This window comes from Podarcis bocagei (genome assembly GCF_964188305.1).
Source record: "Podarcis bocagei genome assembly, chromosome: W".
In the NCBI taxonomy this organism is placed as follows: Eukaryota; Metazoa; Chordata; class Lepidosauria; order Squamata; family Lacertidae; genus Podarcis; species Podarcis bocagei.
Window position 1 is genome coordinate 52,922,907 of NC_138131.1, and position 144,179 is coordinate 53,067,085.

Genomic DNA, 144,179 nt, shown 5'->3' on the forward strand with positions numbered 1-144,179 from the left:
ACAAGAAGAGATAGTTACAAGAGCCAAGATCAAGCAACAACAACAACAACAACAGCTGCAGCTGCAACAGGCAAAGAAAAGAGGCTCAATTTCAGGCGCAACAGCCGGATCAGCAGGAACAACAGGACAAGACAAAGGAGCAGCCGTCTCTATGGAAGCTGTGACAGAGGCCTTGCTCAAGATAAACCAAACTCTGGAGTCTTTGACAAAACAGACTTCAGAGAACACACAAAAATTAACAGAAATATCAGCAAGATTAAACCAGAATACAGAATCTATAAACAAATTGGTGGAGGAAAACGCCACCACGCGCCAAATTGCCGAAGAGGCAAAAGCCACTGCCGGAGAGACACAGGAGAAATTAGAGCCACTTGCCAAGAAGGTCTATGAGCATGATGCAACTTTGGCCTTGTGGGAGTTACAGAGGAAAGAGAGAAATTTAAAATTAAGACTGATTCCGGAGAATGAAAGAGACAACCTTGTGGAATATTTGACACGGGAGTTTGCGGATTGCTGGGACCTTGAGGAAGACGAATTTAAAATTACGACTGCCTTTAGACTGGGTAAAAAGCAAGATAGAAAGACACCGAGAGACTGTTTGATTACACTCAGATCCAAGGAGGAAAGAGATAAAATATTAGGACTACACTTTGAAAAGGCCTTGCAAATTGGAAATTCAGCTGTACAGATCTTTAAAGACATCCCAAAATATATTTTGGATTTAAGAAACTTCTACAAGGACTTGGTTCTTTTGCTAAAGAAAAATTCTATCCGTTTCAGGTGGGAGTTCCCACAAGGACTGTCATTCGACTACAAGGCAAAGAAAGTGAAAATAAAGACAATTCAAGATAAAGACAAATTTTTGGCAAGATACCAGGAGGACCTACAGAAGGGGACTGTGGACGTACTTGCAGAACAGAGGAGAGCACTGGATATCCTGAATCTCTCGATTGGACAAAAACCACCACCATCAGAAGAAGAGCAACAACTTGGAGCTGTTGGAGGAGCCTTAGGAAAATAGCAAGATGGCGCTGCAATTCCTTAGCTGGAATTGTAATGGGCTCAATGGGCCTTTGAAGAGAAGACAAGTATTTCATATATTGAATAGAGAACAACTGGACTTGATATGTTTACAAGAAACTCACATAACCAGAGCCCACAGGAGATTACTCACAAATAAAAGGCTAGGACAAGAATTTATTTCATCAGACAAAGTTAAGAAGAGAGGAGTGGTAATATATGTGAAGGAGAAATGGGCTCCAAAAATGATATTCAAAGATGAACAAGGGAGATATCTGGCTGTGGAGATACAAGTACAAGGAGAAAAATTTCTAGTTGTTGGAATTTATGCACCAAATGAAGGCAAATCTGACTTCTTTAAGAGACTTCATGAAATTTTGACGGACTATCTGGATTACAATATGATAATCATGGGAGACATGAATGGCGTGGTCTCCACTAATATGGACAAGGCACAAAGACTAACAGTCACCAAAGAAGGGAGACTCCCTAAGACTTTTTTCGAAATGACAGAAAACATGGACTTGATAGACATTTGGAGAACAAGGAACCCTCTGGAGAGAGAGGGAACCTTTTTCTCCCAAGCAATGATGACCTGGACCAGAATTGACCAAATCTGGGTTACTAGTGGACTGGCTCCAAAGATTAAGAAAGTGGAAATCTGCCCAAAAACTTGCTCCGACCATAACGCCGTGAAGATGGAGATGAAACTCACAATAACTGGTCAATTTAGATGGAGAATGAATGACACCCTCTTTCGAGATAAGGAGATTCTCACGAAGGCCCAAAAGACCCTAAAAGACTATTTTGAAATAAATTTGAGGACCGACGTGGAGAAAAGAGTGATCTGGGACGCAAGTAAAGCGGTTATGAGAGGATTTTTGATTCAACAAAATTCAATAAAGAGGAAAAAACAAACTGAGAAAAAAGAGAAGATTTTGGAAATGATAAAGGAAGGAGAGAGGAAATTAAGAACAAAACCAAAGTCTCAGGATATTTTAAGAGAGATCAAGTTATATCAAACACAATATATGGAATTGATGAACCAAGAGATTGAATGGAAGATAAAGCAAATGAAGCAAAAGACTTTTGAATCAGCAAATAAATGTGGCAAACTTTTGGCATGGCAACTGAAGAAAAGGCAGAAACTAAATACAGTTACAAGCCTAGAGGTGGATGGAAAGAACATATCTAAACCCAATGAAATTAGAAATTGCTTTTTAAGTTATTTTAAAAAACTTTACACTCAAGGCCCGCAAAATGAAGAAGATATAGATAAATTCCTTGGAAGATATGGACTACGAAACATCTCTCATCAAAGTAAGATGGATTTGAACCAGAGAATCTCAGAACAAGAGATAGAGGCTGCCATTCAGAATATGCAATTGGGCAAATCTCCGGGACCAGATGGACTGACTTCCAGATACTACAAATCGCTGAAGGAATGGCTGACTCAACCACTAAGAGAAGTTTGTAATGAGATCCTTGAGGGAAAAAGGGCACCTGAATCGTGGAAAGAGGCATATATTTCACTCATACCAAAGTCAGAGACTGAAAAGACCCAACTTAAGAACTACCGCCCAATATCACTGCTTAATGTGGATTACAAAATTTTTGCAGACATTTTGGCAAAAAGATTTAAAAGAGTCTTGATGGAGAAGATTCATAGAGACCAAGCAGGCTTTCTCCCTAAGAGACACCTAGCAGATAATGTAAGGAATGTAATAGACATTTTGGAAAAGCTAGAGGTGAATATAAACACTAAAGCAGTATTGATCTTTGTGGATGCGGAGAAAGCCTTCGATAATATTTCTTGGAGTTTTATGAGGAAGAATCTTCATGGGATGGGGGTAGGCCAGGGTTTTGAGAATGGTATGGCTGCAATATATTCTGAACAAAAAGCTAAACTGATTGTAAATAATGTCGTGACTGAGGAACTTAAGATAGAAAAAGGAACACGACAGGGGTGCCCAATTTCCCCATTACTTTTTATTTCAGTTCTGGAGGTGTTGCTGAACATGATAAGAAATGACCAGCAGGTCAAAGGTGTGCAGGTCGGAGCTAAACAGTATAAGTTAAGAGCGTATGCAGATGACCTAGTATTGACTTTGCAAGAGCCAAACACTAGTACGAAAAAGGTCCTAGAAATAATACAACAATTTGGCCAGGTAGCTGGATTTAAGTTGAATAAGCAAAAAACTAAAGTTTTAGGGAAAAACCTAACAGATATGGAAAAGGAGAAATTTCAAGAGGAAACCGGTTTGACTGTGGTCAAGAAGGTGAAATACCTAGGGGTTTATTTAACATCTAAGAATGTGAATTTGTATAAGGACAACTATGAAAAATGTTGGTCAGAAATTAAAAAAGATCTAGAAATATGGTCAAATTTGAAACTGTCAATGTTAGGCCGAATTGCAGTAATTAAAATGAATGTATTGCCTAGAATGTTGTTTTTGTTTCAGACCTTGCAGATTCTTGACAAGATGGAATGTTTTAAGAGGTGGCACAAAGACATCTCGAAATTTGTCTGGCAGGGCAAAAAGCCCCGAATTAAATTTAAAATATTGACTGACGCTAAAGAAAGAGGGGGTTTTGCCCTGCCGGACCTAAAATTGTATTATGAGGCAGCAGCTTTTTGCTGGCTGAAAGAATGGATGCTCCTCGAGAACACGGACATCTTGGATCTGGAAGGTTTCAATAATGCTTTCGGTTGGCATGCATATCTTTGGTATGATAAAGTTAACAGTGCCTTTAAAAATCACATTGTTAGAAAAGCATTATTTAATGTTTGGATAAGATATAAAGATCTATTGGAAAATAAAACCCCTAGATGGGTGTCACCAGTGGAGGCTAAAGCAGTGAAGAAACTCAATATGGAGGTCGGATGGCCGAAGTATTGGGAAATCTTAGAACAGGATGGAGATAAATTCAAACTACAAAGTCAGGAGAAATTGAAGCATAAAGTAGAAAATTGGTTCCAATATCGCCAAATAATGGAATTTTTTAAACAGGATAGGAAAATCGGTTTCCAGGTGGAAAAATCAAAACTAGAGACCGAATTGTTAGAACCCAATACTAAGAATTTATCTAGAATGTACAACTTGTTGTTGAAATGGAACACACAGGATGAAACAGTTAAATCGGCTATGATTAAGTGGGCTCAGGATGTTGGACATAACATTATGTCAGCTGACTGGGAATGGTTATGGAACACCGGTATTAAATTTACGGCATGTAATGCCTTAAAGGAAAACATTATGAAAATGGTTTACAGGTGGTACATGACCCCAGTCAAACTGGCAAAAATCTATCATTTGCCCGACAATAAATGTTGGAAGTGTAAAGAGACTGAAGGTACTTTCTATCACCTTTGGTGGACATGCCCGAAGATAAAGGCCTTCTGGGAAATGATCTATAATGAAATGAAAAAGGTACTTAAATGTACCTTTTCTAAAAAACCAGAGGCCTTCCTCTTGGGCATTGTCGGCCAATTGGTGACAAAGAAAGATAGAACTTTCTTCATGTATGCCACAACAGCAGCAAGAATACTCATCGCAAAGTATTGGAAGACACAAGATTTACCCACTTTGGAAGAATGGCAGATGAAAGTGATGGACTATATGACACTGGCCGAGATGACAGGCAGAATCCGTGATCAACGAAAAGAGACGGTGGAAGAAGAATGGAGAAAATTTAAAAGCTATTTTAAGGACTACTATAAACTTAATGAATGCTAAAATGTTGTGGTTTCTAGAAGCAAAAGGGTACAGGGATACAAGGCTAGACTATAAAAGAGGACTAAGATGACAGAGATTAGAAAGTAACAACTGGGAGTTGCTAGTTGAATTATGGACATTGGGATGCAGAGAGGGGGGGTATGGGGAAGTTCAAGAAAAGAGGTTTATGAAAATATGTTTGAAACTATTCATGTATGTCTGTCACTTTTTGTGTTTGTTTGTTTTTCTTAAAAATGTTGTAAAACCAATAAAAATTTTATAAAAAAAAGAAATTTGAATAATATTATGTCAAGTTTAAATATCTAAATATTTGATAACAAAGGGTAAAATTGGAGACATAATAGCTGAAATGTTTAATTTAAAACAAATTGCTGAACATGATTTGGTAAATGGGAACACAGGAAAGGGAGAGGCGAGGGGGGTCAAGAAAGAGGGTTATGGAAGTTTGGTTTAACTATGTTGTATGTTTTATGTCTGTATTTTTGTATCGTATTGTTTTTTGTTTTGTGTGATTTCGTTTTTTTTTGTCTTTTACTGTGAAAATTTAATAAAATATCTTTAAAAAAAACATAAAAAACAAACAAAAACACCAATTTGAAATAAGCCCAATCAGAGCTTTATCATCTTCTTTTTATGTAGATGGAACCCAAAATACCTTTTTCCATTGGTTTGGGGTGATTCTGGCGCACACCCAAATAACACCATGCGAATTGAAAAAAGCCCAATCAAAGCTTATATGTCCTCTCTCTATGCATATGGAAGCGAAAAGATGGTGTTGTGTTATTTTGGTCTCATTACACACACTTTGCGATTTCTGTGTCAATGTGCATTAAAAGCAAAAAACACAAAATGAAGTAAACGCAATCCAAAATTCTTTTTTCTATGTAGTTGGAAAACAAAACAACCTGTTTGGCTTTGTTTAGGCTTATTGCACCGCTTTGCTATTTGTGGGTGAATGAACACCGAAAGAGCAATCGAAGCTTATTTGTCCTTTTACTATTGAGATGGAACCAAAACACCTATTCTTGATTTGGGCTGGTAACAAACATGTCACCTGCGATTTTTGGTTGAATGTGCATTCTAACCCCAAAAACACCAATTTGAAAAAAGCCCAATCAGAGCTTTATCATCTTTGAATCATAGAATCATAGAATCATAGAATAGACAACTCATGGTGGAATAGACAACTCATGCTGGTAGCTTCGAGAACACTGTCCCACCATCTCGTCCTCCGTTGTCCCCTTCTCCTTGTGCCCTCCATCTTTCCCAACACCAGGGTCTTTTCCAGGAAATCCAGGAAATGCTGGGTGAGATCCCATGGACAGTAATACTAAAAGGAAAGGGAGTTCATGATGGCTGGGAGTTTGTTAAGAGGGAGATAGTAAAAGCACAACGTCAGGCAATACCAATGAGATGGAAACATGGAAGGTGACCTAAAGAAGCCAGGGTGGCTATCTAAATAACTTTTAACTGAGTTAAGATTAAAAAAGGATGTGTACAAAAACTGGAAAAGGGGGGAAACCACCAAAGAGGAATTCAAACAAATAGCCAGCACGTGTAGACACAAAGTCAGAAAAGCTAAAGCACAGAATGAACTCAGGCTTGCTAGAGAGGTTAAAAGCAACAAAAAAGGCTTTTATGGGTATGTTCGTAGCAAAAGGAAGAACAAAGAAACAGTGGGGTCACTCAGAGGAGAAGATGGTGACACAGAAAGGGCTGAACTCCTCAATGCCTTCTTTGCCTCAGTCTTCTCCGATAAAGAAAACAATGCCCGACCTGAAGAATTTGGAGCAAATGATTCAGCAAAGGAAACACAGCCCAGAATAACTAAGGAGATAGTACAAGAATACTTGGCTAGTTTAGATGTATTCAAGTCTCCAGGGCCAGATGAACTTCATCCAAGAGTATTAAAGGGACTGGCAGATGCGATCTCAGAACCACTGGCAGTCATCTTTGAGAATTCCTGGAGAACAGGCGAAGTCCCGGCAGACTGGTGGAGGGCAAATGTTGTCCCTATTTTCAAAAAGGGGAAACGAGAGGATCCAAATAATTACAGCCCAGTCAGTCTGACATCAATACCAGGGAAGATTCTGGAGCAGATCATTAAGCAAACAGTCTGTGAGCACCTAGAAAGGAAGGCTGTGATCACCAATAGTCAGCATGGATTTCTGAAAAATAAGTCATGTCAGACTAACCTGATCTCGTTTTTTGACAGAATTACAAACCTGGTAGATGAAGGGAACGCAGTGGATGTAGCCTACCTTGATTTCAGCAAGGCATTTGACAAGGTGCCCCATGATATTCTTATAAAGAAGCTGGTAAAATGCGGTCTTGACTATGCTACCACTCAGTGGATTTTTAACTGGCTGACTGACCGAACCCAAAGGGTGCTCATCAATGCTTCCTCTTCATCCTGGAGAAGAGTGACTAGTGGGGTGCCACAGGGTTCTGTCTTGGGCCCGGTCTTATTCAACATCTTTATCAACAACTTGGATGATGGATTCAAGGGCATCCTGATCAAATTTGCAGATGACACCAAACTGGGAGGGGTGGCTAACACCCCAGAGGACAGGATCACACTTCAAAACGACCTTGACAGATTAGAGAACTGGGCAAAAACAAACAAAATGAATTTTAACAGGGAGAAATGTAAAGTATTGCACTTGGGGGAAAAAAATGAGAGGCACAAATACAAGATGGGTGACACCTGGCTTGAGAGCAGTACATGTGAAAAGGATCTAGGAGTCTTGGTTGACCACAAACTTGACATGAGCCAACAGTGTGACGCGGCAGCTAAAAAAGCCAATGCAATTCTGGGCTGCATCAATAGGAGTATAGCATCTAGATCAAGGGAAGTAATAGTGCCACTGTATTCTGCTCTGGTCAGACCTCACCTGGAGTACTGTGTCCAGTTCTGGGCACCACAGTACAAGAAGGACACTGACAAACTGGAACGTGTCCAGAGGAGGGCAACCAAAATGGTCAAAGGCCTGGAAACGATGCCTTATGAGGAACGGCTAAGGGAGCTGGGCATGTTTAGCTTGGAGAAGAGGAGGTTAAGGGGTTATATGATAGCCATGTTCAAATATAGAAAAGGATGTCATATAGAGGAGAGAGAAAGGTTGTTTTCTGCTGCTCCAGAGAAGCGGACACGGAGCAATGGATCCAAACTACAAGAAAGAAGATTCCACCTAAACATTAGGAAGAACTTCCTGACAGTGAGAGCTGTTCGACAGTGGAATTTGCTGCCAAGGAGTGTGGTGGAGTCTCCTACTTTGGAGGTCTTTAAGCAGAGGCTTGACAACCATATGTCAGGAGTGCTCTGATGGTGTTTCCTGCTTGGCAGGGGGTTGGACTCGATGGCCCTTGTGGTCTCTTCCAAATCTATGATTCTATGATTCTCTTCTCATGAGGTGGCCAAAGTCTTGGAGCCTCAGCTTCAGGATGTGTCCTTCCAGTGAGCACTCTGGGCTGATTTCCTTCAGAATGGATAGGTTTGATCTTCTTGCAGTCCATGGGACTCTCAAGAGTCTCCTCCAGCATCATAATTCAAAAGCATCAATTCTTCGGCGATCAGCCTTCTTTATGGTCCAGCTCTCACTTCCATACATCACTACTGGGAAAACATAGCTTTTACTATACTGACCTTGCTGGCAAGGTGGTGTCTCTGCTTTTTAAGATGCTGTCTAGGTTTGTCGTGAGATGATTACCCCTCCTTTATTGCCTGTTCCGGGTTGCCCAACCACTACCCCAGAGTCCTCTCTTGGCAGATCAAGAGGAGCAGGTGACGGCAAAGGCGGCCGGGTTTTGAGCTGGGGCAGTCAGAATAAGGTCCACTCTCGATTCAAAACCCTCAAATGTATTTGATATCATTGATTTTTCATTTCTATTCCTTGCAGATCATCTCGTTGTTTTATTGCTACAACCAAGGGCTGATGCAAATTAAGAGGATAATGATGATGATAATAATAATAATAATAATAATAATAATAACAACAATAACAACAACAACAACAACAACAACAACAACAACAACAACAACAACAACAACAACTTTTATTTGTATCCTGCCCTCCCCGTCCGAAACCGGGCTCAGGGAGGCTAACACCAAATATGTAACACTGGTATAAAATCAAGCAATAACGAAATTACCTCCTGAAAACAAGCCAGGATCAAATTCAAATCCAATTAGATGGCTTTCCGCAGGATTAGGGTTGGGAACAGTAAACGCTCATCAGGCCCAACTCTTATATGGGCCTGTGAGAACACTGGGAGGCCTCTTTCATACTAGTCCTTACACAAAAAGAGAAGGGCAGTCAGGTTGAACCAAAGGCCCGGCGGAACAACTCCATCTTACAGGCCCTGCAGAAAGATGTCAGATCCCACAGGGTCCTGATCTCTTTTTTTTTTATATATATAAATTTTTTATTGGTTTTACAGAATTTTTTAAAGACAAACAAACACCTAAAAAGACATACAAACACGTATAATTTCATAACATTTTTTCATAAACCTCTTTTCCGGGACTCCCCCATATCCCCCCTTTCTGCATCCCAATGTCCATAATTTTTTAGCAACTTCTAAATATTCCTTTCCAACCTCTGTCGTCTTAATCTTTTCTATAATCTGGTCTTATATCACTGTATCCCTTTTTTCCTGAAAACCTCAACATTCTAGCATTCATCAAGTTTATAATAGTCCTTAAGATAGCTTTTAAATTTTCTCCATTCTTCTTCCGCCGTCTCTTTTCCCTGATCACGGATTCTGCCTGTCATCTCAGCCAATGTCATATAGTCCATCACCTTCATCTGCCATTCTTCCAGAGTGGGTAGATCTTGTGTCTTCCAATACTTTGCGATGAGTATTCTTGCTGCTGTTGTAGCATACATAAAGAAAGTTCTATCCCTCTTTGACACCAATTGGCCGACAATGCCCAAGAGAAAGGCCTCTGGTTTTTTAGGGAAAGTACATTTAAGTACCTTTTTCATTTCATTATAAATCATTTCCCAGAAGGCCTTAATCTTCGGGCATGTCCACCAAAGGTGATAGAAGGTACCTTCAGTCTCTTTACATTTCCAACACTTATTATCAGGCAAATGATAAATTTTTGCCAGCTTGACTGGGGTCATGTACCACCTGTAAACCATTTTCATAATGTTTTCCTTTAAGGATATGAGTTTCTTCACTGCTTTAGCTTCCACTGGAGACACCCATCTGGGGGTTTTGTTTTCCAACAGATCTTTATATCTTATCCAAACATTAAACAATGCTTTTCTGACAATATGATTTTTAAAGGCCCTATGCAGCTTAATTTTATCATACCATAGATATGCGTGCCAACCAAATGCATTATTAAAACCTTCCAAATCCAAAATGTCTGTGTTCTCGAGGAGCATCCACTCTTTCAGCCAGCAAAACGCTGCTGCCTCATAGTACAATTTTAAGTCCGGCAGGGCAAAACCCCCTCTTTCTTTAGCATCTGTCAATATTTTAAATTTGATTCTGGGCTTTTTGCCCTGCCAGACAAATTTCGAGATATCTTTCTGCCACCTCTTAAAACATTCCATCTTGTCAAGAATCTGCAAGGTTTGAAACAAGAATAACATTCTAGGCAATACATTCATCTTAATCACTGCAATTCGGCCTAACATTGACAATTTCAAATTTGACCATATTTCTAGATCTTTTTTAATTTCTGACCAACATTTTTCATAGTTATCCTTATACAAATTCAAATTTTTAGATGTCAAATAAACCCCTAGGTATTTCACCTTCTTGACCACCGTCAACCCTGTCTCCTCTTGGAATTTCTCCTTCTCCATATCTGTTAAATTTTTTCCTAAAACTTTAGTTTTTTGTTTATTCAACTTAAATCCGGCTACCTGGCCAAACTGATGGATTATTTCTAGCACCTTTTTCGTACTAGTGTTTGGCTCTTGCAAAGTCAATACTAGGTCATCTGCAAATGCTCTTAACTTGTAATGTTTAGCTCCGACCTGTACACCTTTGACCTGCTGGTCATTTCTAATCATATTCAGCAACACCTCCAGAACCAAAATAAAAAGCAATGGGGAAATTGGGCACCCCTGTCATGTTCCTTTTTCTATCTTAAGTTCCTCAGTTATTACATTATTTACAATCAACTTAGCTTTTTGTTCAGAATATATTGCACCCATACCATTCTCAAAACCTTGGCCTACCCCCATCCCATGAAGATTCTTTGTCATAAAACTCCAAGAAATATTGTCAAAGGCTTTCTCCGCGTCCACAAAAATCAATACTGCTTTAGTATTTATATTCACCTCTAACTTTTCCAAAATGTCTATTATATTCCTTACATTGTCTGCTAGGTGTCTTTTTGGGAGAAAGCCTGCTTGGTTCTTATGAATCTTTTCCATCAACACTTTTTTAAATCTTTTTGCCAAAATGTCTGCAAAAATTTTGTAATCCACATTAAGTAGTGATATTGGGCGGTAGTTCTTCAATTGAGTCTTTTCAGTCTCTGTCTTTGGTATGAGTGAAATATACGCTTCTTTCCACGATTCAGGTGCCTTTTTTCCCTCTAGAATCTCATTACAGACTTCTTTTAATGGTTGAATCAACCACTCCTTCAAAGATTTGTAGTATCTGGAAGTCAGTCCATCTGGTCCTGGAGATTTGCCCAGTTGCATATTCTGAATGGCAGCCTCTATCTCTTGTTCTGTTATTCTCTGATTCAGATCCATCTTACTTTGATGAGAGATTTTTTGTAATCCATATTTGTCAAGGAATTTATCTATATCTTCTTCATTTTGCGGTCCTTGAGTCCCTTTTTTAAAGTAGCTCAAAAAGCAATTTCTAATTTCATTAGGTTTAGATATGTTCTTTCCATCCACTTCTAGGCTTGTAACTGTATTTAGTTTCTGCCTTTTCTTCAATTGCCATGCCAGGAGTTTGCCACATTTATCTGCCGATTCAAATGTCTTTTGTTTCATTTGCTTTATCTTCCATTCAATCTCTTGGTTCATCAATTCCATATATTGTGCTTGATATAACTTAATCTCTCTTAAAATCTCCTGGGACTTTGGTTTTACTCTTAATTTTTTCTCTCCTTCCTTTATCTTTTCCAAAATCTTTTCCTTTTTCTCATTCTGTTTCTTCCTCTTTATTGAGTTTTGTTGAATCAAAAAACCTCGCATCACAGCTTTGCTTGCGTCCCAGATCACTCTTTTTTCCACATCGGCCCTTAAATTTATTTCAAAATAGTCCTTTAAAGTTTTTTGGGCCTTCATGAGGATCTCCTTATCTCGAAAGAGGGTGTCATTCATTCTCCATCTAAATTGACCAGTTGTTGTAAGTTTCATTTCCATCTTCACAGCGTTATGGTCGGAGCAAGTTTTTGGGCAGATTTCTACCTTCTTAATCTTTGGAGCCATCCCACTAGTAATCCAGATTTGGTCGATTCTGGTCCAGGTCGTCATTGCTTGGGAGAAAAAGGTTCCCTCTCTCTCAAGAGGGTTCCTTGTTCTCCATATGTCTATTAAGTCCATATTTTCCGTCATTTCAAAAAAAGTCTTAGGAAGTCTCCCTTCCTTGGTAACTGTCAGTCTTTGTGCCTTGTCCATGTTAGTGGAGACCACACCGTTCATGTCTCCCATAATTATCATATTATAATCCAGATAGTCCGTCAAAGTTTCATGAAGTTTCTTGAAGAATTCAGCTTTACCTTCATTTGGTGCATAAATTCCAACTATCAAAAATTTTTCTCCTTGTACTTGTATCTCAACTGCCAAATATCTCCCTTGTTCATCTTTAAACATCATTTTTGGAGCCCATTTCTCTTTTACATAGATCACAACTCCTCTTTTTTTGACTTTGTCTGATGAGATAAATTCTTGTCCTAGTCTTTTGTTTATAAGTAATCTCCTGTGAGCTCTGGTTATATGGGTTTCTTGTAGGCATATCAAATCCAGTTGTTCTCTGTTCAGAATATGAAAAACTTGTCGTCTCCTCAAAGGCATATTGAGCCCATTACAATTCCAACTAAGGAATTGCAGAGCCATCTTGTTATTTTTCTGACACTCCTCCAACAGCTCCAAGTTGTTGCTCTTCCTCTGATGGTGGTGGAATGTGTCCAAACGAAAGATTCAAAATGTCTATTGCTCTCCTCTGTTCTGCAATTGGGTCCACAGTTCCCTTCTGTAGGTCCTCTCGGTTTCTTTCCAAAAATTTCTCTTTGTCTTGTATAGTCTTTATTTTCACCTTCTTCCCCTTGTAATCGAAAGACAATCCCTGTGGAAATTCCCACCTAAAGAGGATGGTATTCTTCTTTAACAAAAAAACCAGATCCTTATAGAAGGTTCTCAGATCCAAGATATATTTTGGGATGTCTTTAAAAATCTGTACAGCTGAATTTCCAATTTGCAAGGCCTTTCCAAAATGTAGTCTTAATATTTTGTCTCTTTCTTCCTTGGATCTAAGGGTAATCAAACAATCCCTCGGGGTCTTTCTGTTCTGTTTTTTACCCAGTCTAAACGCTGTTGTGATTTTAAATTCGTCTTCCTCCAAATCTTCCCAGCAGTCAGCAAACTCTTGTGTTAAAAACTCCATGAGATTGTCACCTTCGTTCTCTGGAATTAATCTCAATTTCAAATTTCTCTCTTTTCTCTGTAATTCCCACAAAGCCAGAGTTGCGTCATGCTCGTGCACCTTTTTGGCAATCGGTTCTAAGTTCTCTTGAGTCTCTCCAGCAATAGCTCTAGCTTCTTCCGCAATTTTACGTGTTGCAGAATTTTCCTGGACCAATTTGTTTATAGATTCTGTGTTCAGATCTAATCTTGCTGATAACTCTGTTAATTTTTGTGTATTTTCTGAGCTCTGCTTTGTTAGAGTCTCCAGGGATTGGTTTATCTTAAGTAAAGCTTGTGTCACAGCATCCATGGAGACAGCTGTCACTTTTTCTTGTCCTGTTATTCCTGTAGGTCCTGTAGGGGTTGCGCCTGTAATCGAGCCTCTCTTCTTTTGTTGCTGTTGCTGTTGCTGGTGCTGTTGTTGTTGTCTAGTCTTAGCTCTTGTGGCTATCTCTTCTAGTGGACCACTCATGTCCCAAGGTCGTTTCCCACGGGAACCGTTTCCGGATGGAAAATTCCACTGTCTTGAGCTATATCGGCCTTTACTTTACCCTCTAGGGGGAGCAAATCAAAATGTCCAGATACAGAGACAAAGAAAATGTCCAAATACAAAAAGAAAGAAAGAAAGTTTAAAACAAGTATATCAGGAGGCTTGTAAATATAAATTGCAGCAGTTTTCCAGTAGATACTGTCTCAGCCTACTCTGGTATACTGTAGCAAAAGAATCCAGGAACTTTGTATCACAATGTAACCTTCACAGGGAAAAGTCAGTTCAGTGCCCTATTGTCTTATTTAGCAGTCCGTTTCAGGTTATTGAGGCAGCAGAAATTTTTTTCTTTTAAATAGATCATGCAGTTACTAATGTCTCTTTTGCCTCCCCTCTGCCCTGCTAGCTAGAGGGGAGATCTAAAGTCCAAATGTCAGATTTAATTAATCAAAGGCAATGTCTCTTGCGGATGCAGCTTTAAAGTTTCGTTGCTTTCACTTTCATGCAGTCGGGGGAAGGCAGACTTCCTTAATTTTCACCTCCCCGTTTTCAGCCAAATTTCCAGACTTTAGTTTCAAATAGACGTTCAGTCTTACTCACGGGTTTTTTCAGTCCGAAATTTACAGGAAGGAATCGGCGCTCTCCGCTAATAGCGACGCGGCTTCACCCTGCGGGCTGGGTAGCGATTCTCAGCACCGCGCTCCCCCGATGTCGTTCCGGAGCCTTTAAAAAGGCTCTTTCTGCGGTAAAGGGGGGGCGCTCCTGGTGCCCACCGAATCTCCTCGTTCACAGGCTTCCGCGCCTGTGATTTTAGGGGTCCCCCGCTTGCCGTAGCGGGTCAGACCCGAACTCGCAGAGCAGTCCTCCTCCGGAGCTCGGAAAGAGGACCGCCATTAGCGCTGGCGCCGACCGGAAGTCACCCAGGGTCCTGATCTCTTGTGGCAGAGAGTTCCACCAGGCCGGGGCCAAGGCTGAAAAGGCCCTGGCCCTGGTCGAGGCCAGCCTAATCTCCCTGAAGCCCAGGACCTCTAACATTTTTTTATTTGCAGACTGTTAGATCCTCCGTGGAGAGGCGGTCCTAGGCTGTATTCATTCGTTTGGCCCAACGTGGGGCTCGTACCCATGACCCCAAGATTCAGAGTCTCAGCGCTCTGCCGCCTGAGCTACTCACACAGCTGCCCTCTTGTGCACCTCACCTCAAATTTGTCCGAATTGTGCATGCCTGGGATTGACTGCATGAGATGGGAGGTGGGGTGGTTCCCAAAGTCAGAGCTCAGGTAGCCAACGCGGAGCCGGCCCTCACTGCCTTTCAGGTCCTTGGGGTGCTCGTAAGGCGGCTTGTGGAGCACGTTGATCTAGCAAGGGGATTCAAGAAAGCCGGGTTACGGAAATGACATGGGGGTGGGGGACATGAGGCCACATCTTTGAAGTTGTTCCAATGTTACAAATATACATACCTTTGACTTGACAGCCCAAGAAAGACATGCAGAAAATCTATGCTTTAACCGACTCTCCTCATTCCGCCATTTGAACGAATTTGGGCTCCACCTCCCTCCATGAGCCAAGAAGCAGGAAGTCATGTAGGCAGCAGGAACAGGGCATCCCGCCAGAATTCCCCAAGCCTGAGAGCACATACACGGCACCCCACCGAGGGAGGGACCAAGGGGGCAACCATAGACATCTGCCAAGGCAGTTTAGCAAGGCAGGTGTTCTGAATGCCCATCTCCAGACAAGTCCAGTGGGAAAGGACGTGTCAAGAGTTTTATTGTTCTTTCAGTGATGGAGATTTAAGGGGTCTGATAAAGGGACCTCATAGTGAATGCATAACCCTTGTATACCCCTCCTCATTTGTGATGTGCTAGTGATGTAGTGATGATGTATCAACGATGCTGCTTGAAGTGTATTCTGGGGGGAAGAAGGAAGTTATAAAAGTTGACATTGCCCCATGCTCGGGGTTCTTACTCCTGGGCAGACCTGTGGTGCAACAGTAAGAATCATGGTCTACTGACCACTGTTTTGCTCCAAATTACCGGGCTGGGACTTCCTCCTTTTACTGACAGCATGGACCCATGGGGGACAAGTGCCCCGGTGAGCTAGGCTGTCAAGGAGTCACTCACCCTGGAATTTTTTCGCTTAACAGCCATTGGCGCCAATACAGAGCAGGCTTCCTAAACCTTGGCCCTCCAGCTGTTTTCAAACTACAGTGCCCATCATCCCTGACCACTAGACCTGCTAGCTAGGGACCATGGAGCTGTAGGCCAAAAGCATCAGGAGGGCCAAGGTTGAGGAAGCCTGATAGAGAGCTCTACCTCTCTTTCAAATCAGAGCCGGCAAAGGCGGTGGAGTTCCTGCGCGGGTGCCTCGAGGCGGTTGGAGGGTGGATGGCAGCTAACTGGTTGAGGTTGAATCCTGACAAGACTGAAGTTCTGTGGTGTGTGGGTGGGTGGGGGGGACTCCCTGGTCCTGAACGGGGCAACTGTGCCCCTGAAGGACCAGCTGCACAGTCTGGGGGTCATTTTGGACCCATGGAGGCACAGGTCTGTTCTGTGTCCAGGGCAGCTCTATCTGGGATGCAGGATAAGACCCTCCCTGCCCACGGACTCTCTTGCCAGAGTGGCGCATGCTCTTGTTATCTCCAGCTTGGACGACTGCAATGCGCTCTATGTGGGGCTACCTTACTGCAATTAATCCAGAATGTGGTAGCCAGACTGGGGGCCGTGAACAGCCGCAGAGACCACATAACACCAGTCTTGAAAGACCTGCATTGACTCCCAGTACGTTTCCGGGCACAATTCAAACTGTTGGTGCTGACCTTGAAAGCCCTAAACAGCCCAGCAGATGAAACTTTCCTCTGGTTGTCAATATTAAGAGGATGCCAGCAAGATCAAGCCTTTCTGTAAAATAAAGGATTTAAATCCAGTCTGACTGAGACCACATACCACCGGTCCCAAGAGATCTGCTTTGGCTCCCAGTACGTTTCCAAGCACAATTCATAGTGTCGGTGCTGACCTTGAAAGCCCTCAATGGCCTCGGCCCAGTAGACCTGAAGGAGCATCTCCACCCCGGACACCGGGGTCCCTCTCCCGAGGGCCTTCTGGCGCTTCCCTCCCTGCAAGAAGCCAAGTTACAGGGAAGCAGGCAGAGGGCCTTCTCGTGGTGACGGCCGCCCTGTGGAACGCCCTTCCATCAGATGTCAAAGAAATAAGCAATTATCTCACTTTTAAAAGACATCTGAAGGCAGCCCTGTTTAGGGAAGTTTTTAAATATTTAATGCTGTCTTGTGTTTTTAATATTTGGTTGGCAGCCACCCAGAGTGGCTGAGGATACCCAGACAGATGGGCAGGGTAGAAATAATAAATTATTATATATTATTATATATCCAAAGCCAACATGAAAGCATTCAAACTCTGACGGAACGGAGCGGCGCACACCTCTTCACAGCATAGACCCACCTTGTCCAGGCAAAGGTTCCCATGTCTCTCGGCAATAGCCTTTCGGAAGCCGTGAGACAGTGGATACAGCATGCTGTGATGGGGGTGCACCGAAGGGAGCCGGTTCTTCTCCAGCTGGTCAGCCACAATACTGACAAGCTTCTTCATTCTCTCGTCGTAATCGGTCCAATCACAGACGATCTGAAAGGGGGCAAAGAAAACCAGGGTTCTAGATTCAGGTAGGTAGCCGTATTGGTCTGATGAAGTCAAAATATATATAAAAATTGTCCAGTAGTGCCTTAGAGACCAACAAAGTTTGTTCTTGGTATAAGCCAGGCACCCCAAGCCTTCGGCCCTCCAGATGTTTTAGACTACAATTCCCATCATCCCCGACCACTGGTCCTGTTAGCTAGGGATCATGGGAGTTGTAGGCCAAAACATCGGGGGGGGGGGCGCAGGTTGGGGATGCCTGATATAAGCTTTTGTGTGTATGCACACTTCTTCAGATACACTGAAGCGGAAGTCCCCAGACCCTGATATACAGAGGGAGAAGTCCCCAGACCCTGCTATATAAGAGTAAGGAGAAGCCCCCAGACCCTGATATATAGTGGGAGGGTGAGTTGGGGTTTTTCTCCGAAGGGTAGTATGTGATAGGAATTTTATGGTTTTAGATATATAGTAATGTTCATAACTGCACATACATAGATCAGTACAAGAAGGCCGACCTGGAACCATTTTGATTCCTAAACTGACGAAATCCTTTCTCTGCAAGGTTAAAAATGGAAAAGCCTCCCCATTGTCTCTTCCTTTAATCTGTGTTTGAATAAGGTGTGAGCCTGTGACCTGGCCCAGGAAATAAGTATTTTAGCATTACAAAGGAATGGCCAGGCTCCCCAGAAAATCCAATCAAGTAACCTGCTAGACAGGAGATAAACAAGGAGAAGAGAAAAACAACATTTAAATTTCTGTGATGTAGGTGGGATGTATCTGAGGGGTGGTCTTAGGTTACACCCCTTCTGTGATGTATGCATAATGTTTCTGGGGGTGGTCCTGATCTAGAGAAGGGGAATTTCAAAAGTCTTTATAAGGCCTCGCAGGCCATTGTTCTGGGTCCTCTTCCTCTCCTGCGTGTGAGGGGGGTACCCTGTTGCAACAGATCAATAAAGATCAAGCTTACTAGCTGCTTTGCTTCTCAATATTCTCTGGTTGGCCTCTGTTATTTTCTCCTACCAATAGGGAACCTATGTAAGGACTCTATATGGGCTCTTGGATACCCCATAAGGGAAAAGGGCATATTTTTATTTACAACAGATGGCGACCACGCACGAAGGGACTTTTGGTTACCCGGATTCTGGAAACGAGGAAGGACTGGTTATCCAGCGTGCACCAGGCAGTTTGCCAGGAGGAATAACCAGTCTTCCATCGGTCCCAGGGTCTGGCAATAACTGGAGTTTCAGCGGGGCTAACCAGAGGAAGCAAATCTTGATCAGGCCGGCCTTAAAAAAACCAGTCAAGAGATCCCGGGATCACCAGGACAGCGCTTGCGAAGTGAGTATGAGTAGGAAAAATGGGTAGTGGGGTGGGATTCTGCAAACCACAGCAAACCTATACTTCTCAAATCCTTACTTCTTTCCTCACTTTAACTCTTGAAAAATTGCCTTCTCCTCCTTTCTGTCCCCTCGATCTCAACACCAGCCTTAGCCCTTCGGAGTATGCCCAGGCAAGGGTTGTGTGTGACTTCTTTCACTTAATTCTTTATGCCGACCTATTTCTTCGGAGTTTTGCCCAGAAAGGTCGTGCAATTTCTTCTGCACTGAAAACTATAATTCCCAAGACTATAACTCCCAGCGCAGCCGCACCTCTGCCATGGCGATCTTTGTTAGAAATGACCTGTGAACAGAGAACGCAAGGGCGCTGAATTCCTTTCCATCTTTCATATTCCAGAGTCTCAATCTGGCATTGCAAGTGTGCAAGCGTTCAGTAGGGACTCTGAGTTAGATTGTAAAAGGCAGGGAGGTTGCTGTGAGTTGTAGAATAGAGATTTGTCCAGGTATCCCCAGGTTTTTTCCCTTGGATCCCCAAGTTTTCCCCTCGGAGATTTGTCCAGGTATCCCCAAGTTTTCCCTTGGATCCCCAAGTTTTCCCCTCGGAGATTTGTCCAGGTTTCCCCAAGTTTTCCCCTCGGATCCCCAGGTTTTCCCCTCGGAGATTTGTCCAGGTATCCCCAGGTTTTTTCCCTTGGATCCCCAAGTTTTCCCCTCGGAGATTTGTCCAGGTATCCCCAAGTTTTCCCCTCGGATCCCCAGGTTTTTCCCCTCGGAGATTTGTCCAGGTATCCCCAGGTTTTTTCCCTTGGATCCCCAAGTTTTCCCCTCGGAGATTTGTCCAGGTTTCCCCAAGTTTTCCCCTCGGATCCCCAGGTTTTCCCCCTCGGAGATTTGTCCAGGTATCCCCAGGTTTTTCCCATCGGAGATTTGTCCAGGTATCCCCAAGTTTTTTTGTCCAGGTTTCCCCTTTTCCGGACCCTTCGGAGTTTTGCCCAGGTCCAAAACCCTTTTAATTGAAAATGGGTGCACCTCAGTCAAAAGAAAAATAGTCCCCAGACCCCTGGCGTGAAAGAAGCCCAGTTGGTGCTTACTTCCCGCCTGGACTCTGACAGTCCCCTTCAATTTGTGTTTAAGAAACGTTTTTCCTGTGTTTAAATTGTACTTAGGTAACATCCAGCAGCTGCTTATCTTAAATGTGCCATCTAAAATAAGAATGCAAGCTTGCTCCAAATTCTAAATCTAAGGAAGCCATGTTGAACCTTATCAGTCTTAAAAACAAGACAAAATGGAGAATGGAGTGTGCAAATGTTTATTTGAGAGAGGCTCTAAAAGAGTTTTCCTCCCAAGTGGTAAAATCCTGTATACGTGCTACTTGTGTTCTGAAAGGAGGATTACCCCACCTCCTTTCTCTAGTTTCAGTGGGGAGGGTGATTTTAAGTCTAATGGTAAATGTTGTGTTGTAACTTTTGAGTTTGTGAGTACATCTGTGTTCCAGTCTAAGTTAACCTAATGTTTCTAGTTAACCTAATGTTTCTGCTGCAAAAGCCTAGTTGAGCCAACTGCTCTCTCAAGCTAAAATGCAGTGTATGTATTTCATTAAGCATATGCCTATGAAAGTATGGTGTTCCTTCTAAGAAAAATATCTGAGTCCAGTTTTAACTTTGATCTGGTTGGACAGAAGAGTTATTGTAAGGCTCCTGATATCAGTCTCAATAAGATGTCCTGGCCTTTTTTCTTAGAAAATGCCCCCCCCCCCTTGTTTCATTCTCTCTTTCAGGTTTTTTCCTTCTCCTTCTTATTCTGTGCCAGGTGTTGTAAATAAAAATATGCCCTTTTCCCTTATGGGGTATCCAAGAGCCCATATAGAGTCCTTACATAGGTTCCCTATTGGTAGGAGAAAATAACAGAGGCCAACCAGAGAATATTGAGAAGCAAAGCAGCTAGTAAGCTTGATCTTTATTGATCTGTTGCAACAGGGTACTCCCCTCACACGCAGGAGAGGAAGAGGACCCAGAACAATGGCCTGCGAGGCCTTATAAAGACTTTTGAAATTCCCCTTCTCTAGATCAGGACCACCCCCAGAAACATTATGCATACATCACAGAAGGGGTGTAACCTAAGACCACCCCTCAGATACATCCCACCTACATCACAGAAATTTAAATGTTGTTTTTCTCTTCTCCTTGTTTATCTCCTGTCTAGCAGGTTACTTGATTGGATTTTCTGGGGAGCCTGGCCATTCCTTTGTAATGCTAAAATACTTATTTCCTGGGCCAGGTCACAGGCTCACACCTTATTCAAACACAGATTAAAGGAAGAGACAATGGGGAGGCTTTTCCATTTTTAACCTTGCAGAGAAAGGATTTGGTCAGTTTAGGAATCAAAATGGTTCCTGTGCTGATCTATGTATGTGCAGTTATGAACATTACTATATATCTAAAACCATAAAATTCCTATCACAATATTCCCCCCTTTGGGGCTAGAATTTTTCTTAAAAATTATTGCCCCACAAATAATAACATCGTATGTTGTAAATGGATGTGTTTGTATAAATATATCATAAAAATAACACATGTTGCGTTTTGCTACTAAATTACTTGTGGCATTCTAACACTTTGGGAGAGACCATTTACTCAATAGTGTTCTATGCTTTACACCTAGCAGGAAGGTAAGGTCCACTAATGACTGAAAAGTGCAGTTTGCTTCCCCCCCGCCATTTTTGTGTTCTCAGGTGTCAAGGTAGCTCTTCTGAGGTCTCACACTGACATAGTGCTACAGCAACACATCCTGTCTGTTGAATCCCCTCAGGGCTTTCATTTAACCATGTCGCCTGGCATTCACCATAGCTGGCACAGGTTTGGGCATCTCGTGAGGGAGAGGTCTTCGCCTTGGCCTTTAGCTATGGGATTTTATTATAGGCTGTGGTCTCGCACTCGCACAATGGGAAGTTGCTCACTTGCACTTAAAGGACCAAAAAGCTAATTGCAGCCTGGATACACTTGCCCAATTCAAACTGAGTCCAATTTGAATTTATCTTGCCCCATGGTTCTCAACTCTTCAAACCAATCTGTTAAAGAAAACCATTCTTAAAAAGGGCACTTTGTCCAAATAAGTCAATTTAACTCTATAAGGGATCATTCCTGCTAAACTAAAGCATATCCACCTTCATGTACCTGGTGTTTTATGGATCCAGAAGTTTGTCCTTGGCAAAACGAGGTTTAACACATATTAAAATGGATAGGGAAAGATTGGCATAGTGTCAGGTGGGACAATGAAATGTGGTTATCTAAACATTGGACTACACAATAGTGTGAGCTATTAGAAAGTATAAAATGCATGAGAATTCTCCATTGGTGTGTAAGCAATAAGACATTAAACACAAAAACAGTTACACACAATATTCCCCCCTTTGTGGAAATTACACTGTCAGACACATTTCAACATTCTTACATAATAACACATAATACAAAAAAAAACTAATTAAATATCTGTTACATATCTTGACACAATTGTGATCTTTTACGTATGTATCTTTTGAATCCTGGAGCAGAGGCTTGAGGTTCAAGTGAAAAAATGTCCTTGCAATTCAACTCCTCCCCCCTTTGTCAGCCCCCCCCCGTCAGTCTATAGCCTTTGAAAGAGATAACTGTGGGCACTTTGAAAACTCTGGTGTTGCAGGTCTTGTGAGTTGAGGGGTTGTTGCTGCTTTTCATCATTGCACATCTGTAGAAGTGATATCCTGTAAGGGGGCAGGGTTTTGGGGAGACTTAAACACACAGTTAGACAAGGATGGGGGAAAAGGCAAAAGGGATGTCCTTGAGTTTTCCGTGGGAAGCTGCAGATAATAACAATCTTAGTGGATTAAACATTTTATTCATTATCACATTTCCATATAATTACTGTTATTATCTGCTAAGTTTGTTTGCTTTCTTTCACTTAATAAAAAATTACTCCACATGTAGAGAAAGAGAACTGTAAAAAATACAAGAAAGGTTAAAAAATAAAAAGAAAGCAAAAAATTAGATTACCAGTTAGATGAAAATGGACTTGACACAAAGACATCAGATTCAGAAAATAACTATTATTAAATAGTACAAAGATATTATCAAAACCACACATATTACTACTGGACTGAAAAAAAAAATGGGAAACCAATGGGGAAAACTTAAAATTCACCATGTGCTATCCAATAAAAGAACTTCATGAGACTGACTTTCAACATGTGATGAACATGTCCCCAAAGTAAAACACACACACACACAAATGACCTATGAGGAACCAAAAATAAATAAATGCTAAGACACACAATTAATAAGCAACCTGAAGTAACCTGAAGTAATCTGTTTTGGCATTCTAACATCACAAATGAAAATAAAAGTGTTTCTTGATGTGACATCAGCTGTAATGTTAATAGCGGAATATTGGGAAATGAGTTAATGCCAATAAAAATGAATGGCAATTTAAAGTTGTGCAGGTACCTTGCACTAGCCAAAATGACAGAATTAGTAAGAAATGCTCAAACAATGTTTGGTTGTGCTTCGATTAACTTCATAGACATCATGGAGAAACTGATTAAATAAATGAAAACAGATTATTTGCAACTTAAAGTGTCAAAGGCACAAAGAGATGGAAGTTACTAATACAGCAGGGATTCAGACTTGTTTCACAGAACAGAAAGAAAGTTGCTGTTTGGCTTTAAGGGAAGAAAGACAAAAAGAAAAACAAATGCAATTACTTTTTATAGAGTATTTAAATCACTGTTTGCATCCCCTCATTATCATTTGTGCTGTGGGAGAAAAGAAAGGACACTCTGTTGAAAGGGAAAATTATTTCATGTGAGAGGTCTGTCAGGAAATGCTGTTCCTAAAATGCATAGGCATATACACACCTGTTGAAAGGGAAAATTATTTCATGTGAGAGGTCTGTCAGGAAATGCTGTTCCTAAAATGCATAGGCATACACACACACACACACACACACACACACACACACACTGTTATAAAATCTACTCAAGAGAGGAACTCACAGTGGGAGTGCTTTGATATTACCTGTGAAAAGAATTTGACATGTCCAGTACTTAACTCTTTTGTATTAAGTAGCCCCTGGAGCAAAACACATTAAGGGTGATTTCCCTCAATGGCTATTTGGAAAGGTTTCTCCCTGCAGCACACTGCTCTCCAAACCTTCTCTCTCCCCCCTCCAATCTCTCTCTCTCTCTCTCTCTCTCTTTTTTTTTTAAGCTGATCTAGCCTCTGTGCATGTGCAGAGTTCATGCCTCAGCAAACCTTTTATACCATTGAAAATGTTGCATCTTTTGGCTCAATTAGAATAAGGAAGGGAAAGGTAAGGAGTAGATTTTAAAAATATGGTTAGATTTTAAAACAAAAAAGAGAAACTCAGCAATTCAAGTATTCACCATTCAGCCCAAGCAAAGGAGTGCTTCCTTTATGTACAGGAAAGGGCTAATATCCCTCTGGCCATTCGCGGAACAATCAACCGCTCTCTTATTTATGAGTAAAAATGGCCAGAGAGTTAGAATTCATAGGATTATTTTATTTTATTTTTTTAACATTCTCAGTCATGGTCAAGGCTAATTCTACTTAACTATATGAATTTTTATGTGCTTAAACTTTGAGTAGACTTTTAAGTCTGATTTTTGTAAATAATAGACAAAATGATAAACACTAATCACTTAAATGCCTGATATCACCAGTTCTGCTTCAAACATCACGAGCAAATCTGGGCTGAATTTCAACACATCAGTTACAAATTGGGAAAGTTGAAAGGGACCTGGGGTCATCTAGTCCAACCCTAAAATACAGGGTTCATAGCAAGATTTGTACTACCAGAAACACACACATTCACCTCTCACCTTTAAAAACAAAGAGCAAATCTGGGCTGGATTTCAACTCATCAGCCACAAATTGGGAAAGTTGAAAGGGACCTGGGGTCATCTAGTCCAACCCTAAAATACAGGGTTCATAGCAAGATTTGTACTACCAGAGAGACACACACATACTTATGTACACAGACACAACTGGGGAAGAGACCACAAGCCATGCGCCTATCATGTACTATGGAAGAGGAAAATAAAAGTACCCAACCCTTTTAGCAGATCTTGAAGCTAGTTTGAGTGAGTGTTTACTTCCTTAGACTAAAGAGTGAAAGTTCCTAGATAAATTATCTTTAAAGACTGAAGTGAACATTTTTCCTAAGATAGGGAGAGGATCTCTTATAAAGCATAGTTAAAACAACCATAGATTTGATTTAAAAGGAATACAAAAGTGACAATTTTTCCTGAACTTGCAGAGGAATAGTAAGCCTAATCTATGCCCCCCCCCCTTTGCAGTTTCCTTTAAAGGAAGCTTACTCGGGAGTAAATTTACCTGGCACAGAATAAGAAGGAGAAGGGGGGAAAAAAACAAAAAAAACCTGAAAGAGACAGAATGAAACAGGGGGGGGGCATTTTCTAAGAAAAGAGGCCAGGACGTCTTATAGAGACTGATACCAGGAGCCTTACAATAACTCTTCTGTCCAACCAGATCAAAGTTAAAACTGGACTCAGATTTTCTTAGAAGGAACACCATACTTTCATAGGCATATGCTTAATGAAATACATACACTGCATTTTAGCTTGAGAGAGCAGTTGGCTCAACTAGGCTTTTGCAGCAGAAACATTAGGTTAACTTAGACTGGAACACAGGTGTACTCACAAACTCAAAAGTTACAACACAACATCATTTACCATTAGACTTAAAATCACCCTCCCCACTGAAACTAGAGAAAGGGGGTGGGGTAATCCTCCTTTCAGAACACAAGTAGCACGTATACAGGATTTTACCACTTGGGAGAAAAACTCTCTTTTAGAGCCTCTTTAACAAACATTTGCACACTTCATTCTCAATTTTTGTCTTGTTTAAAGACTGATAAGGTTCAACATGGCTTCCTTAGATTTAGAATTTGGAGCAAGCTTGCATTCTTATTTTAGATGGCACATTTAAGATAAGCAGCTGCTGGATGTTGCCTAAGTACAATTTAAACACAGGAAAAACGTTTCTTAAACACAAATTGAAGGGGACTGTCAGAGTCCAGGCGGGAAGTAAGCACCAACTGGGCTTCTTTCACGCCAGGGGTCTGGGGACTTTTTTTCTTTTGACTGAGGTGCACCCATTTTCAATTAAAAGGGGTTTGGACCTGGGCAAAACTCCGAAGGGTCCGGAAAAGGGGAAACCTGGTCAAAACTCCGAGGGGGAAAAACCTGGGGATACCTGGACAAATCTCCGAGGGGAAAATCCTGGGGATACCTGGACAAATCTCCGAGGGGAAAAACCTGGGGATACCTGGACAAATCTCCGAGGGGGAAAACCTGGGGATACCTGGACAAATCTCCGAGGGGAAAAACCTGGGGATACCTGGACAAATCTCCGAGGGGAAAACCTGGGGATACCTGACTTAATCTCTATTCTACAACCCACAGCAACCTCCCTGCCTTTTACAATCTAACTCAGAGTCCCTACTGAACGCTTGCACACTTGCAATGCCAGATTGAGACTCTGGAATATGAAAGATGGAAAGGAATTCAGCGCCCTTGCGTTCTCTGTTCACAGGTCATTTCTAACAAAGATCGCCATGGCAGAGGTGCGGCTGCGCTGGGAGTTATAGTCTTGGGAATTATAGTTTTCAGTGCAGAAGAAATTGCACGACCTTTCTGGGCAAAACTCCGAAGGAATAGGTCGGCATAAAGAATTAAGTGAAAGAAGTCACACACAACCCTTGCCTGGGCATACTCTGAAGGGCTAAGGCTGGTGTTGAGATCGAGGGGACAGAAAGGAGGAGAAGGCAATTTTTCAAGAGTTAAAGTGAGGAAAGAAGTAAGGATTTGAGAAGTATAGGTTTGCTGTGGTTTGCAGAATCCCACCCCACTACCCATTTTTCCTACTCATACTCACTTCGCAAGCGCTGTCCTGGTGATCCCGGGATCTCTTGACTGGTTTTTTTAAGGCCGGCCTGATCAAGATTTGCTTCCTCTGGTTAGCCCCGCTGAAACTCCAGTTATTGCCAGACCCTGGGACCGATGGAAGACTGGTTATTCCTCCTGGCAAACTGCCTGGTGCGCGCTGGATAACCAGTCCTTCCTCGCTTCCAGAATCTGGGTAACCAAAAGTCCCTTCGTGCGTGGTCGCCATCTGTTGTAAATAAAAATATGCCCTTTTCCCTTATGGGGTATCCAAGAGCCCATATAGAGTCCTTACATAGGTTCCCTATTGGTAGGAGAAAATAACAGAGGCCAACCAGAGAATATTGAGAAGCAAAGCAGCTAGTAAGCTTGATCTTTATTGATCTGTTGCAACAGGGTACTCCCCTCACACGCAGGAGAGGAAGAGGACCCAGAACAATGGCCTGCGAGGCCTTATAAAGACTTTTGAAATTCCCCTTCTCTAGATCAGGACCACCCCCAGAAACATTATGCATACATCACAGAAGGGGTGTAACCTAAGACCACCCCTCAGATACATCCCACCTACATCACAGAAATTTAAATGTTGTTTTTCTCTTCTCCTTGTTTATCTCCTGTCTAGCAGGTTACTTGATTGGATTTTCTGGGGAGCCTGGCCATTCCTTTGTAATGCTAAAATACTTATTTCCTGGGCCAGGTCACAGGCTCACACCTTAGAATCATAGAATCATAGAATCATAGAGTTGGAAGAGACCACAAGGGCCATCGAGTCCAACCCCCTGCCAAGCAGGAAACACCATCAGAGCACTCCTGACATATGGTTGTCAAGCCTCTGCTTAAAGACCTCCAAAGTAGGAGACTCCACCACACTCCTTGGCAGCAAATTCCACTGTCGAACAGCTCTTACTGTCAGGAAGTTCTTCCGAATGTTTAGGTGGAATCTTCTTTCTTGTAGTTTGGATCCATTGCTCCGTGTCCGCTTCTCTGGAGCAGCAGAAAACAACCTTTCTCCCTCCTCTATGTGACATCCTTTTATATATTTGAACATGGCTATCATATCACCCCTTAACCTCCTCTTCTCCAGGCTAAACATGCCCAGCTCCCTTAGCCGTTCCTCATAAGGCATCGTTTCCAGGCCTTTGACCATTTTGGTTGCCCTCTTCTGGACACGTTCCAGTTTGTCAGTGTCCTTCTTGAATTGTGGTGCCCAGAACTGGACACAGTACTCCAGGTGTGGTCTGACCAGAGCAGAATACAGTGGCACTATTACTTCCCTTGATCTAGATGCTATACTCCTATTGATGCAGCCCAGAATTGCATTGGCTTTTTTAGCTGCCGCGTCACACTGTTGGCTCATGTCAAGTTTGTGGTCAACCAAGACTCCTAGATCCTTTTCACATGTACTGCTCTCAAGCCAGGTGTCACCCATCTTGTATTTGTGCCTCTCATTTTTTTTGCCCAAGTGCAATACTTTACATTTCTCCCTGTTAAAATTCATTTTGTTTGTTTTGGCCCAGTTTTCTAATCTGTCAAGGTCGTTTTGAAGTGTGATCCTGTCCTCTGGGGTGTTAGCCACCCCTCCCAGTTTGGTGTCATCTGCAAATTTGATCAGGATGCCCTTGAGTCCATCATCCAAGTCGTTGATAAAGATGTTAAATAAGACCGGGCCCAAGACAGAACCCTGTGGCACCCCACTAGTCACTCTTCTTATTCAAACACAGATTAAAGGAAGAGACAATGGGGAGGCTTTTCCATTTTTAACCTTGCAGAGAAAGGATTTGGTCAGTTTAGGAATCAAAATGGTTCCTGTGCTGATCTATGTATGTGCAGTTATGAACATTACTATATATCTAAAACCATAAAATTCCTATCACACAGGTAAATTTACTCCCGAGTAAGCTTCCTTTAAAGGAAACTGCAAAGGGGGGGGGGGCATAGATTAGGCTTACTATTCCTCTGCAAGTTCAGGAAAAATTGTCACTTTTGTATTCCTTTTAAATCAAATCTATGGTTGTTTTAACTATGCTTTATAAGAGATCCTCTCCCTATCTTAGGAAAAATGTTCACTTCAGTCTTTAAAGATAATTTATCTAGGAACTTTCACTCTTTAGTCTAAGGAAGTAAACACTCACTCAAACTAGCTTCAAGATCTGCTAAAAGGGTTGGGTACTTTTATTTTCCTCTTCCATAGTACATGATAGGCGCATGGCTTGTGGTCTCTTCCCCAGTTGTGTCTGTGTACATAAGTATGTGTGTGTCTCTCTGGTAGTACAAATCTTGCTATGAACCCTGTATTTTAGGGTTGGACTAGATGACCCCAGGTCCCTTTCAACTTTCCCAATTTGTGGCTGATGAGTTGAAATCCAGCCCAGATTTGCTCTTTGTTTTTAAAGGTGAGAGGTGAATGTGTGTGTTTCTGGTAGTACAAATCTTGCTATGAACCCTGTATTTTAGGGTTGGACTAGATGACCCCAGGTCCCTTTCAACTTTCCCAATTTGTAACTGATGTGTTGAAATTCAGCCCAGATTTGCTCGTGATGTTTGAAGCAGAACTGGTGATATCAGGCATTTAAGTGATTAGTGTTTATCATTTTGTCTATTATTTACAAAAATCAGACTTAAAAGTCTACTCAAAGTTTAAGCACATAAAAATTCATATAGTTAAGTAGAATTAGCCTTGACCATGACTGAGAATGTTAAAAAAATAAAATAAAATAATCCTATGAATTCTAACTCTCTGGCCATTTTTACTCATAAATAAGAGAGCGGTTGATTGTTCCGCGAATGGCCAGAGGGATATTAGCCCTTTCCTGTACATAAAGGAAGCACTCCTTTGCTTGGGCTGAATGGTGAATACTTGAATTGCTGAGTTTCTCTTTTTTGTTTTAAAATCTAACCATATTTTTAAAATCTACTCCTTACCTTTCCCTTCCTTATTCTAATTGAGCCAAAAGATGCAACATTTTCAATGGTATAAAAGGTTTGCTGAGGCATGAACTCTGCACATGCACAGAGGCTAGATCAGCTTAAAAAAAAAGAGAGAGAGAGAGAGAGAGAGAGAGAGAGAGATTGGGGGGGGGGAGAGAGAAGGTTTGGAGAGCAGTGTGCTGCAGGGAGAAACCTTTCCAAATAGCCATTGAGGGAAATCACCCTTAATGTGTTTTGCTCCAGGGGCTACTTAATACAAAATAGTTAAGTACTGGACATGTCAAATTCTTTTCACAGGTAATATCAAAGCACTCCCACTGTGAGTTCCTCTCTTGAGTAGATTTTATAACAGTGTGTGTGTGTGTGTGTGTGTGTGTGTGTGTGTGTGTGTGTGTGTGTATGCCTATGCATTTTAGGAACAGCATTTCCTGACAGACCTCTCACATGAAATAATTTTCCCTTTCAACAGGTGTGTATATGCCTATGCATTTTAGGAACAGCATTTCCTGACAGACCTCTCACATGAAATAATTTTCCCTTTCAACAGAGTGTCCTTTCTTTTCTCCCACAGCACAAATGATAATGAGGGGATGCAAACAGTGATTTAAATACTCTATAAAAAGTAATTGCATTTGTTTTTCTTTTTGTCTTTCTTCCCTTAAAGCCAAACAGCAACTTTCTTTCTGTTCTGTGAAACAAGTCTGAATCCCTGCTGTATTAGTAACTTCCATCTCTTTGTGCCTTTGACACTTTAAGTTACAAATAATCTGTTTTCATTTATTTAATCAGTTTCTCCATGATGTCTATGAAGTTAATCGAAGCACAACCAAACATTGTTTGAGCATTTCTTACTAATTCTGTCATTTTGGCTAGTGCAAGGTACCTGCACAACTTTAAATTGCCATTCATTTTTATTGGTATTAACTCATTTCCCAATATTCCGCTATTAACATTACAGCTGATGTCACATCAAGAAACACTTTTATTTTCATTTGTGATGTTAGAATGCCAAAACAGATTACTTCAGGTTACTTCAGGTTGCTTATTAATTGTGTGTCTTAGCATTTATTTATTTTTGGTTCCTCATAGGTCATTTGTGTGTGTGTGTTTTACTTTGGGGACATGTTCATCACATGTTGAAAGTCAGTTTCATGAAGTCCTTTTATTGGATAGCACATGGTGAATTTTAAGTTTTCCCCATTGTTTTCCCTTTTTCCCCCAGTCCAGTAGTAATCTGTGTGGTTTTGATAATATCTTTGTACTATTTAATAATAGTTATTTTCTGAATCTGATGTCTTTGTGTCAAGTCCATTTTCATCTAACTGGTAATCTAATTTTTTGCTTTCTTTTTATTTTTTAACCTTTGTATTTTTTACAGTTCTCTTTCTATACATGTGGAGTAATTTTTATTTTATAATATGAAAAGAACAACAACAACAAAAATTAAGTGAAGGAAAGCAAACAAACTTAGCAGATAATAACAGTAATTATGTGGAAATGTGATAATAATATTGAAATAAATAAAATGCTTAATGTGCTAAGATTTTTATTTATCTGCAGCTTCCCACGGAAAACTCAAGGACATCCCTTTTGCCTTTTCCCCCTTCCTTGTCTAACTGTGTTTAAGTCTCCCCAAAACCCTGCCCCCTTACAGGATATCACTTCTACAGATGTGCAATGATGAAAAGCAGCAACAACCCCTCAACTCACAAGACCTGCAACACCAGAGTTTTCAAAGTGCCCACAGTTATCTCTTTCAAAGGCTATAGACTGAGGGGGGAGTGGGGCTGACAAAGGGGGGAGGGGTTGAACTGACAAAGGGGGGAGGAGTTGAATTGCAAGGACATTTTTTCACTTGAACCTCAAGCCTCTGCTCCAGGATTCAAAAGATACATACGTAAAAGATCACAATTGTGTCAAGATATGCAACAGATATTGAATTATTTTGTTTTGTATTATGTCTTATTATGTAAGAATGTTGAAATGTGTCTGACAGTGTAATTTCCACAAAGGGGGGAATATTGTGTGTAACTGTTTTTATGTTTAATGTCTTATTGCTTACACACCAATGGAGAATTCTCATGCATTTTATACTTTCTAATAGCTCACACTATTGTGTAGTCCAATGTTTAGATATCCACAATTCGTTGTCCCACCTGGCACTATGCCAACCTTCCCTACCCATTTTAAAAAATGTGCTAAACCAAGGAGAAGCTTCTAAGAAACATGAGGGTGGATATGCTTTGGTTTAGCAGGAATGATTTCTTATAGACTTAAATTGACTTATTTGGACAACTGCCCTTGTTAAGAATGGTTTTCTTTAACAGATTGGTTTGAAGAGTTGAGAACCATGGGGCAAGATAAATTCAAATTGGACTCAGTTTGAATTGGGCAAGTGTATCCAGGCTGCAATTAGCTTTTGGTCCTTTAAGTGCAAGTGAGCAACTTCCCATTGTGCGAGTGCGAGACCACAGCCTATAATAAAATCCCATAGCTAAAGGCCAAGGCGAAGACCTCTCCCTCACGAGATGCCCAAAACCTGTGCCAGCTATGGTGAATGCCAGGCGACATGGTTAAATGAAAGCCCTGAGGGGATTCAACAGAAGGGATGTGTTGCTGTAGCACTATGTCAGTGTGAGACCACAGAAGAGCTACCTTGACACCTGAGAACACAAAAATGGCGGGGGGGGGAAGCAAACTGCACTTTTCAGTCATTAGTGGCCCTTACCTTCCTGCTAGGTGTAAAGCATAGAACACTATTGAGTAAATGGTCTCTCCCAAGGTGTTAAAATGCCACAAGTAATTTAGTAGCAAAACGCAACATGTGTTATTTTTATGATATATTTATACAAACACATCCATTTACAACATCCGATGTTATTATTTGTGGGGCAAAAATTTTTAAGAAAAATTCTAGCCCCAAAGGGGGGAATATTGTGATAGGAATTTTATGGTTTTAGATATATAGTAATGTTCATAACTGCACATACATAGATCAGTACAAGAAGGCCGACCTGGAACCATTTTGATTCCTAAACTGACCAAATCCTTTCTCTGCAAGGTTAAAAATGGAAAAGCCTCCCCATTGTCTCTTCCTTTAATCTGTGTTTGAATAAGGTGTGAGCCTGTGACCTGGCCCAGGAAATAAGTATTTTAGCATTACAAAGGAATGGCCAGGCTCCCCAGAAAATCCAATCAAGTAACCTGCTAGACAGGAGATAAACAAGGAGAAGAGAAAAACAACATTTAAATTTCTGTGATGTAGGTGGGATGTATCTGAGGGGTGGTCTTAGGTTACACCCCTTCTGTGATGTATGCATAATGTTTCTGGGGGTGGTCCTGATCTAGAGAAGGGGAATTTCAAAAGTCTTTATAAGGCCTCGCAGGCCATTGTTCTGGGTCCTCTTCCTCTCCTGCGTGTGAGGGGGGTACCCTGTTGCAACAGATCAATAAAGATCAAGCTTACTAGCTGCTTTGCTTCTCAATATTCTCTGGTTGGCCTCTGTTATTTTCTCCTACCAATAGGGAACCTATGTAAGGACTCTATATGGGCTCTTGGATACCCCATAAGGGAAAAGGGCATATTTTTATTTACAACAAGTAGGAGTCAATGGGTATGGTCCACCTGCTGGCAACTGTGAATGACTGAAAAAACAAGGGATGGTACGCAGATGACCTGAAATAGTTTTAGGATATGTAATGAGACACAGTCGTCCACAGGTTGACCATACCGATTGAGTCCTACTACCGTTCAGAGAAATACCCCGCCCCACCCTCCCTCTAAATATCAGGGTGTGGGGACTTCCGCTTCAGTGTATCTGAATAAGTCTGCCTGCACATGAAAGCTTAGACACAGAACAAACTGAGTTGGTCTCTAAAGTGACATTGGACAATTCCTGAATTAGGTGACGCTTTTACCATTACCGTGGTACCTTGGGACTCAAACGCCTCGGTTCCCAAATGCCGGAAACCCTGGGAGTGTTGGCCCTTAAAACTCTGCCTCACCTGCAAACAGTGCGCCAGGTTGCAGTAAGCGTCAGGAAAATCCGGCTTCAGTTTCAAGGCGGTGCAATACGAAGCAATTGCCTCTGGGATGTTTCCGGAATCCTAGAAAGGGAGGGATATTTCAGCAATTGCCACTAGCTTTTTTTCTCAACCATCAAAACCAAAGATGAAGAACAGACAGAAGGCACGATGATCCACACCTGGTAGACTTATAAAGTAACATTCAACAATCATTGGAATAGAACAGGGGTCGGCAAACTTTTTCAGCAGGGGGCCGTCCACTGTCCCTTAGACCTTGTGGGGGCCAGACTAGATTTTGGGGAGGGGGAAAAAGGAACGCATTCCTATGTCCCACAAATAACCCAGAGGTGCATTTTAAATAAAAGGACACATTATACTCGTGTCAAAACATGCCGACTCCCGGCTAGATTGAGAAGGCCATGGGGCCGTAGTTTGCCTCCCCATGCTATAGAATAATATTGAGTATCAGCATGTAAAAATTCAATAGAAACCTACTCTTAACAATTACAATAAATTGTAATTAATCGTACAATAAATGAATATTACAATGAATGATTATTGTAATTGATCATAGAATAAATGTTACAATAAATGGTTATAAAACAATGGCAAGTCACAGTGTCTACAATAGCCGCAGCGAGAATCTTAACAGACAAAGGATGGAAAGGAGAATCCCATCCCTACTAAGTTGGCGTAGCTAGCAAAAAGGCTAAAATACGCAGAATTAGCAAGATTATAATACAGGCAGAATTACGAGAGGTTTTGGAAGAAACATTTCATAGAGAACAGGACACTTGCAGAGTACAGTGGTACCTCTGGATGTGAATGGGATCCGTTCCGGAGCCCCGTTCGCATCCCGAAGCGAATGCAACCCGCATCTGCACGTCGCAATTCGCCGCTTCTGCGCATGACATCATTTTGAGGGTCTGTGCATGCGGCGAAACCCGCAAGTAACGTGCTCCGTTACTTCTGGGTCACTGCGGAGCGCAACCCAAAAATATTCATCCTGAAGCATATTTAACCCGAGATAGGACTGTATTGTCTAAATTTACAGGGGTGCCCAAATTTTCCCAAAGAGGGCCAGATTTGACATGAGGGCGGGGCAAATTTGTTGAGCTGTTTTAGGATTTAACCCCAAGGTTGTTGAGCTCTTTTTAGGATTGAAGTTGTTGAGCATTTGGGGGGGGGGGTTGCCCCAGTAAGTAAACCAGGTTACGCTCCCCGGCCACACGCTGGACATGTGTGGTCTAAAAAAAAATGTTGGGAAAATTTAAATTCTTTGGCAGGTGTGGATTGACAAAGGACAGCAGGAAATATGACAAAACCAATGCATTTTGAGATCTAGGAGAGACGAGCAAAAGGGCGCCATCGGAAATGTGACGTAGGGGTGATTGGAAGTCACAATGAGATTTTTGGGTGTGGAACTCCACCATACTTTCCGTCTATATAAGCCACCCTCTATTTGGGGGGGGGGGCTCAAATTTAAGAAAATGAGCCATTCACCCACCCAATCACCCGTATAAGACCTCCCCCCCATTTTTATTTCAAAGTAAAAATAGCAATTTTTTCATTTTCCTTTTAAAAAAATTATTTACAAACAAACACATAGACACAAAACAAAATTCGTATTACCCTACCACCCAAAATTTCAGACATTAAAACCACCCTTGTGGCTTCCCTCCACCGCCCCTCACCCTCCTATATAATATTTCACATTGCCATTTTTATTTCCCCCCTATTTATTTATTTATTTATTTTTGATTTCATTTTACATGCTAGTTGCCGTACATTTTCAACACTATACATTACATATATGGATTCCCCACATCTAACCCTATACACAACTCAGCATTTACCCAAATACCCACGTGACTTCCTTCACTCACATTGCAATTTTTATCTAAATTTATATTTCTTAACTCTTTTAACTTACTATTTATTATTATTATAAACCAGATTTACAAACATTAAACCAAACATATCAACATGTTAGTTTTTGAGCAGTACTTGAACACATAATCTTCAAACCATTTCCATTATATTTTTATTTTCCAGTTTGATTGGTACCTTATTACTGCACTTGACCTTGCCACTTCTATAAATTCAATTAGTTTCTTTATCCAGTCATCCTTTGTGGGTATATATTTCCTGTTCCAGTTTTGTGCAAGGAGTAGCCTTGCTGCAGCTGTCGCGTATAAGAATAATATCTTCCCATCTTGTGGTATTTCTTTACCTCTTATACTCAGTAAATATGCCTCTGGTTTCCCCCTCTAAATTAATTCTGATCATCTTTTTTATTTCCTCATGAATTTTTTAACGTTTCTGTAGCCCCACCATAAACGTATCGGCGTGCCCTCTGCCTCCTCAGACTTCCAGCATAAATTCCAATTCTCCCCTTTTTCTTTTTGTGCCCCATCTCGGTTTGGGACGGCTTTTGCCAGTTGTTTTCCTTTTGTAAAAACTAAGATTCCCCTGCTGCCCCCCCCCAGTTTTTTTTTAAAAAAATAGATTTAGCAGAGACACAAAGCTTACCTTATGGATGGAAGTGAGGTTGCTGTGGGCATCGGCAAACGCAGGATTTATCTGGATTGCTCTTGTGTAGCATTGCAGAGCTCCCTGGACGTCTTGCATTTCCTTCAAGGTGTTCCCCATGTTGGAATAGGCGTCTGCAAAAGTGGGACTGATTCTGACATGGAGGGGGAGAGAAAAAGTGCCATTTTGGTACAAAAATACTCTGAAGTTACGCTGGAAATGTAAGGGTCAAGAAGGCTCTTTCTATCCTATACGGTGGTCTTTAGGGCAGTTCATTAAAAAAACTTTTTTTAAAAATGCCTTCTCCAAAGCCTTCACAAAATAGGAAAACGTCCAAGAAAACAGCTGTTTTCATGGAGGGTTGAGATATTAACTGATATGCACAAAATTTCAGATATAGCTATATAATCCCTAATGTAGTAAGATAAGACCTTGGGAGCAGGCATCTTCAAAAAAGTGTTTTTTATGAACCACCCTAGTGGTCATGTGAGACAGTGAGACCTTGGTTCTCAAATGTTTTTTATACAGGTTTCTTTATACAGAAGGTTTTTTATACAGAAAGGTTCAGCATTGTGGCATCCTCTTCATACGGACAAGCAGCACTTTCCTTTTGGGAAATTCCATGCTCCTCAATTCTGGCAATTATTAATCACTCTCAATTCCACCCTAATAATTGCCACCTGCCCGGATTTTAACTTGTCTGAATTAATTTTTATTTGAATTACTTGATGTCTGCTTTTAGGCTCGTTGTGTTGTTTTTATGATGTTAGCTGCTCTGAGCCCAGCCTTGGCCGGCGAGGGTGGGATACAAACAAAAACAAATTATTATTATTATTATTATTATTATTACTACTACTCAAACGCTTTGGTTCCCAAATGCCGAAAACCCAGAAAAAGTGTTCCAGTTTCCAGGCGTTTTTCGGAAGCCAAACATCAAATTTGGCTGTCAGCTATTCTTTCTGGGGCGCCTGCACCAATCAAACAGACTTCGGGAACAGATTAAGTTTGGTGCTTTGGTTTTTGCAATTTATGTGGTGTTTTTGTTTCGGAGGCTTTTTTGGTTCATTTGTTTTTGCGACTGTGCGGATCCCAGTTTAGTTACTGATTGATTGATTGATTGATTGATTGATTGTGTGATTGCAGAAACGGATAGAAGCCCCGGTCCCCATCCGAACAATGACTATCATCAGTGCAGGTGAGGAAAAAAAATAATTTTCATTTTTATCATTTACAAGACTGTTGTATTTATTTTAGAGTACAGTACATGGATGACTGCTTTCATTTTAGGGATCAGTGGTCTCGTTAGATAGTAAAATTCATGTTAAATGGCTGTTTTAGGGATTGTTTTTCAAAGTCTGGTACGGATTAATCCGTTTTGCATGACTTTCTATGGGAAAGTGCACCTTGGTTTTGGAACACATTCAGTTTGAGAACCAAGGTACCACTGTATAATTAACTGGGGGGGGGGGAGAGAACATTTGTGTAAAAACCAGAAGCCTTTCTAATAGGTTTAACGGGTGAAGAAATACCAAGAGACCTAAAAAGACAGTGTATTCTATTTATGCCAGAATGTTCTTAGCCCGGATGTGGAAGGAAGAGAAGGTCCCAACAAAAGAAGAGTGGATTATCAAAATGACTGTGAAGATCAGACATCAAGATGATAGGAAATTTAAGCAAAGAAAAAAGTTAAAAGGACAAAATGGGGAAAATAATGAAGATGAAATGTGAAAAAGCATGGTGCAAAAACCTTAAGGATATAACCATCGTTAGTTCAAAGATGGCAAAATTAAGGGAGAATGAGATAGGCAGGAGAAGTAAATATTTAAAAAACCAGAAGAGGGAAGCTGGGGGAGATTGGGATTCATCTATGCTGTCTGCAAGAATGATGTTTGTGTTGAATATAAAATGCTAAAACTTAATAAAAACTATTTATATATATAAAAAAATTAAACAAGAATGGGAAAAATTTATTGAATACCTTAAAGATACATATTTAGAAATAATAATAATAATAATAATAATAATAATAATAATAATAATAATAATAATAATAATAATAATAATAATTGTATCCCGCCCTCCCTGGCCGAAACCGGTCTTAGGGCAGCTAACATCAAATATATAACATTAGTATAAAATCAAACAATAATTAAATTACCTCCTAAAAACAAATCGGGATCAAATTAAAATCGAATTAGATGGTTTTCCACAGGCAGGATTGATATAACATTGATGAAGCCAAAGTAGCAAATAAGGAAATGGAATAGAACGAATCATTGTAATTACATGCAAGAAAAGATGGCAAAATATGGAAACGGGGGGTGGGGGGTGGGGGAGAGTCCAAGGGGTTTGTATAATCCCAGTATTGTATATATTGAAAATGTTTGGAGTGTATGGAAATAAAATGATAAAATAAAAAAACTGAATAATAATAATAATAATAATAATAATAATAATAATAATAATAATAATAATAATAATAATAAAATTATTTATATCCTGCCCTCCCCAGCCGAAGCCGGGCTCAGGGCGGCTAACAACAATCAAAATAGTCCAACATTTTAAAACATTCATTATAAAATTAATTAAATCAAATTAAAATCAAATTAATGGCAACCATCAAGCAAAATTCTGTGCAGGTTGCCAGAGGAGGGAGTCAGTCTGCGCCCTGACCAAAGGCCTGGTGGAACAGCTCTGTCTTGCAGGCCCTACGGAAGGATGTCAGGTCCCACAGGGCCCTAGTCTCTTGTGACAGAGCGTTCCACCAGATTGGAGCCGCAGCCGAGAAGGCCCTGGCTCTAGTTGAGGCCAACCTAACCTCTCTGTGACCTGGGATCTTTAGGGTGTTTTTATTTGCAGACCGTAAATTTCTCTGTGGGACATACCAGGAGAGGCAGTCCCATAGGTACGAGGGTCCTAGGCCGTATAGGGCTTTAAAGGTTAAAACCAGCACCTTAAACCTGATCCTGTACTCCACCGGGAGCCAGTGCAGCTGGTACAGCACCGGATGGATATGATCTCGCAGCAAAGACCCCGTAAGGAGTCTCGCCGCGGCATTCTGCACCCGCTGGAGTTTCTGGGTCAGTCTCAAGGGCAGCCCCACGTAGAGCGAGTTACAATAATCCAGTCTGGAGGTGACCGTCGCGTGGATCACAGTGGCTAGGTCAGGGTGAGAGAGATAAGGAGCCAACTGCTTAGCTTGGCGGAGATGAAAAAATGCCGCCTTTGTTATAGCTGTAATCTGCGCCTCCATGGAAAGGGAGGTGTCGAAGATTACACCCAAACTCTTAACGGACGATGCTGGCACTAATTGCACCCCCGCAAGAGATGGGAGTTGCCCCCTCAATCCCATATCGCTCCGTCCCAGCCAGAGGACCTCTGTCTTCGAAGGATTTAACTTCAACCGGCTCCCACGTAACCATCCAGCCACAGCTTCCAGACATCTGGTCAGTGTATCTGGGGCCGAGTAAGGATGGCCATCCATCAACAGATAGAGTTGGGTGTCATCGGCATACTGATGGCAACCCAGCCAAAAACTCCGGACAAGCTGGGCGAGGGGGCGCATAAAGATGTTAAAAAGCATCGGGGAGAGTATCGCACTCTGAGGCACTCCACACACCAAGGAGTGGCGCGATGACAATTCCCCCCCCCAAGCGCCACCCTCTGTCCCCGACCGGAGAGAAACGAGCGCAGCCATTGAAGGACTGTGCCCTGGATCCCCACGTCGGCAAGGCGGTGGTCCAGAAGTTCGTGATCGACCATGTCGAAGGCTGCTGACAGGTCTAGAAGAATCAGCAGCCCCGACCCGCCTCGATCCAGCTGCCTGCGGAGATCATCTGTTAGGGCGACCAGAGCCGTCTCGGTCCCATGACCAGCGCGGAAGCCGGACTGGAATGGATCGAGAGCAGATGTTTCATCCAGAAACCTACCAAGCTGTTCAGCAACCGCTCTCTCAATCACCTTACCCAGGAATGGAAGATTCGAAACCGGGCGGTAATTGGATAGATCTAAAGGATCTAATGATGTTTTCTTTAAGAGCAGACACACCACTGCCTCCTTCAGTTCCCCTGGGAATATCCCAGTGCCAAGGGACAAATTGATGATATCCCCCAGGGGGGCCCGCACCTCGTCTGGGCACGCTCTAATCAGCCAGGACGGGCACGGGTCAAGAGGACAGGTGGTGGGCTTTCCAGCTCGGAGGAGTCTGTCCACATCGGCTGGGGATATCCGGTCAAAGTGGTCCAATACTGGACCCGAGGACAGTCGAGGGGCCTCCAGTTCCTTTATTGTATCCAAATTGGCAGGGAGGTCATGGCGGAGCAACAGGACCTTCTCCGCAAAAAAGCTCGCAAATGCCTCGCAGCTGTGTGTCGAATTGTTATTTAAATTTGGCTGTCCTTCAAGGGACAAAAAATAAAATAAAAATAAAAATAAAAAATAAAAAAACCTAAAAGAAAAAGAGAAAGTGCTTTATCCACAAGAGGAGAGCTTTCCCACAGGCACCAGACCAGCGCATGAGGAGTAATAATAATTATTAACAACAGCAACAATAATTTATTATTTATACCCAGCCACTCTGGGCGGCTTCCAGCAAAAGATTAAAATACAGTAAGGAGGAGCTCTTTCAATCTATTTTCCCCATGGCTTTGGAAGCTCACCTGATGGCCTCCTTGTAGTGCATGAGGGCCTCCTGGAGCTTCCCCTGCTGTTGCAAAACACTGGCTAAATTTGAATGCGCAGCTGCAAACTCCGGGAAGACCTGCGGGGAAGAAGCTCACTCTTAGTTTCCCTGAGAAGCATTCTAAAGAGACGGAGGCTGCTCTTTGAGGCTCAAAGGTTGTGGGCGTGAAATAAATCCTCATTTGGATTGACTTGCAAAAATTAAGGAGGAGGAGGAACCTATGGACTGCCTTTTTAGCATGCATAGGAAATACTGTTGGGAGATCAGACTGTCAAATGACCAATGCCATATTTTAAAGAGCCCCTCTTTGATGCTCAAATGTGGCAGGGGCTGGCTGCAAAATAAATCACCGTTTGGAATGATTTGTGGTAATGATAATAATAATAATAATAATAATAATAATAATAATAATAATAATAATAATAATAATAATAATGGGCCTATGAACTGCCTTTTTCGTACGCATAGGAAATACTGTTAGAAAATAAGACTGTCAGGGGATCAAGCTCAGCCGACACAGAGAACAGCATGTGCCCAGCTTTTATTTCAATTTCTGTACCGTTCCTTAACACCTTGCATTGTTCTTCTGATGAAAAAGCAGATTTTTGGTCATTCCAGGAGGCCTAGGAATATAAAAAGGGGGACAGACCCTCTTCCTTCCAAAGGGGACTTATCGGACCATGCTTTGTCGAGCCTCAAAATGCTACTTCACTTTCACTTCTTCACCATTATTTCCGTTATTGATCAAGAAAAATTTGATCGGCGATTTTTAAAAAGACCCAGACTAGGAGTCCAGGGTACGCATGCCTAACCCTTATATGTCAATTTAATTGTTGTAATTCTCCACGCACGTACCTCAAGAGCTTTCCGGTACAGGCGGACAGCCTCCTCGATATTCCCTTGTTCTCGCTTGATGTTCGCCAGGTTATTAAGAGAATCCGCGTGAGTCGGACATAAACGGAGAGCTGTATTGTAGCATTCCTCGGCTTCGGCAACCTTCGAAACACAAAACAGAGTTTTTACACGAATATTAGTATGTCTTTCACAGGAGCCCAAAAGGCTGCTCTGTGATGTGATGGCTGGATTGAGGTTTGATACAGCCCCTCAGCTCCTGACGGTAACTTGGTATTAGAGCGGTTCATAAAAAACTCTTTTTTTGAAAATGCCTGCTCCAAAGTTCTTCTCTTACCAACAGTAGAGATTATATAGCTATATCTGGAATGGCATGCATATCAGTTAATATCTTTTATATATATATGCCAGCTGTCCTTTGTCAACAACCAATTGTTGCTGTTTTTTATATTGAATATATGCTATATGGTAACTGTTGCACCTCATAGGTAACTCAAGCCTTCTGCACGTCACAAAAGATGTATTTTATCAAAGTCATTGTTGAACTGAAATACAATTAAGAAGTATATTAATAGTGAAATGCAATTAAGAAGAAGCATATTAACAGTAAAACCCCACAATTGTTGAGCCTTTTTTAAGGATTTGACCCCAGAGGTGCTGACCTTTTTTTAGGATTAAGGTTCTTGAGCTTTTTGGGGGGAAGTTTTGCCCTAGTAAATAAACCGCCACGAGGGCCGGATTAAATCGACCAGAGGGCCAGATTAGGCCCCTGAACTGGACTTTGGACATGCCTGGTCTAAAAGAACATTGGGAAAATTTAAATTCTTTGGCAGGATAGCAGGAAATATGACAAAACCAATGCATTTTGAGATCTAGGAGAGATGGGTGGAAGGCCCCCAAAGTGGACTTTGGACATGCTTGGTTTAGGGGAACATAAATACAAGAGCAGACTAATCCGATTCAAACTCTCTTTCCCGCACACTTACCGTCTTTTGCAAGATGTATTTAAGGAAGACAGTAAGGGAAATGGTTTTGGTCATACTAAATCAAAATTAAGAGACAGAGTTGCTAGATAGTAAAAGAAAATCATTGCCAAAAACGTATAAGAATGGCATACAAAGGATGAAGAAGTTAAGTCGGTTATGATTAAATGGGCTCAAGATTTTGGTCATAACATTGAATTAGATAAGTGGGAAAGATTATGGGCAAAAACAATTTATTGAATGTACAGCACTAATTAAAAATTTAATGAAGGTGACGTATAGGTGGTATTTGACGCCGACTAAACTTGCTAAAATATATATAACTCAAGATAAGGCACGCTAGAAATGCAAGGAGAAGGAAGGGAATTTCGTCCATAGGTGGTGGATGTGCACTAAAGTCAAAGTCTACTGGGATATGATTTACAAAGAATTGAAAAAGATCTTTAAATATACTGTTATTAAAAAAACCAGAGGCTAATTTTTGAAAGTGATTTACAAATGCTAAAGTAAATTGTTTTAAGTAGAGTAAGAAGGTAAATAGGGCGATATATGTTCAGGTAGGCAGCTGTGGTGGTCTAACGCAGTTGAAATATATAAAAAATATATAAATTGTCCAGTAGCACATTGCAGACCAACTCAGTTTGGTCTTGGTAGAAGCTTTTGTATCTGAAGAATTGGACCTGCATACAAAAAATTATACCAAGAAGAAGCCAAGTTTAGCAAGCCCTGTTTAGGGAAGCTTTTAATGTTTGACGGACTATTGTATTTTAATATTTTGTCGCCAAGAGTGGCTGGGGAAACCCAGCCAGATAGGCGGGGTATAAATTTTATTATTATTATTATTATTATTATTATTATTATTATTATTATTATTATTATTATTATTATTATTATTATTATCATCATCATCAGGTGCTACTGGACAATTTTTAAAGGGTGATATAGAAATGCTAAGAGGATCGTGACTGCTTAAGAAAGCCAGGGAGTGGGAGCGGGGGAAGGGGGAGGGGAGTCGACGCTTGGTATGAGCAAAGTTGTATGTGACGATATGACAAAGGAAAAAATAAAAGAGGACTTCTTCTAGGTTCTGTACCCCAAATCCCCCCCCCAAAGAGCCCAATTTCGAGGTCACCATCATCCGGAAGGCTTTTTTCAGCAAACCCTCTGACATACAGAAAGCAAAAGGGACCGGTTTCATTTTCTTTTTTTAATTTTTATTTTATTTATAACATAGTCCACAACAACTCATACATACAAACAGACCCACCACCATTGACTAATTATCAAAATTAAACTCCTATCCCCTTACACAAAGAAAACATAACATAAAAATAAAAGACTTTATTCTGTTAAATGGCCGCCTTATTTACCTCTTGTATACTATTTCTTTTGTATGGGATTATTACAATTTTTCCTAATTATGACTTAAACCACAAAGTCTCCTGTAGAAATTAATTGAAACAAGTCCAAGTGTATATTTTGGGGCACTGTTTGGTAAAGTATTCTCTGCATTTTCCCCATTCCTTTTGGAATTCTTGTCTGGGTTGTGCCCTAATTGTCTCTGTTAATCTGGCCAATTCAGCATGGGGTAAAAGCCTAAGAAAAAGCTAAACAACTTCAATCCTAAAAAAAGTTCAACAATTTAAACCCTAAGAAAAGAGCTCAACAACTTCAATCCTTAAAAAAAGTAAACAACTTTGGTCGGCCCTTATGGCCCTTCACTTCATCAAATCTGGCCCTCTTTGAAAAAAGTTTGGACACCACTGCCTAATAGGAAAGTTTCTGTATTTTTTTTTCACAGGCCCACCAGAAATGTATAAGTGTCCCTTCTTCTTTACTGCACCTCCAGCACAGTTTTTTTGTTTTATACATTTTAGCTATTTTGGCAGGTGTTAAGTACCATCTATAAAACATCTTTTATATAGATGTTCCCCCCACCCCAAGGCAAAAGGGACCAGTTTCTTACGCTGCCTTTCTCTTTCAGCGCGTTGGCCAGGTTGCAGTAGGCGTCAGGGAAGTGGGGCTGGAGCTCAATGGCCCTCTTGTAGGTATCGATTGCCAGATCGATCAGCCCCTGTTCGTAATACACACATGCCAGGTTGCCGTGGACAACAGCGTGGTTGGGACTCAGGCTCAGGGCCCGTAGGTAGGCTGCAACGGCTCTGAAATGAGATCAAGGACTGGTTCAGTTTCATTGTCACCAGGGTGGATAAAAATCTGTTTTTTAAAAAATAAAATGCTTTGGGAGGACGATTAAGAGGATCGAGGCGGGCCGGGACTGCTGATTCTTTTAGATTTGTTAGCGGCCTTCGACATGGTCGATCACAAACTTTTGGACCACCGCCTTGCCAACGTGGGGATTCAGGGCACAGTCAGACAATGGCTGTGCTCCTTTATCTCAGGTCGGGGACAGAGGGTGGCGCTAGGGAGGGAGTTGTCGCTGCGGCACTCCTTGTTGTGTGGAGTGCCGCAGGGCACAATCCTTTCCCAGATGCTTTTCAATATCTTTATGCGCCCCCTTGCCCAGATTGTCCGGAGTTTAGGGCTGAGTTGTCGTCAATATGCTGATGACACCCAACTTTATCTGTCAATGGACTCGGCCCCAGACACACTGACCAGATGCTTGGAAGCCGTGGCTGGGTGGCTGCGTGGGAGCCAGTTGAAGTTAAATCCTTCGAAGACAGAGGTCCTCTGGCTGGGTCAGGACAACATGGGGTTGGGGGGCCAACTCCCATCTCTTGTGGGGGCGCAATTAGTGCCAGAGCCTTCTGTCAAGAGCTTGGGTGTAACCTTCGATGCCTCTCTTTCCATGGAGGCACAGGTTGCAGCCACAGCAAAGGTGGCATTTTTCCACCTCCGCCGTATTAAGGAATTGGTTCCTTACCTTTCTCGCCCTGATCTGGCCAGTGATCCATGCGATGGTCACCTCCAGGCTTGATTATTTTAACTCGCTCTATGCTTAGACTCACTCTGACACCCTATATGGGATTTGGTATATAAATTTTCCCGTGGCTTTTTTGCTGGCCCATGTAGCACCAGCATGGATAGCTGGCTTGGGTGAATAGCTGATGTTTCCTCCCTTTGTAGTCTTGATGAGGCTGCATTTTAAGCTGTATTTTAATTAACTGGGGTTTTTTTCTATTCTATTTTATTGTAATTTATATTTGGTGTTAGCCGCCCTGAGCCAGGCCCTGGCCAGTGAGAGCGGGGTAGAAATAAATAAATAAATAAATAATTCGGGGAAGAATTATTTGTTTTAAGTTTTTCATGTGTGCGAAAACTCAGTCCAAGTTTTTCTTGGGGAAAAAATGTTTCAGCACATCAGTTAAGCAACATGGATACATATGCTACCATTTTACTGTTTTAGTGAAATAAATTGCTTAAATTGTTATGAAGGAAATGTTTCTTTTCTCCTTCCAATCAAGTACAGCAGAAAAGTTGTTCAAATAAAAAGTGTTCACTTATTAAAACTCACCATCATTTCGTCACAATCGGGCTGTATATAGCAGAACCAAATCATTTTGATATAACTGTAGAAAAGACTCTGAAGTTAGGATTCCAAAAAGGAAACCTGCCTCCGATTGTCAATATTAAGAGGATGCCAGCAAGGCTGAACCTTCCGGTAAAAGGGGGATTTAAATCAAGTCTTATGGATTTGGGATTTAAATCAATTTGCTTTAAATAAAATCAACCCTCTAGGCAACAATGGGAGTTAGTTTGGGTATGGGTGCAACCACTAAACTGAGAATATAAGACGTAATGTGATTATACGCAAAACCAATAAAAAACATTTATATAAAAAAGAGAATATAAGCTCTATGCCTATTTGCTTACCTGTCAAATATACGCGCCTCCTTCAAGACGTTCCCCAGATTAATGTAAGCATCCAGGAAGTTGGGGTCCAGGGTCACCGCCTGAAAATATTTAAGATAATAGATTTTTGTTACTAATACAGTCATACCTCAGGTTGAAGTAGCTGCGGGTTAAGCATTTTCGGGTTGTGCTCCGTGGCGACCTAGAAGTAACAGAGCCCGTTACTTCCGGGTTCTGCAGCTTGCGCACGTGCAGACACTCAAAATGATGCCACACGCATCTACGGAAGCAGCAAATTGTGACCCGAGCATGTTCGCTTCAGGATGCGAACGGGGCCCCGGAACGGATCCCGTTCGCATCCAGAGGTACCACTGTATAACAGCATGGTTACTTTTAAATAAGTGGGTCAACTTTGACCTAGGCTGCCTCCTACCTACCTTCCTACCTTATCGATCTACCGACTTTATCTTATTATCTATCTACTTGCCTACCTATCTTATCTATCTATCTATCTATCTATCTACCTACCCTATCTATCAAATCTATCTACCTACCTACCATCTAATCCAGGTGTGGCCCAACTTGGCCCTCCAACCCCCATCATCCCTACCTAACAGGACCAGTGGTCAGGGACAATGTGAGTTGTAGTCCCAAAACAGCTGGAGGGCCAGGTTTGGCCATGCCTGAATCTATCTACCTACTCAATCAATCAATCTAACTAATCTATCTATCCATCTACCAACCTTTCTTATATATGTATCTATCTAATCTACCTACCTAATGTATCTAATCTAATCTAATCTAATCTAATCTAATCTAATCTAATCTAATCTAATCTAATCTAATCTAATCTAACTATCTATCATCTATCTAATCTATCTATGCAAGGAATATCAACTGTACGAGAAATGGTACCAACTAATGTACTAACAGGACACCGGAGGCCCATTGCAGCTGAAAAAATGCCTCCAGTTTTAATATAAAAAAGAATGGGAAACGTTTATTGCATATTGACAAAAGCAGTGCACACAGGTTAATACATTAGCAGGATTAATTTTTTTAAAAAAACCCACCTGTAATGGTTAAATTTAAAGTAGAATCATAGAATCATACAGCTGGAATAGACCACAAGGGCCATCGAGTCCAACCCCCTGCCAAGCAGGAAACACCATCAGAGCACTCCTGACATATGGTTGTCAAGCCTCTGCTTAAAGACCTCCAAAGAAGGAGACTCCACCACACTCCTTGGCAGCAAATTCCACTGTCAAACAGCTCTTACTGTCAGGAAGTTCTTCCTAATGTTTAGGTGGAATCTTCTTTCTTGTAGTTTGGATCCATTGCTCCGTGTCCGCTTCTCTGGAGCAGCAGAAAACAACCTTTCTCCCTCCTCTATGTGACATACTTTTCTATATTTGAACATGGCTATCATATCACCCCTTAACCTCCTCTTCTCCAGGCTAAACATGCCCAGCTCCCTTAGCCGTTCCTCATAAGGCATCGTTTCCAGGCCTTTGACCATTTTGGTTGCCCTCCTCTGGAGTAAGGACAGTCCCCGGATTTACAAATCAGTCCCCATACAAAATCCATTTAAGTTGAAAAGTATCCCCGGACTCATTGAAAAAAAATCTGATAACCTTAAATTAGTGATGATGATTTTATTGAAGAAGAAGAAGAGTTTGGATTTGATATCCCGCCTTTCACTCCCTTTAAGGAATCTCAAAGCGGCTAACATTCTCCTTTCCCTTCCTTCCCCACAACAAACACTCTGTGAGGTGAGTGGGGCTGAGAGACGTCAGAGAAGTGTGACTGGCCCAAGGTCACCCAGCAGCTGCATGTGGAGGAGTGGAGACGCGAACCCGGTTCCCCAGATTATGAGTCTACCGCTCTTAACCACTACACCACACTGGCTCTCCAGTGATGATAATGAATGATGATAATACAAAGGAACCAGGGGAGGCAAGTCAAATAATCCCATAATGTGGGATTAACATTGATTGTGTATACAGTTGTTTTTTAAAAAAATATTATTTAATTTAATGATTTGGTTTTTTGTGAAAACTAAAAAAATATTATACAGTGGTAGCTTGGGTTAAGTACTTAATTCGTTCCGGAGGTCTGTTCTTAACCTGAAATTGTTCTTTTTTTAAATAATAATAATAATTTTTATTAAATTTTCCTATTTACAAATTCGCCATCCCAAACAGTATTCACAAATTTCAACTTTTTGGACTTCCACAAGCTTTTCCACCAATCCATATTTTCTATTTTTATGCATTCTCTAAATTTATATTGCCATTTAATATTATCCTTTCAGTTCTATTTCTTTTTTACAATACATCTTTAACTTTCACAAAGCCTCTTTAAATCCCACTAGCGTTGTCTGTTCGTCACATATGCTTTTCCGATAATCTGTAAACTTTCCCGAGTCCTCGATGAACTTGTGATCCCATTGATATCTAATCTTCCCAGTCAGTTTATCCAGTTCTGCATAGTCCATAAGTTTCATTCTCCACTCTTCAAGGGTCGGTAGCTCCTCTTGTTTCCATTTTTGGGCCATTAATATTCTTGCCGCTGTTACTGCGTATTGGAAAAGTTTGTAATCCTTTCTATTTATCTCTCTTCCAGTTATTCCTAACAAAAAGGCTTCTGGTTTCCTTACAAATGTGTATTTAAGCATCTTCTTCAACTCATTATATATCATTTCCCAGAAACCCTTTACCTTCTTACATTCCCACCACATATGGAAAAAAGATCCTTCTTTTTCTTTACATTTCCAACACTTATTACATGTTTTGAACATTTTTGCTAACTTAACCGGTGTTATGTACCATCTATATACCATTTTCATAATATTTTCCTTTTTCCATTTTCATAATATTTTTCCCAGTCAGCCAATTGTATATTATAACCAAAGTCTCTGGCCCAATGTATCATAACCGACTTTACCTCCTCGTCCATCGTTTGCCAATCCAACAACATTTTATACATTTTTGACAATATCTTATAATCATTGTTTATCATCTCTATTTGAAATTTCGATTCTTTTTCCGTATATCCACTCTTTTAAATCCTTTTTAAACATTTCATTTACCTGAAAATAATGCAACCAATCAAACACATGTTCTTTTACTTGTTCATATGGCTTCATTTTCCATTTCCCCCCTTCTTTAATTATTAGCTCTCCGTAAGTGATCCAATTCCCTCTCATATTGATTTTCTTTACACTCATAACCTCTAATGGAGACAACCAGTGTGGAACTTTGGGTTCTAATATATTTTTACACCTATCCCATATTTCTATTATGGAGCTCCTGAAAATGTGATTCTCAAAACCCTTGTGACTTTTCTTCTTCTCCAACCACAAATACACGTGCCACCCAAATCTATTATCAAATCCTTCTAACTCTAACAGTTTATTGTTTTTTAATTTTATCCATTCCCTTAACCAGCAGAGACAAGACGCTTCATAATATAATTTCAAATCTGGCAGCGCAAAGCCTCCTCTTTCCTTTGCATCTGTCAATAACTTACATTGTATTCTTGGCTTTTTGCCCTGCCAGATATATCTTGAATTTGCCACTCTTTGAAAGTCGTTGTCCCCCTAATTATAGGAATCATTTGGAACAAAAATAACATCTTTGGAAGCACACTCATTTTGATCGTTGAGATTCTACCCCAAAAAGAAAGTTTCATCCTTCCCCAAACTTACAAAACTTTTTTGATTCTGTTCCACACCGGTATATAGTTGTTTTGAAATAAATCAATATTTCTTGGAGTTAACCATATTCCCAGATATTTTACCTTCTTCGCCACTTCAATCCCTGATTCTCATTGCATTACTTCTATTGCACTTTGGTCCATATTCTTAATCATTACTTTGGTTTTTTTCTTATTTAATTGTGGGAGCCAGGAAGTCATGGAAAAGGCTTGTAGTGCCACCTGGTGCCTTGCTGACCTCGGTGACCAGCACTCTGAGCTTACAATGTATTAGAATGTATTGACCCTATAAGGAGTTAGGTTCCCCCCTCTGGGCACTGTAACCCTATATGGTTTGTGGGTGGGTTAAAGCTTGACCGGATGAGGTAACGTGAGACATTGGAATGCAGCCATGCGGCTGGAGAGAACAAAGGATAATAAAATCGGAGGAGAGAGAGGAAGGAGCTTTTTTGCCCTCCGTCCATGGAGACATTTGCCTTTGTGTGTGTTTTTTCTTTGCCTTGCACCCCAAAATGACGGCTGGTTTCCGTCAACTGGTTCCCACAAGTGGTGCCCTCTCTGAGGCAGAATAAAAGGATACGGCTGAGGTTTTTAAAAGGGAAAAAAGAAGCAACTGGAAGCAAACAGTCTGAGGCAGACTAAGAGGATTTTAAAAGAAACTGAGAGGATTTTTGATCCAAGCAGTGGTTATCATCGACTCACTACGTCCGGCAAGGATTGCAAAGCGCTCTACATCTTTAAAAAAGATCCCGGTGAGTTCGATCCCTTCTATTATATTGATTTTTGAAAAATGGGCAGCTCTTTGACTACTCCCCAACAGAAATTTTTAAAAGACTTAAAATTTCTCCTCTCCTCCAACAAACTGGAAGTTCCCGAGGGTGATTTGATACAGCTCATTCTGGCCATTGATGAACATTCTCCCTGGGACTTGGGTGTAATTGCAAATGGGACTTGGGAACTGAAACTTTGGGACAAGATTGGTGAACATTTTCATGAGCTCCCCAGCATCAGTACTCGGATTTTAAATGCATGGTGCAAGGTTCATTACGCTATGGGCTCTTTATCACCAAAAAATATCTCCCTGGCTGCATTGCCATCACAACCTCCAGCTTCTTTAATCCAGTCTGCTGTGTTAGAGTTTGTTCCAATCCTTGCCCTGCCAGCAGCTCCAGAACCCAAGCCTCCAGATTATAGTTCCTCACTAGAGGACCCAATCCTGCAAAAATATCGTGGTCTGGCTGGAAATGACCCTGCTCTTTCAGCAGCAGAACCAGCTACCCCCTTTCAACGTGCAGCCCTTGCCTGTTCCTTATCTCAGGATACCATGGCATTCCCTGTTATTGTGCCCCCTGCTGGTGCTCCAGCAGGAACTCAAGCCCAGCACCAACCTTTTGACTTTAAAATCTTGAAAGAGCTCCAATTGTCAGTCAGGACAAATGGACTGCAAGCACCATTCACACAGGCTCTTTTGGAAGCCACATTAGCCCAGCTGTTGGTTCCAGATGACATCAAGCTTTTGGCACGTACAGTTTTACCTCCATCAGCTGGTGTATTATTTGCTCATGAATGGGAAATCGCCTGTCATGGTTATGCTCCTGCCTTACTGCAACAAGCAAGAGGGAATAATCCTAATATTACCCTCGCAGATGTGATGGATGCTATGATGGGCCGTGGGCCCTTTGCTCAGGCTTCAGTACAAGCCACACTGCTGCAGATTTTATTGAGGGATACTGCTCTTGCTGCTCAACAAGCAATGAGAAAAATCCCAGAACCCACCAGTATTCAATCAAGGTGGGGTTCAATCAGGCAAGAGGCAAGAGAATCATATTCTTCCTTTATGGACAGGCTGATTACAGCAGTGAGTAGACAAATTGAAAATCCTGAAGCCAAACAAATAATTATCAAACAATTGGCCTTTGAATATGCCAAAGAGGATTGTAAGGTTGCGTTAAGACCGATAATACACAATCCTGCCACAGACACAGCAGCCATGCTTCGCATTTGTCAGTCTGGTGATACAGCCACCCACAAGATTCATCTGCTAGCAGCAGCGCTCAATGAAAACCAGCCTGTAGCCACCGATACAACGTTTCCAGCGTGGCGAACCAGGATCACCGATACCTCAGTGTGGGTAGAACGGTGGCCTCCACCAAAAGAAAAATCCGCAGCAATGGCACCATCCTGTTTCTGAACAGCTTATCTCTGAACAATTGACTTTCGGCCACATTGAACCATCTTCATCCCACTGGCTCCAGCAGACAAGGAACAGTTTGCTTTTACATTGCCAGTATATCACGATTCGCAACGTTATCAGTGGATTGTCCTCAAGGCATGCGGAACTCCCCTACACTTTGTCAACATTTTGTGGGTGAAGCATTGAAACCTTTCCACATGCGCCACCTAGAGGTGCTGCACACGAGCTGCACCTGGCCGTATTTGCTACATCGTTGCCAACAGGAATTTTATATGCTCAGGCGGAACAAGAAGAAGACTATCTGCATTATAGAATGGTTACATCTACCACATACCCCACCGAAGAACATTTATTCAGTAATTGAATCCACATCAGACATTGTTATCAAAGGACGTTCACGTGCAAATTGCTTTAGCTGATTTTATAGGTGTCATCATTTTTAACCCTCCAAAGGATGACCGTTTGACATTTCTGACACAGGTCACCTATGTTTGGCTACCCCCTTGTCTCTCACACCTCTCCCCTCTGCACTAACCCTCTTCATGGATAGAACAAGAAGTAGGGGGGTGGTGACATGGGAGGAGGGAGGAAAATGGAAATGTTTATATACCCCTCCACAGTCTTCTGCCCAGTGAGCTGAGCTAGCAGCTGTGATTCTTGCCTTTCAATCCTTTCCTACTCAACCTTTCAATCTTATTGTGGATACTCAGTATGTATATCGCCTTTTTGCTAGTTTACCAATATCTTATATAACTCCTTCCTTGGATTCTGACTTGTTTTCCTTGTTTCTTGGCCTGCAGGCCTTACTTCAGCACAGAGAGTTATCTTATTATGTTGCACATCTTCGCTCCCACACATCACACCCAGGGTATTTAGCAGAGGGCAATGCAAGAGCAGATGTGGCTCTGAGGGACATTTCTACCTTTTCTCTCTTTTCTGACCCTATACTAGGTCATAACACCTTTCACCTTCCTGCGAAAGCATTGGCAAAGCATTTTTCTATTCCTTTGGCCCAAGCAAGGGATATAGTTTCCCAATGTGCTTCTTGTTCTAAATCTCAGCTGGCCATTCCTTTTGATGCTGTCAATCCTAGGGGCACGTCTGCATTGGCGTGTTGGTAGATGGATGTCACACACACACCTGTGTTGGCTCCACTCTCCAAGGTTCACCTCACGGTGGACACCCACTCTGGATTCATATGGGCTACGCCCATGAGGGGGGAAACAGCTCGGCATGTCATTCAGCACACTATCCGCTGTTTCTCAGTCATGGGTAAACCTGCGCGTATCAAAACTGATAATGGTCCAGCATATATTTCTAAAACATTTTCGGAATTTTGTATGTTGTGGAATGTGAAATTAACTCATGGCATACCCTTTAACTCCACAGGTCAAGCTATAGTGGAAAGAGCACACCTGACGTTCAAAACACTATTGCTTAAACAGCTTGGCGGCCGAAGCATACCAACGGCAGATATCCCTTCGGCTGTTCACCAAGTTCTTTTTGTACTTAACCATCTTTTATATCCACATAATAGGACCCATACTCCCGCGGAATTGCATTTTAGGAAGGAGGAGGCACTCCCCCGCCCCTTGGTGGTGTACCGACGCTTGCCTGATCCCGCGTGGCATGGACCTGTTCCGCTGATCACGTGGGGACGAGGGTACGCGGCAGTGGACGTCGAGGACAAGCCTTTGTGGGTTCCAGCTCGATGCGTGCGGCCATGGCGAGTCCCTTCAACTACAGAAGTGCCTTCCTAACCATTTGCCTTGCCATCTTTTGCTGCATCATTATACAAGGATGAGAAGCAGACGACACAATCCAGTTGCAGCCACCATATTTCACCTTATCGGCTGGCAAGCAGCTGTCGCCTGAATCCTACTCTGGCTGGCAGTATCCACGGCTCAGCCACTCTCGAACTATAAGAACAGCATTGTTGAATAAGACTTTTAGGGGAGAAAATTATCATAAGATATGGAGGAATAATATTTTTGTACAAGATATGATTAAGTTTACCAGTTTATTGCATGCTTCTAAATGTTGGTTATGTATGCACATGCCGCCCTTTGCCAGTCATTCAGGCATAATGCTTCATGGCGTGCCTGTCAATGGATCTTTTCAATTTACTGATATTATATCCCCTAAGCAAACTTTTTGGCCTCCAGTACAATTGACCCTCCATGAGCCTGCCCCCATTTGTTTTCAAATTAAAGAGGGGAAAGAATCATGGGGCATATATCCAAACTGTCAATATACATTGAAATTCATGTTTAATAGCTCTTGTTCTCTTACAGGAACATACAGTGACCAATCTCAGTGCTTTAGAAGCGATACCAGTGCATGGCTAAAAACTAGGAAAGAAACCTACCATGCAAATTGGAGTCTGAATTCTTCTATCCCTGGCTTAGCAAATGCCACAGATGAGCAATTTCATATCAGTTCCTTATTTACTGAAGCCTTTAATTGGTCCCAACAGAGTAGTAATATCAGCTATTTACTCCAAAGAGAGTTATGGTTGCTTTGTGGCGAAAAAGCATACAAAGCCATTCCTCGAAACCTCACAGGCACATGTACATTGGGTCTCGTGGTTCCGTTGTTGTATAAGGTTGATAAGTTACCATCTTCTCTTAGACTACGAAATCGTCGGGAGGTAAATTCACCCATAAATCAATATATCGGTACCCAGGTCTCTCGGGCCTTGCTGCCCTCGGTGGGTGCAGCAATGAACTATAGGGACCTCCATCGGCTAGCAAATTGGACTGAAGGATTATTCAATGATACCATAAAAGCTTTGAAGGAACTCAACCAGGAGGTGTCTGCAATGAGAGAAGTGGTTTTACAGAATCGTTATACTTTGAATGTGATTTTAGCTTCAAAAGGAGGAGTTTGTGCGCTTGTTCATTCTCACTGTTGCATGTTTATTCCTGATAATAATGTCAGCATATCTGCGACAATCGACCATATGGAAACCATGGTAGCCCACAATCCGTTTGCCCCCCCTCCTTCCGTTGATCCATGGGCATGGTTATATTCTTGGCTTCCGGATGGAAGTTGGCTTCGACATTTATTGATTTTAGTGATCATTATAGTAGTTATTTGCATTATTTTGTGTTGCTGTATACAATGTATTCCTTCTTTAATTTCTGTATGTACTGCATGGTTCTCCAGTCCGCGGCCCGCTTCCGGTCTCACAAGAGTCGCCTATCGCGCTCGATATAACCGTATTGGTACTGACATATATGACTCTGATTAAATAAATAAAGAAAGAGGGCATGTGGGAGCCAGGAAGTCATGGAAAAGGCTTGTAGTGCCACCTGGTGCCTTGCTGACCTCGGTGACCAGCACTCTGAGCTTACAATGTATTAGAATGTATTGACCCTATAAGGAGTTAGGTTCTCCCCTCTGGGCACTGTAACCCTATATGGTTTGTGGGTGGGTTAAAGCTTGACCGGATGAGGTAACGTGAGACATTGGAATGCTGCCATGCGGCTGGAGAGAACAAAGGATAATAAAATCGGAGGAGAGAGAGGAAGGAGCTTTTTTGCCCTCCGTCCATGGAGACATTTGCCTTTGTGTGTGTTTTTTCTTTGCCTTGCACCCCAAAATGACGGCTGGTTTCCGTCAACTGGTTCCCACATTTAATATAAACCCGGCCACCTTGCCAAATTCCATCTCCACATTTAAACTCTTTAAAGGATCTTCTATCGTTATTACCAGGTCATCAGCAAAGGCTTTAACTTTATATTCGTTTTGACCTACTGTCACCCCTTTTATTAATTCATTTCGTCTAATTGCACTCAAGAGGACTTCCAGAACCATTATGAATAACAGTGGCGAGAGAGGACAACCCTGTCTTATACCCTTCCATATCTTCACTTCTTCTGTTATTACATTATTCACAATCAATTTAGCTCTTTGCTCTGTATAAATCGCCCTTATTCCATTATAGAAATCGTTCCCCACTTCCATAAATTCTAAATTTTTTAACACAAATTCCCATGATATACAGTGGTGCCTCGCAAGACGAATGCCTCGCAAGACGGAAAACCCGCTAGACGAAAGGGTTTTCCGTTTTGGAGGCGCTTCGCAAAACGAATTTCCCTATGGGCTTCCTTCGCAAGACGAAAGCCCATAGGGAAATCTCCGGGACAGCGGGGAAGCGCAGCACGTCTTCCCCACTGTCCTCGGACCTCCTCCGAAGGCTGGCGGTGGTGTGGAGACCTCCTCCCGCCGCCAGCCTTTGGAAGGCTGCTCTGAAGCCTGGCGGTGGGGTGGAGAAACCTCCTCCCGCCGCCAGGCTTCGGAAGGATGCTCCGAAGCCTGGCGGCGGGAGGAGGTCTCTCTGCCCCACCGCCAGCCTTCAGAAGGCTGCTCCGAAGCCTGGCGGCGGGAGAAGGTCTCTCCGCCCCACCGCCAGCCTTCAGAAGGCTGCTCCGAAGCCTGGCGGTGGGGCGGAGAGACCTCCTCCCGCCGCCAGGCTTCGGAAGGCTCTCCGAAGGCTGGCGGTGGGGCGGAGAGACCTTCTCCCCGCGCCAGCCTTCGGGTGGCTGTCCTGAAGACTTGCGGTGGGAGGAGGGTTTTCCTTCCCACCGCCAACATTCAGAATGCTGTTCTGAATGTTGGCGGTGGGGAGGAAAAACCCTCCTCCCACCGCAAGCCCCGGGAACAGAGGAGAAGCGCTGCGCCCCTTCCCCTCTGTTCCCGTATCTGTCCTGAAGGCTTGCGGTGGGGAGAAAAGCCCTTCTCCGCACCGCCAGCCTTGAAAGCGGTTTCCATAGGAACGCATTAATTGATTTTCAATGCATTCCTATGGGAAACGGTGCTTCGCAAGACGAAAAACTCGCAAGAAGAAAAAACTTGCGGAATGAATTAATTTCGTCTTGCGAGGCACCACTGTATTATCAAATGCCTTCTCCGCATCTACAAACATTAGTATAGCTTGTTTCTCATTCCTAGCAGACAGATATTACAAAACATTTATTATATTTCTCACATTATGTTTCATCTGCCTGCCTGGAAGAAACCCTGCTTGATCATCGTGAATAAATTCTCTCAATACCTTTTTTAATCTTTTTGCTAATATTCCAGCAAAAATCTTATAGTCTGTGTTTAACAATGAGATCGTGTGTTAAATCAGAATCTTGCTTGGGAATAAGTATGATGAAGGCTTCTTTCCAAGTTTCCAGAATATCTTTTTCCTTCAAAATATTATTCATAACTTCTTTCAGTGGTACCGTCAGGGTGTGCCTCAATTCTTTGTAATAACTGGCTGTAAATCCATCTGGTCCTGGAGCCTTTCCTTTTTTCAATTCTTTTATGACCTCTATTATTTCCTCATTCTCAATTGGGGCATTCAGTCTGTCTTTCTTTTCTGTCGGGATCTTTTGCACCTTTTTTTCTTTTAAATATCTTTCTATTCTCTTCAAATTGTTCTTTTCTCTGTTGCTGTACAAATGATTATAAAAGTCCAAGAATCCTTTTCTAATGCCTTTCGGGTTCTCAATCTCTTCTCCATCCACAATAATTTTGTTGATTATGTTTTGTTCCTTTCTTTTCTTAATTTGCCACGCGAGCCATTTACCTGACTTATTGGCATTGTCCATAAAATATTCCATCAACTTCTTTTGCGCCTCTTGTATGATTTTTTGATCACCCAAGAGGTAATCGTTAATTCTCCATCTAAATGATCTTTCTTCATAACCTTTAATTTCCAATTTTATTGGACTGTGGTCTGAAATTACTCTTGGCTGAATTTCAATTTGCCGAATTCTTGGAGTTAGTTCATTCGAGACCCAAATTTGATCTATTCTTGACATTGACTGATTTGGTTCCGAATAAAATGTAAACTGTTTCTCCAGTGGATGTCTAAGTCTCCAAACATCAATTAGATTACAGTTTTTCGTCATTGAAAAGAAAGTCTTGGGTAGTTTTCCTTCTTTGCTAACCTGAAATTGTTCTTAACCTGAACTTTAGCTAATGGGGCCTCCTGCTACCATTGAGCCGCCAGAGCACGATTTCTGTTCTCATCCTGAAGCAAAGTTCTTAACCTGAAGCACGATTTCTGGGTTAGCGGAGTGTATAACCTGAAGTCTATGTAAAACGAGGTACCACTGTATATATTTAAAAATTGCATCCAATTTTGACAGTGTTATTACAAACCACTTCATTCAGCCCTGCAACATCTTGCGAAGCAGCGATATACTAATATGCATCTGTTATTATGTGACATTGGTCAAGGCTTTCTGGGAAATAATATATGATGAATTTAAAGAAAATGTTTGAAAATACATTTGTCAAAAAAGCCAGAAGCCTTCTCACTAGGTATAAGACTTCTTATGTCTGCAACGACGGCAGCAAGAATGCAACTAGCCCAATGGGGCTTAAATTGGATTGTTATGAATGAAAAAAATTAGTAAAAAAATATTTCAAAAGAGAATGCTACTTGCCCAATTAATGGGGCTTAGATCAGGTTATTCATGAAAGAAATGATAAAAAAATATTTAAAAGAAGAGAGAATGCTACTAGCCCAATTAATGTGGCTTATATTTGATTGTTATTAATAAAAAAAATAATAAAAAATAATTTAAAAAGAGAATGTCACTAGCCCAATTAATGGGGCTCATATGGGATTGTTATTAATGAAAAAATTAATGAAAAAATAATTTACAAAGAGAATGCCACTTGCCCAATTAATAGGGCTTAAATCAGATTGCTATGAATGAAAATAATAAATTCTTTAAAAGAAGAAGAGAGAACGCTACTAACCCAATTAATGGGGCTTCTAATGGATTGTGATTAATGAAAAATTAATAAAACATTATTTAACAGAAGAAGAGAGAACGCTACTAGCCCAATTAATGGGGCTTATATTGGATTGTTATCATTATCATTATTTTTCCAGGCCTTCCCATCTAGAGCCCAGAAACTCTGTAACAGTTACCTTCTCAAAGTGATGAATCGCCAGCCAGATTTCCCCTTGCGCATTGAACACACAGCCGAGGTTACTCCATGCCACAGCAAAGTTGGGTTGGGTCTCGATGGCTTTCAGGTAGCAGGCCTTGGGAGGGTCGAGAGGTAGGTAGGTACAGGGGGAAGGGGGTATTTGCACAAAAGAAAAGCAAGAGAAAAGTCCCAGTTAGCAGAGGCTTGACAACCATATGTCAGGAGTGCTCTGATGGTGTTTCCTGCTTGGCAGAGGGTTGGACTCGATGGCCCTTGTGGTCTATTCCAGCTGTATGATTCTATGATTCTACTTTAAATTTAACCATTACAGGTGGGGTTTTTTAAAAAAATTAATCCTGCTAATGTATTAACCTGTGTGCACTGCTTTTGTCAATATGCAGTAAACGTTTCCCATTCTTTTTTATATTAAAACTGGAGGCATTTTTTCAGCTGCAATGGGCCTCCGGTGTCCTGTTAGTACCATTAGTTGGTACCATTTCTCGTACAGTTGATATTCCTTGCATAGATAGATTAGATCAGTGTTTCCCAACCGGTGTTCCGCGGCACACTAGTGTGCCGCGAGAGATTGCCTGGTGTGCCGTGGGAGGGAGGCGGGCGAGTCGGGCGGCGAGAGGCGGGGCGGCGGCGGCGAGGATCCGCGTCGAGCCGGGGGCGGCTCCGCGGTGGTGGTGCCGAGGTTTCTCTCTCCATTCTCCCCTCACACACACACATAGGAAATAACACAGGATCAGCTGACAGGACCCGGCCAATGGGGCGGCGGTGGGGCAGCGCGCGCAAAAGGGAGGAGCGCGAGACAGCGGACAAGGAGGTGGCCGGCATGTCCGGGCAGCAGCAGCAACAGCAGCAGCAACTCCCGGCGACTGCTCCTCAAGCCCCGGGCAACCCTACTCCCTCACCGGCCTCGGCCGCCCTCCTGCTCCACCGCCGCCGCCTCCCCCGCCGCCGCCGGCTACCTCGGCCCCGCCGCCGCTCCCTCCTCCGCCCGCTATCGCCGCCACCACCACAACAGCCGCCGCCGCCTCAGCTGGGCCCATGCCTGCCGGGAGCGGCGGCGGCAGCAGCAGCAGCAGCAGCGCCCCGGCGCCCTTCCCTCACGGCGGCGACCCGGCCCTGCAGTGGCGTAGCGTGGGGGGTGCAGGGGGGGCCGGCCGCACTGGGCGCAACATCTGCGGGGGGCGCTCTCGCAGCTCTCTGCCCCTCCCGAGGTACTATTTCTGGGTTAGCGGAGTCTGTAACCTGAAGCGTATGTAACCCGAGGTACCACTGTACTTCCAAGTCAGCGTGCAAGGGATTGCAGGACCGGCGGACTTGGCGGTGGGGGTGGTTGCTGGAGCCTTGTCTGTCCTTTCAGCCCCGCACCCACCGCAGACCCCTTCCTATGCCACTGGTAGCTAGGCGAGGCGGGGGGCACTGGGCGCCACACCTCGGTGCCTGCAGCGTGCCTGAGCCATGCGTCTGCGGGCGAACTGCCCGCAAGCTCCGCTCTGGCCTCTGCCCACCGCCTCAGCCTCCCTACAGCTGAGGGGGAGGCTGCAGCGAGGCTCCACGCAGCGCGCCCTGCCATGGCTCGCCCCCATGGCACTCGCCCCTGGCTGCAGGACGCGCGCGCCGCCCCGGGCCCCTGAGCGGCTAGCTGCGCCGCTGCGCTGAGCGCAAGGAATACGTCCTCTCCGAGTTCGGCGTCCTCTTCGTGGGCAGCGCGAACCGCATCTCCAGCTTCGGGTGGAACTTTGGCCAGGTAGGGGGAAGCCTTTGGGCGGGGGGGGGGCTGGAGACCGGGGTGGGGAGGGGTTAGGAGAGACGCTACCGGCCCCGTCCAGAAATGCCCAGAGCAACTGGAGCTCAGCTACACGCACACATGCGCCCTCCAAATCCCGTTTCCCACCCCTTTCTCAAAAGAAGAGAGAAAAAATGGGTCCTGGGTGTGAAACCAAAGGACCTTTCCAGCTCCTCCTCAATTCCAGGTGTGGATGGCAATGCCTCGTGTCTCCTCCCCCGCGACCAGAGCACACTTCCTAGGCTGGTTGGACGGTCCCTGGGGGTCTTCGGGTTGCCACATTTTGAAGAGCAAAAAACAGGACACATTTGTCGACTTCTGCTTTTAGCTATGGATCAGTGGCCTAGCGTGGGGGGTGCAGGGGGGGCCGGCCACACCGGGCGCAACATCTGGGGGTTAGTGTTAGGGGGCGCAAATCCACGGGTTAGGGGGCGCAAATTACTTGCATTGTCCCGGGTGCTGACAACCCACGCTACGCCACTGCGGCCCTGAACGAGCAGGAGAAGGAGCTCAAGTGACGCTGCGCGCTGACGTCACGGGGCTGTAATGGTGGTGTGCCTCGAGATTTTTTTCATCAAACAAGTGTGCCTTTGCCCAAAAAAGGTTGGGAAACACTGGATTAGATAGATGATAGATAGTTAGATTAGATTAGATTAGATTAGATTAGATAGATAGATTAGGTAGGTAGATTAGATAGATACATATATAAGAAAGGTTGGTAGATGGATAGATAGATTAGTTAGATTGATTGATTGAGTAGGTAGATAGATTCAGGCATGGCCAAACCTGGCCCTCCAGCTGTTTTGGGACTACAACTCACATTGTCCCTGACCACTGGTCCTGTTAGGTAGGGATGATGGGGGTTGGAGGGCCAAGTTGGGCCACACCTGGATTAGATGGTAGGTAGGTAGATAGATTTGATAGATAGGGTAGGTAGATAGATAGATAGATAGATAGATAGATAGATAGATAGATAGATAAGATAGGTAGGCAAGTAGATAGATAATAAGATAAAGTCGGTAGATCGATAAGGTAGGAAGGTAGGTAGGAGGCAGCCTAGGTCAAAGTTGACCCACTTATTTAAAAGTAACCATGCTGTTATACAGTGGTACCTCTGGATGCGAACGGGATCCGTTCCGGGGCCCCGTTCGCATCCTGAAGCGAACATGCTCGGGTCACAATTTGCTGCTTCCGTAGATGCGTGTGGCATCATTTTGAGTGTCTGCACGTGCGCAAGCTGCAGAACCCGGAAGTAACGCGCTCTGTTACTTCTAGGTCGCCACGGAGCACAACCCGAAAATGCTTAACCCGCAGCTACTTCAACCTGAGGTATGACTGTATTAGTAACAAAAATCTATTATCTTAAATATTTTCAGGCGGTGACCCTGGACCCCAACTTCCTGGATGCTTACATTAATCTGGGGAACGTCTTGAAGGAGGCGCGTATATTTGACAGGTAAGCAAATAGGCATAGAGCTTATATTCTCTTTTTTATATAAATGTTTTTTATTGGTTTTGCGTATAATCACATTACGTCTTATATTCTCAGTTTAGTGGTTGCACCCATACCCAAACTAACTCCCATTGTTGCCTAGAGGGTTGATTTTATTTAAAGCAAATTGATTTAAATCCCAAATCCATAAGACTTGATTTAAATCCCCCTTTTACCGGAAGGTTCAGCCTTGCTGGCATCCTCTTAATATTGACAAACGGAGGCAGGTTTCCTTTTTGGAATCCTAACTTCAGAGTCTTTTCTACAGTTATATCAAAATGATTTGGTTCTGCTATATACAGCCCGATTGTGACGAAATGATGGTGAGTTTTAATAAGTGAACACTTTTTATTTGAACAACTTTTCTGCTGTACTTGATTGGAAGGAGAAAAGAAACATTTCCTTCATAACAATTTAAGCAATTTATTTCACTAAAACAGTAACATGGTAGCATATGTATCCATGTTGCTTAACTGATGTGCTGAAACATTTTTTCCCCAAGAAAAACTTGGACTGAGTTTTCGCACACATGAAAAACTTAAAACAAATAATTCTTCCCCGAATTATTTATTTATTTATTTATTTCTACCCCGCTCTCACTGGCCAGGGCCGGGCTCAGGGCGGCTAACACCAAATATAAATTACAATAAAATAGAATAGAAAAAAACCCCAGTTAATTAAAATACAGCTTAAAATGCAGCCTCATCAAGACTACAAAGGGAGGAAACATCAGCTATTCACCCAAGCCAGCTATCCATGCTGGTGCTACATGGGCCAGCAAAAAAAGCCACGGGAAAATTTATATACCAAATCCCATATAGGGTGTCAGAGTGAGTCTAAGCATAGAGCGAGTTAAAATAATCAAGCCTGGAGGTGACCATCGCATGGATCACTGGCCAGATCAGGGCGAGAAAGGTAAGGAACCAATTCCTTAATACGGCGGAGGTGGAAAAATGCCACCTTTGCTGTGGCTGCAACCTGTGCCTCCATGGAAAGAGAGGCATCGAAGGTTACACCCAAGCTCTTGACAGAAGGCTCTGGCACTAATTGCGCCCCCACAAGAGATGGGAGTTGGCCCCCCAACCCCATGTTGTCCTGACCCAGCCAGAGGACCTCTGTCTTCGAAGGATTTAACTTCAACTGGCTCCCACGCAGCCACCCAGCCACGGCTTCCAAGCATCTGGTCAGTGTGTCTGGGGCCGAGTCCATTGACAGATAAAGTTGGGTGTCATCAGCATATTGACGACAACTCAGCCCTAAACTCCGGACAATCTGGGCAAGGGGGCGCATAAAGATATTGAAAAGCATCTGGGAAAGGATTGTGCCCTGCGGCACTCCACACAACAAGGAGTGCCGCAGCGACAACTCCCTCCCTAGCGCCACCCTCTGTCCCCGACCTGAGATAAAGGAGCACAGCCATTGTCTGACTGTGCCCTGAATCCCCACGTTGGCAAGGCGGTGGTCCAAAAGTTTGTGATCGACCATGTCGAAGGCCGCTAACAAATCTAAAAGAATCAGCAGTCCCGGCCCGCCTCGATCCTCTTAATCGTCCTCCCAAAGCATTTTATTTTTTAAAAAACAGATTTTTATCCACCCTGGTGACAATGAAACTGAACCAGTCCTTGATCTCATTTCAGAGCCGTTGCAGCCTACCTACGGGCCCTGAGCCTGAGTCCCAACCACGCTGTTGTCCACGGCAACCTGGCATGTGTGTATTACGAACAGGGGCTGATCGATCTGGCAATCGATACCTACAAGAGGGCCATTGAGCTCCAGCCCCACTTCCCTGACGCCTACTGCAACCTGGCCAACGCGCTGAAAGAGAAAGGCAGCGTAAGAAACTGGTCCCTTTTGCCTTGGGGTGGGGGGAACATCTATATAAAAGATGTTTTATAGATGGTACTTAACACCTGCCAAAATAGCTAAAATGTATAAAACAAAAAAACTGTGCTGGAGGTGCAGTAAAGAAGAAGGGACACTTATACATTTCTGGTGGGCCTGTGAAAAAAAAATACAGAAACTTTCCTATTAGGCAGTGGTGTCCAAACTTTTTTCAAAGAGGGCCAGATTTGATGAAGTGAAGGGCCATAAGGGCCGACCAAAGTTGTTTACTTTTTTTAAGGATTGAAGTTGTTGAGCTCTTTTCTTAGGGTTTAAATTGTTGAACTTTTTTTAGGATTGAAGTTGTTTAGCTTTTTCTTAGGCTTTTACCCCATGCTGAATTGGCCAGATTAACAGAGACAATTAGGGCACAACCCAGACAAGAATTCCAAAAGGAATGGGGAAAATGCAGAGAATACTTTACCAAACAGTGCCCCAAAATATACACTTGGACTTGTTTCAATTAATTTCTACAGGAGACTTTGTGGTTTAAGTCATAATTAGGAAAAATTGTAATAATCCCATACAAAAGAAATAGTATACAAGAGGTAAATAAGGCGGCCATTTAACAGAATAAAGTCTTTTATTTTTATGTTATGTTTTCTTTGTGTAAGGGGATAGGAGTTTAATTTTGATAATTAGTCAATGGTGGTGGGTCTGTTTGTATGTATGAGTTGTTGTGGACTATGTTATAAATAAAATAAAAATTAAAAAAAGAAAATGAAACCGGTCCCTTTTGCTTTCTGTATGTCAGAGGGTTTGCTGAGAAAAGCCTTCCGGATGATGGTGACCTCGAAATTGGGCTCTTTGGGGGGGGATTTGGGGTACAGAACCTAGAAGAAGTCCTCTTTTATTTTTTCCTTTGTCATATCGTCACATACAACTTTGCTCATACCAAGCGTCGACTCCCCTCCCCCTTCCCCCGCTCCCACTCCCTGGCTTTCTTAAGCAGTCACGATCCTCTTAGCATTTCTATATCACCCTTTAAAAATTGTCCAGTAGCACCTGATGATGATAATAATAATAATAATAATAATAATAATAATAATAATAATAAAAATAAAAATTTATACCCCGCCTATCTGGCTGGGTTTCCCCAGCCACTCTTGGCGACAAAATATTAAAATACAATAGTCCGTCAAACATTAAAAGCTTCCCTAAACAGGGCTTGCTAAACTTGGCTTCTTCTTGGTATAATTTTTTGTATGCAGGTCCAATTCTTCAGATACAAAAGCTTCTACCAAGACCAAACTGAGTTGGTCTGCAATGTGCTACTGGACAATTTATATATTTTTTATATATTTCAACTGCGTTAGACCACCACAGCTGCCTACCTGAACATATATCGCCCTATTTACCTTCTTACTCTACTTAAAACAATTTACTTTAGCATTTGTAAATCACTTTCAAAAATTAGCCTCTGGTTTTTTTAATAACAGTATATTTAAAGATCTTTTTCAATTCTTTGTAAATCATATCCCAGTAGACTTTGACTTTAGTGCACATCCACCACCTATGGACGAAATTCCCTTCCTTCTCCTTGCATTTCTAGCGTGCCTTATCTTGAGTTATATATATTTTAGCAAGTTTAGTCGGCGTCAAATACCACCTATACGTCACCTTCATTAAATTTTTAATTAGTGCTGTACATTCAATAAATTGTTTTTGCCCATAATCTTTCCCACTTATCTAATTCAATGTTATGACCAAAATCTTGAGCCCATTTAATCATAACCGACTTAACTTCTTCATCCTTTGTATGCCATTCTTATACGTTTTTGGCAATGATTTTCTTTTACTATCTAGCAACTCTGTCTCTTAATTTTGATTTAGTATGACCAAAACCATTTCCCTTACTGTCTTCCTTAAATACATCTTGCAAAAGACGGTAAGTGTGCGGGAAAGAGAGTTTGAATCGGATTAGTCTGCTCTTGTATTTATGTTCCCCTAAACCAAGCATGTCCAAAGTCCACTTTGGGGGCCTTCCACCCATCTCTCCTAGATCTCAAAATGCATTGGTTTTGTCATATTTCCTGCTATCCTGCCAAAGAATTTAAATTTTCCCAATGTTCTTTTAGACCAGGCATGTCCAAAGTCCAGTTCAGGGGCCTAATCTGGCCCTCTGGTCGATTTAATCCGGCCCTCGTGGCGGTTTATTTACTAGGGCAAAACTTCCCCCCAAAAAGCTCAAGAACTTTAATCCTAAAAAAAGGTCAGCACCTCTGGGGTCAAATCCTTAAAAAAGGCTCAACAATTGTGGGGTTTTACTGTTAATATGCTTCTTCTTAATTGCATTTCACTATTAATATACTTCTTAATTGTATTTCAGTTCAACAATGACTTTGATAAAATACATCTTTTGTGACGTGCAGAAGGCTTGAGTTACCTATGAGGTGCAACAGTTACCATATAGCATATATTCAATATAAAAAACAGCAACAATTGGTTGTTGACAAAGGACAGCTGGCATATATATATAAAAGATATTAACTGATATGCATGCCATTCCAGATATAGCTATATAATCTCTACTGTTGGTAAGAGAAGAACTTTGGAGCAGGCATTTTCAAAAAAAGAGTTTTTTATGAACCGCTCTAATACCAAGTTACCGTCAGGAGCTGAGGGGCCGTATCAAACCTCAATCCAGCCATCACATCACAGAGCAGCCTTTTGGGCTCCTGTGAAAGACATACTAATATTCGTGTAAAAACTCTGTTTTGTGTTTCGAAGGTTGCCGAAGCCGAGGAATGCTACAATACAGCTCTCCGTTTATGTCCGACTCACGCGGATTCTCTTAATAACCTGGCGAACATCAAGCGAGAACAAGGGAATATCGAGGAGCCTGTCCGCCTCTACCGGAAAGCTCTTGAGGTACGTGCGTGGAGAATTACAACAATTAAATTGACATATAAGGGTTAGGCATGCGTACCCTGGACTCCTAGTCTGGGTCTTTTTAAAAATCGCCGATCAAATTTTTCTTGATCAATAACGGAAATAATGGTGAAGAAGTGAAAGTGAAGTAGCATTTTGAGGCTCGACAAAGCATGGTCCGATAAGTCCCTTTTGGAAGGAAGAGGGTCTGTCCCCCTTTTTATATTCCTAGGCCTCCTGGAATGACCAAAAATCTGCTTTTTCATCAGAAGAACAATGCAAGGTGTTAAGGAACGGTACAGAAATTGAAATAAAAGCTGGGCACATGCTGTTCTCTGTGTCGGCTGAGCTTGATCCCCTGACAGTCTTATTTTCTAACAGTATTTCCTATGCGTACGAAAAAGGCAGTTCATAGGCCCATTATTATTATTATTATTATTATTATTATTATTATTATTATTATTATTATTATCATTACCACAAATCATTCCAAACGGTGATTTATTTTGCAGCCAGCCCCTGCCACATTTGAGCATCAAAGAGGGGCTCTTTAAAATATGGCATTGGTCATTTGACAGTCTGATCTCCCAACAGTATTTCCTATGCATGCTAAAAAGGCAGTCCATAGGTTCCTCCTCCTCCTTAATTTTTGCAAGTCAATCCAAATGAGGATTTATTTCACGCCCACAACCTTTGAGCCTCAAAGAGCAGCCTCCGTCTCTTTAGAATGCTTCTCAGGGAAACTAAGAGTGAGCTTCTTCCCCGCAGGTCTTCCCGGAGTTTGCAGCTGCGCATTCAAATTTAGCCAGTGTTTTGCAACAGCAGGGGAAGCTCCAGGAGGCCCTCATGCACTACAAGGAGGCCATCAGGTGAGCTTCCAAAGCCATGGGGAAAATAGATTGAAAGAGCTCCTCCTTACTGTATTTTAATCTTTTGCTGGAAGCCGCCCAGAGTGGCTGGGTATAAATAATAAATTATTGTTGCTGTTGTTAATAATTATTATTACTCCTCATGCGCTGGTCTGGTGCCTGTGGGAAAGCTCTCCTCTTGTGGATAAAGCACTTTCTCTTTTTCTTTTAGGTTTTTTTATTTTTTATTTTTATTTTTATTTTATTTTTTGTCCCTTGAAGGACAGCCAAATTTAAATAACAATTCGACACACAGCTGCGAGGCATTTGCGAGCTTTTTTGCGGAGAAGGTCCTGTTGCTCCGCCATGACCTCCCTGCCAATTTGGATACAATAAAGGAACTGGAGGCCCCTCGACTGTCCTCGGGTCCAGTATTGGACCACTTTGACCGGATATCCCCAGCCGATGTGGACAGACTCCTCCGAGCTGGAAAGCCCACCACCTGTCCTCTTGACCCGTGCCCGTCCTGGCTGATTAGAGCGTGCCCAGACGAGGTGCGGGCCCCCCTGGGGGATATCATCAATTTGTCCCTTGGCACTGGGATATTCCCAGGGGAACTGAAGGAGGCAGTGGTGTGTCTGCTCTTAAAGAAAACATCATTAGATCCTTTAGATCTATCCAATTACCGCCCGGTTTCGAATCTTCCATTCCTGGGTAAGGTGATTGAGAGAGCGGTTGCTGAACAGCTTGGTAGGTTTCTGGATGAAACATCTGCTCTCGATCCATTCCAGTCCGGCTTCCGCGCTGGTCATGGGACCGAGACGGCTCTGGTCGCCCTAACAGATGATCTCCGCAGGCAGCTGGATCGAGGCGGGTCGGGGCTGCTGATTCTTCTAGACCTGTCAGCAGCCTTCGACATGGTCGATCACGAACTTCTGGACCACCGCCTTGCCGACGTGGGGATCCAGGGCACAGTCCTTCAATGGCTGCGCTCGTTTCTCTCCGGTCGGGGACAGAGGGTGGCGCTTGGGGGGGGGAATTGTCATCGCGCCACTCCTTGGTGTGTGGAGTGCCTCAGAGTGCGATACTCTCCCCGATGCTTTTTAACATCTTTATGCGCCCCCTCGCCCAGCTTGTCCGGAGTTTTTGGCTGGGTTGCCATCAGTATGCCGATGACACCCAACTCTATCTGTTGATGGATGGCCATCCTTACTCGGCCCCAGATACACTGACCAGATGTCTGGAAGCTGTGGCTGGATGGTTACGTGGGAGCCGGTTGAAGTTAAATCCTTCGAAGACAGAGGTCCTCTGGCTGGGACGGAGCGATATGGGATTGAGGGGGCAACTCCCATCTCTTGCGGGGGTGCAATTAGTGCCAGCATCGTCCGTTAAGAGTTTGGGTGTAATCTTCGACACCTCCCTTTCCATGGAGGCGCAGATTACAGCTATAACAAAGGCGGCATTTTTTCATCTCCGCCAAGCTAAGCAGTTGGCTCCTTATCTCTCTCACCCTGACCTAGCCACTGTGATCCACGCGACGGTCACCTCCAGACTGGATTATTGTAACTCGCTCTACGTGGGGCTGCCCTTGAGACTGACCCAGAAACTCCAGCGGGTGCAGAATGCCGCGGCGAGACTCCTTACGGGGTCTTTGCTGCGAGATCATATCCATCCGGTGCTGTACCAGCTGCACTGGCTCCCGGTGGAGTACAGGATCAGGTTTAAGGTGCTGGTTTTAACCTTTAAAGCCCTATACGGCCTAGGACCCTCGTACCTATGGGACTGCCTCTCCTGGTATGTCCCACAGAGAAATTTACGGTCTGCAAATAAAAACACCCTAAAGATCCCAGGTCACAGAGAGGTTAGGTTGGCCTCAACTAGAGCCAGGGCCTTCTCGGCTGCGGCTCCAATCTGGTGGAACGCTCTGTCACAAGAGACTAGGGCCCTGTGGGACCTGACATCCTTCCGTAGGGCCTGCAAGACAGAGCTGTTCCACCAGGCCTTTGGTCAGGGCGCAGACTGACTCCCTCCTCTGGCAACCTGCACAGAATTTTGCTTGATGGTTGCCATTAATTTGATTTTAATTTGATTTAATTAATTTTATAATGAATGTTTTAAAATGTTGGACTATTTTGATTGTTGTTAGCCGCCCTGAGCCCGGCTTCGGCTGGGGAGGGCAGGATATAAATAATTTTATTATTATTATTATTATTATTATTATTATTATTATTATTATTATTATTATTATTATTATTCAGTTTTTTTATTTTATCATTTTATTTCCATACACTCCAAACATTTTCAATATATACAATACTGGGATTATACAAACCCCTTGGACTCTCCCCCACCCCCCACCCCCCGTTTCCATATTTTGCCATCTTTTCTTGCATGTAATTACAATGATTCGTTCTATTCCATTTCCTTATTTGCTACTTTGGCTTCATCAATGTTATATCAATCCTGCCTGTGGAAAACCATCTAATTCGATTTTAATTTGATCCCGATTTGTTTTTAGGAGGTAATTTAATTATTGTTTGATTTTATACTAATGTTATATATTTGATGTTAGCTGCCCTAAGACCGGTTTCGGCCAGGGAGGGCGGGATACAATTATTATTATTATTATTATTATTATTATTATTATTATTATTATTATTATTATTTCTAAATATGTATCTTTAAGGTATTCAATAAATTTTTCCCATTCTTGTTTAATTTTTTTATATATATAAATAGTTTTTATTAAGTTTTAGCATTTTATATTCAACACAAACATCATTCTTGCAGACAGCATAGATGAATCCCAATCTCCCCCAGCTTCCCTCTTCTGGTTTTTTAAATATTTACTTCTCCTGCCTATCTCATTCTCCCTTAATTTTGCCATCTTTGAACTAACGATGGTTATATCCTTAAGGTTTTTGCACCATGCTTTTTCACATTTCATCTTCATTATTTTCCCCATTTTGTCCTTTTAACTTTTTTCTTTGCTTAAATTTCCTATCATCTTGATGTCTGATCTTCACAGTCATTTTGATAATCCACTCTTCTTTTGTTGGGACCTTCTCTTCCTTCCACATCCGGGCTAAGAACATTCTGGCATAAATAGAATACACTGTCTTTTTAGGTCTCTTGGTATTTCTTCACCCGTTAAACCTATTAGAAAGGCTTCTGGTTTTTACACAAATGTTCTCTCTCCCCCCCCCAGTTAATTATACAGTGGTACCTTGGTTCTCAAACTGAATGTGTTCCAAAACCAAGGTGCACTTTCCCATAGAAAGTCATGCAAAACTCTATCTAGTGAACAATAGTGAACAATGTGGTGACAGAAGAGCTTCAGATTGAAAAAGGTACACGTCAGGGGTGCCCCCTGTCCCCTTTATTGTTTATCTCAGTCCTGGAGGTTTTGCTGAACATGATAAGGAAGGATCGGCAGGTACAAGGAATACGGGTCGGAGTGAAACAATATAAACTGAAAGCATTTGCAGATGACTTGGTTTTAACATTACAGGAGCCAGAATCTAGTACAAAAAGAGTTCTGGAACTGATACAGAAATTTGGTCGGGTGGCGGGTTTCAAGTTGAACAAACAAAAAACTAAGGTGTTAGGGAAAAATTTGACAGCTACTGAAACAGAAGGGTTTCAGAAGGAAACAGAACTAAATATTGTTAAAAAAGTGAAATACCTGGGGGTCAATCTCTCCTCCAAGAACCTGAATTTATTTAAAGATAATTATGAGAAATGTTGGTCAGAAGTTAAAAAGGATCTAGAAATTTGGTCAAGACTGAAGTTGTCCTTGTTAGGCCGAATTGCAGCTATAAAAATGAACGTTTTGCCAAAGATGTTGTTTTTGTTTCAGGCCTTGCAGATTGTGGACAGAGTGGAATGTTTTGGAAAGTGGCAGAAGGATATCTCTAAATTTGTCTGGCAGGGCAAAAAGCCCCGAATAAAGTTTAAAATACTAACTGATGCAAAGGAAAGAGGGGGATTTGCCCTGCCGGACTTAAGGATATATTACGAAGCTGCAGCCTTCTGCTGGATGAAAGATTGGATCTTGTTGGAAAACACTGATGTCCTAGATCTGGAAGGCTTTAATAACTCGTTAGGTTGGCATGCGTATTTGTGGTATGACAAGGCAAAAACATATGGAATGTTTAAAAACCATATTGTCAGGAAAGCAATATTTATGGTCTGGAAAAAATACAAAGACTTACTAGAAAGCAAAACTCCGAGGTGGGTATCACCAATAGAGGCCAAGGCTCGGAAAAAACCCAATATGGAGGCCGGTTGGCCGAAATATTGGGAAATAATAGAAAACATTGGAGATAATTGGAGGTTGCAGAGCTTTGAAAGGTTAAAGGGTAAAGTGCAAGATTGGTTTCATTATGCCCAAATTAATGAGGTTTTTAAGCTAGATAAAAAAACAGGATTCCAGGTGGAAAAATCGAAACTTGAGACAGAATTGTTAGAACCAAAGACCAAGCTATTATCGAGAATGTATAACTTGCTGCTTAAATGGAACACTCAGGATGAGACAGTTAAATCAGCCATGATAAAATGGGCCCAGGACATTGGTTATAACATCATGTCTGAGGACTGGGAAAGGTTATGGACCACCGGTATGAAGTTTACGGCATGTAATGCCTTGAAAGAAAACATTATGAAAATGGTATACAGGTGGTACATGACCCCAGTCAAGCTTGCTAAGATCTACCACTTGTCCGATAATAAATGCTGGAAATGTAAGGAGGCTGAAGGGACATTCTTTCACCTCTGGTGGACCTGTCCAAGAGTGAAGGCCTTCTGGGAAATGATATATAACGAGTTAAAAAAGGTGTTTAAATACACTTTCCCTAAGAAACCAGAGGCATTCCTCCTGGGCATTGTCGGCCAGAAGGTGTTAAAGAAGGATAGAACTCTTTTTATGTATGCTACTACTGCAGCAAGGATTCTTATCGCTAAGCATTGGAAGACTCAAGATTTGCCCACACTGGAGGACTGGCAGACGCAACTGATGAACTACATGGAACTAGCCGAGATGACTGCAAGGATTCGAGACTTGGGAGAAGAAGCAATGGAGGAGGACTGGTGTAAATTTAAGGACTATTTGCAAAAGTATTATAAGTTATATGAATCTTAAGACGCCGTATGATTTCGAATATCAGCCCCAGCAACAAAATGGTTTATATAAGAAATTGGATAATTTTTACGAAAGAATCAAGGTTTAAATGGGTAAAAATGACAATATGTTATATTTTAAAAGTAAATTGAAAACAAGAGATTTAAACTTAAACTGCAATTGAAAGTAAAAAGAAACACATGAAACAAGGTTATAATTTGCTGATAATTTTATTGTTAAGAATGCACTATGTGGGAGATGTGGGGAAGCCCGATAGAAATCTGAAATAAGTTGTTGAAATGGTTGAGATTTTCTGTTTTTTCTTTCTTTCTACTGTCTATGTTCTTTCTTTTCTATTTGTAATCTGGAAAAAAACGTAATAAAAATTATTATATATAAAAGAAAGAAAGTCATGCAAAACGGATTAATCCGTACCAGACTTTGAAAAACAATCCCTAAAACAGCCATTTAACATGAATTTTACTATCTAACGAGACCACTGATCCCTAAAATGAAAGCAGTCATCCATGTACTGTACTCTAAAATAAATACAACAGTCTTGTAAATGATAAAAATGAAAATTATTTTTTTTCCTCACCTGCACTGATGATAGTCATTGTTCGGATGGGGACCGGGGCTTCTATCCGTTTCTGCAATCACACAATCAATCAATCAATCAATCAATCAGTAACTAAACTGGGATCCGCACAGTCGCAAAAACAAATGAACCAAAAAAGCCTCCGAAACAAAAACACCACATAAATTGCAAAAACCAAAGCACCAAACTTAATCTGTTCCCGAAGTCTGTTTGATTGGTGCAGGCGCCCCAGAAAGAATAGCTGACAGCCAAATTTGATGTTTGGCTTCCGAAAAACGCCTGGAAACTGGAACACTTTTTCTGGGTTTTCGGCATTTGGGAACCAAAGCGTTTGAGTAGTAGTAATAATAATAATAATAATTTGTTTTTGTTTGTATCCCACCCTCGCCGGCCAAGGCTGGGCTCAGAGCAGCTAACATCATAAAAACAACACAACGAGCCTAAAAGCAGACATCAAGTAATTCAAATAAAAATTAATTCAGACAAGTTAAAATCCGGGCAGGTGGCAATTATTAGGGTGGAATTGAGAGTGATTAATAATTGCCAGAATTGAGGAGCATGGAATTTCCCAAAAGGAAAGTGCTGCTTGTCCGTATGAAGAGGATGCCACAATGCTGAACCTTTCTGTATAAAAAACCTTCTGTATAAAGAAACCTGTATAAAAAACATTTGAGAACCAAGGTCTCACTGTCTCACATGACCACTAGGGTGGTTCATAAAAAACACTTTTTTGAAGATGCCTGCTCCCAAGGTCTTATCTTACTACACTAGGGATTATATAGCTATATCTGAAATTTTGTGCATATCAGTTAATATCTCAACCCTCCATGAAAATAGCTGTTTTCTTGGACGTTTTCCTATTTTGTGAAGGCTTTGGAGAAGGCATTTTTTTAAAAAGTTTTTTTAATGAACTGCCCTAAAGACCACCGTATAGGATAGAAAGAGCCTTCTTGACCCTTACATTTCCAGCGTAACTTCAGAGTATTTTTGTACCAAAATGGCACTTTTTCTCTCCCCCTCCATGTCAGAATCAGTCCCACTTTTGCAGACGCCTATTCCAACATGGGGAACACCTTGAAGGAAATGCAAGACGTCCAGGGAGCTCTGCAATGCTACACAAGAGCAATCCAGATAAATCCTGCGTTTGCCGATGCCCACAGCAACCTCACTTCCATCCATAAGGTAAGCTTTGTGTCTCTGCTAAATCTATTTAAAAAAAAAAACTGGGGGGGGGGCAGCAGGGGAATCTTAGTTTTTACAAAAGGAAAACAACTGGCAAAAGCCGTCCCAAACCGAGATGGGGCACAAAAAGAAAAAGGGGAGAATTGGAATTTATGCTGGAAGTGTGAGGAGGCAGAGGGCACGCCGATACGTTTATGGTGGGGCTACAGAAACGTTAAAAAATTCATGAGGAAATAAAAAAGATGATCAGAATTAATTTAGAGGGGAAAACCAGAGGCATATTTACTGAGTATAAGAGGTAAAGAAATACCACAAGATGGGAAGATATTATTCTTATACGCGACAGCTGCAGCAAGGCTACTCCTTGCACAAAACTGGAACAGGAAATATATACCCACAAAGGATGACTGGATAAAGAAACTAATTGAATTTATAGAACTGGCATGGTCAAGTGCAGTAATAAGGTACCAATCAAACTGGAAAATAAAAATATAATGGAAATGGTTTGAAGATTATGTGTTCAAGTACTGCTCAAAAACTAACATGTTGATATGTTTGGTTTAATGTTTGTAAATCTGGTTTATAATAATAATAAATAGTAAGTTAAAAGAGTTAAGAAATATAAATTTAGATAAAAATTGCAATGTGAATGTGAGTGAAGGAAGTCACGTGGGTATTTGGGTAAATGCTGAGTTGTGTATAGGGTTAGATGTGGGGAATCCATATATGTAATGTATAGTGTTGAAAATGTACGGCAACTAGCATGTAAAATGAAATCAAAAATAAATAAATAAATAAATAAATAGGGGGGAAATAAAAATGGCAATGTGAAATATTATATAGGAGGGTGAGGGGCGGTGGAGGGAAGCCACAAGGGTGGTTTTAATGTCTGAAATTTTGGGTGGTAGGGTAATACGAATTTTGTTTTGTGTCTATGTGTTTGTTTGTAAATAATTTTTTTAAAAGGAAAATGAAAAAATTGCTATTTTTACTTTGAAATAAAAATGGGGGGGAGGTCTTATACGGGTGATTGGGTGGGTGAATGGCTCATTTTCTTAAATTTGAGCCCCCCCCCAAATAGAGGGTGGCTTATATAGACGGAAAGTATGGTGGAGTTCCACACCCAAAAATCTCATTGTGACTTCCAATCACCCCTACGTCACATTTCCGATGGCGCCCTTTTGCTCGTCTCTCCTAGATCTCAAAATGCATTGGTTTTGTCATATTTCCTGCTGTCCTTTGTCAATCCACACCTGCCAAAGAATTTAAATTTTCCCAACATTTTTTTTTTTAGACCACACATGTCCAGCGTGTGGCCAGGGAGCGTAACCTGGTTTACTTACTGGGGCAAACCCCCCCCCCCAAATGCTCAACAACTTCAATCCTAAAAAGAGCTCAACAACCTTGGGGTTAAATCCTAAAACAGCTCAACAAATTTGCCCCGCCCTCATGTCAAATCTGGCCCTCTTTGGGAAAATTTGGGCACCCCTGTAAATTTAGACAATACAGTCCTATCTCGGGTTAAATATGCTTCAGGATGAATATTTTTGGGTTGCGCTCCGCAGTGACCCAGAAGTAACGGAGCACGTTACTTGCGGGTTTCGCCGCATGCACAGACCCTCAAAATGATGTCATGCGCAGAAGCGGCGAATTGCGACGTGCAGATGCGGGTTGCATTCGCTTCAGGATGCGAACGGGGCTCCGGAACGGATCCCATTCACATCCAGAGGTACCACTGTACTCTGCAAGTGTCCTGTTCTCTATGAAATGTTTCTTCCAAAACCTCTCGTAATTCTGCCTGTATTATAATCTTGCTAATTCTGCGTATTTTAGCCTTTTTGCTAGCTACGCCAACTTAGTAGGGATGGGATTCTCCTTTCCATCCTTTGTCTGTTAAGATTCTCGCTGCGGCTATTGTAGACACTGTGACTTGCCATTGTTTTATAACCATTTATTGTAACATTTATTCTATGATCAATTACAATAATCATTCATTGTAATATTCATTTATTGTACGATTAATTACAATTTATTGTAATTGTTAAGAGTAGGTTTCTATTGAATTTTTACATGCTGATACTCAATATTATTCTATAGCATGGGGAGGCAAACTACGGCCCCATGGCCTTCTCAATCTAGCCGGGAGTCGGCATGTTTTGACACGAGTATAATGTGTCCTTTTATTTAAAATGCACCTCTGGGTTATTTGTGGGACATAGGAATGCGTTCCTTTTTCCCCCTCCCCAAAATCTAGTCTGGCCCCCACAAGGTCTAAGGGACAGTGGACGGCCCCCTGCTGAAAAAGTTTGCCGACCCCTGTTCTATTCCAATGATTGTTGAATGTTACTTTATAAGTCTACCAGGTGTGGATCATCGTGCCTTCTGTCTGTTCTTCATCTTTGGTTTTGATGGTTGAGAAAAAAAGCTAGTGGCAATTGCTGAAATATCCCTCCCTTTCTAGGATTCCGGAAACATCCCAGAGGCAATTGCTTCGTATTGCACCGCCTTGAAACTGAAGCCGGATTTTCCTGACGCTTACTGCAACCTGGCGCACTGTTTGCAGGTGAGGCAGAGTTTTAAGGGCCAACACTCCCAGGGTTTCCGGCATTTGGGAACCGAGGCGTTTGAGTCCCAAGGTACCACGGTAATGGTAAAAGCGTCACCTAATTCAGGAATTGTCCAATGTCACTTTAGAGACCAACTCAGTTTGTTCTGTGTCTAAGCTTTCATGTGCAGGCAGACTTATTCAGATACACTGAAGCGGAAGTCCCCACACCCTGATATTTAGAGGGAGGGTGGGGCGGGGTATTTCTCTGAACGGTAGTAGGACTCAATCGGTATGGTCAACCTGTGGACGACTGTGTCTCATTACATATCCTAAAACTATTTCAGGTCATCTGCGTACCATCCCTTGTTTTTTCAGTCATTCACAGTTGCCAGCAGGTGGACCATACCCATTGACTCCTACTACCCTTCGGAGAAAAACCCCAACTCACCCTCCCACTATATATCAGGGTCTGGGGGCTTCTCCTTACTCTTATATAGCAGGGTCTGGGGACTTCTCCCTCTGTATATCAGGGTCTGGGGACTTCCGCTTCAGTGTATCTGAAGAAGTGTGCATGCACACAAAAGCTTATATCAGGCATCCCCAACCTGCGCCCCCCCCCCCGATGTTTTGGCCTACAACTCCCATGATCCCTAGCTAACAGGACCAGTGGTCGGGGATGATGGGAATTGTAGTCTAAAACATCTGGAGGGCCGAAGGTTTGGGGTGCCTGGCTTATACCAAGAACAAACTTTGTTGGTCTCTAAGGCACTACTGGACAATTTTTATATATATTTTGACTTCATCAGACCAATATGGCTACCTACCTGAATCTAGAACCCTGGTTTTCTTTGCCCCCTTTCAGATCGTCTGTGATTGGACCGATTACGACGAGAGAATGAAGAAGCTTGTCAGTATTGTGGCTGACCAGCTGGAGAAGAACCGGCTCCCTTCGGTGCACCCCCATCACAGCATGCTGTATCCACTGTCTCACGGCTTCCGAAAGGCTATTGCCGAGAGACATGGGAACCTTTGCCTGGACAAGGTGGGTCTATGCTGTGAAGAGGTGTGCGCCGCTCCGTTCCGTCAGAGTTTGAATGCTTTCATGTTGGCTTTGGATATATAATAATATATAATAATTTATTATTTCTACCCTGCCCATCTGTCTGGGTATCCTCAGCCACTCTGGGTGGCTGCCAACCAAATATTAAAAACACAAGACAGCATTAAATATTTAAAAACTTCCCTAAACAGGGCTGCCTTCAGATGTCTTTTAAAAGTGAGATAATTGCTTATTTCTTTGACATCTGATGGAAGGGCGTTCCACAGGGCGGCCGTCACCACGAGAAGGCCCTCTGCCTGCTTCCCTGTAACTTGGCTTCTTGCAGGGAGGGAAGCGCCAGAAGGCCCTCGGGAGAGGGACCCCGGTGTCCGGGGTGGAGATGCTCCTTCAGGTCTACTGGGCCGAGGCCATTGAGGGCTTTCAAGGTCAGCACCGACACTATGAATTGTGCTTGGAAACGTACTGGGAGCCAAAGCAGATCTCTTGGGACCGGTGGTATGTGGTCTCAGTCAGACTGGATTTAAATCCTTTATTTTACAGAAAGGCTTGATCTTGCTGGCATCCTCTTAATATTGACAACCAGAGGAAAGTTTCATCTGCTGGGCTGTTTAGGGCTTTCAAGGTCAGCACCAACACTTTGAATTGTGCCCGGAAACGTACTGGGAGTCAATGCAGGTCTTTCAAGACTGGTGTTATGTGGTCTCTGCGGCTGTTCACGGCCCCCAGTCTGGCTACCACATTCTGGATTAATTGCAGTAAGGTAGCCCCACATAGAGCGCATTGCAGTCGTCCAAGCTGGAGATAACAAGAGCATGCGCCACTCTGGCAAGAGAGTCCGTGGGCAGGGAGGGTCTTATCCTGCATCCCAGATAGAGCTGCCCTGGACACAGAACAGACCTGTGCCTCCATGGGTCCAAAATGACCCCCAGACTGTGCAGCTGGTCCTTCAGGGGCACAGTTGCCCCGTTCAGGACCAGGGAGTCCCCCCCACCCGCCCACACACCACAGAACTTCAGTCTTGTCAGGATTCAACCTCAACCAGTTAGCTGCCATCCATCCTCCAACCGCCTCGAGGCACCCGCGCAGGAACTCCACCGCCTTTGCCGGCTCTGATTTGAAAGAGAGGTAGAGCTCTCTATCAGGCTTCCTCAACCTTGGCCCTCCTGATGCTTTTGGCCTACAGCTCCATGGTCCCTAGCTAGCAGGTCTAGTGGTCAGGGATGATGGGCACTGTAGTTTGAAAACAGCTGGAGGGCCAAGGTTTAGGAAGCCTGCTCTGTATTGGCGCCAATGGCTGTTAAGCGAAAAAATTCCAGGGTGAGTGACTCCTTGACAGCCTAGCTCACCGGGGCACTTGTCCCCCATGGGTCCATGCTGTCAGTAAAAGGAGGAAGTCCCAGCCCGGTAATTTGGAGCAAAACAGTGGTCAGTAGACCATGATTCTTACTGTTGCACCACAGGTCTGCCCAGGAGTAAGAACCCCGAGCATGGGGCAATGTCAACTTTTAAAACTTCCTTCTTCCCCCCAGAATACACTTCAAGCAGCATCGTTGATACATCATCACTACATCACTAGCACATCACAAATGAGGAGGGGTATACAAGGGTTATGCATTCACTATGAGGTCCCTTTATCAGACCCCTTAAATCTCCATCACTGAAAGAACAATAAAACTCTTGACACGTCCTTTCCCACTGGACTTGTCTGGAGATGGGCATTCAGAACACCTGCCTTGCTAAACTGCCTTGGCAGATGTCTATGGTTGCCCCCTTGGTCCCTCCCTCGGTGGGGTGCCGTGTATGTGCTCTCAGGCTTGGGGAATTCTGGCGGGATGCCCTGTTCCTGCTGCCTACATGACTTCCTGCTTCTTGGCTCATGGAGGGAGGTGGAGCCCAAATTCGTTCAAATGGCGGAATGAGGAGAGTCGGTTAAAGCATAGATTTTCTGCGTGTCTTTCTTGGGCTGTCAAGTCAAAGGTATGTATATTTGTAACATTGGAACAACTTCAAAGATGTGGCCTCATGTCCCCCACCCCCATGTCATTTCCGTAACCCGGCTTTCTTGAATCCCCTTGCTAGATCAACGTGCTCCACAAGCCGCCTTACGAGCACCCCAAGGACCTGAAAGGCAGTGAGGGCCGGCTCCGCGTTGGCTACCTGAGCTCTGACTTTGGGAACCACCCCACCTCCCATCTCATGCAGTGAATCCCAGGCATGCACAATTCGGACAAATTTGAGGTGAGGTGCACAAGAGGGCAGCTGTGTGAGTAGCTCAGGCAGCAGAGCGCTGAGACTCTGAATCTTGGGGTCATGGGTACGAGCCCCACGTTGGGCCAAACGAATGAATACAGCCTAGGACCGCCTCTCCACGGAGGATCTAACAGTCTGCAAATAAAAAAATGTTAGAGGTCCTGGGCTTCAGGGAGATTAGGCTGGCCTCGACCAGGGCCAGGGCCTTTTCAGCCTTGGCCCCGGCCTGGTGGAACTCTCTGCCACAAGAGATCAGGACCCTGTGGGATCTGACATCTTTCTGCAGGGCCTGTAAGATGGAGTTGTTCCGCCGGGCCTTTGGTTCAACCTGACTCCCCTTCTCTTTTTGTGTAAGGACTAGTATGAAAGAGGCCTCCCAGTGTTCTCACAGGCCCATATAAGAGTTGGGCCTGATGAGCGTTTACTGTTCCCAACCCTAATCCTGCGGAAAGCCATCTAATTGGATTTGAATTTGATCCTGGCTTGTTTTCAGGAGGTAATTTCGTTATTGCTTGATTTTATACCAGTGTTACATATTTGGTGTTAGCCTCCCTGAGCCCGGTTTCGGACGGGGAGGGCAGGATACAAATAAAAGTTTATTATTATTATTATTATTATTATTATTATTATTATTATTATTATTATTATTATTATTATCATCATCATCATCATCATTATCATTATCCTCTTAATTTGCATCAGCCCTTGGTTGTAGCAATAAAACAACGAGATGATCTGCAAGGAATAGAAATGAAAAATCAATGATATCAAATACATTTGAGGGTTTTGAATCGAGAGTGGACCTTATTCTGACTGCCCCAGCTCAAAACCCGGCCGCCTTTGCCGTCACCTGCTCCTCTTGATCTGCCAAGAGAGGACTCTGGGGTAGTGGTTGGGCAACCCGGAACAGGCAATAAAGGAGGGGTAATCATCTCACGACAAACCTAGACAGCATCTTAAAAAGCAGAGACACCACCTTGCCAACAAGGTCAGTATAGTAAAAGCTATGTTTTCCCAGTAGTGATGTATGGAAGTGAGAGCTGGACCATAAAGAAGGCTGATCGCCGAAGAATTGATGCTTTTGAATTATGATGCTGGAGGAGACTCTTGAGAGTCCCATGGACTGCAAGAAGATCAAACCTATCCATTCTGAAGGAAATCAGCCCAGAGTGCTCACTGGAAGGACACATCCTGAAGCTGAGGCTCCAAGACTTTGGCCACCTCATGAGAAGAGAATCATAGAATCATAGAGTTGGAATAGACCACAAGGGCCATCGAGTCCAACCCCCTGCCAAGCAGGAAACACCATCAGAGCACTCCTGACATATGGTTGTCAAGCCTCTGCTTAAAGACCTCCAAAGAAGGAGACTCCACCACACTCCTTGGCAGCAAATTCCACTGTCAAACAGCTCTTACTGTCAGGAAGTTCTTCCTAATGTTTAGGTGGAATCTTCTTTCTTGTAGTTTGGATCCATTGCTCCGTGTCCGCTTCTCTGGAGCAGCAGAAAACAACCTTTCTCCCTCCTCTATGTGACATCCTTTTATATATTTGAACATGGCTATCATATCACCCCTTAACCTCCTCTTCTCCAGGCTAAACATGCCCAGCTCCCTTAGCCGTTCCTCATAAGGCATCGTTTCCAGGCCTTTGACCATTTTGGTTGCCCTCCTCTGGACACGTTCCAGTTTGTCAGTGTCCTTCTTGAATTGTGGTGCCCAGAACTGGACACAATACTCTAGGTGAGGTCTGACCAGAGCAGAATACAGTGGCACTATTACTTCCCTTGATCTAGATGCTATACTCCTATTGATGCAGCCCAGAATTGCATTGGCTTTTTTAGCTGCTGCGTCACACTGTTGGCTCATGTCAAGTTTATGGTCAACCAAGACTCCTAGATCCTTTTCACATGTACTGCTCTCAAGCCAGGTGTCCCCCATCTTGTTTTTGTGCCTCTCATTTTTTTTGCCCAAGTGTAATACTTTACATTTCTCCCTGTTAAAATTCATCTTGTTTGTTTTTGCCCAGTTCTCTAATCTGTCAAGGTCATTTTGAAGTGTGATCCTGTCCTCTGGGGTGTTAGCCACCCCTCCCAGTTTGGTGTCATCTGCAAATTTGATCAGGATGCCCTTGAATCCATCATCCAAGTCGTTGATAAAGATGTTGAATAAGACCGGGCCCAAGACAGAACCCTGTGGCACCCCACTAGTCGCTCTTCTCCAGGATGAAGAGGAACCATTGATGAGCACCCTTTGGGTTCGGTCAGTCAGCCAGTTACAAATCCACTGAGTGGTAGCATAGTCAAGACCGCATTTTACCAGCTTCTTTACAAGAATATCATGGGGCACCTTGTCAAATGCCTTGCTGAAATCAAGGTAGGCTACATCCACTGCGTTCCCTTCATCTACCAGGCTTGTAATTCTGTCAAAAAAGGAGATCAGGTTAGTCTGACATGACTTATTTTTCAGAAATCCATGCTGACTATTGGTATCACAGCATTCCTTTCTAGGTGCTCACAGACTGTTTGCTTAATGATCTGCTCCAGAATCTTCCCTGGTATTGATGTCAGACTGACTGGGCGATAATTATTTGGGTCCTCTCTTTTCCCCTTTTTGAAAATGGGGACAACATTTGCCCTCCTCCAGTCTGCCGGGACTTTGCCTGTTCTCCAGGAATTCTCAAAGATGACTGCCAGTGGTTCTGAGATCACATCTGCCAGTTCTTTTAATACTCTTGGATGCAGTTCATCTGGCCCTGGAGACTTGAATACATCTAAACTAGCCAAGTATTCTTGTACTATCTCCTTAGTTATTCTGGGCTGTGTTTCCTTTGCTGAATCATTTGCTCCAAATTCTTCAGGTCGGGCATTGTTTTCTTTATCGGAGAAGACTGAGGCAAAGAAGGCATTGAGGAGTTCAGCCCTTTCTGTGTCCCCTGTTTGCATTTCACCATCTTCTCCTCTGAGTGACCCCACTGTTTCTTTGTTCTTCCTTTTGCTACGAACATACCCATAAAAGCCTTTTTTGTTGCTTTTAACCTCTCTAGCCAGCCTGAGTTCATTCTGTGCTTTAGCTTTTCTGACTTTGTGTCTACACGTGCTGGCTATTTGTTTGAATTCCTCTTTGGTGGTTTCCCCCCTTTTCCAGTTTTTGTACACATCCTTTTTAAATCTTAACTCAGTTAAAAGTTCTTTAGATAGCCACCCTGGCTTCTTTAGGCACCTTCCATGTTTCAGTCTCATTGGTATTGCCTGACGTTGTGCTTTTACTATCTCCCTCTTAACAAACTCCCAGCCATCATGAACTCCCTTTCCTTTTAGTATTACTGTCCATGGGATCTCACCCAGCATTTCCTGGATTTCCTGGAAAAGACCCTGGTGTTGGGAAAGATGGAGGGCACAAGGAGAAGGGGACAACGGAGGACGAGATGGTGGGACAGTGTTCTCGAAGCTACCAGCATGAGTTGGACCAAACTGCGGGAGGCAGTGGAAGACAGAAGTGCCTGGCATGCTCTGGTCCAGGGGGTCACGAAGAGTTGGACACGACTAAACAACAACACAATCATCTCCTCAAGGCTTTTTATAAAGCACATGCACTACTGATTTGGTGCTACATGGGACATGAGCGTTTCCCATGTGGAATCTGTCGGAATCGTCCCTCGAGTCCAGTCCAGGGCGAGACATTTGATCTTGCAAGGTTCAAAGCTGTCGGCATTTTGGGATTGCTTGGTGATGCAGATCAGGTGCTGGAGAGTCGAAATGGGACGGTGGGAAATTTCCTGATAGCAGTCAAGTTGTTCTGACACTTGAGATCATTTAGGCACTGACAGATTAGACCAGGCATCCCCAGCCGTCGGCCCTTCAGATGTTTTGGACTACAATTCCCATCATCCCTGACCACTGGTCCTGTGAGGTAGGGATCATGGGAGTTGTAGGACAAAAACATCTGGAGGGCCGCAGGTTGGGAATGCCTGGATTAGACTGTTTGCTTGACCAAAACCCAAAGTCAGTATCTGTTGTGGGGATAAGCCACAAGAGGGAAGCTCTTTGGCAAAGATTCCCACATTGCAGGGGGTAAGCCTAGATGAGCCTCGTGGCCCTTTCAAACTCCCTAGTTCTATGATTATATATTAGCAATTGCTTCATCATTGAGGAAAGCTGTGATGGTTCATGCGCTTCGTAAATTCTGGCCTTTTCCTGCGATGTTTGGGAAAGATGGGCTTTGTCTACTGTTTATCGGCCTGTGTTTTGCTGCGCCTCACGTGCTTCCTGCTCAAGTGACCCTCAAATGTATTTTATACAATGGACTTTTTATTTCCATTCTTGATTGATATTTATTACGGCCATTGGCCCGTCACACGACAGTTTCCCACCAACATATATATACTTAAACCTCCAAATTTAAAACAGCTAAAAACTTACAAGAACAGACAAGAACCAAAGCAAAATAAGCAAAAGACCCAACAACATACATTACAATAAATTTGCAACATAGACATCGTCTTCTGCTCATAAATTAATAAAAGACATCAGTGGTGATATCACCTAGTTACATCCTAAAACATATATCATGGTTTAAAAGGGTCATCCGAGCCGCACAGGAGTCCGTTTTTCTTCTTTAGGGATAGGACGCTGATCAAGAATCTGGCAACCGTGAGTGATCTTAGGGGATCTTCATCATTTAGTAGATATCTCAGTTTGGCTTCATTCCAATCATCGGCGATTCCCTTTAGATATGGATCAAGAAACTTGCTCCTGGCCGATGAGTGAGAAGCACAATCAAAGATTATGTGATGCAACGATTCCGGTGCCCCACAATTACAATCACATAAGAGCGATATCTGTCCATTGGAAAATCTATTTCTCAGCACGTTCGATGGGAAGGCGTTGAATCTTGCCTTTATAAAGGCATATCTATGAGTCGAAGAAGTTAAGGAATTCAAATAGTTTGGGAGCCTTAAGAGGGGTAATAAACCAAGGTTTTGAGGTGAGCAGGTACCATTGCCCAACACCATTTTCTGCTGCAAGTCCATCTCCTCTAGTTTACAGGTTACTGTTCTTTTAGCTGGAACTATGTCCTGCTCTAGTAATTTAGATGGGGAGATTCCCATTGCCGTAATTTTCAGTTGTAAATTTTTTACCCATGGGCTCTGGAAATCATCTCTCCACATACATTGTATCAAATACAAGTTTGGGAGATTGTGCCATAGAGATAACCAGTGACAGAGTATGTGCTTCCACAGGGCGTTTTCCAGGGATACAATATTAAGTTCCATGTGTAACGCTGTATTACTTACACAGTTGGGCAGTTTCAATATCCCTCTTAAAAACTGATTTTGAATAATCTGTAGGTGAGATAGGTTGACAAAAGTCCCCCAAGTTGAGATGGCATAAGCAATTGTCGGGATCACCTTGGCCTTGAACACTTTCAACGCCGATGGGATGTGGAGGGCTTCATCGGTGAAGAAGAATCGCAAGATCGCCAAGGAGATAGCTTTGGCTCTGTTTGTAACATAAGCTACATGGGCCTTCCATCTAAGGTTATGTTGTAACCAAACTCCCAAGTATTGGAATCTATAAATTGGTTCGATGACTCTCCCATCAATTCTCCAATTATGGAGTTTCCGGCTCTTTGAGAAAACTAGGATCTTAGATTTTCCATAATTAATTGTAAGGGAATTTGTGTTACAATATGATCCAAAAAATTTTAAGGCCCTCCTGAGACCTACTCTAGAAAAGGAGAGGATGACTGCGTCATCCGCATATAGTAACAGAGGGCAACGATAAAGTGCTAGGCGGGGTGCGTGAGCCTCTGTTAGGGGAGTCCTCATGTCGCTTATGAATAAATTAAACAGGAATGGAGCCAATATACAGCCCTGTCGGACACCTCTGTTAATGGGAATTGAATTGGTGAGATCGCCCTCTGGAGTGAGTCTCACTCTGGCCACTGAGTTCTCATGGAGTTTAATTATTAGCCAGAGAAGCCTTCTGTCGATGCCCCAGCGGGTGAGTTTTTCCCAGAGGATGTTCCTGGGGATACTATCGAATGCTGCCTTTAGATCAATGAATGCCACACAGAGTTGGCCACCCTTTGGGGTGGAATATTTCCAGGCAAGATGCTGTAAAATTAGAATATGATTAATTGTTGACTGTTTTGGGCGAAATCCAGCTTGTTCGGGCCCAATTAATTTTTTCTCTTCGGCCCATTGGGTAAGTCTGTTCAACAGGAAGCGGGCATACAGTTTCCCCACTATTGAGAGCAGACTGATATTTCTATAATTTCCTGGGTCGTCTGGTGAGCCCTTTTTGTGGATTGGAACGATAATAGCGTCCTTCCATACTTCCGGGATCATTCCAGAGTTGTTAACGGCATCAAAAATGGTCGCCAGGACTTAAGCCCACCAGTCCGCATGGTATTTTATAGCTTCTGCCGGGATCAGGTCTGGCCCAGGCGCTTTCCCTGTTTTGAGTTTAACGATCAAATCATGGATGTCCTCCGGATCAGTGGGGGGCCAGAGGGGAAGCTGTTCTTGAAATTCATCTCTTGTGTTAGCAGTACAGTCAGTTGTGGCAAAATAATTTTTTAAGTATGATTCCCAAACCGGGGCAGGAATAATAGTTAAAGGGTATCTTTTAGTTCTTTGATTTACCAGGAGCCAAAATTGTCTGGAGTTCCGTAATGATGAGGCTTCTATGATTGCCCGCCATTGATTCACTTGCCATTCCTGTCTAGCTCCCTTTTGAATTTGCTTGTAGGCCGATTTTGCTTGGAAATATTCTTTTGGCAGGACCGTTGCTTTATATTCTTTGTAGATGTTACCAAGAAGTTGTCTAGCCTGTTTACAAGCACTATTGAACCACAATGCACCTATCTTCCTTTGTGTTCGATTCATTTTATGCGTCGGAACAGAGAAAAAGGACGATAGATCTTCTGACAGATTCGAGAATAGTCTTAGAGTTTGGTCATAATCGTAGTAGTCCTCAATTAAGCCTGAATATGCTTGTTTTAGCCCTTGTTGTAAATATGCTGAGTATTTTTGGGCCTGTAATTCGGACCATTTAACACTTTTGATTTGCAATACTGAGTTCGTAATCAGATGTGTTGGGTGCCTGTCTCCATCTGGGGTCCAGTCTATAGTCATTGTGGCGACCAACGGTAGGTGGTCGCTCAGTTGAATATTTTCAACTTTAAAATGGGAAAATTTGGGGAAAATGTCATGAGATACTAACATATAATCCAGGACACTGTTTGCAGAGGAGCTTATGTGTGTAAAATCACCCGGTACGTCTGGCGGGCAGTTCCCGTTTAGAATCACTAAGTTTAGACGTAGTACCAATTGGTAAAGAAGGGTTCCTGCTTCATTTACCCTTTTGTCTTTGGAAAGTCTTTGAGTATGGAGGGCGAGGTCATTAATGAATTCTGGAGTTATCCACCATTTGGCTTTGATTAAAGACTCCCAGTTTGTTGCAATGCGAGCATTGAAGTCCCCTGCTATAACATTGGGTATATTGGGGTATTTGGAGAGACAAAGAGTAAGATGTTCCTCCAAAATTCCCCATTTATTGTATAAGTCTGCAGTGTTGCCTCCAGGAGGAAGATAGACATTTGTTATAACAAGTTCAAAATTTTTCCCCGTAATCAGGGCTGTAATTGCAAAGGTGGAAGCATTTACAAGCGTGAGTTTTGCCTGTATTTTCAAGGAAATTGCTATAACTAATCCTCCACTAGGCCGGCCTCCTTTAGTAGACGGGCATGCCGGTAATGATGTAACATCAAAACCATTAATATCTACTCTCCCCTCTTCCCATGTTTCTTGTAAAAGAATTACTTGGTGTAAGTTTATTAGTTTTACAAGGTCCGGGTCAGATTTTTTCCCCTTCCAACCTGCTATGTTCCAGCTTAAAAAGGAGAACGGGGGGGGGGGGAGATTTGACTGGGGTTTGGGTAGTCACAATGGAGAAGGGGGGAACGCTGATCTTGGGTTGTCAGATTTAAAGAAGTCAGTAATTTTCCTTTGACTAATAGTAGATGACTTCTCTCCTTTTGACGCAGGTGTGCCTCTTGAGCTGTTTATAATTATGCTCTGCTCGCTCGGTCCTATAGGGGTAGTGTCCTGGTTTGGTCTGATCTCCTCTCTGAAATCCCTTGTTTTATCAGAGAGCTTATCACCTAGGGGGGCAGAGATTAGGTCGGTACAAGTTTTAGCTATTATTAGATTTTCCTTCCATGGGTATATCATCTTATTTATATGGCCCAAGGGGTCTTCTGTCCAGTCCGTATCGATAACAGATTGAACTTCTAGATCATCAGCTAGGGATTCTCCGTCCGATAATGATGACTCCAGGTCAGGCATTGAGGAATGTGTCGAAATTTTGTTTACATTTTGCTGTTCTTTAGTAGATATATCCATTCCGGTTGGTACAGGATGAGCTGGTTCCAAATTAACTAATGAAGGTGGCGGGACGATTGTCTGTATCGTTGCCTTGGATTTTATAGACCTATTTTGGGGCTGTGGGCTAAATTGGAGAAGGTCCACCGAGCCTTCAATGGCCCTGTTTGTTTGAATTTCTTTGTTTCCTATTTTACTTTTGGCCTGAAACATCTTCTCTCTTAATTTGTCTAATTTATTTATTATTTTTTCTTTTTCTTGTGATTGTAATTCATCAAATGAATTCATAAGGGCGCTTTCACCACTGGATATTCTGGAACTACCCAAATTCATTCCTAGTTGTGGGCTGCAGACGATCTCCTCCGTTCTCTGTGGGGAGAGCAAGATCTCTTTGGCGATTTTATAGAGCTTGTTTCTGAATCTAATGTCTCTTTCCCTTTTTCCACAAGTAGTGGATTTACTATGCTGTCCGCAAAAACCCTTGTGGGTATGATTTTTGTTTTTATGAATTTCCATTTTTCTCTTATTATTAATAAGGGTAATCTCAGCGAATGGAAGGCTAAAATAACTTTGTAAGGGCCATTTGATTGAGTTAGCGGAAGTAAAGCACGAAGATCGATATGAACTGTGCTTATTCTCAGGATTTTACTTAGGGCAATTTTAGCTCCTTCTAAGCTTGACCAGTCCCATATCTCTGACCTTATCGTTAGGCACACCTTCTTTGGTTGCAGTGTTAGATTTTGCTTACACATGAGATTGTTTAGTTTGTATTTTCTCATCCCCTTTGCCCCAGATTTTGGTGGGGCTATCCGTGGAGGTCCCCTCTGGTAGTTATTTTTGAGGGCAATTTTGGCATCCATATCCATCACTTTTTCAGTTAGCTTGGAAATTGAGCACGTCAGAAAGTCTATCTTTTTAAATATACAGTCCAGTGTCCTAATGACTAATTGTAAATGGGAGGACTCATTTCCCAGCTGGTTCTCTTTATCCTGGATCTTTTTTCCATCCACGTCAGACCCACCTTTAATGGGAGTGCTCGTTAGATTACAAGTGTGTAAGATGGTATTTTGGGGCTTGGGAATGGCTACATCCAAGTCACTTAGTGGAAGAAATCTATTGTGTGTAGTAACTGCTGCTTGAGGATTTGACTGGACTCTTCTTCCCTTAGCTTGTAGCTTGGGGCTAGGGAGAAGCAGTAATTCCTCTGCTTCTCTGAGGCGTTTCCTCTTGCCCATAGCCACAGTAGATATGAACTAAATAATATAAATAATACAGGAGAGAAGAAGGGAACTTCCTACCACAGTCAGTGATTTAGCTGTGCAGCTGAGTATTTAACTCCAGGGATTTCTCCACAGTTCGTTGAAGAGCTATAATAAGAGTAAAATTCCGATAGAGATTTACTCCTGTTGAGGGCTCTAGTAAATCTTCTCCAGCTCAGCCCTCTTCACGGTTAATTATACAAGTCAAGGGCTCTCAATTTAAATCTTTATCCGGTCCCCCGTCCCTCCCCTATTCGGTCTCTGGGGTAAGTGAAGGCAGGCTTTACTTAAAACAGAAGGGTCTCACCGCTTTGCGAACTTCCAGGCTTTTGTTTTGTTTAATTGGAACTTCCGTCTCCTTTCTTCTCACCTCTCTCTGCCGTAGACTTCTTCTTTGCCTCTCAAAGTGTAATTTCAGCAACCCGAAGCCTCACAGCCTCACAGCTTTCCACACTAGCTGGTAGGATGACGAAGTGCAGCTGGAGAAAGCGGCTCGGGAGGGAGGCTGGGTCCTCAAGCCCGTCGGGTTCAGCTGCTTGTCCAGGCACCTGAGGACTCCTATGGTCTCCTCTGGTCCTCCCCTGGCCTGGCTTCAAAACTTCGGCTTGGCTTCTTTCCCTTCCCCAAGTATTGAGACTCCGCTCAGACCCTGTCTCCAGGCTACAGCTACAGCAGCGGTGATCCAGTGCCCGGGAGTAATTTTAACCAACGCTTGCCTTCTAGTTCCTTGTGTAGCCGGTGATTCAGTGTCCTTCCAACAAGGGAGACAAATTGCTGTGTCACTTGTAGGTTTAAATGCCTTAGCTAGCAATTAAAACAGGTAAAAAGAAATTAATAAAACTGTTAAAAACTAATAAAAAACTGCACGACTAGCATGGAGCTTAGAGCAGGGCTGCCCTTGCCGGCGCCATCTTGGAAGCTCTCCCCCCACCTCTCGGGCGTGGAATTGGCATTTCTCCAGTTTGACCCACAGCTGATGCTCCTGCAGCCTTTTCAGCACTTTCTTGACATCTTTCAGATGCTGCTCCTCGTTCTCTGAGTAGATAAGTACGTCGTCCAGGAAGGCCACACAATTCTTGTACAGCAGGGACCCCAACACGTGGTTCATGAAAGCTTGAAATGTGCTGGAACCCGATTGTAATCCGAAGGGCATCACGAGGTACTCAAAGGCCCCCAGAGGGGTGAACATCGTGGTTTTCCATTCATCCCCCTCCCTCATCCTTATCAAATTGTACGCCCCTTGAAGGTCCAACTTGGTAAAAACCTTCCCTTTCCTTACCCTGGCCAAAATGTCATCAATTCTGGGCATAGGGAAGGTCACTGGTTCCGATACCCGGTTGACCGACCTATAATCTACGACCAAGCGGGGCTCCTTGGAGTCTCTTTTGTCCACAAAGAACACTGGACTGCCCCCCACCGCCCTTGATTCTCGTATAAAGCCCCTCTTCAGGTTCTTGTCAATGAACTTCCTCAACTCCTGCATCTCCCTGTCTGACATGGCGTACAGCTTACCCACTGGTAACTGAGCCCCTGGGAGTAGGTTGATCTGACAGTCAAAGGGCCTGTGAGGGGGTAGTCTATCCGCCTCTTTCTCACTGAAAACTTCTTCCAGGTCTGCATACTGAGGTGGTACTTATGGCAACGGAGAGGCCAAAGTTGCCATGAGTTCCAAGAAAAACAAACATGGAGTCCAGCACGCTTCCCTTTGCGCAGCTTTGCTGTCTGTCCGTGCTGATCCAAAAATCCTTCCTGCCTCTCCCTATTGCCGGTAGCAGAGATAAACACAGCGGTGAAGCAATTGCAGTAATAAATTCAGACACAAAGGCGTTCCTTATCTTCTTAGCCTTTAATCATGAAGTTTAACAGCATAACTTCAAACCTGGTGAAAGCTCACCCATCTTGCGTCCTCTCTCCGGAAAAGCGAAACCAGACTGAAACTCTCAGAGTCAATCCACTCCCATAAGAGTTTCTAACCACGCCTCAGGTAAGAGACGTCACACAGAACTCCTTAACCCTGTGAGTTCTGAAACCAATAACACCCCCTCTCGTCTCGAACCCTGAGGGAAACTGTGAACCCCTATTTACAGACCTCTTTGAGTTCAACTCACCTCCCATTGCCTTTTGCCTCCCACTGGCATCTATCCCAGGCAATTGTTGAATCCCTTCCACACTCCCAGAATCACACTGTGCGAAACCAACCCACGCACTGGTGACCTGAAACCTCTCAGGTGGAATCCCCTTTGTGGTCCGAGTTGACCGCCGGAGTACAACCTCGGGCGCTCCTCCTGACCCACTGGGGTCAGCAAGTGTGTCTCCAGCAAGCTCAGAAGATTCCCCCTCTGACTTGCTGCGTCTTCGGGCCTCCTGCACATGGCTAACAGGAGATGAAGGCTCGCTCTTGGGTTCCATCTTAACCTGTGGAGAAACCCACCCCTGTGCTTGACCATCATCAGCAACCTGGTCTTCAGCAACAGGCTCCGCCTTTGCCTCTCCTTCCTCCCTTTCTTCCTCCCCCTCAGAATCGGACAGACATTCTGAGAGAAAATCAGAACCAACCTTAGGCCGTGACCAACCACCCTGCTCAAAGAACTCAGCATGCTTGCTGACCAGCAGCTTGGTCTGATCACCCTCTGGGTATGCAAACTTCCACCCATTTGTCGCAGGATCATACCCACAGAAGATCATGTCCTGGCACCTAGGACCACCCTCCTTCCGTTGCGCTGTTGGTATCGGCACTGAAGCCCTAGAACCAAACGAACGGAAGAAATGCACCTGTGGCTTCCTCTTGTGCAACAGAAAATACGGTGTGTCACCTACATCGTGATTGTAGGACCTGTTAAAAACAAAGCTGGCAAACTTCCAAGCCTCACTCCAAAAGCTCTGAGGCAGCCCAGAGTCACACAGCAAAACCCTGACAGCTTCAGCCAGTGTTTCACTCCTGTGCTCTGCCACGCCTCTCTCTTGAGGAGACTTTGCACCCGTCACCTGGTGACGAATTCCCTTTTCCTTGAAGAATTCCTTCAGAGCAGACCCAGTGAACTGTGACCCACGGTCGCTCCTGAACTCTTGCACCTTGGTGGAGAACCTTAGTTCCACCTCCGCAACCCAATCCTGGATCAGTTGCGCTGCCTCCCTCTGTGACCTGAGAGAGAAACACCATAAATTCTGAGAAAAATCATCTGCCATTGTTAGCAGAAACCTGGCCCCACCCAGACTCTCACACTTCATGGGTCCTGTAAGGTCTGTGTGAACCAACTCAAAAGGTTTTGTGGTTACCCTCTTTACCCCGGGAAACCTGCACCTTTGAACCTTGCTGCATGCCCTGCACACTAGGGATCCCTCACATGGTGTGATTTTACAACCTTTGGTGCAGCCGGGCAACCTTTTAACATCTTCCGAACAAGCATGAGACATTCTCTTGTGCCATACATGAACACATGAATCATGACTGGGAACACTAGCACACTGCGCCTGTGCTTTTCCTGCATTCCCCCCACCCTCCAGAGGTGTCTCCAGAACAAAGAGATTGTCCTTGCCTTCCACGTTGACAAGCAGCTTCCCCCCTCTGGAAATAGAACAGGTGTTATTTTCAAAACAAATTTTGTACCCTTCTTTTACAAGAGCTGGTACAGATAACAGACAACAATACATTCCTGGCACAACGTAGATCTCCAGCTGCGCCTGCAAAAAAGGAACATACACGTCAACAATGTCAGAAACTTGCTTTTGGGAACCGTTTGCAAACTGCACAATTTTCCCATCCAAAACAGCCCTGCAGTCCCGCAGCCCCCCAGCAGGTGTCTCTCCAATCAGGTGATGACTCGCTCCACTGTCGATTATAAACTTCACAGCTGTGTCCCTGCTGGAATTGTTCTGTAGTGTTGCCATGCCAACAAACGTCCCGCTGCACCCCCTGTCCTTGGCAGCGTCCGAAACCGCAACTTCTCTCGTTGCTCCGAAGACTGGACTTATCTCAGAGTTCCCAGACAACTCTGCAGCCGTTATCTCCCTCTGCAGCAGATGGCTGACCTTGACGCATCTAGCTCTGTCCTGTTTCCCAGGCTTCGACTTACGACGCAAACAACTCTTGGCAGCCTTTGGAAAAAGAGGCTTTTCTGTGCTTTTACTGCTCACCGCCCCCCCACTGCTCCCAGGGCTCCCAGGACGCTTTCCTGCACCCCCAGTGGTGGGTAAAGGGCCCCCAGCAGCTTGCCTCTCTCCAAGCTCCTCACGCAGACATGTTGCATCACCTGCGCAGCTTTGAGACCCTGCGAAACTGGCAGCAACAGCAGCAGTGGCAATAGTCCCTTCGTCCCCCTCAGGGGTCCCACAGCCTTTCCCAGCTGTGCACCGGCTTCCACGAAGGTGGTCAGTGCCCTCTTGCCTCTCCTGTTCCGATGCAGCCGTCTCCCGGCCCTTGCTTCCGCCCCCAGCTTTGCACACTTCCTGTAGAGCTAGCCAAGCGACCGCAGGTTTCCTTGCATCCAGAACTATAGGCCTTAAATCAGCACTTACATTCTCAGCCAGAAAAGCCAGAACACGCTCCTCAGCTTCACGTTGGCTTGCAACAGCCCCAGCTGACGAAGACATCGGCTTCACCAATTCCCAGAGCTTGGCTCCAACTAAGGACAACTCTGCTAAATAACTCCACTCCAACCACGTTTTAGTGGTTAACTTCTCACATGGCAGCTTAAGCTCAAAGCCATGTTCCTGGGACTGAGCCATCTCCTTCTCCCCCGGGGTAAGCTTACTCACGACTGGTATCAGCTTCCTCCGGCCTCTGGCAGATCGGCTTCTCCTCCCAGCGAGCTCCTTCCAGCCTCAGAGAAACAGCTCCAGAGCTCCAGCTGGACCCAGCAACTCTCCTGCTGGCTTCCCCCCCCCACACGTGGGACGTTCCTGCAATGCTTCAAAGCGTTGGCAAGCACCCATAACCTATGGCAACGGAGAGGCCAAAGTTGCCATGAGTTCCAAGAAAAACAAACATGGAGTCCAGCACGCTTCCCTTTGCGCAGCTCTGCTGTCTGTCCGTGCTGATCCAAAAATCCTTCCTGCCTCTCCCTCTTGCCGGTAGCAGAGATAAACACAGCGGTGAAGCAATTGCAGTAATAAATTCAGACACAAAGGCGTTCCTTATCTTCTTAGCCTTTAATCATGAAGTTTAACAGCATAACTTCAAACCTGGTGAAAGCCACCCATCTTGCGTCCTCTCTCCGCAAAAGCGAAACCAGACTGAAACTCTCAGAGTCAATCCACTCCCATAAGAGTTTCTAACCACGCCTCAGGTAAGAGACGTCACACAGAACTCCTTAACCCTGTGAGTTCTGAAACCAATAACAGTACTCTCACCTTTTCTCCCACCGCTATCCCTGCCACCCTGGCTACTGCCATCCTCGGGGCTTCCCCTTCGTGGCAGTGCTCTACGCAGTGAGCTGACCCAAAGGTGACTGTCCGCTGGTGCCACCCCACTACTGGATCGTGCAGTGCCAGCCAGCTCATTCCCAGTATGATTGGTGGCCCTGCTAATGTGGCAACGTGAAAGGCAATTGTCTCAGTGTGTCTGGAGACCCTCGTTTTCATGGGAGGGGTCTAGTGGGTCACTCCCCCCAAGAGTTCTCTCCCATCAATGGTTGTTACTTGCAGGGGGTGTTCGAGAGGCACCACCTGGAGTTGGTGTTCTAGTGCAAAATCCCTGCTAAAGAAGTTGCAAGAGCTGCCAGAATCCAGCAATGCCTTCACCTTAATAGGGTGTCCGTTGGGGAGTTCTAACACCACCTCTATGGCTATTGCTGCCCGGGGGGGGGGGTCTGGTTTGGGCACCTTCACTGGTTGCTCGCCTGGCTGCTGTGCCCGCTCTCCTGCAGCCAAGCCTTGCCGTTTCCCTGCTCCTGCTCTCCCCCCGCGGCCCCCACCATTCCTTACCACGCTTTTCTCTGAGGGCAGACTCTGGCAAAATGTCCCGGCTGTAGGCAGAGAAAACACTTCCTGGTCGTTTTCCCCTCTTTCTTGCGAACCTCGCCGGAGTTTGAAACCCCGCGCACGCGCGCTCCTCCAATTTCCATTGGTTCCGCGGGCAGCACGGGCGGTGCAGGTGGCCCAGGCACGTCTGGAATGCGATTGTCATGCCAACGCTCCACTCTCCCTTCCCGCCTTTCCAGAGCACACGCCTCTTGGCGTACTCCCACAGCAAGCGCCATTTTAGTCAGCTGGTCCATCGATTGCGGGCGGGGCGAGCGGGAAAGTTCATCTTTTACCCAAGAGGCTAAGCCTTCCTCAAATAGCATTTGCACTGGTTCTGAACCCAGTTCCCACCCGAGTTTGTGGATTAGCATTGCAAATCGTGACCAGTACTCTCTCACTGATTGGTTCCCTTGTTTGCACTCCATCAGCTGCTGGCGTGTCACGCTTTGCTCCACATCACTTGAGAACATATGGTCCATGGCGCTAAAAAATTTCCTCAAGTTCTTTAAGGCGGCATTCTCCGATGCCATTAAGGGCCTAATCCATTCTCTGGCCCCGCCTTCCAGGTGCCCTATCACAAAAGCGACCCTCCCCCCATCGTCTGCAAAGTCCTCATACTGCAGGTCCAGCGCATATTGCACATCTGTCTTAAAAGCATTATAGTCTCTGGGGTTGCCTGAAAACTTCTGCACTAGTCCCGGTACCTTCCTTGCGATGGGGTTGGGCTTCCCCTGGGCATCCTGAGTCCGCCTTTCATCCAGCCGCGCCGCTACTATAGCCAGTTGCTGCTCCAACTCTCTGTTTCTCTCTTCGAGCGTTGGTTCCTTCCTGGCCCCTCTCCGGCGCCTGCTCCTCCAGCTTGACTCATGACACTGCCTCTGCTGCTCTCCGCACAAGCAACAAGGGACTGACGGATTGCTGTAATGGGAATTGGGGTTGCTTGTGCGTAAACTGCAAACTGCTGCAAGCTAGTCGTATAGCTAAAACTTTCCCTGGTTTGACAGCCCTTGAAACGCGACTGTCTTAGTCACTGGCAGAATCCGTCAGTGGGTGTGACCTAAATTTCTTCCAACATAAAAGTTGCTTGACTCCAAGTCTCCTCCTAGATTCTCTGCGTGGAAGCCTTCTGCGCAGCGTGGGCGTGCCAAGCGGAGGTCCTGTGCTCTCTCCGCTGATTTCACTGGAAGCGTTATATGTCAGGGATGTGTATACCTGTGAAGAGATCCAAGATTTAGAACCTCAAAGCCAAAGTGAGAGCATTTGGGTCAAAATTAAGGGAGAGAAACATAACAGAGACCTCATTGTGGGAGTTTAGTATAGATCCCCAAGCCAAACGGAGGACATAGATGATGCCTTCCTGGAACAGATGGCCAAGCATGCAAAAGGAAGGGAGATAGTAGTAATGGGGGACTTCAGTTACCCGGATATTTGTTGGATTTCAAACCCGGCCAAGAGCATAAGGTCAAACAGATTCCTCACTGGCCTTGCAGACAACTTCATTGTCCAGAAAGTGGGAGAAGCAACAAGAGGAACAGCCATTTTAGATCTGGTCCTAACCAATGTTGATGACCTGGTTAGTGGGGTAGAAGTGGAAGGATCATTAGGCGCGAGTGATCATGCTCTTCTGAAGTTTACTATACAGCGGAAAGGAGCAGCCAAGCATACTAGGACTCAATTTCTTGACTTTAAGAAAGCCGACTTCATAAAACTTAGGGAAGTGCTGGGTGAGATCCCATGGACAGTAATACTAAAAGGAAAGGGAGTTCATGATGGCTGGGAGTTTGTTAAGAGGGAGATAGTAAAAGCACAACGTCAGGCAATACCAATGAGATGGAAACATGGAAGGTGACCTAAAGAAGCCAGGGTGGCTATCTAAAGAACTTTTAACTGAGTTAAGATTAAAAAAGGATGTGTACAAAAAATGGAAAAGGGGGGAAACCACCAAAGAGGAATTCAAACAAATAGCCAGCACGTGTAGACACAAAGTCAGAAAAGCTAAAGCACAGAATGAACTCAGGCTTGCTAGAGAGGTTAAAAGCAACAAAAAAGGCTTTTATGGGTATGTTCGTAGCAAAAGGAAGAACAAAGAAACAGTGGGGTCACTCAGAGGAGAAGATGGTGACACAGAAAGGGCTGAACTCCTCAATGCCTTCTTTGCCTCAGTCTTCTCCGATAAAGAAAACAATGCCCGACCTGAAGAATTTGGAGCAAATGATTCAGCAAAGGAAACACAGCCCAGAATAACTAAGGAGATAGTACAAGAATACTTGGCTAGTTTAGATGTATTCAAGTCTCCAGGGCCAGATGAACTTCATCCAAGAGTATTAAAAGAACTGGCAGATGCGATCTCAGAACCACTGGCAGTCATCTTTGAGAATTCCTGGAGAACAGGCGAAGTCCCGGCAGACTGGTGGAGGGCAAATGTTGTCCCTATTTTCAAAAAGGGGAAACGAGAGGACCCAAATAATTACAGCCCAGTCAGTCTGACATCAATACCAGGGAAGATTATGGAGCAGATCATTAAGCAAACAGTCTGTGAGCACCTAGAAAGGAAAGCTGTGATCACCAATAGTCAGCATGGATTTCTGAAAAATAAGTCATGTCAGACTAACCTGATCTCGTTTTTTGACAGAATTACAAACCTGGTAGATGAAGGGAACGCAGTGGATGTAGCCTACCTTGATTTCAGCAAGGCATTTGACAAGGTGCCCCATGCTATTATAAAGAAGCTGGTAAAATGCGGTCTTGACTATGCTACCACTCAGTGGATTTGTAACTGGCTGACTGACCGAACCCAAAGGGTGCTCATCAATGCTTCCTCTTCATCCTGGAGAAGAGTGACTAGTGGGGTGCCACAGGGTTCTGTCTTGGGCCCGGTCTTATTCAACATCTTTATCAACAACTTGGATGATGGATTCAAGGGCATCCTGATCAAATTTGCAGATGACACCAAAGTGGGAGGGGTGGCTAACACCCCAGAGGACAGGATCACACTTCAAAACGACCTTGACAGATTAGAGAACTGGGCCAAAACAAACAAGATGAATTTTAACAGGGAGAAATGTAAAGTATTGCACTTGGGCAAAAAAAATGAGAGGCACAAATACAAGATGGGTGACACCTGGCTTGAGAGCAGTACATGTGAAAAGGATCTAGGAGTCTTGGTTGACCACAAACTTGACATGAGCCAACAGTGTGACGCGGCAGCTAAAAAAGCCAATGCAATTCTGGGCTGCATCAATAGGAGTATAGCATCTAGATCAAGGGAAGTAATAGTGCCACTGTATTCTGCTCTGGTCAGACCTCACCTGGAGTACTGTGTCCAGTTCTGGGCACCACAGTACAAGAAGGACACTGACAAACTGGAACGTGTCCAGAGGAGGGCAACCAAAATGGTCAAAGGCCTGGAAACGATGCCTTATGAGGAACGGCTAAGGGAGCTGGGCATGTTTAGCTTGGAGGTTAAGGGGTTATATGATAGCCATGTTCAAATATAGAAAAGGATGTCATATAGAGGAGAGAGAAAGGTTGTTTTCTGCTGCTCCAGAGAAGCGGACACGGAGCAATGGATCCAAACTACAAGAAAGAAGATTCCACCTAAACATTAGGAAGAACTTCCTGACAGTGAGAGCTGTTTGACAGTGGAATTTGCTGCCAAGGAGTGTGGTGGAGTCTCCTACTTTGGAGGTCTTTAAGCAGAGGCTTGACAACCATATGTCAGGAGTGCTCTGATGGTGTTTCCTGCTTGGCAGGGGGTTGGACTCGATGGCCCTTGTGGTCTCTTCCAATTCTATGATTCTATGATTCTATGATTCAAAGATGATAAAGCTCTGATTGGGCTTTTTTCAAATTGGTGTTTTTGGGGTTAGAATGCACATTCAACCAAAAATCGCAGGTGACATGTTTGTTACCAGCCCAAATCAAGCATAGGTGTTTTGGTTCCATCTCAATAGTAAAAGGACGAATAAGCTTCGATTGCTCTTTCGGTGTTCATTCACCCACAAATAGCAAAGTTGTGCAATAAGCCTAAACAAAGCCAAACAGGTTGTTTTGTTTTCCAACTACATAGAAAAAAGAATTTTGGATTGCGTTTACTTCATTTCGTGTTTTTTGCTTTTAATGCACATTGACACAGAAATCGCAAAGTGTGTGTAATGAGACCAAAATAACACAACACCATCTTTTCGCTTCCATATGCATAGAGAGAAGACATATAAGCTTTGATTGGGCTTTTTTCAATTCACATGGTGTTATTTGGGTGTGCGCCAGAATCACCCCAAACCAATGGAAAAAAGGTATTTTGGGTTCCATCTACATAAAAAGAAGATGATAAAGCTCTGATTGGGCTTATTTCAAATTGGTGTTTTTGTTTGTTTTTTATGTTTTTTTTAAAGATATTTTATTAAATTTTCACAGTAAAAGACAAAAAAAGTACGAAATCACACAAAACAAAAAACAATACGATACAAAAATACAGACATAAAACATACAACATAGTTAAACCAAACTTCCATAACCCTCTTTCTTGACCCCCCTCGCCTCTCCCTTTCCTGTGTTCCCATTTACCAAATCATGTTCAGCAATGCTTCACCTTCTCTCAGAATTTGTTTTAAATTAAACTTTTCAGCTATTATGTCTCCAATTTTACCCTTTGTTATCAAATATTTAGATATTTAAACTTGACATAATATTATTCAAATTTCATCTTTGTTCTTATAGTTCAGTTATTTTCATATTTCGTTCAACTAGGTTACTAATGCCATGTTGTCTTTATATCCTGCATCATTCTAACATTCATACATTTTACAGTACTTTTGCAAATAGTCCTTAAATTTTTTCCAGTCCTCTTCCACTGTCTCTTCTCCCAGGTCTCGCATTCTGCCAGTCATTTCTGCCAATTCCACGTAGTCAATCAGTTGCATCTGCCATTCTTCCAGAGTGGGCAAATCTTCTGTCTTCCAGTACTTTGCGATGAGTATTCTTGCTGCTGTTGTCGCATACATAAATAAAATTCTGTCCTTCTTTAGCACCCTCTGGCCAACAATGCCCAAAAGGAAGGCCTCTGGTTTCTTAGGGAAGGTATATTTAAATACCTTTTTTAGTTCATTATTGTCAGAGCTGCCCAGGGTCCCAGCTCACAAAGGACCAACGCCAGTCCGTTGTTATATACAAAAGTCTTTATTGAAGTTCAGTTTGTCTTTCACATCAGGAGCGTGCAGCTCTACGTCTGAGACTCTAGACCGCCGAAGCTCCGTCTGAGTTTCCTCCCTCCAGACACCAGTTTAAGACCCTAGCCTTGCTCCACCTCTTCCTTTGCTCTTTCCTCCTCTGGGTCCGCCTGTCAGCTGGGGTCTCGCCCTTCCTAGACTCTTCTGACGCTGAGTCCCCTGAGTCTTCCCCCTGCCTCCGGCGGGCTTTAGGACCTGGTTCCCCATCCGGGTTTTCTGCTGTCCCGCGCGCCTGTACATTCGAACTTGGCGCGCGCGCCCAGCCGGCAACCCTCCTCCTGACCGTTACACTGCTCCTGTCACTGCTTCCCCCTTCGGGGAGGCCAGCTGGACCTGACCTCCCCTCTGTTCCCCCACTCTCCGACAGAGGCGTGGTCAGTCCCGACTCTTCTTCTCTCCCTGCTGGAGGAGACGCTGCCCCTGACACCTGGGACTCTTCCCCCCCACTATGCTCTGGTGGGGAAGCTGGTCCTGATCTCCAGCTGCTGCTTTGGGAGTCCCCGCTGGCCCCTTGTTTCTGGTGTGTCTCCCCTGGGACCCCCCTTGCCCCCTACGCTGCCCTCAGATCCTTCCCCTTCGCTCTCCATCTCCTCTCTCCCCTGTACCTCTGCTCCTGAGCCCCTGACATCCATCCCGCCCTCGAAGCCCCCCTTCCCCCCTTCCCCTCTTCTGGGGCGGGTTCCTGGTGCTCCAGTGCTGTGGGGGTGAGTGCGGGATACAGTTCCTTCCCCCCTGGCGTGCAGCCGACCAGTTGGATCCGGCCAGCCCGTAATGGGCTCGCCGACGTCGATCTCCTCTGCTTCCATCTCTCTGCATTCGTGTTCGAACCCAAGGTCCTCCCCCAACACGTCCATGTCCGTCTCTCCCCGTTACCTCGGGTGATGCTGCGTGCCAGGGCCCCCTTAGCAGTTCCCTGCTCCACCCCACCTCCGGTTGAGTGTCCCACCAATAAGAGCGGTCTGTGGCAGACCCCAAGAGTGATCCCTCCGGGGAGCTTGTGTCTGGCGCCGTTTCCTCAGCAGATGAGAACCCCTGGAACGTGCTGGTTGAAAGTGTGGGTGTGAAAATCTGCCGGCATAGGTCTGTGCGGGAAGAGTGCATGGAACTCGTCTTTGAGGTAGTGCTCCTCCAAGGCATAGTCCGGCACCCACCTGTTGGCGCTGGCCGGGGTACCTTCCCTGGCGAGGAGATATTCAACTCCCTCTTTCCCCCATCTTGAGTCTAAAATCTCCGTGACCTCGTTGAGTGGTGCCGCCCTCGGTGACCCCTCCCCCGTTGGCGACTTTCTAAGTGGGCGAGGTGCGGTCCCTGGCGCGTGAAACCTGTGGGGTTCCTTGTAGGGTGTGAGGACTGACCTATGAAATACCGGGTGCATTCTGGAGCCCTCCGGGAGTGTCAACCGGAAGGCCACTGGGTTGATTTGTGCCTCGACTTGGTATGGCCCTAACTGCTTGTGTTTGAGCTTCTTCTTAGCTAACGTTCTGGCCGGCACTGCCTGGGCCGCTAACCAGACCCAGTCCCCCACCTGGATGTCTTCCCCGACTCTCCTGTGCCTGTCTGCCTGCACTTTGTAGGCGTGTTTTGCTAGTTCCAAGGTCCTTCGGAGTTGCTCGTGGACCTCCTGTAACTCTGCTGCCAAGTGCTCTGCTCCCCATGGCTCCCCCTCCCCCTTCGTCTCTAACCCCGGGAAGGTTCTGGGATGCCGCCCATTGTTGGCGAAGAACGGTGTCACCCCTGTAGACCCATGCTTCATGTTGTTGTAGGCAAACTCGGCCAGCGGTAGGTAGTCAACCAAGGTCGAGGGCTGTTGATTCGCGTAGCATCGCAGGTACTGCTGCATGATGGCGTTGACCCACTCCGCTTGTCCGTTGGTCTGCGGGTGTCGTGCCGACGCTAAGTTGATCTTGACGTTCAGGATGCCCAGCAGCTTCTGCCAGAAGCTCGAGACGAATTGGCGACCCCGGTCAGACAGGATGGACCGTGGTAAGCCGTGAACTTTGAACACCTGGTCTATGAACAGTTTGGCAGTCTGTTCCACTGTGGCCACCTTCACGCAAGGAATGAAGTGCGCCATCTTGGTGAACAGGTCTACGACCACGAGTACCACTGTTTTGCCTCGCGAGCTGGGCAGATCTGTGACAAAGTCCAGGGCCACTTTCTCCCACGGTTCGAGCGGCGTCTGTAGTGGTTCCAGCAGTCCCGCCAGCTTCTTGTGCACTGGTTTGGCCCTTTGGCATGTGTCACACCTAGAGACGTAATCCGCGACTTCTCCCCTCATCTGGGGCCACCAAAAGTCTCTGGCCACCAATTCCGCCGTCTTGTCCTTGCCGAAGTGCCCAGCACTGGGCGCGTCGTGTAACTGCTGCAGGACTTTAGCTCGGAGGTCGTCCCCAGGCACGTAGAGAGCTCCTTTGCAGGTGAGCAGTCCGTCGCGTATCTGGAACTCGTCGTCCTTCGCTGTGCCTCTTCACACCTCCTCCATCTTGGATTGTGCGAAGGCATCCGTCTGCAGTGCGCGACGCACTGCGTCCAGGTCCACGGTGGCTGAAGCGCATGCCCACGCTTTCGGTGCAAAAATGTGTTTGGCCGCCACCAGTGCCGCTTCCTCGAGATACTGCGATTTCCTGGATAGTGCATCTGCCATGACGTTGTTGTCTCCCGGGATGTATTCTATCCGGAAGTCGAAATCCGCAAAGAACTCCGCCCAGCGGATGTGTCTCTGGTTCAGGAACCGCGCCGTGCGCCAGTACTCCAGGTTCTTATGGTCCGTGCGGACCTGCACAGTGTGTCTGGCTCTGATGAGGAAGTGCCGCCACGCCTTGAAGGCTGCATGAATGGCCAACAACTCCCTGTCCCAGATGGTGTAGTTCTGTTCCGACTTGCTGAGTTTCCTGGAGTAGAATGCGCAGGGCCTCCAGTTCCCTTGCGGATCTTGCTGCAACAGGACCGCCCCCACCGCTCTGTCTGATGCGTCAGTCTCAACCCTCATTGGTTTGCCGGGGTTTACGTGTAGCAGCTGTTCTTCGGACGCGAAGAGATGCTTGAGTCTCCGAAAAGACTGTTCCGCCTGGTCCGTCCAGGTGAACTTCTTCTTCTTGGAGCTGAGGGTGTCCGTGATAGCCGCCGTCTCCTTCGCGAACCCCTTGATGAACTTGCGGTAAAAGTTGGCGAAGCCGACGAACTTCTGGACCTCCTTCCGATTGCGCGGGCTCTTCCAGTCCAACACCGAGCGGACCTTGGCGCTGTCCATGGCGAGTCCCTTGTCGGACAGCTTGTAGCCCAGGAAATCCACCTCCGTCACGTCGAACTGGCACTTCTCCAGTTTGGCGTAAAGTCTGTGCTCCCGTAGTCTCTGCAGGACCTCCTTGACGTCTCCCTCGTGAGCCTCCTGCGATTCCGAGAAGATCAGGATGTCGTCTAGGAAGCATACGCACTTCTTGTAGAGGAGGCCCACTAACACGTGGTGCATGAAGGCTTGGAAACAATGGGAGCCATTTTGCAGACCAAACGGCATAACTCTATATTCATAGGTGCCTAAAGGCGTAAACATGGCCGTCTTCCACTCATCGCCCTCCCGCATGCGTATAAGGTTGTACACCCCTCGTAGATCCAACTTGGTGAAGATCCGTCCCTTCCTCACCGTCGCAAGCAGGTCGTAGATCTTGGGCATGGGGAATGCTGTGGGCTTTGTCCTGGAATTTATGATCCTGGAATCAACTACGATTCTCCGTTGGGGCGTGTCTTTCTTCTTCACGAAAAACAGGGGACTGCCCCCCACTGCTTTGGATTCAAGTTGTGATCTATGAACTCCCTGAGTTCTTGCAGTTCGTCCTCAGACATGGAATATAGTTTTCCAGTCGGCAGTGTCGCCCCCGGTAGGAGGTCAATCGTGCAGTCGTAGGGCAGGTGGGGAGGCATCTTGTCCGCTTCCTTCTCGCAGAAGACCTCCAAAATTGCCTTGTACTTGTTGGGCACCACCTGCACCATGCCTAGGTGTAGCTGCTGTTCATCTTCCTGTCCCTCCTCTTCCTGGCCGGTTCGGATGCAGTGTTCTGCGCAGTAGGAGGAGCAGAAGGTCAATTGCCGCTGGTACCATGCTAATGCCGGGCTGTGCCTATCCAGCCAACTCATGCCCAACACTATGGGCGTGTCCGACAGGTGGGTGACATTGAAGCTGATGACTTCGCAGTGATTTCCAATTTGCAGTACCATAGGCGGCGTTTGCTATACCACCTGTCCACCCAGTAGCTCCCTGCCATCGACCGTGACAACGTTTAGGGGCATCGCGGCTGGTAGGAGCGCTATGCGATGTCGCCTGATGAAGTCCACCCCCACAAAGTCTGCATTACTACCAGAGTCAATGGTAATAGGGACTTCCAGGGTGAATCCATTTGGCAGCTGAAGTGATGCGGTGAGTTGCACCACTGGTTTGGGTGGGAGGGGGTCTGTGGGCTGCAAAATCTCTGGGGACTGCTTCACTGACTCGCCTGGCTGGGCCCCAGTGCCTCTGCCTCCAGCCAGGCTTCGTCGTTTCCCTGCAGCTGTTCCCCCTGCTGAACTGCTCCTCTTACTGTTGCTGAGGCTGCAGTGTGCTTCTGGATCCTCTGGGGACACTCTTTGGCCATGTGCTGTGCACTGTCGCAGATGTAACACTTCCTGCTCCCTCTAGGAGCCTTCGTCTTGACTGCTCCTGGTGTTTGGGCTCTGGTCGCTGTCTGAGCCTTGGCACCACCGATCTCCATCGGCTCTTCTCCCTCCCCCAGTGGAGGCGTGGAGTGCGCGTGCCCTGTTTCTCTGGGTATGAAGGGAGGTGTTTTGGCCGGTGTGCGTGCCAGACGACCCTCATCCCTGCCCCAAGGGCGTTCTTCCAGGCGTACCCCTATCGTCAGCGCTCTCTGGACGACTTCTGTGGTAGTGGTAGGTCTCTCCCCCCTCGCCAGCTCATCTTTCACGGGTCCATTTAGCCCCTCCCAGAACAGATCCCTCACGGCATCAGAGTCCTTCTCCCAGCCCAGCACATTTACCAACGCAAAAAAGTGGGAGTGATATTGTCTCACCATGGCTTTGCCCTGCTGCAGCCCGTGCGTTTCCCTCCTGGCCACATCCACATCTACCGTTGATTTAAAACAAGCGTCCATAGCCTCGATAAATGCGTTTGAATCCTGGAGGGCGGGATCATTTTCGCGCCTGTCAGGGCTGCCTCAGGTCCCAGCTCACAAAGGACCAACGCCAGTCTCTCTTTATATACAGAAACGTTTATTGCAGTTCATTTTTCGTTTCACAGCCGTTTCACGTCCGTAACGCTAGACCGCTGAAGTCCCCTCTGAATCAGTCCCTCCCCTGCACCAGTTTAAGATGCTTGCTTTGCTCCACCTCCTCCTGTCTTTCCTTTTCCGCAGGGTCTTTCTGCCCGCTGGAGTTTCGCCCCTCCTGGATTCCTCTGACACTGAATCCCCAGATGGCTCTCCCTCCCTCCTGCGGGCTTTGGGACTTGGCTCCTCCCCCGGGCTCTCCGTTTCCCCTCGTGCTTGCACATTTAAACTTGGCGCACGCGCCCAGCTTCCAACCTTTCTCCTGATCGTTACATCACTCCTCTCACTGCTCCCCTCCCCTTCCGGGAGGATAGCTTATTCTGACCTCCCCTCCGTTCCTGCCGACGGAGCTGCTTCCCCTGACACACTGGAACCTCCCCCCCCTCGCTATGCTCTGGAGGGGAAGCCGGTCCCGATCTCCAGCTGCTGCTTCGGGATTCCCTATTTGCTCCTTCCCCCTGATGAGTCCCCCCTGGGGCTCCTCTTGTCTTGGCTACAGGCGCCCCCTCCTGGGAATCCCCCGATTCGCTGGAAAGGCTCATGGAATCCCTCGGGCCACCGTCCTCCTCTTCCTCGCTGTCCTCGGACTCTTCCCAATAGTCCTCCCTCTCCTGCCTCCCATGTGCCTCTGCTCCTGAACCCCTGACATCCATCCCCCCTCGAAGCCCCCCCTTCCCCCACTCCCGCTGCTCGGGTGCTGGTTCCGGGTGCTCCATTGCCATGGGGGGTAATGCTGGAAACAGTTCATTTCCCCCGGTCTGCCGCCCCCCAACTGGATCCGGCCAGTCCTTGACGACCTCGTCTACGTCGATCTCCTCTGCTTCCAATTCAGTGTATGTGTGCTCGAACCCGGGCTCCTCCCCCAACACGTCCATGTCCGCCTCTCCCCCTGTTACCTCGGGCGATGCTGTTTGCCAAGGCCACCTTAGCCACCTCCTGCTCCACCCCACTTCTGGCTGATCGTCCCACCAGTAAGAGCGGTCCGTGTCCACCCCCGAGCACGATCCCCCCCTTGGAGACTTCCAGTCGGCGCCAGCGTTTAATGGCTGTCCTTTCTCCGAGCTCCGGAGAAGGACTGCTCCGTGAGTTCGGGTCTGACCCGCTACGGCAAGCGGGGGACCCCTAAAATCACAGGCGCAGAAGCCTGTGAACAAGGAGACTCGGTGGGAACCAGAAGCGCCCCCCTTTACTGCGAAAGAGCCTTTTTAAAGGCTCCGGAACGGCATCGGGAGTGAGCATGGTGCTGAGAGTCGCAACCCAGCCCGCGGAGTGAAGCCGCGTTGCCATGAACGGAGAGCGCCGATTCCTTCCTGTAAATTGAAATTCGACTGAAAAACCCGTGAGTAGGACTGAAAGATTATTTGGGACTTTAAAACTAAAATTTAAAATTCAGCCGGAAACGGGAAAGGCAAAAAATAAGGAAGTCTGCCTTCCCCCAACTGCATGACAGATTAAGCAACGAAAACACAAAGCTGCATCTGAAGGAAAATAATCTTATGACTGCTTAACCTTGGCATTGGACATGATCTCCACTCTAGCAGGCAGGGGCAGAGGGGAGAAAAAGTGACTTTATAACCTGCATGACTTTTTAAAAGAGAAAAGTTTTCCGCTGCCTTAATCCCCTGAGACGGACTGTCAAAATAAGATACCAGGAACTGTATTTAGAACTTGATACAACTTGTTACAAAGTTATACTGTGGAAGCTCTGCTTGTTACAGTGTTGGGACTTTGCTGCAACAACTCTTTGGATAGTGTGGACAGAGTAATTATATAGAAAAAGTGTTGCAGCACTTATATTGAGGAATCCTGGTCTCTTTGTTCTTTGTTTCCTTCACTTGGACATTTTGGTTTGCTCCCTCTAGAGGGTTGAGAAGTAACAGTTGCAGAGCAACGGATTAAGACAGTGGGATTTTCCATCAGGAAACTGCTCCTGTGAGAACGTCCTTGGGACATGAGCGGCCCAGCAGATGAGATAACTACCAGAGCTAAAGCAAAACAACAACAACAAAAGAAAAGAGGCTCAATATCAAGCCTAACACCGACAGGAGCAGCTGGGCAAGAAAAAGTGACAGCTGTTTCAATGGATTCAATGACACAGGCGTTACTCAAGTTAAATCAATCTTTAGAAGCTTTGACAAAGCAGAGTACAGAAAATTCACAAAAATTAACAGCAAGGTTGGACTTGAATACGAAAAGTGTGACATCTAACATAGAATCTATAAATAAGCTGATTGAAGAAAACTCTGCAACACGTAAAATCGCAGAGGACGCCAGACATATTGCTGAAGAGACACAGGAAAAACTAGAACCAATCTCCAGAAAAGTGTATGAACATGATGCGACCTTGTCTTTGCTGGAATTACAGAGAAAGGAGAGAAACCTGAAATTAAGACTAGTTCCCGAAAGTGAAGGGGACAGCCTTGTGGAGTTCCTCACACAAGAGTTTTCTGACTTTTGGCAGGAAGAATTGCAGGAGGAAGAATTTAAGATAACAACAGCATTCAGATTGGGCAGGAGACAGAACAGAAAGACTCCGAGGGATTGCCTGATTACTTTTAGATCCAAGGAAGAAAGGGACAAAATATTAAAACTACATTGCCAAAAGGCCTTGGAAATTGAAAACTCTCATATACAAATCTTCAAGGACATCCCTAAATATATTCTTGAGGTGAGAACCTTCTATAAAGATCTGGTCTACCTGCTGAAAAGGAACAACATACTTTTTAGGTGGGAGTTCCCACAAGGACTGTCCTTTAACTACAAGGGAAAGAAGGTGAAAATAAAAACAATTCAAGACAAAGAGAAGTTTTTGGAGAAAAACCACGAGGATTTGCAGAAGGGAACGGTAGACCCAATTCCAGAGGTAAAAGGGGCGGTAGATATCTTGAATCTATCGTTTGGACTTAAACCACCATCAGAGGAAGAGCAGCAACTTGGAGCGGTAGGAGGAGTAAATGACAAATAACAAGATGGCCCTGCAATTCCTTAGCTGGAATTGTAATGGGCTGAACATGCCCACGAAAAGACGTCAAGTTTTTCATATTCTGAAAAGAGAAAAATTGGATTTGATTTGCTTACAAGAAACCCATGTGACAAGGGTACACAGGAAATTACTTATAAATAAAAGACTAGGACAAGAATTCATCTCATCGGATAAAGTTAAGAAAAGAGGAGTGGTGATTTATGCAAAAGAGAAATTGGCCCCAAGAATGATGTTTAAAGACGAACAAGGAAGATATTTGGCAATTGAAATACAAATACAAGGAGAAAAACTGTTAATTGTTGGAATTTATGCACCAAATGAAGGGAAGGCGGAATTTTTTAAGAAGCTGCATGGAACTCTGATGGACTATTTGGACTATAATGTAGTAATCATGGGAGATATGAATGGTGTGGTTTCTACAAATATGGACAAGGCACAAAGACAGACAATCTCTAAGGAAGGGAGACTTCCGAAGACCTTCTTTGAAATGACTGAAAATATGGACTTGATAGATATTTGGAGAACAAGGAACCCACTCGAAAGAGAGGGAACTTTCTTTTCTCAAGCAATGATGACCTGGACCAGAATCGATCAAATCTGGATTACTAGTGGGCTGGCTCCAAAGATCAAGAATATAGAAATCTGCCCCAAGACTTGCTCTGACCATAACGCCGTGAAGATGGAAATGAAATTTATAACAACTGGTCAATTTAGATGGAGGATGAATGACACCCTGTTTCGAGATGAGGAGATCCACAGAAAGGCCCAAAAAACCTTAAAGGACTATTTTGAATTAAACCTAAAAACTGATGTAGAAAAAAGAGTGATCTGGGACGCAAGTAAAGCTGTGATGCGAGGATTCCTAATCCAACAAAATTCAGTAAAAAAGAGAAAGCAAAATGAGAAGAAGGAAAAGATCCTGGAAAAGATAAAAGAAGGAGAGAAGAAATTGAGATCAAAACCAAAGTCCCAGGAGATTTTGAGAGAGATCAAGTTATACCAGACACAATATATGGAACTGATGAACCAAGAGATTGAATGGAAGATAAAGCAAATGAGACAAAAGACATTCGAATCTGCAGATAAATGTGGTAAGCTTCTGGCTTGGCAATTGAAGAAAAGACAGAAACTAAATACAGTTACAAACCTAGAAGTGGATGGAAAGAATATATCCAAACCCAATGAGATTAGAAACTGTTTTTTGAGCTACTTTAAAAAATTATATTCACAAGGACCGCAGAAGGAAGAGGATATAGATGAATTCCTTAAAAAATATGGACTACAAAAAATCTCTCATCAAAGCAAGGTGGATCTAAACCAGAGAATAACAGAACAAGAGATAGAGGGTGCCATTCAGAACATGCAACTGGGCAAATCTCCAGGACCAGATGGACTGACTTCCAGATACTATAAAGCTTTGAAGGAGTGGTTGGTACAACCGTTAAAGGAAGTCTGTAACGAGATTCTAGAGGGGGAAAAGGCGCCAGAATCGTGGAAAGAAGCTTATATTACACTCATACCAAAGACAGAGACTGAAAAGACTCAGCTTAAGAACTACCGCCCAATATCATTACTCAATGTGGATTACAAAATCTTTGCAGACATTTTGGCAAAAAGATTGAAAAGAGTGTTGATGGAGAAGATTCACAAGGACCAAGCAGGCTTTCTCCCAAAAAGGCACTTATCAGACAACGTGAGGAACATAATAGACATTTTGGAACTATTGGAGGTGAATATAAACACTAAAGCAGTGCTGATATTTGTGGATGCGGAGAAAGCCTTCGACAATATTTCTTGGAGTTTTATGAAAAAGAATCTTCATGGGATGGGGGTAGGCCAAGGATTTGAGAATGGTATGGGTGCGATATATTCTGAACAAAAAGCTAAGTTGATTGTAAATAATGTGATAACTGAAGAATTTAAGATAGAAAAAGGGACACGACAAGGGTGCCCAATTTCCCCATTGCTTTTTATATCAGTCCTGGAGGTTTTGCTAAATATGATTAGAGATGACCAGCAGGTTAAAGATGTACAGGTCGGAGCAAAACATTATAAGTTAAGAGTCTTTGCAGATGATTTGGTACTTACTTTACAAGAGCCAGATACTAGTACAAAGAGGGTGTTGGAGATAATTCAAGAATTTGGTCAGGTGGCCGGATTCAAACTGAACAAACAAAAGACTAAAGTTTTGGAGAAAAATTTAACAGGTATGGAGAGGGAGAAATTCCAGAATGAAACAGGTTTGACAGTGGTTAAGAAGGTGAAATACCTAGGGGTTCATCTGACATCTAAAAATCTGAATTTGTATAAAGACAATTATGAAAAATGTTGGTCAGAAATCAAAAAAGATCTAGAAATATGGTCAAATTTGAAACTGTCAATGTTAGGCCGAATTGCAGTTATTAAGATGAATGTATTGCCTAGAATGTTATTCTTGTTTCAAACTTTGCAGGTTCTTGACAAGATGGACTGTTTCAAGAGGTGGCAGAAAGACATTTCAAAATTTGTCTGGCAGGGCAAAAAGCCCAGAATAAAATTTAAAATATTGACAGATGCAAAAGAAAGAGGGGGATTTGCCCTGCCGGATTTAAAATTGTATTATGAAGCAGCAGCGTTTTGCTGGCTGAAAGAGTGGATGCTCCTCGAGAATACAGATATCTTGAATCATAGAATCAGAGTTGGAAGAGACCACAAGGGCCATCGAGTCCAACCCCCTGCCAAGCAGGAAACACCATCAGAGCACTCCTGACATATGGTTGTCAAGCCTCTGCTTAAAGACCTCCAAAGTAGGAGACTCCACGACACTCCTTGGCAGCAAATTCCACTGTCGAACAGCTCTTACTGTCTTGGATTATCTTGGATTTAGAAGGTTTCAATAATGCATTTGGTTGGCATGCATACTTATGGTATGATAAAATTAAAGTGCATAGGGCCTTTAAAAACCATATTGTCAGAAAAGCATTATATAATGTCTGGATAAGATATAAAAACTTGCTGGAAAACAAAACCCCTAGATGGTTGTCACCCTTGGAGGCTAAGGCATTGAAAAAGCTCAATATGGAGGCCGAATGGCCAAAGTATTGGGAAATCTTGGAACAAGACGGAGATAAATTGAAGTTACAGAGTCATGAGAAATTGAAACCCAAAGTACGAGATTGGCTCCATTATTATCAAATAATGGAGGTGTACAAACAAGATAGGAAAATTGGCTTCCAGGTGGAGAAATCAAAATTAGAAACTGAATTGTTAGAACCCAATACTAAGAACTTATCAAGAATGTATAATTTGCTGCTGAAATGGAATACACAAGATGAAACAGTTAAATCAGCTATGATTAAGTGGGCACAGGACATTGGCCATAATATTATGTTTGCTGACTGGGAATGGTTGTGGAACACCGGGATAAAATTTACGGCATGTAATGCTTTAAAGGAAAATATTATGAAAATGATCTATAGGTGGTACATGACCCCAGTCAAGCTAGCAAAGATTTATCATTTGCCTGATAACAAGTGCTGGAAATGTAAAGAATCTGAAGGTACTTTCTACCACCTTTGGTGGACGTGCCCAAAGATTAAGGCATTCTGGGAAATGATATATAATGAAATGAAAAAAGTACTTAAATGTACATTCCCTAAGAAACCAGAGGCCTTTCTCTTGGGCATTGTCGGCCAATTGGTGTTAAAGAAAGATAGAATTTTCTTTATGTATGCTACAACAGCAGCAAGAATACTTATCGCAAAGTATTGGAAGACACAAGATCTACCCACCTTGGAAGAATGGCAGATGAAAGTGATGGACTATATGACATTGGCTGAGATGACTGGCAGAATCCGTGATCAGAGGAAAGAGACGGCGGAAGAGGATTGGAAGAAATTTAAAATTTATCTTAAGAACTATTATAAAATTGATGAATGCTAAAATGTCGAGGTGTTGAGAAAGAAAAAGGGATTACAGTGACATAAGAATAAGTTGAAGAAAAGACTATGAGGACACATATATGATAAAATTATTTAGAAGCTGCTGAAATAATCTTGGAAATTGGGATGCAGAAAGGGGAGGTATGGAGGAGTCTGAGAAATGAGGGTAATGAAAAAAAGGTTAGGAAATTATACATGTTTGTTTGTCCTTTTATTTGTTTGTATTGTTTAAAAAATGCTGTAAAACCAATAAAAAATTTATATATATATAAAAAAAGAGCACAATCCCCTTGGAGGGCTCGATTCCGGCGTCGTCTCCTCTGCGGAGGAGAACCCCTGGAACGTGCTGGCGGAAAGTGTGGGCGTAAAAAGCCAGCTGTCGAAATAATCCGCTGGCATGGGCCTGTGTGGGAAGAGTGCATGGAACTCGTCTTTGAGAAGCGGTTCCTCCAGAGCATAATCCGGCACCCAACTGTTGGCGCTGGCCGGGGTACCCTCCCTGGCGAGGAGATATTCTACTCCCTCCTCCCCCCCATCTCGAGTCCAGAATCTCCGTGACCTCGTTGAATGTCGTAGCCCTCAGTGACTTCCCCCCCTCTGGTGACTTTCTGCGTGGGTCTGGTGCTGTCCCTGGCTCCTGAAACCTGTGTGGGGCCTTGTAGGGTGTGAGCACCGACCTATGAAAGACCGGGTGCATTCTGGAACCTTCTGGGAGAGTCAACCAAAAAGCTACAGGATTGATCCTGGCCTCAACTTGGTATGGCCCTAGCTGTTTGTGTCCTAGCTTCTTCTTAGCTAACGACTTGGCCGGCACTGCCTGGGCCGCTAACCATACCCAGTCCCCCACCTGGATGTCTTCCCCTGCCCTCCTGTGCCTGTCTGCCTGCTCCTTGTAGGCGTGTTTAGCTAGCTCCAAGTGCCGTCGGAGTTCCTCGTGGACCTCCTGCAATTCTGCTGCTAAGTGCTCAGCTCCCTGCGGCTCCCCCTGTGCCGTCGTCTCCAACCCCGGGAAGGTTCTGGGATGTCGCCCATTGTTGGCGCAGAACGGTGTCACCCCCGTTGACGCGTGCTTCATGTTGTTGTAGGCAAACTCGGCCAGCGGTAGGTAGTCCACCCAAGTCGCAGGCTGTTGATTGGCGTAACATCGCAGGTACTGCTGCATGATGGCGTTGACCCTCTCCGCTTGGCCGTTGGTCTGCGGATGCCTCGCCGACGCTAAGTTGATCTTGACGTTCAGGATACCCAGGAACTTCTGCCAGAAACTGGAAATGAATTGGCGGCCCCGGTCGGACAGGATGGACCGTGGCAAGCCGTGAACCCTGAACACGTGGTCTATGAACAGCTTGGCGGTCTGTTCCGCTGTGGCCACCTTCGCGCAAGGAATGAAATGCGCCATCTTGGTGAACAGGTCTACAACCACAAGTACCGCCGTCTTGCCTCGCGAACTGGGTAGATCAGTAACAAAGTCCAGCGCCACCCTCTCCCACGGCTGTAGTGGCGTCTCCAGCGGTTCCAGTAGTCCCGCTGGCTTCTTGTGCACTGGTTTGGATCTCTGGCAAGTGTCACACCTGGCGACGTAATCCGCAACCTCTCCTCGCATCTGGGGCCACCAAAAGTCCCTGGCTACTAAGTCCGCCGTCTTCTCCTTGCCGAAGTGACCCGCGCTGGGTGCGTCGTGCAACTGCTGCAGGACCTTCGCGCGGAGATCGTCCCCCGGCACGTAGAGAGCACCTTTGCGGGTTAGCAGGCCGTCGCGTATCTGGAAATCGCCGTCCTTTGCTGTGCCCCTCCACAGTTCCTCCATCTTGGATTGCGTGAACGGATCCGTCTGCAGCGTGCGACGCACCGCGTCCAGGTCCACGGCGGCTGAAGCACATGCCCATGCCTGCGGTGCGAAAATGTGCTTGGCCGCCACTGGTGCCGCTTCCTCGAGATACTGGGGTTTCCTGGAGAGCGCATCTGCTATGACATTGTTGTCTCCTGGGATGTACTCTATCCTGAAGTCGAAATCCGCAAAGAACTCCGCCCAGCATATGTGCCTCTGGCTCTGGAGCTTCGCCGTGCGCCAATACTCTAGGTTCTTATGGTCCGTGCGGACCTGCTCAGTGTGTCTGGCTCCGATGAGGAAGTGCCTCCACGCCTTGAATGCTGCATGAATGGCCAGCAACTCCCTGTCCCAGATGGTGTAGTTCTGCTCCGACTTGCTGAGCTTTCTGGAGTAGAACGCGCAAGGCCTCCAGTTCCCTTGCGGATCTTGCTGCAAGAGGACCGCCCCCACCGCTCTGTCCGATGCGACAGTCTCAACCCGCATGGGCCTGCTGGGATTCACGTGTAGCAGCTGTTCTTCGGACATGAAGAGGCTCTTAAGTCTCCGAAAGGACTGCTCCACCTGGTCCGTCCAAATGAACTTTTTCTTCTTGGAACTGAGGGTGTCCGTGATAGCCGCCGTCTCTTTCGCGAAACCTTTGATGAACTTGCGGTAAAAGTTGGCGAAGCCGACGAACCTCTGGACTTCCTTCCGATTGTGTGGGCTCTTCCAGTCCAACACCGCGCGGACCTTGGCGCTGTCCATGGCGAGTCCCTTGTCGGACAGCCTGTAGCCCAGAAAATCCACCTCCGTCACGTCGAACTGGCACTTCTCCAGTTTGGCGTAGAGTCTGTGCTCCCTTAGCCTCTGCAGGACCTCCTTTACGTCACTCTCGTGAGCCTCCGGCGATTCCGAGAAGATCAGGATGTCGTCGAGGAAGCATACACACTTCTTGTAAAGGAGTCCCGCTAGCACGTGGTGCATGAATGCTTGGAAACAGTGGGAGCCATTTTGGAGGCCAAACGGCATAACTTTGTATTCATAGGTGCCCAACGGCGTAAACATGGCCGTCTTCCACTCATCACCCTCCCTCATGCGTATGAGATTGTACGCGCCGCGCAGATCCAGCTTGGTGAAGATCTTCCCCTTTCGCACCGTCGTGAGCAAGTCGTCAATCTTAGGCATGGGAAATGCCTTGGGCTTTGTCATCGAGTTTATGGCCCTAAAGTCTACGATGAGCCTTTTTTGGGGCGTGTCCTTCTTCACGAAAAACACAGGACTGCCCCCCACTGCCTTGGATTCTTGGATGAATCCCCGCTTCAAATTGTGCTCTATGAACTCCCTGAGCTCCTGCATCTCGTCCTCGGACATGGAATACAGCTTCACAGTCGGCAGCGTCGCTCCTGGCAAGAGGTAAATTGCGCAGTCGTAGGGCCGGTGGGGGGGCAACTGGTCAGCTTCCTTTTCGCAGAAGACCTCCAAAAACCCCCTGTACTTGTGGGGCACCGACTGCACCATGCCCAGGTGCAGCTGCTGCCCTTCCTCCTGGCCCTCCGCTTCCTGGCCGGGCTGGATGCAGTGCTGTGCGCAGTAGGATGAACCAAAGGTGAGTTGTCGCTGGTACCACGCTAATGACGGGCTGTGTCTATCCAGCCAACTCATGCCCAACACTATAGGCGTGTCTGACAGGCGGGTGACGTTGAAACTGATGACCTCGCGGTGATTCCCAATCTGCATCACCATGGGTGGTGTCTGTTGTACCACCTGCCCGCCCAGCAGCTTCCTGCCATCGACTGTGACAACGTTTAAGGGCAGCGTGGCTGGTAGAAGCGCTATGCGATGTTCCTTGATGAACTGCACCCCCATGAAGTCTGCGTTGCTACCGGAGTCAATGCTAACAGGGACTTCCAGGGTGAGTCCATTAGGTAACTGGAGAGTTGCAGTGAGTTGCACCACTGGCTTGGGTGGTAGGGGGTCTGTAGGCTGCAAAATCGCTGGGGACTGCTTTACTGACTTGCCTGGCTGAGCCCCAGCATCTCTGCTTCCAGCCAGGCACTGTCATTTCCCTGAAACTGCTCTCCGTGGTGAGCTGCCTCTGTTACTGTTGCTAAGGCTGCAGTGTGCTTCTGGAGCCTCTGGGGACACTCTTTGGCCATGTGTTGCGCACTGTCACAGATGTAGCACTTCCTGCTCCCTCTAGGAGGCTTAGTCTTGACTGCTCCGGGCGCTGGGGCTCCGGCTGCTGTCTGAGCCTTGGCACCACCAAGCTCCATCGGTTCCTCCCCCTCCCTCAGCGGAGGCGAGGGATGCGTACGTCCCAGGTCCCTGGGAAGAAAAGGAGACGCTCTAGCCGGTGCACGCACCTGGCGACCCTCATCACTGTGCCAAGGGCGTTCCTCGTGGCGCACTCCTATCGTGAGCGCTCTCTGCACGACGTCTGCGAGGGTTTGAGGTCTGTCCCCCCTTGCCAACTCATCCTTTACGGAGCCATTGAGTCCCTCCCAGAACAAATCTCTCACTGCCACGGAGTCCTTTTCCCAGCCCAGCACATTCAGCAATGCAAAAAAGCGGGAATGGTACTGTCGTACTGTAGCCTTGCCTTGCCTCAATCCATGCATCTCGCGCCTTGCCACATCAATGTCCACGGTAGATTGGAAACAAGCGTCCATGGCCGCGATAAATGCGTCAGAATCCCTGCGGGCAGGACCATCTTCGCGCCATAAATTGCGTAGCCAGGCTTTAGCTTCCCCATGCAAGTGGGATACAATGAAGCCTACTCTCTCCTCCTCATCTCTAAAATCCTTCCGAAGCAAATGCAGCGCATATACGATGTCAGCTCTGAAACTGGGATAATGCTTCAGGTTCCCATCGAAGTGGGCTACTAAACTGCCCCCCTGCCAGCCGAGTCCAATTCCCTCTGACCTGGGCCCCGGGAACCCTTCTTTGCATGCACGCTCCCACCTGGCTTGCAGATCCTGGCATCGCGCTTCTGCTTCCTCTCCTGTCTTTTTGGAGATCAGTACTGCCGTGGAAAGCTCCGCTACTGCGTTTCGCAGTTCTGTTAGTTGCTCCTCCGCAGTCATCTCTGCCAACCTTCGTGAGCTTGCAAAAAAAATTTTTTTGCGTACAGAGAGGGGACTTACTGTCAGGGCTGCCTCAGGTCCCAGCTCACAAAGGACCAACGCCAGTCTCTCTTTATATACAGAAATTTTATTGCAGTTCATTTTTCGTTTCACAGCCGAGGCACGCAGCCCCACGTCCGTAACGCTAGACCGCTGAAGTCCCCTCTGAATCAGTCCCTCCCCTGCACCAGTTTAAGATGCTTGCTTTGCTCCACCTCCTCCTGTCTTTCCTTTTCCGCAGGGTCTTTCTGCCCGCTGGAGTTTCACCCCTCCTGGATTCCTCTGACGCTGAATCCACAGATGGCTCTCCTGCGGGCTTTGGGACCTGGCTCCTCCCCCGGGCTCTCCGTTTCCCCGCGCGCTTGCACATTTGAACTTGGCGCGCGCGCCCAGCTTCCAACCTTTCTCCTGATCGTTACATCACTCCTCTCACTGCTCCCCTCCCCTTCCGGGAGGATAGCTTGTTCTGACCTCCCCTCCGTTCCTGCCGACGGAGCTGCTTCCCCCTTTTTTTATTATATTTTTTTTTATTGGTTTTACAATTTTTTAAAAAACAATACAAACATATAAAAAGACATACAAACACGTATAGTTTCATAATCTTTTTTTCATAAACCTTGTTTCTCAGACTCCCCCATACCTCCCCTTTCTGCATCCCGATGTCCAAAATTTTTAGCAACTTCTAATTATTTCTCTCAAGCCTCTGTCCTCTTAATCTTTCCTTCAGTCTAATCTTATATCACTGTAACCCTTTCTTTCTCAAAACCTCGACATTCTAACATTCATCAAGTTTATAATAGTCCTTAAGATAGATTTTAAATTTCTTCCATTCTTCTTCCGCCGTCTCCTTTCCCTGGTCACGGATTCTGCCAGTCATCTCAGCCAATGTCATGTAGTCCATCACTTTCATCTGCCATTCTTCCAGGGTGGGTAGATCTTGTGTCTTCCAATACTTTGCGATAAGTATTCTTGCTGCTGTTGTAGCATACATAAAGAAAGTTCTATCTTTCTTTGACACCAATTGGCCGACAATGCCCAAGAGAAAGGCCTCTGGTTTCTTAGGGAAAGTACATTTAAGTACCTTTTTCATTTCATTATATATCATTTCCCAGAAAGCCTTAATCTTCGGGCATGTCCACCAAAGGTGATAGAAAGTACCTTCAGTTTCTTTACATTTCCAACACTTGTTATCAGGCAAATGGTAGATTTTTGCTAGCTTGACTGGGGTCATGTACCACCTATAGATCATTTTCATAATGTTTTCCTTTAAGGCATTACATGCCGTAAATTTAATACCGGTGTTCCACAACCATTCCCAGTCAGCAAACATAATGTTATGACCAATGTCCTGTGCCCACTTAATCATAGCTGATTTAACTGTTTCATCTTGTGTATTCCATTTCAGCAGCAAATTATGCATTCTTGACAAATTCTTGGTATTGGGTTCTAACAGTTCAGTCTCTAATTTTGATTTTTCCACCTGGAAGCCAATTTTCCTGTCCTGTTTGTAAACCTCCATTATTTGGTAATATTGGAGCCAATCTCGTACTTTAGGTTTCAATTTCTCATGACTTTGTAATTTCAATTTATCTCCATCCTGTTCCAAAATTTCCCAATACTTTGGCCATCCGACCTCCATATTAAGTTTCTTCAGTGCCTTAGCCTCCAAGGGTGACAACCATCTAGGGGTTTTGTTTTCCAACAAATCTTTATATCTTATCCAAACATTAAACAACGCTTTTCTGACAATGTGATTTTTAAAGGCCTTATGCACTTTGATTTTATCATACCATAGATATGCATGCCAACCAAATGTATTATTAAAGCCTTCTAAATCCAAGATATCTGTATTCTCGAGGAGCATCCACTCTTTCAGCCAGCAAAACGCTGCTGCTTCATAGTACATGTCAGGGAACTGCCATCGGAGGAACAGGTGGGGAAAGGGCTCACGGAGGCTGGGAGGGACTCAACAGTTGAAGCAGGGACCAGCAGGGGGAGAGATGGGTCTCTGGAGGAGAGTCTCACAAAGGCTGAGAGAGACGCAGCAGCTAAAGCAGGAACTAGCAGGGAAAGGGGAGGATCTCTGAGGGAAAGCGAGCAAGAGGGAGGGCTCAGGGACACGTCCAGCGAGAACAGTGGGGAGGTGTCAGAAGCTCCCATAGGGAGACCTATTCCTCGCCGGAAGCTGTCACGCCACGAATCCCGAAGACGTGTTTCCGTTAAGGAGCTTTTATGCTGGAAGCGCTTCCGAAAACAACCACTGTCGGAATCTGCAAGTGACTAGAGCAGACATGTCTGAGGAGCTCTGTCACACACAGAGGTTTGTGGAGTTGCACAAACTCTGAGGGACTACGATTTTACGCACAAGCAGCTCATCATCCCATCACAGCATTCCGACAGTCTTTGTAAGCTGTTTGTGCAGGAGAAGGCATCATGAGTGACCCAGCCGGAACCGGAGAAGCAGGAGTTGGAGCGGGTCCAAGCTTGGAAGAAAGGTACCGAGCGTTGGAAATCCAACTGGCGCTGCAGACGGCGAGGCTTGAGGAGAGAAGGGCTCAGGATGCAGACAAGAAGGGGAGAGCCACCCAGTTCACCAGAAAGGTACCAGGATTGGTGCAGAAGTTTGGGGGGGACCCCAAGGACTAGCATGCCTTTAGAACAGAGATGCAATATGCCCTCAATGTGCAGTTTGATGAATTCCCTGACGAGGAATCGCGAGTGGCTTTCGTGATTGGGCATCTTGAAAGGGGGGCGAGGGACTGGGTTAGACCCCTGATGGCAACGCATAATGACGTCCTAAAGGACACCATGAAGTTCTTTCGTGCAATGGATCTCATGTTTTCCAGCGATATTGAGCAGGGAGTGGTGCGCAGACAGCTAATGGCTTGCAAGCAGGGAAGCCGATCTGTCCGTGAGTACTGGACTGAGTTCACCATGCTGGTTCACAGATTGGGGTGGGACTTATCGGCGGCACCCATTCAAATGCTATTTGAAGAAGGCCTTGCTTCGGCTGTGAAAGACGAACTTTCCCGGGGTCCTAGGGCGGATTCTATGGATCAGCTGACTAAATCTGCGCTGACCATAGGAGCGCGCCAGGAGGCGAGAGCTTTGGAGAGGCGGGAAGGGAAGGGGGAACGTTGGAAGGAGTTCCGCATTCCAGACATTCCAGAGACAACTTTCCCGCCGGCAGAGCCGATGGAAATCGGAACAGCGCGCGCGCACGCAGTTTCAAAGCCCAGTGAGGGGGGAAAGAAGGAGGGAAAAGGCGCCCGGAAATGCTATCTCTGCCAACAGCCAGGTCACTTTGCCAGAGTCTGCCCCTAGAGGAAGGAATAGCAAGGGATGATGGGAGCTGTTGAGGGAAGAGAGGAGGAAAAACCGGAGCAGGTAAAAGCCAACGCCTGGTTGCCACAGTCGGGGCACAGCAGCCAGGCCAAAGAGCAGTGAAAGTGCCCATGCCAGAAGCTCCTCAACCTGCCCTAGTGATAGAAGTGTCGCTAGAGCTGCAAAATGGACACCCCCTAAAGATAAAGGCGCTGTTGGACTCAGGCAGCTCCTGCAATTTCATGAGCAAAGAGTTTGCAGCTGAACACCAAATACAGACTATCCCTTTAAGCAACCCCCTGCAGGTGACCACGATCGATGGCAGGGAGTTGTTGGGAGGAGAAGTCAGCTTGCAGACCGTCCCAATGATAATGAAGGTGGCAAGGCACACAGAACTGATAGCGTTTAATGTGGCCACCTTGGGAGGAGCTCCTATTATTTTGGGGATGAGCTGGCTAGCGTTACATGATCCGCTGGTGGGCTGGCATCAGAGAGTGGTTTCCTTTGGTTCAGCACATTGCTTAGAACACTGCAAAGGGGGAAAGGGTTCAGCAGGGGCCCAAGCCACCCTAGCAGGGACGGAAGTAATGGAGAAAGTGAAGGTACCACCACAATACGCAGATCTCAGCGACGTGTTCAGCGAGAAGGAAGCTGACCAACTACCCCCGCATAGACCCTTTGATTGTCAAATCAATTTACTCCCTGGGGCACAGCTTCCTGTAAGCAAGTTGTATGCCATGTCAGACAGAGAAATGCAGGAGCTAAGAGAGTTCATTGACAAGAACCTGAAGAGAGGCTTCATCAGAGAGTCCAAAGCAGTGGGAGGTAGCCCAGTGTTTTTTGTGGATAAAAAACACACGGACAAGCCGAGACTGGTGTGTGACTTCAGGGCGTTAAACGCAGTGTCAGAACCCGTGGCTTTCCCTATGCCCCAGATTGACGACATTTTGACCAGGGTGCGGAAGGGAAAGATTTTTACAAAGCTGGACCTAAGGGGGGCATACAACCTGATACGTATAAGGAAAGGGGATGAATGGAAAACCACCATGTTCACCCCTTTGGGGGCATTTGAATATCTCGTTATGCCATTTGGCTTACAAGCAGGCTCGGCGTGCTTCCAATCGTTTATGAACCACGTACTGGGGCCTTTGCTTTACAAGAATTGTGTGGCCTTCCTAGATGACGTGTTGGTGTATTCTGAGAATGAGGAGCAGCATGTGAGAGACGTCAGAGAAGTGTTGAGCAGGCTGCAAGCCAGCCGGCTGTGGGTGAAACTGGAGAAGTGTCAGTTTCATACCAAGGAGGTGGAATTCCTGGGGTACCGCCTGTCAGACAAGGGATTGGCCATGGATCCCGGCAAGGTCCAGGCAGTGCTGGAATGGAAAGCACCCAAAACCAAGAAGGATGTGCAGAGGTTCCTAGGGTTTGGGAACTTTTATCGTAAGTTCATCCGAAACTTTGCACACCTGACGGCGCCCATTACGGACTGTCTCAGCAGTAAGAAGAAATTTGTTTGGACTGAGGAGGCGGAGCGAGCTTTTGAGGAACTGAAAAGGGCCTTCGCCTCTGAAGGACAACTTCTGCATGTGGATTTACAAAAAAAGATGAGAGTCGAAACAGACGCATCAGACAGAGCCATAGGGGCGGTGCTTCTTCTGCAGCCAGGGAAGGAGGAGTCAGAGTGGAGACCGTGTGCCTTTTTTTCGCAAAAGCTGAACAAATCCGAGAGGAACTACACGGTGTACGACCGAGAACTTCTTGCTATTCATGAGGCTTTCCGGAGATGGAGGCATCTGCTAATTGGCGCACAACATAAGGTGCAAGTGTGCACTGACCACAAGAACCTAGAGTATTGGAGAACGGCACGAGTGCTCAACCAACGGCAGTTGAGATGGGCCCAGGAGTTCTCCAAATTTAACTTTGAGATTTGTTACGTGCCAGGCCCAGAGAACGTTAGGGCGGACGCTCTCTCACGCAAACCTGAATATTTGGAGGGGGAGAGAGCACCCGAAGAAAGACATGTCATTCCAGAGGACCGCTGGGTGTGTGGGGCGGCATTGGTGGGGCAAAGGGAACTGGTAGAGGAAACGGTGCATGATGAATACGCCCAGGAGAAACTCAGGGGTCTCAGGAGGGAGGGAGATAAACCCGGGGGTTTTGAGGAGAGAAACGGGGCGTTGTATTACAAGGGAGCGTTATATATACCTGAAGGTGATTTGAGGGAGAAGGTACTCAAGCAACTGCACGATAGCCCCACAGCAGGGCATTTTGGGCAACACAAAACCATGTGGCTGGTTACCAGGGAATTTTGGTGGCCCAAGGTCAGGGAAGATGTGCGGGAGTATGTGAGAGGGTGTGACCAATGCCAGCGAGCCAAGGGGGAGAGGCGGGCACCGGCAGGGTTATTAGAACCGCTACCCACACCTGAAAGACCATGGGAAGCAGTGGCAATAGATTTCATGACTGATCTGCCAAAGTCCAGAGGGAAAACAGCCATCATGGTTGTGGTAGACCTGTTAACCAAAATGGCCCACTTTATAGCATGCTCACATGCTGTCACGGCAGAAGAAACCGCTAAATTGTTTGTAGAAAATGTGTTTAGGTTGCATGGCGCCCCCTTGAGGGTGGTTTCAGACTGAGGGAAACAATTTACTTCCAGGTTCTGGAGGAAGCTCATGAGCTTACTGCATGTAGAGGTCAATTTTTCGACTGCCCAGCATCCTGAAACCAACGGGCAGGCGGAAAGAGCCAATGGCATCCTCCAGCAATATTTGAGGTGTTATGTGAATGACAGAGAGAATGATTGGGTGGAGAAGCTGGCGTTGGCGGAATTTGCCTACAACAATGCGGAGAACGTGTCCACGAGGATGAGCCCCTTTTTGGCTAATTACGGGTGCCATCCCCGGGCTTTCCCAGGGGGGGGGGGGAAAGGGGAGAACTGGTGCGTTCCAGCTGCCGAACAGTTCGTAGAAGAAATGGAAGCGATCCATCGCCAGCTCCAACTTAACTTAGACAGGGCCAAGGAGGAATATAAGAGGCAGGCAGACAAAAACAGAAGAGAAGGTGAAACAATTAGGGTGGGGGATCAGGTGTGGCTGTCAACCCAAGGGTTACCATTCAAAGGAGGTTGTAAGAAGTTAAGACCCAAAAGACTGGGCCCATCTGAAGTCACGCAACAGGTCAACCCAGTGGCTTTCAGACTCCGGTTACCGAACCACATGAAGCTGCACCCAGTTTTCCACAGGTCGTTGCTGTCACCGTATAAAGGGGACAGAGAAGGGAGGGTCACTCGGGGACCAGCAATGGAGGAAAGGGAACACAGCTACCATGTAGCGGAGATCCTCGATTCCAGGTGGAAGGGAGATCAAGTAGAGTATTTGGTAACGTGGGAAGGGGAACCGGAGTCGGAAAACTATGGCAACCGATAAGCCAAAGTTGCCATGAGTGCCAAGAAAAACAAACATGGAGTCCAGCGCGCTTCCCTTGCGCGGCTTGCAGACTGTTTGTGCCGATCCAAAAGTCCTCTGGCTCCCTGGCTGTCAGCAGAGCGATCGCAGCAGATAGAAGCAATTGCAGCGTGTGGGTGAATAATTCAGAACAGACACAAAGCGTTCCTTATCTTCTCTAGCCTTTAATCAAGTAGAATAACATCGTAAATTAAACCTGGCGAAAGCTCGCCCATTCTCCCTTTCGCGTAGCGTCCCAAAAGCAGACTGAAACACTCGGCGTCAAACCACTCCCCGTATGTGTTTCTAACCACGCCTCAGGGAAGAGACGTCACACAGAACTCTTTAACCCTGTGAGTTCTGAAACCAATAACAACCCCTCTCGTCTCGAACCCTGAGGGAAACTATGAACCCCTGTTTACAGACCTCTTTGAGTTCAACTCACCTCCCACTGCCTTTTGCCTCCCACTGGCATTTATCCCAGGCAATTGTTGAATCCCTTCCACACTCCCAGAATCACACTGTGCGAAACCAACCCACGCACTGGTGACCTGAAACCTCTCCGGTGGAACCCCCTTTGTGGTCCGAGTGGACCGCCGGAGCACAACTTCGGGCGCTCCTCCTGACCCACTGGTGTCAGCAAATGTGTCTCCAGCAAGCTCAGAAGACTCCCCCTCTGACTTGCTGCGTCTTCGGGCTTTCTGCACTTGGCTAACAGGAGATGAAGGCTCGCTCTTGGGTTCTCTCTTAACCTGTGGAGAAACCCACCCCTGTGCTTGACCATCATCAGCAACCTGGTCTTCAGCAACAGGCTCCGCCTCTGCCTCTCCTTCCTCCCTTTCTTCCTCCCTTTCCTCCCCCTCAGAATCGGACAAGCATTCTGAGAGAAAATCAGAACCATACCCAGGCTGTGACCAACCACCCTGCTCAAAGAACTCAGCATGCTTGCTGACCAGCAGCTTGGTCTGATCACCCTCTGGGTATGCAAACTTCCACCCATTTGTTGCAGGATCATACCCACAGAAGATCATGTCCTGGCACCTAGGACCACCCTCCTTCCGTTGCGCTGTTGGTATTGGCACTGAAGCCTTAGAACCGAACGAACGGAAGAAATGCACCTGTGGCTTTTGCTTGTGCAACAGACAATACGGTGTGTCACCTACATCGTGATTGTAGGACCTGTTAAAAACAAAACTGGCAAACGTCCAAGCCTCACTCCAACAGCTCTGAGGCAGCCCAGAGTCACACAGTAAAACCCTGACAGCTTCAGCCAGTGTTTCACTCCTGTGCTCTGCCACGCCTCTCTCTTGAGGAGACTTTGCACCCGTCACCTGGTGACGAATTCCCTTTTCCTTGAAAAACTCCTTCAGAGCAGACCCAGTGAACTGTGACCCACGGTCGCTCCTGAACCCTTGCACCTTGGTGGAGAACCTCAGTTCCACCTCCGCAACCCAATCCTGGATCAGTTGCGCTGCCTCCCTCTGCGACCTGAGAGAGAAACACCATAAATTCTGAGAAAAATCATCTGCCAGCGTTAGCAGAAACCTGGCCCCACCCAGACTCTCACACTTCATGGGTCCTGTAAGGTCTGTGTGAACCAACTCAAAAGGTTTTGTGGTTACCCTCTTTACCCCGGGAAACCTGCCCCTTTGAACCTTGTTGCATGCCCTGCACTCTAGGGATCCCTCACATGGTGTGATTTTACAACCTTTGGTGCAGCCTGGCAGCCTCTTAACATCTTCCAAACAAGCATGAGACATTCTCTTGTGCCATATGTGAACACATGAATCATGGCTGGGAACACTAGCACACTGCGCCTTTGCTTTTCCTGCATTCCCACCACCCTCCAGAGGTGTTTCCAGAACAAAGAGATTGTCCTTGCCCTCCACGTTGACAAGCAGCTTCCCCCCTTTGGAAATAGAACAGGTGTTATTTTCAAAACAAATTTTGTACCCTTCTTTTACAAGAGCTGGCACAGATAACAGACAACAATGCACTCCCGGCACAACGTAGATCTCCAGCTGCGCCTGCAAAAAAGGAACATACACGTCAACAATGTCAGAAACTTGCTTTTGGGAACCGTTTGCAAACTGCACAATTTTCCCATCTAAAACAGCCCTGCAGTCCCGCAGCCCCCCAGTAGGTGTCTCTCCAATTAGGTGATGACTCGATCCACTGTCGATTATAAACTTCACAGCTGTGTCCCTGCTGGAATTGTTTTTCAAAGTTGCCAGAGAAGCCGTGAGATGATAACAGTCTCCCTTCTCTGAGTCACGTCCTTCCTTCGCGTTCCCACGCTGGCCTCCTCTCCGAGACTGGTTCCCATGGGAAGCGACCTTGGAGACATCCTGCCCGGTCTCTCTGCTTCTCTGCGGACAAGCCCGTTTTAGGTGGCTGTTCGATCCACAGACATAACATCGACGAGTGGAAAAAGCCTGAACACAGCTCTCATCTGGCTTGCCCCCCCCACCTCTGCAACCGGTGGAGCTGCCTGCGCCAGACCTGCCCTCTCGGACACGCCTCTCCTGTTCGTCCGAAAGACGCCCTGTCACGTACGATAGAGTCAAATCCTGTGGACTCATGGATTCCATAGACAGACACAAATTGTCATAGCTTTTGTCCAGAGAGCTGAGCAAAATATAAACCTTCAGTTCCTCTGAGAAGTTGACTTGCAACAGCCGCAACTCATTGAAAACAGATAGCATCTCAGTAACATGCTGTCTGATGTTCCCACCGGGACGCAGCTTCATCTCAAACAAGCGTCTGGTGGTGTGGATCTTTGCACCAGCCGTGGTTCTGTGGTGCACCCTCTCAAGGGCTTGGTAGGCCTCCTGGGCAGTTTCAAGCCCTTCAACCAGAGGAAGTTGGGAGCCCTCCAAACTGAGCACTATAGCTCCCAGGGCTTTCTGGTTCTTCCTCTGCGACGCGTGAGCAGCTGCTATGTCCGCCGCTGCTGCTCCTGCTGCAGGTGGTGGTAGAGGGGGTCCCTGGGTCGCCTCCCACAACCCCTTGGCTACCAGCCAGGCCTTTAGCTTCCGGCTCCATTCGGCCCAATTTTGTCCGTTTAATTTTTCGAAGGGAACTGAGAATGATTCACGATCGTCTGCCATCTCCTCCCCCGGGGGCTAAGCTTACTCACGTCTCGGCAGTAGCTTCCTCCGCCTCCCGGCACCGGCAGATCGCTTCTCCCCAGCGAGCTCCTTCCAGCCTCAGAGAAACAGCTCCAGAGCTCCAGCTGGCCCCAGCAACTTTTCAGCTAGCTTGCTGGCCTCCCCACACGTGGGACGTTCCTGCAATGCTTCAAAGCGTTGGCAAGCACCCATAACCTATGGCAACCGATAAGCCAAAGTTGCCATGAGTGCCAAGAAAAACAAACATGGAGTCCAGCGCGCTTCCCTTGCGCGGCTTGCAGACTGTTTGTGCCGATCCAAAAGTCCTCTGGCTCCCTGGCTGTCAGCAGAGCGATCACAGCAGATAGAAGCAATTGCAGCGTGTGGGTGAATAATTCAGAACAGACACAAAGCGTTCCTTATCTTCTCTAGCCTTTAATCAAGTAGAATAACATCGTAAATTAAACCTGGCGAAAGCTCGCCCATTCTCCCTTTCGCGTAGCGTCCCAAAAGCAGACTGAAACACTCGGCGTCAAACCACTCCCCGTATGTGTTTCTAACCACGCCTCAGGGAAGAGACGTCACACAGAACTCTTTAACCCTGTGAGTTCTGAAACCAATAACAAAAACACCTGGGTCATGGCAGAGGATGTCAAGGACGAGGTTTTAATAGAAACTTTTCATCAGAGGTTCCCACGTAAACCTCAGCCAGTGGCGAGGTTCCGGAGGGAATACTTTGCCACCACAGATGAGGAAGAGGAGTTGGAGGGGTTCACAGATTCCGAGGAGGAGGAGGATTCAGCGAGCCGGAACAGCGACCGATGGAGGGAAATGTTCGAGACGTCTGAAGATGAAGAGGATTCTTTTCGGGGTTTTACCTCCTCACCGCCCAGAGGAGAGGGAACGGGCGGGGGTGAAGGGGGTCCTGGAGGGGAGGTGGATGTCAGGGAACTGCCATCGGAGGAACAGGTGGGGAAAGGGCTCACGGAGGCTGGGAGGGACTCAACAGTTGAAGCAGGGACCAGCAGGGGGAGAGATGGGTCTCTGGAGGAGAGTCTCACAAAGGCTGAGAGAGACGCAGCAGCTAAAGCAGGAACTAGCAGGGAAAGGGGAGGATCTCTGAGGGAAAGCGAGCAAGAGGGAGGGCTCAGGGACACGTCCAGCGAGAACAGTGGGGAGGTGTCAGAAGCTCCCATAGGGAGACCTATTCCTCGCCGGAAGCTGTCACGCCGTGAGTCCCGAAGACGTGTTTCCGTTAAGGAGCTTTTATGCTGGAAGCGCTTCCGAAAACAACCACTGTCGGAATCTGCAAGTGACTAGAGCAGACATGTCTGAGGAGCTCTGTCACACACAGAGGTTTGTGGAGTTGCACAAACTCTGAGGGACTACGATTTTACGCACAAGCAGCTCATCATCCCATCACAGTACAGTTTTAAGTCCGGCAGGGCAAATCCCCCTCTTTCTTTTGCATCTGTAAGTATTTTAAATTTTATTCTGGGCTTTTTGCCCTGCCAGACAAATCTCGCAATGTCTTTCTGCCACCTCTTGAAACAGTCCATCTTGTCAAGAATCTGCAAAGTTTGAAACAAAAATAGCATTCTAGGCAATACATTCATCTTAATAACTGCAATTCGGCCTAAAATTGACAATTTTAGATTTGACCATATTTCTAGATCTTCTTTAATTTCTGACCAACATTTTTCATAGTTGTCCTTATACAAGTTCAAATTTTTAGATGTCAAATGAACCCCTAGGTATGTCACCTTCTTAACCACTGTCAAACCTGTCTCTTCTTGAAATTTCTCCTTCTCCATGACTGTCAAATTTTTTTCTAAGACTTTAGTTTTTTGTTTGTTCAGTTTAAGTCTGGCTACCTGGCCAAATTGTTGAATTATCTCCAACACTCTTTTCGTACTAGTGTTTGGCTCTTGTAAGGTCAATACTAAGTCATCTGCGAATGCCCTTAACTTGTAATGTTTAGCTACGACCTGTACACCTTTAACCTGCTGGTCATTTCTAATCATATTCAGCAACACCTCCAGAACAGAAATGAAAAGCAATGGAGAAATTGGGCACCCCTGTCGTGTTCCTTTTTCTATCTTAAGTTCCTCCGTTATCACATTATTTACAATCAGCTTAGCTTTTTGTTCAGAATATATTGCACCCATACCATTCTCAAAACCTTGGCCTACCCCCATCCCATGAAGATTCTTTTTCATAAAACTCCAAGAAATATTGTCAAAGGCTTTCTCCGCGTCCACAAAAATCAGCACTGCTTTAGTGTTTATGTTCACCTCTAGCAATTCCAGAATGTCTATTATATTCCTTACATTGTCCGATAAGTGCCTTTTTGGGAGAAAGCCTGCTTGGTCCTTATGAATCTTCTCCATCAACAATCTTTTAAGTCTTTTTGCCAAAATGTCTGCAAAAAATTTATAATCCACATTAAGTAATGATATTGGGCGGTAGTTCTTAAGTTGAGTCTTTTCAGTCTCTGTCTTTGGTATGAGTGAAATATACGCTTCTTTCCACGATTCTGGTGCCTTTCCCCCCTCTGAAATCTCATTGCAGACTTCCTTTAACGGTTGAACCAACCACTCCTTCAAAGATTTATAGTATCTGGAAGTCAGTCCATCTGGCCCTGGAGACTTGCCCAATTGCATGTCTTGAATGGCACCCTCTATCTCTTGTTCTGTTATTCTCTGGTTTAAATCCACCTTGCTTTGATGAGAGATTTTTTGTAATCCATATTTTTTAAGGAATTTATCTATGTCCTCTTCATTTTGTGGTCCTTGAGAATAAAGTTTTTTGAAATAACTCAGAAAACAGTTTCTAATCTCATTGGGTTTAGATATGTTCTTTCCATCCACTTCTAGGCTTGTAACTGTATTTAGTTTCTGCCTTTTCTTCAATTGCCATGCCAGAAGTTTGCCACATTTATCTGCTGATTCGAATGTTTTTTGTTTCACTTGCTTTATCTTCCATTCAATCTCTTGATTCATCAATTCCATATATTGTGTTTGATATAACTTAATCTCTCTCAAAATCTCCTGGGACTTTGGTTTTGATCTTAATTTTTTCTCTCCTTCTTTTATCTTTTCCAAAATCTTTTCCTTCTTCTCATTCTGCTTTCTCTTTTTTATTGAATTTTGTTGAATCAAGAATCCTCGCATCACAGCTTTACTTGCGTCCCAGATCACTCTTTTTTCCACACCGGCCTTTAGATTTATTTCAAAATAGTCCTTTAAAGTTTTTTGGGCCTTCATGTGGATCTCCTTATCTCGAAACAGGGTGTCATTCATCCTCCATCTAAATTGACCAGTTGTTGTAAGTTTCATTTCCATCTTCACGGCGTTATGGTCGGAGCAAGTTTTTGGGCAGATTTCTACCCTCCTAATCTTTGGAGCCATCCCACTAGTGATCCAAATTTGATCAATTCTGGTCCAGGTCATCATTGCTTGAGAGAAAAAAGTTCCCTCTCTCTCAAGAGGGTTCCTTGTTCTCCATATGTCTATTAGGTCCATATTTTCCGTCATTTCAAAGAAGGTCTTCGGAAGTCTCCCTTCCTTGGAGATTGTCAGTCTTTGTGCCTTGTCCATATTTGTAGAAACTACACCGTTCATGTCTCCCATAATTATCATATTGTAATCCAAATAGTCCATCAGAGTTTCATGAAGTTTCTTGAAGAATTCCGCCTTGCCTTCATTTGGTGCATAAATTCCAACTATTAAGAATTTTTCTCCTTGTACTTGTATTTCAACTGCCAGATATCTTCCTTGTTCATCTTTAAACATCATTTTTGGAACCCATTTCTCTTTTACATAGATCACGACTCCTCTTTTCTTAACTTTATCCGATGAAATGAATTCTTGTCCTAATCTTTTATTTATGAGTAGTTTCCTGTGTGCTCTGGTTACATGGGTTTCTTGTAAACAAATCAAGTCCAATTGTTCTCTTTTCAAAATATGAAACACTTGACGTCTCTTCAAAGGCATGTTCAGCCCATTACAAGTCCAGCTAAGGAATTGCAGAGCCGTCTTGTTATTTTTCTGTTACTCCTCCAACCGCTCCAAGTTGTTGCTCTTCCTCTGATGGTGATGGGTTAAGTCCAAACGATAGGTTCAGAATGTCTAGTGCTCTCCTTTGTTCTGCAATTGGATCCACAGTTCCCTTCTGTAAGTCCTCTTGGTTTCTTTCCAAGAATCTCTCTTTGTCTTGTATTGTCTTTATTTTCACCTTCTTTCCCTTATAGTCAAAAGACAGTCCTTGTGGGAACTCCCACCTGAAAGGGATGATGTTCTTCTTCAGCAGGTAAACCAAATCCTTATAGAATGTTCTCAACTCCAAGATATGTTTAGGGATGTCTTTAAAAATCTGTATGGATGAATTTTCAATTTGCAAGGCCTTTTGGTAGTGTAATTTTAATATTTTATCTCTTTCTTCCTTAGATCTAAGGGTAATCAAACAGTCCCTCGGGGTCTTTCTGTTCTGTCTTCTGCCCAGTCTAAATGCTGTTGTAATCTTAAATTCTTCCTCCTCCAAGTCTTCCCAGAAACCAGCAAACTCTTGTGTTAAAAACTCCACCAGGTTGTCTCCTTCGCTCTCGGGAATCAGTCTTAATTTCAGATTTCTTTCCTTTCTCTGTAATTCCCACAAAGCCAGAGTTACATCATGTTCATGAACCTTTTTAGCAATTGGTTCTAAGTTCTCTTGAGTCTCTCCAGCAATAGTTCTAGCTTCCTCTGCAATTTTACGTGTTGCAGAATTTTCTTGAACCAGCCTGTTTATAGATTCTGTATTCAAGTCCAATCTTGCTGTTAGTTCTGTTAATTTCTGTGTATTTTCTGTACTCTGCTTTGTCAAGGTCTCCAAAGATTGATTTATCTTGAGTAACGCTTGTGTCACTGACTCCATAGAGGCAGCTGTCACTTTTTCTTGTCCTGTTATTCCTGTAGGAGTTACGCCTGTAATTGAGCCTCTTTTCTTTTGTTGCTGTTGCTGGTGTTGTTGCTGGTGGAGCTGCTGTTGCTGGTGGAGCTGCTTCCCCTGACACACTGGAACCTCCCTCCCCCTCCGCTACACTCTGGAGGGGAAGCCGGTCCCGATCTCCTGCTGCTGCTTCGGGATTCCCTATTTGCTCCTTCCCCCTGATGAGTCCCCCCTGGGGCTCCTCTTGTCTTGGCTACAGGCACCCCCTCCTGGGAATCCCCCGATTCGCTGGAAAGGCTCATGGAATCCCTCGGGCCACTGTCCTCCTCTTCCTCGCTGTCCTCGGACTCTTCCCAATAGTCCTCCCTCTCCTGCCTCCCATGTGCCTCTGCTCCTGAACCCCTGACAGCGCCATAAATTGCGCAGCCACGATTTAGCTTCCCCATGCAGATGAGTTATTATGAAGCCTACTTTCTCCTCCTCATCTCTAAAGTCTCCCCTTCGCTCTCCATCTCCTCTCTCCCCTGTACCTCTGCTCCTGAGCCCCTGACAATTATATTTCATTTCCCAGAAAGCCTTAACCCTTGGGCACGTCCACCATAGGTGAAAGAATTTTCCTTCAGTTTCTTTACAATTCCAACACTTATTGTCTGGCAAATGATATATTTTTGCAAGCTTGATTAGGGTCATGTACCACCTGTAAATCATTTTCATAATATTTTCTTTCAGGGCATTACATGCCGTAAATTTCACACCAGTGGTCCTCAAATTGGTGTTTTTGGGGTTAGAATGCACATTCACCCCAAAATCGCAGAAATGTTTGTTACCAGCCCAAATCAACCATAGGTAAACATATGGTAACATGTCAATAGAAAAAGGACGAATAAGTTTTGATTGCTCTTTTGGTGTTCATTCACCCACAAATAGCAAAGCGGTGTGTAATGGTTGGGAGTTACTCGTGCGTAATCCTGCTCTGTTTGAGCATCGGGTTGCCTGGTTAAACCCTCCGGACTACGCAGCCCATGGTAGCGTGGCTGCTCTTAGTCACTTGTAGAATCTGACTGTGGGCGTTTCTTAAAGCGTTGCCAACATAAGAGTTGTTTGACGCCCAATCGTTTCCGCCTCTCACTGCGCGGGAGTCTCCTGCGCAGGGTGGGCGTGGGCAGCGGGGTGCTTGGGCTCTCCTCACTAACTTCCAACGAAGAGTCCTGGAGCCCCTGCACCTCCCTGTCCCGTTGCTCTCCTGGATCCCTGGTGTTACACTCATTCTCTTCCCCTTCTTCCCGGCTAAGTCTCCCTCTAGCGCTTGGACCTTCCCCTGCAGAATCAGAGACCCTCTCCTTCTCCCGTGCCTCTGATGGCAGTTCCCTGACATCCACCTCCCTCCCAGGGCCCCCTTCACTCCCCCTCCGACCCGGGGGCTCTGTTGCAGCCTCTTCTCTGGTCGGCGAGCCAAGGAAACCCCTGAAAGAGCTGTCCTCCTCATCTGTGGGTGTGAACACCTCTTCCCACCTGCTAAGGTTCCCACCCAAGGAATGACTCTCCCAATCCGATTCTTCTTCGGATTCTGAAAACCCTTCGAAACTCTCTTCCTCCTCCGTCGTGCCGAACTGTTCTTCCCAGAATCGCTCTAAGGGCTTGGGTTTATCTGGGAACCGTCGGTGGAACACTTCCACCATATGCTCGTCGCCAACTGCCTCTGCCGGCACCCACGTGTTTTCCGACCAGGGCTCTCCTTCCCACGCCACCAAGTACTGCACCTGCCGCCCTCGCCACCTTGAATCCACTATCTCTGCGGCTGAGCTCTGGTGTTCCCTCTCTTCTACCTGTGGTTGTGGCAAGACTTCTACCTCCCGCCCCTCTAATTCCTGCCCCTCTCTGTGCGGTGAGAGCAAGGACCTGTGGAACACGGGATGTATTTTCATGTTGTTGGGCAACCTGAGCTTGAACGCCACTGGGTTTATCTGTTGTATAACTTCAAACGGGCCCAGTCTTCTGGGCTGCAACTTCTTGCACCCTCCCTTAAAGGGTAACCCTTGAGTGGACAACCACACGCGATCCCCCACCCTAATGGTTTCCCCTTCCCTCCGGTGTTTATCTGCTTGCTTCTTGTAACTGGCTTTAGCCCTTTCTAGGTTCATCTTGAGCTGTTGATGTAACGCTTCCATTTCTTCCACAAACTGTTCAGCAGCAGGTACACTCCAGCTCTGTTCCTCATTGCCCAGGAACGCCCTGGGGTGACACCCATAATTGGCCAAGAAGGGGCTCATACTGGTGGACACATGTTCAGCATTATTGTACGCAAATTCTGCTAGCGCTAGTTTCTCTACCCAATCATTCTGCCTTTCGCTAACGAAGCAGCGTAAGTATTGCTGGAGTACACTGTTTGCCCTTTCCGCCTGCCCATTGGTTTCTGGGTGTCTCGCTGTCGAGAAGCTTACCTCGACTTGCAGTAGGCTCATGAGCTTCCTCCAGAACCGGGAAGTAAATTGTTTTCTGCGGTCAGATAAAACCCTCAAGGGGGCGCCATGCAGCCTAAAAATGTGTTCTACAAACAACCGTGCCGTTTCTTCCGCCGTCACCGCATGGGAGCAGGCGATAAAGTGGCACATTTTGGTTAGCAAGTCTACTACTACCATCACTGCTGTTTTTCCCCTTGATTTGGGCAAATCCGTCATGAAATCAATTGACACCACCTCCCAGGGTTTGTTTGGCGTGGGTAAGGGTTCCAGCAAACCTGCTGGCATCGTGCGTTCCCCTTTGGCCCTCTGGCAGCGGTCACACCCTCTTACATATTCACGTACACCTTCCCTCACCCGTGGCCACCAAAATTGTCGGGTCACCAGCATCATGGTTTTGTGTTGCCCAAAATGTCCCGCTGTGGGGGTGTCATGTAGTTGTTTGAGTACCCTTCTTCTTAGAGCCTCCCCCGGTACGTACATCACCCCCCTGTAGTACAACACACCTTCCTTCTCCTCAAACCCCTCTGGTGCTCCCCTCCCCTCTTGGAGTTCCCTGATTTTAGTCCGGGCGAATTCATCGTCCCTAGTGAGTCCTGCCAGTTCTCTCGTGCCCACTAGAGTACCCCCACACACCCATCGGTCCTCAGGTATGACGTGGCGGGTCTCCGGCGGCCCTTCTCCTTCGAAGTACTCTGGTTTCCGCGAAAGAGCGTTTGCTCTCACGTTTTGCTGGCCGGGCACATACTGGATTTCGAAAGAAAACTTGGAAAACTCCTGCGCCCAGCGAATCTGTCTCTGGTTGAGCACCTGTGCTGTCCGCCAATATTCCAAGTTCTTGTGATCTGTGCAGACCTGGATCTTATGCTGCGCCCCTATCAGCAGATGGCGCCACCGACGAAAGGCGGCGTAAATTGCTAGCAGTTCTCGGTCGTACACAGTGTAGTTTTGTTCCGACTTGCTCAGCTTCCTCGAGAAGAAGGCGCACGGTTTCCATTCTTGCTGGCTCAGTCCTGGCTGCAACAGAACCGCCCCGATGGCTCTTTCTGACGCGTCCGTCTCCAACCTCATAGGTTTCTCCAAATCCACATGTAGTAATTGTTCCTCCAACGCGAATGCCTTCTTCAATCTTTCAAAGGATTGCTGGGCTTCCTCCGTCCACACAAACTTTCTCTTACTACTCTCTTACTACTTGGGGCCGTCAAGTGTGCGAAGTTCTTGATGAACGTCCGGTAGAAATTGCCAAAACCTAGGAATCTCTGCACATCCTTTCGTGTCTTTGGGGTCTTCCACTCCAATACTGCTTGCACCTTGCTTGGGTCCATCGCTAAGCCTTTGTCAGATAGCATGTACCCCAGGAACTCCACCTCTCGGGCATGAAACTGACATTTCTCTAGCTTGACCCACAACTGGTGTTTCTGCAAATGTTGTAGCACTTCCCTGACATCTCTCACATGTTGCTCCTCATTTTCCGAATAAATCAAGACGTCGTCCAGGAATGCTACACAGTTCTTGTAAAGCAGAGACCCCAACACGTGGTGCATGAACGCTTGAAAACAGGCGGAGCCTGACTGTAATCCGAAAGGCATAACGAGATATTCAAAGGCCCCCAGGGGTGTGAACATGGTGGTCTTCCATTCATCCCCCTCTCTCATCCGGATTAAGTTGTAAGCCCCCCTCAGATCTAGCTTGGTGAAATTCTTTCCCTTCCTCACTCTTGTCAGAATGTCATCGATTCTGGGCATCGGGAAAGTCACAGGTTCTGACACCAAATTTACCCCCCTGAAGTCCACGACCAGCCTCGGTTTATCAGTGTCCTTTTTGTCCACAAAAAAATACTGGACTGCCCCCCACTGCTTTTGACTCTCTTATAAACCCTCTCTTTAGGTTCTTGTCGATAAAGTCCCGTAACTCCTTCATCACTATGGGGGTGGGTTTCCCCTGAGCATCCAGCGACCGTCGTTCTTCCAGCCTCGCTGTCAGGATGGCTATGTGCTCTTCCAAATCGCGGTTTCTCTCCTCCAGCGATTGGCCTCCAGCTGCCCCTCCCCTGGCTCCAGCTCCTCCGGTCTTACTCATGATGCCCCCTTCTGCTTGTTGCACACGAGCAACTTTCAGGGTGAGTCAGAATGCTGTAATGGTTGGGAGTTACTCGTGCGTAATCCTGCTCCGTTTGAGCATCGGATTGCCTGGTTAAACCCTCCGGACTACGCAGCCCATGGTAGCGTGGCTGCTCTTAGTCACTTGTAGAATCTGACTGTGGGCGTTTCTTAAAGCGTTGCCAACATAAGATTTGTTTGACGCCCAATCGTTTCCGCCTCTCACTGCGCAGGAGTTTCCTGCGCAGGGTGGGCGTGGGCAGCGGGGTGCTTGGGCTCTCCTCGCTAACTTCCAACGAAGAGTCCTGGAGCCCCTGCACCTCCCTGTCCCGTTGCTCTCCTGGATCCCTGGTGTTACACTCATTCTCTTCCCCTTCTTCCCGGCTAAGTCTCCCTCTAGTGCTAGGACCTTCCCCTGCAGAATCCGAGACCCTCTCCTTCTCCCGTGCCTCTGATGGCAGTTCCCTGACACGGTGTAATAAGCCTAAACAAAGCCAAACAAGTTGTTTTGGTTTCCAACTACATAGAGAGAAGAATCTTGGATTTCACTTACTTCAAGTCGTGTTCTTTGCTGTTAATGCACATTGACACAGAAATCGCAAAGTGTGTGTAATGAGACCAAAATAACACAACACCATCTTTTCGCTTCCATATGCATAGAAAGAAGACGAATAGGCTTTGATTGGGCTTTTTTCAATTCGCATAGTGTTATTTGGGTGTGCGCCAGCATCACCCCAAACGAAAGCAAAAAAGTTTTTTTGGGTTCCATCTACATAAAAAGAAGATGATAAAGCTCTGATTGGGCTCATTTCAAATTGGTGTTTTGCGGGTTAGAATGCACATTCACCCAAAAATCGCAGAAATGTTTGTTACCAGCTCAAATCTGCTGGGAAAAAGCACCAATGATAAAGCCAGCTGCAGGTGGCTGGAATGCAAAACAGGATGTTGTTGTTTCAAACTGTACTGTTGGGAAAAAGGGGGAGTCTATTCTCTGTACTGAGCACCGGATGTTAGCTCAGAGTGTCATCTGACCTGTGCTAGAAGCACAGGGGAGGAGTTATGACTCTTCTGATGGAGTCTGAAGGGTGCAGTCACGTTTCTTTGTACTGCTGAATGACAGGAATAAAAGACATGTAAATAGGACTCCTGTCTGTCTCATTTCCCCTCCCTGGGGGGGAAAGCAAGGAGAGAGAAGCAGAGGGTGTGTTCTCCTCACATCTAACGAGGAGAATCACCGGTTTACGACCTAGCCTGCCGGGAGTAGCAGATGGAAGGTAAACAAGTATCTCGCTCAGTTTGCCCGTGAAGGCCAGTTTACCTCTGACTGTGAGCTGAGATACTGACATATGGCAGCTTTCGGTGGTTGCGATTCATCGAACATCTGCATGAGAGGCTGGTGGATTGTCCTCCTCTGCTCCAAGGGAGAAAATAGCGTCTGAGAGCAGCCAGAAGCTGAACAGACGGCTGGACCCAGAGGAAAGTGTTTTCCAAGCAACGGAGCTCAAGGTATGCTGCATTTCGGGCTAAAAGTTAGAGATAAGCTTTCAAGTATGCACAGTTGCTAAGCGACGCTCGTCAGAGACGTGGAAATTTACTGGCTGCGCAGATGGCTCTGAGAGAGGGCCTGGGAAGCGAAAGTTTTGTTTTGACTATGTCTTCGATGCTGTGCAAGGTCTGAGAAACAGCTTGCAGCTTGCCTGGAAAGGCAGTAAACAAGTCCAGCAGAGGCTATTGGAGTTTTAGCAAGGCTGGAAAGTGAGACAGAGGCTTGGCTTCAAGATGGATGCCAAGAAGGGGGGAGCCCTGCCTTATTCATCTCCCCTGACCAGTGGCAGTTATTCATCATGGTCTGGAAAGACGACTACCCCAGAAGGGGTGAGCAAGGATGATGTTGGCCAAGTTCCTAAGAGCTCATCGAAAACTGAGGAGAGCTTTGACCCTAGATGGGGGAGCGAAGGAACTGTTCCAGCTGCACTGGAAGTGAAGGACAGGGGGAGGGAAGAACAGAGTTCAAATCTCCCCGCTGCTGAAGCTACTGAGGAGCGAGTTGTAGCATTGAGCACTGTCCGATGTTACAATTGTGGACAGACTGGGCATCTACAGCGAAACTGTAGGAAGCCGCGCCAGTCAAGAGGAGCGAAGAGCAGCTCTACGAAGCCTGAGGCGTCAGGCAAAAGCCGTACCAAGTGCCAGGTGAAACCTGCAAAGGCTATGATGGCGAAAGGAACCACGCCAGATGTTGGGAACGCGTTCATAATCGACACTGGCTGTACAAAACACATGTGCCCGCACAGAGAACTGTTTTCAACGTTGAAGAAGCAAAGCTTCACTGTGAAACAGGCCAACGGTCAGGAGCTGAAAGCGACCGGGATTGGGACTGTGTATCTTGAGAGTCTGAACTTGACTATAAACAATGTTTACCTGGTTCCAGAACTGAGATTTAATCTGCTGAGTGTGTCGCAGATTGCAAAGAAAGGACTGAAACTGCCCTATGATGCTAAAAGCTGCAAGATCTACAGATGGAGAACTGTTTCTTACTGCCAGAGAGAAGGATGGACTGTATTTGTTGACTTTTGATCAAAGTGATTACATGAAATGTAATTCTTCTGGTTCTAACGAAATCTCTCTTGCAGGTGTGACCAGTGTGAGCACCAGGAAGGTGACCAAGAAGGTCGACAGAGCATTTCAGCGGGTGTATGCTGATGTGATTGGTCCTCTAGAACCATCTAGAGGCGGTGCAAAATATTACCTTGTGTGTGTGGATTGTTTTACTAATTATTCTTGGGTTTTTGTGATGGAAAAACCGCAAGAGACCTTAGAAAGGTTTCAGGAGTTTTGTGACAAGGTTAAAAATATGCATGATGCTAACATTGATTGTCTCTTCACAGATGAGAAACAAGTTTTTCTGTTACAGAAGTTTCAGAAGTTCCTGGATGGAAAAGGGATAGACCACAAAGTTGCTGTTTCAACCGAAGCATGGAACAGGGGGGTCTGTGTGAGGGTGAACAAAGAATTGCAAAAGGGGATGCATGCGCAATTGCTGAGTTCACATTTGCCACATGAATATTGGGCCGAGTCGCTAGCGTCCTATGTTCACATGTGGGTGAGAAAGGTCTCAACAGAGTTGGGATGTTCTCCTTTTGAGAAGCTGTTCCATAGAAAACCTTCTGTTGACTATTTTAAGGTTTTCGGGTCTCATGTGAGAACAGAAGCTCCAGGTGGAGTAAAGAATGCCAGAGGCATTTTTGTGGGTAATGAAAAGGGTCTCTACAGAGTAATTTTGTCTGAATGTGGTCAGGTGATTCTCACAAAGTTTCTTGAGAGTGCTCCAGTACAAGAGCGGGTAGTTGTGCACACATTTCCCACAGGTGACAATTCAGATGATGATTTTTCTGATTACACAGATTACAGTGGTACTGATGATGACAGTGATAGCTCAGAGAGTTCAGTTGTAACAGTCATTGAGAGAAAATCTCACACAATGGATAGACCTTCACAGGTGAAGGAGGAACCACTGTTTGCCATTGCTACTGGTTCTCAACAAAGTCCAGAGGTTGAACCAGTGAGCACAGAGGATCAGAACCTCATACGCAGGTCTGAGAGAGTCACAAAGGGTGTACCATCAAAGAGGTACTCAAAAGAGTTTGCTAACTTAGCTGTTGCATGTGTTGCTATTGTTAACAACTCAAAGCAGGTTAAAGCAGTGTCTAAGTCAGAGACAAAGACACAACAGAGAGTAGCTAACCAAGGTAATGCAGAAGCACTCATTCCTTGGAAGCCAGACAACCAGAGAGGTACACTGGTGAAACCAGTGGTGGGGAGTTCCAAGGGTGGAACTGAAACAACAGGGGACTGTTATATGTATAACAACTGTTTGTTTTCTAATCTGGATCATGTTTTGCCTATTGATGCTGTCAGAGCTGCTTGAAGATCCTAGCTCACAGAGGATCACGCTAGCCAGCGATCATTAAGTAAAAGTCTTTATTGAATTACAGTTTCCATTCTCACGCTGCTGCGCGCAAACTCTACGTCTAGTAGCTAGATCGGCGAAGCTCCGTCTGAGTCTCCGCCCCGTGAGCACCAACTTAATATCCTAGCCTTGCTCCACCTTTTCCACCTGACTGTCCTCCTCTGGGTCCCTCTACCCCCCGGGGCTTCTTCCTTCCGGGATTCTTCTGACGCTGACCCGGACCCTCCTGCCTCCTTGCGCCGGGCTTTAGGACCTGGTTCCCTTTCGGGGCTGCTTACTGCGCCGCCTTCCTCTGCATTTGAACTTGGCGCGCGCGCCCAACCTTCCACCTTCCTCTTAACCGTCTCTTCGCTTCCCGATGGAGGTGTGGCCACTCCTGACTCATGCCCTCCCTCCTGTGGTGAGCTGCCAGCGCTTCCCCCCTGGCTCCCTTCCTCTTCCCTGCTTCCTGGCGGTGACGCTGGTCCCGATTTCCAGCTGCTCCCCCCTGAGTCCCTTCTGGCTCTATCTTCCTGGGGTGCCCCCCTTGACTCCCCCCTTGCCCTGGCCACTGGTGCTCCTTTCTGTGAATCCTCTGATTCACTGGAAAGACTAGGAGATCTCGGGTCGTCGTCATCACTCATCTTTTCTTCTGCCTCCTCCCCTTCGCTCTCTGTTTCCTCCCTTGCCCGTGCCTCTGCTCCTAAACCCCTGACATCCATCCCCCCCTCGAAGCCCCCCATTCCCCCCTCCCCTCCTTCCGGTGCTGGAGCTGGGGGCTGCTGTTGCAAAGGGACGAACGTCGGATATCGGTCGCTTCCCGTGGCGGGCCTCCATCTGAAGTCTTCCGGTTCTTCCTCCCTGCTCTCGTCGACGACGGTCACCTCCGCTTCCATCTCTGTGCCGCCGTGCTCGAAACCAGGGTCGTCCCCGAAAATGTCCATGTCCGTCTCTCCCTCACTTCCTCCTGGCGGCGTTGCTCGTCCTGAGCATTCCAGCCACTTTCTGCGGAACTGCTCCTCTGGCCTATCGTCCCACCAATACGAGGGTTCTGAGGCGGATCCCGAGGGTGACCCCTCCGGGGAACGGACGTCTCGCGTCGGTTCCTCGTCCGAGTCGAACCCCCGGAACGTGCTGGCCGAAAGCGTGGGCGTGAAAAGCCAGTCGTCGAAAAAGTCTGCTGGCATAGGTCTATGTGGGAAGAGGGCATGAAACTCGTCTTTGAGCAGAGGTTCGTCTAAGGCGTAGCCCGGCACCCAGCTGTTCGCACTGGCCGGGGTGCCCTCCTTGGCGAGAAGGTATTCTACCCCCTCTTCCCCCCATCTGGAGTCCAAAATCTCCGTGACTTCGTTGATGCGCTCCTTCTGTGCCACTCCCTCGTGCCCTGTTCTGTCTCTGGCCGGACTCGGCGCCGTTCCGGGTTCCTGGAACCTGTGCGGTGCCTTGTAGGGAGTGAGCACCGATCTGTGGAATACCGGATGCATCCTGGAACCCTCCGGAAGTGCCAGTCTGAAAGCTACCGGGTTGACCTGCTCTTCGACTTGGTAGGGCCCCAGTTGCTTATGCCCTAGTTTCTTCTTGGCCAACGACCTGGCCGGCACTGCGTGGGCTGCTAACCAAACCCAGTCTCCCACGTGGAGCTCTTCTCCAACCCTTCTGTGCTTGTCTGCTTGTACCTTGTATGCGTGCTTGGCCAGCTCCAGGTGGCGCCTCAGCTGATCGTGGACTTCCTGCAGCTCCGACGCGAACGCATCTGCTGTCTGCGGCTCCCCCTCCCCCATT

At 45.2% G+C, this 144,179-nt stretch overlaps 1 protein-coding gene and 2 long non-coding RNA genes across 3 annotated transcripts; 2 read left to right on the plus strand and 1 right to left on the minus strand.

Annotated features, from left to right (window-relative positions):
- Nucleotides 1-15,005: 15,005 nt before the first annotated feature.
- LOC308578199 (uncharacterized protein) lies at nucleotides 15,006-59,592 on the minus strand (the record flags this gene model as incomplete). The annotated part of the gene is made up of 9 exons (XM_081178456.1): nucleotides 15,006-15,208; nucleotides 17,306-17,485; nucleotides 33,722-33,823; nucleotides 36,275-36,428; nucleotides 40,933-41,033; nucleotides 41,811-41,951; nucleotides 44,757-44,952; nucleotides 46,625-46,704; nucleotides 59,455-59,592. Coding segments are annotated over 9 exons (1,284 nt in total), but the record flags the coding sequence as incomplete, so codon positions are not given.
- Nucleotides 59,593-62,628: 3,036 nt separating this feature from the next.
- LOC308578023 lies at nucleotides 62,629-68,367 on the plus strand. Its single transcript, XR_014003816.1, has 4 exons — nucleotides 62,629-62,710; nucleotides 64,384-64,579; nucleotides 67,358-67,498; nucleotides 68,267-68,367. It is a non-coding gene; the product is annotated as an uncharacterized lncRNA (long non-coding RNA).
- Nucleotides 68,368-77,730: 9,363 nt separating this feature from the next.
- On the plus strand, nucleotides 77,731-80,998 carry LOC308578371. Its single transcript, XR_014003903.1, has 3 exons — nucleotides 77,731-77,808; nucleotides 78,656-78,835; nucleotides 80,933-80,998. It is a non-coding gene; the product is annotated as an uncharacterized lncRNA (long non-coding RNA).
- Nucleotides 80,999-144,179: the final 63,181 nt, after the last annotated feature.